Genomic DNA, 144,179 nt, shown 5'->3' on the forward strand with positions numbered 1-144,179 from the left:
CGATACGTTAAAATACATTTCCGATACACAAATATAGATAAAGAAATACTATAAAATGTAAAAAGATAGAAAAATACTACACATTAACCATTATGAATTTAAGCTTACAACATCCTTCACGTATAGAGCATAACATATATGTTCAGAGTTAACTTGTTTCCTCGTTATCTTCATCGCATGTGTTTTAAATAGCGTATGGAATAAGTTAAGAATGTACTGAAATGGTGTATGTTTAAACCTCGTAGAATAAAGAGTAAAACATATGTTCAGAGTCGGCTTGATTACTAAAGCGAATAACACAGAGACGTTTCCGGTGTAGTCACGTAGGAAGAAAAATACTACAACACTCTCTATACTCTACATTCAACACGTTAAAACATACTTCCGAAATGCCAATATAGGTAGTAAAATACTACAAAATCTCTATACTTTACCTTCAATACGTTAAATTACATTCCAATATGTAAATATAGGAGGAAAAATACTACAAAAGCCTCTTTTCTTGGCGTTCAATATGTTAAAATAGATTTCTGAAATGCAAATATAGGTAGTAAATACTATAAAAGCCTCTTTTCTTGGCGTTCAATATGTTAAAATAGATTTTACCCCCATTTCACCCCTTAAATCCCGGATCTCGATCCCGAACCTAAACCTGAACCTGGGATCGATGTCTCGCCCTTACTTTCCCTCTACTAGAAAGTCTATCACTGCCTTCAGATTTTACATTCCACCATGCTTGACACCCTTTTTAAAGAGCTAGTGATCACGTGATATTTCTAACCAATAAGGATAGCACATTATGCGCGAAGTAGTGCATTTGTAGTATTCCGGTCCGCGCTCAAGATGAACATTTTTAATTTGATTCCCTGACAACCATATCACCACCTCGCGATTTCAAATAGTCTCTCTGTCAAATGCTGACCATTATTTCCTTCGATAGCGGTTGATTTTAATTAATAATTACTATATCAATTGTAAAATAAACAAAAAAAACTCGTAGCTATATCTATTATTTCAGTTAAACTTGCAAATTTCTAGGCCTTAACATCGTAGATATACCAATTAGTCCCGATCTCTGCTCTTAGATGGCGCCACGCTCTCCACGATTTAAGTGAGCGTTTTTCTAGTTATGGTTTATTTCTTTTCAAAAGTCGTGTTATTATTTTTAAAATGTCACATTTAAGTTTATATAATATATCTACTTTATTTAGGAACTAAATTAACCAAATTATCGAAAGCAAAAGTTTAATATTCACGTATTTTATAGAGAACTATTTTCCATCGTGGCGGAGTACAACCGATACCATTGTGTCCCTGTAAAGAGGCGAGGGGGAAGTCATTTCCGAAGCCCAAAAATTTTACCCCTCAAATAAGACGTCGTGCGGTTGGACCCAAGTGCCAGACTTTCTCCCCCTATTTACTTTTGGTTCTTTTAATCAACGATACGTCACAAAAATCTAAAAGTTGTTGTACGATTTATAGTTCGCTGACTTAACGAACCAAATATCGTCTGCTACCCCCCCTTTAACTTTGTCGAATGACGTCCCGACACCGATGAGCAACGGAAAAACCATCTCGCTCAGCCGATGTTTCCGCTGAGTCTCCGATGATCAACGTGACGTCAAAACCGGAAGTCAAAAAGCCCGTTCAGCAAAAAACCGCTGACCGTTGAACTCAGCGCTTAGAGTTGTTGAACGCAGCCTATATAGCAAACTTGAATGGGAAAGCAGACGAATTTAAGCTACAAAGGCTGCGAGGATGGGAATTAGAATCGTGTAGTCCAATATTCTTGTTTATACTCACGGGAAGGAGGCGGTCTTATTTTTTGCGTCCTCGCAGCAGCGTTAATCACGTCGAAAAACGTAATTTTTAAGAACCAATGAGATTGCAGTATTATTTGATTTTATTAAAGCGGAGGAGCATACCGGGGCCCCAACGGGTGGAATTGGAGAATCGCTAAAATTAATCTCGACATATTCATTCTCCCTGAGTTTAAATAAATACATTCTTGGCCTAGCAAAAGTTAAAAACGCTGAAAAGAAATTTCTCGACGTATCTATTTCGATTAAAATTAATTTCGTATTCGTTATGATGCATACAGGATGTCTGATTTTGTCTGACATCGCATTTTGCTCAAAAACTAAAATTTGTAGAGTTTTGAAATTTTCGGCGTATACGTATGACATTCTAATATTAAATTTTTAGAAAAATCGAAAAGGTTTTTTCAGGTTTTTAAGAGAAAGTTGTAGAACATACCTGAAAACGTACAATTAAAGATTTTTTCTAAAGATATGAGGTCGTGAAAAATAATAACTGGTCATAGGAAGCTGTAGCTTTTTCAGGCACTGTGAGGAAATACACTTAAAGCAATATGCAAATTTACTAAAGATTGATCTTTTTATTCAATCAGAACAAAAAACAAACACAAGCAAATTACAAAATTGCAAAACTCTCATATATTATATTTTTAGAGAAAATTGCTATGACAGAGGAAAATCAGACAGCTTGTATAATGTTACGTTTATGAAAAGTGTCTATATTTCTTCAATTATAGCTTTGAAATTTCGTCATTTTCTTGATGGGCACTTTTGACACAATATCTCAGTACTTAACTTCAAATTTCCAAACAAGAGGTAGCGTAAAGATAAACTATGCAAATTAAGCCCGTGGGCACTCACGCTTAGCGACAACGCAAAGAGCGGCTACATTTCATTATAAGATGGATTTTATTGGGCTTACGGTTATGTGAGAAACATTTCACATTACAGCAAAGCAATTTAGATAAATAACGCTCCGATTACCGGTTCTGTCTACACGTTTTTCCCGCTCGGTTTTTCCATTGGTTTTATTCTCTTTAAAAAACGACACTTTATATATCACGAAATAAGTAAATTATACTCATAAAGGAACGGTTCTCTAACAAACATTTTCCGAAGCTGCACGCTTCGTTGAACTTTAAATATTTCCCGTTCTTTCAAGGTGAACAGCACCGACAATTAGCTAACCTCGCAGTAATACCATAGGCTGGATTCCTTCCTTTTTGATCTCTCTTTCTCGCGGGTAACAACGACTAGAAGTTAATTACGCGTCACCTAATAGTTGCGCCAAAGGCTCGAACGCACTTTGTTTTACATATACTTTTCTTCCAGCTCACCCGGTACTCATTCTTACCTCGTTCTGTTTGAAATTTAACGAATTGTAGCGTGTAACGCTTTAAATAACGCTTGTCATTACGATAATGATATAAATGATAATATGCATGATCGTTACGTTTACTTCGTAATACAATCCAACCGGGTTTTGTAGACAATATACCATATTTTCATATGAGTGTAGATGTCCTTGTCCGATGAGTACATTCGACAGGTAAGTCTTTGACTAAGTCAGTTGGTTTATAAACGCCCACGCAAATTGTCTTTTTAAAGTGATTTCAATCTGTTTGCATTTTAAAGCCGAACAAGTAAGTAAACATCTTGTGTTGCTGATTTTACAATTTTTCTATATCGGCTTTTCGGTAAGTAAAACATTTTCTGCTAGAGCTCTTGGCCCCAAAGACGCTGAATATAATCTACTTTCGAAATAAAATACCATGTTTTATGTTTTTAAACCAGTTTTATAACGACATTGTCGTTTAGACGTCTTTGCTAAATTTTACGCTTTAATGTAACATTTGCGTAATCGCTCGCTAAAGAAGTACCGCGGCCCGAAAGAGTCAATTTATAAAACATTTAAGCCATGAAGTAGAAGCTTTTTTATATAAATTTTATTCATTCAAGTTTTAGTATTTATATTTGCATAGAGAATTTGAAAAAGCAAAATAAATGCTTGGTTTCTTAAGGTTTCCGCGAATTAAAGTGTCAACGTCTAAAGTTTTTTCCGAATCTTTATATGATACAAAACATAACAGTATGAAATGAAACATCAAAATTTTGTGGAATGCACGTTTTCCCACCTTTTTCAAAATTAATTTTTCCAATTTTAGTAATAATAATTATCAGCTAGGCTAATACCCAAGGCACCACCTTAGGCCTAAGTTATCAAGTCAAGTTTAAAGTCATTAATTCAGGTGGCCGGGACAACGCGTAGGAGGGTGGTGGCCAGCCCTTCACGCCACAGCTCCCTACACTTACTATAACCGTTAAGCTCAACATAGGCATTGGAAACGATATTTAACCATTTACCGCGTTAATTGTCGGTTTCGTATTTTAGGAAACGAGAATGGTTGAAAAGTAAATAAAGAAATGGAATAGATCTTAAAAGAAATTGATTTGAAAATCTTCATCGGTTCATTGTGTAAATTGGCGCGTGCTTGCTCGGAAGGGATAATCTTATTGGCTAAGACAAATGCAGATAAATATTGCTAAGCCCACGTGATTCTATTTTATTATCAGAATAAATAATTGCACGTGCGACGAAAAAATGGGCGATATCATCGAGATTCACGCGTTTTGAATTTAAAAACCCTTCCTTTTGACGGTTTTTATTTTGGAGCGAATAATTTCTTTTAGCGTCTATTGAAATATGAAGGATTATACTGAGTTATGTGTTTTCCATTAGCTAAATGATAGTATTTGATAAAGGATTTCTCATTTCTTTGCCTAATGAAATTTAACTTAACTGGCGGTCAGTTAGATAGTGTTCATCTGGGGAAAGGTTCGCCTTTCTTCTATATAAACTTTCCCATAAGCATAATTTGAAGTCAACTCCGTTGTCTCGGAATCAGCTAACTTATTGAATCTGTCCGTTAATGAGGGATGTTTCCAACTTTGGTACAAAGATAAATGTCTCCTATTAAAAAGAACTTCGATCGGATACGGTAGTACGCTTACTAATTGAAAGGGTCTTAACAGCCTTCAAAATTTAGTTATTTCCCCCATTTGACGAAATTAATTAATTGCTCTAACACTATAGATTCTCATCGGATTTCACTGCAGAATGTGCAAAATTGAACCTAAAAATGCTAATGCGGGTAAAGATCTTTAATGTTCGTAATGGTTAGAAATATCAAATGGAAATTGGAATAGTTGGTGGCAAATGACCGTCTACATTTACAGAAAAATGTGTTTAGGGGCGTATGCTTAAATTCTGCTTGATTGTACAAATCACTTTGCGGTAAGTAGAAATTATCCAAGAAAGAGAGACTCGGATACAACTCTTTTAAATATACTTATTTGGTTTATTGAGAAACACATTTATTATTAATATTTACGTGTTTGAAAAAAATGTGAAACCATTTAGTGATTAAATCACTAAATGGTTTCCTGTTGTTTTTATACTTTGAAATAAATGCCCAAAACAATTAAAAACTATAAATTATGTGAAATAGTAAAACCACTTCGGAGAAAATTCTACACATTAATTGTGATTATTCGATGTACTTTGTTTGATAGACATTCTAACTTAAAAAACACTTAAGACTTAAATTGTTGGACCTTTTTACCTTTTCGGGTAGCTAAATGTTCTGTCCCTTCTGACAAGCGGTAGCTTACGTCGTTCTTCACTTAGTAATATAACTATAGTTAATTAACTTATTATAATGGACCTATTTTTTAATTTCATTGACAAGGAATCTAGCAAATTGTATCTAACGAAATCTTTCTTTAAGAAATAATTTACTGATAAAGCTGTAAGCAAAAATAGCCGTATATTTATTAAGGCTTTGGGGTCTTTGGCAGCAAAAAGCCTACTTGAAAATAATGACTAGTATGCCAGAATTAATGTACTATGATGTTAAGCGTCAGAAGGACAAAACTGGTCTACTGTTGGGATTTCTGGTGTTTAGCCTCATGCATCGCCTCTAGTTAAAGAAGGGAAAGAGGCTGTTATTTTCAATGCTGTTGTTGGCGGTGGTGGTGATGTATGTGAATGCAGAGGAGAAGCGCCAGCTTTGAATGTTACCCCGCTAAACATTAAATTATCTTTAACGACACTTGCTAGAGATTTAATTGGGGTATCGTTCTATCGGTATTAGTTCCCTCTATCTAACCATGTCAGTACCGCGCCGTTTTTAATAACCAAACGGGGGATTTTTCCTTTGCGATATGACATTATAAATTGTGACACAAATAGAAAAACCAGTTTCTGGTGTAAAATACGGCAGTTTACAGCGCAGCCAAGGCTTAGTGTTTTTTCGTTGTAACTGGTTCTCCTTTGAGATATGGAATTATAAATTGATATACTGACAGAAAGAAATAGTCTGGTGTCATATACAGCAATTTACAGTGCAGTCGTGGTTTAGAATTTTTTCACGGTACTTGGTTCCTCTTTGAGAGTTGGCATTGTTAATAGATATACTGATAGAAAAACAAGTTTCTGGTGTGATAGACGACAATTTGAAACCAGAAGAAATATCTTATTTGAATAAATATTTTGATTCAGTCTTAATGCATTATGGCCCAACCAACCCCATAAAATTTAACTTATACATTTAATTTTTTTTTCCTTGAGATAAGAGATGGGGATGAAGAAAATATTATGGCCTAGGCAATCCGGTATCAAAGTGAGTTATTATAGGAAAATAAAGAAATTATTCTTTTTTTTAGGTATTTACTTAAGCATGCTTTGGGTCATTTTGATTTTGGTTTCTAATTTTGTATTTACCGCCGATGCTGCCTGCCCAAGTGCACTTAAATTGGTGACAATCGACAGAAGCAAGGTACATTTTCTAAATACACGTATCTTAGTCAATGTAGTAAATACAGGGTGTTTCAAAAGTATATGCAAACATTTTAAGGAGTTGTAGGGGGTGAATTGAGAAGTATGCCTGTTTTTCGTTTTTCCTACGATGAGTTAAAGAGTGCCAGAGAGCTTCAAAGTGTGGCCTACTAGACCCCGGGAAGTAGGCTGCGAGCCTGCGACTTTGTAAACAAATCGAGGTAACCAGCGTAAAAAAGTTAACTTAAACAGTATTTAAAGTAATATAAAATTAAAAATTAAACTGTCTGCATAATAAAAGTTTTTATTTAAAAACTGGACGACTTGTTTCGTTCCCGTTCGGAAGCTTAAATAAAAACTTTTATTGTACAGACAGTGATCTCTTTAATTTTATATTTTATATTATAAATGTGGAAGCGCCAACAAGTAATGATATTCCATTAATTTCTCAATATTTTAAGTCCCTGCTTGTTGGTTTTGCGCTTGCTGCAGCCTACTTCCAGGGGCTAGTAGGCCACACTTTGTAGCTCTCTGGCGCTTTTTCAACTCATCATAGGAAAATAGGGAAAAACAGGCATACTTCTCAACTCACCCCCTACAACTCCTTAAAAAAATTTGCATAACCTTTTGAAAAACTCTGAATATTGAATACGAACTTGGATAATTCCATACAGTATCATAAATCGTTGTTGTTCGGGAGTGGCAGATTTACACCCATTTTTATTCGTTAATCTACATTTAGTATGAAGACTTATGAAATGCAGAAAGCAAATTAATGAAATGAAAGTGGTTTCTTTTGGCTTGATTTTTGTACATAATTAATAAATTATTGAATAGCTTTATCGCTAATGCTTTTAGCATACCAAAATTGGGATCCTTCGTTAAAATAGTGCGTTGATTTAGAGTTTAAAATCTATTTTAGTTTATAAGTTATTGATTTAGGAACCCACCATAAGAAAAGCACTTAACAGTAAGTTAAGAAACTCTTCTTCTTAAAGATAGAAATGTCTGTTCCTATGGAAAACGTATTTTTTGACGAAATCTTTATAATAGAGATAGATAACTAAATTAAATATGTTTAAGGACTATCTTGTACATATTATAACTATATAAAGAACAGAGAACCACTGTTGTACAATAAAACTTTATTAAAAAGCTATGCCACGGCCGTTTTGGCGCTACAACTGGCGTCGTCATCAGGCAAAACTAATCTTTTTAATAAAGTTTTATTGTACAACAGTGGTTCTCTGTTCTTCATATAGAGATAGATAAACTAACAATAATTCTAAGTCTAGGTTGAATTAAAATTTCTTATTTAACTTTTTTTTTCAGGTTACAGGAAAGAACTGGTTTTTCGTGTTAACCAATCAAGTGTTAGCGCAAGGAAAAACGATATGTGAGGAGATAATGTTCCAGAATGTGAATTACAATGCGAATGCTCTATATTCTGCTGTTGCCAGAAGAGAGTCTGGGTAAACTATTCCTTTGAGCCAAGGGGCTGTTCACAAATTTATTAAAAAACTACCCCCTCGAACGTCACGAATACTGACAATTGGAAAGACTCTTATCCCCTAAATTACGTAAAAAATACTTTAAAAATTAAGTTTAATTATTGAATAACCTCTCTTCCGATACAAGTGAGATAGACAAAGACAAAAATTAAATAATAATTTATGATTGATATGGAACTTTGATGTGTAACGACCTGCCACCTCTGTGACATTTTTACTAACGCTAATGCAAACCGCTCTTAATAATTTATAAATTCCAAATATGACTTGGTTAGTTTATATTGTAGCCATAATAAACTTAAATACCGAAATAGATATTTACGCCTATAGTTCAGTTTATATTATTTCTAAACGTTCACTTTCACCTTTTTCTTCAAAATTTTCAACTTGAAAGCGACAGACATGATTCCTAAGAATTGCTTAATAACGTTGTTTAAAATTAAACTAAATATTATAATACAGTTATATCAAATAAAATTTCATAAAATTCTATTCAAAGATGACGAAATCTAAAAAGTTCCCAAGAGTAAGGAAAATAGGTGAAACTTTTAAGCTTGAAGTGATCATATTAAAGTGCTAATGGTCAATAAAGCCCTTAATAATATTGGTTTACACAATGACCACTTTAAGGACAAGAACAATATTAAATCTGCCTCGATAATGACCACTTAAATTCAAGCGTAAAAAGCTAATGACCATTATTTGGAACTTGAACGTGTGCTGTGAACCAGTTTAAGGGTTTTTTAAAGAAACCAAAATATTTGTAGTTTCTAATTTAAATAAACAAATGATCTATTTAAATTATCAATAAAATGGAGTTTTACGCCATGTATTTACTAGGCCACGGTCAGTTGCAATGAAGGTTAAAAAACAGAATTGTGGGCAGAGGGTGTTCTTGTTATCTAAATATTATAATTTTATATCAAAAGTGACATTGTCAATATTTCATTATCGTAAAACAGTCATGAAAAATAGTTTATTGTTAGTAAGTGGCATGAAGGGGTGGCCACCACCATCCTAAGCAATTTAATTGGCCATTGAATTAAAGGCATTAGCTTAGCTAATTATTATTATTATTAGAAAAATAGATAGTGTTTCGAATATCCAAAAAAGCTAGAACTCAATTTTTCAAATGGATCGTTTTAAAGAACCATTCAAATACAGTTAGTGGATAAATAATTGAAGGTTTTCGTTAAATTTAGACCGCAAGGAAGTTCAACATTCGCCACAATGAACGACATTATTGCAGTTGATACGCCGAACGGGACTGTTTTCAACTTCAACGACGGCACAGGTTTGAAATTTCACTTGAAATATTCTTTGAAATTGAAATAGATATGAAACCAACAAAAAGCAACAATTTAATAACTCTCCTTTTACACAAACTTCTCGATATTTACTGAATCTGAACGTATTTTAAATCTTTAATGTTTCCTTTTACAAAACAGCTAACCTAAATGTCGCGGTTGTGAATTATGAGGAGTACTTCGTTTTTTACTCTTGCAACAATGTCGATCAAATTGTTGTATGTGAGTATTTTTAAAGGCTTAACGTAATTAAAAATAAAATGTTAATCAACTTGTGTACAACTTTTTTCATGATAGTGGATGTCTACTCCACGAAAAACGTAGAAGTCCCGAACAGTCTGAAAGACGAAGTGAAAAAGTCTTTGGATATTTTGAATCTGGGAAATTATGGAAATTTGAACGCCGTGCCTCGCTCGGGATGTAAGGAAGGTCCGGCCATCAGACTGAACGGAGGAGGCGTCTCCATCAACCAATAATCGCGCTTAGCTAACACCCTGTGAACCACTGAAATATATTTATCTATGGGAATATAAATCATATTATTATATTATAATTTGCGTAATTAACTTATGGTATTAATGTTTACATTATTTCATCCCTTAGCTATAAGGCAAAGTAGGTAGTAACTCGAAAATATAAAAAGTCTGTTGTTTAAAATGTGCACCGTAGAACCCAAGGGTTCCGATGAACTTTTCGCAAAAAAATAACGTGTTAATAATCACCCTTGAGAGCCCCCATTGGTTGGTTTTTCGCGGATTTTCGTTCCGATACAGAAGAAATAAGGTTGGGCATCACTGCACTTCGTTATAATGATTTGCCAATGATGTTAAAGTATTACTATCTTTCGAAATGCTATTTACTTTTAAAAGACGAAATCCACCGTTGGACTGCATGAAAAGAGTACTAACGTCGTAAGTTAATCACAAAAATGTAATAGGAGACCAGCATTAAGGGGAAACGTAGCTTTTTTCGGAAAACAAGCGGCGAATACAAAATTTAAGACTAACGACAAAAACAATTTCAAAAGTTAAATTTTTTAAATAAAGGCACGAAACGTGAGTCTTATAATCGCAACGACAAGGAGGCTATAAAATACTTAAAGGGGGACGTTTTCAAGAAGTTGGACGAAGAATTATGGACAAAAAGAGAGGAAGAAAACCAATGGGAAAATTAACACCAAATGCATGCAAACAAACCCTTCCCCTATGACCAAAAAACCAACTACGCTTAAAAAAGACGGAAATCGACCCATATCGAACGTGGGCTGGAAAAACACGAAGTCAGAAAAACTAATTTTCATTTAAACCCGCGTGAAACTCAGGGGCGATATTGTGGATCAGTCTGTTTTCTTCAGTTCTGTGGCCTTTCGTTGGAAAGTTGGTGGTCTTCTTGACGCGAATGGAGACGTCATTGACGTGGTGAACGTGAGTGAAATGATCTGGGTTACGTGATTTTTAGTTGGAGACTTTTTTATGTCATTCAGGTGCTCCCTGAATCTATCGGCGAGCCGCTTCTGAGTATCACCAATGTAGAGCATAGAGCAGACTTTACAAGTAAGAACGATATTGGACGTCGTACCACTGAACGAATATAGAGCGTATGTTATTATCACGACGATAACAAATCTGGGAGGCTTTTTTGTCTGGGTCACGTTTTAGAATTCTAAAGTTTTTCCGAATAACAGCTTCAACCCGACAAATTTGCGGATGCTACATCAAGACAATTAACCGAAGGCGTCTCAGTGGTGGACTGCTTCGGATAGACAGCCAGAGCCTCGTCTGGGGTTATAGCAGAAATTCAGTTAAGTGCCGACTGCCGGACCTTGGTAGAATTACCTCTCGCGGATAAACAATCGCGCCTCTTGAAGTCTTCATCAGAGGAGCAAATTCTTCAAACATGGAGAAACTGAGAAAAGGTATGCCGAGAATGGGAAGACATTGGCAATAGGTAAGAACGTGAATCGGCAGGTTTTCGGTATAACGTCGGTGAAACACTGTTACCGGAAACCGTAATAGTCAGATCCAGGGAGTTAATAGTCGTCTCGGAGACACTAACGGTGAACTCTAAAGCAGGATGCATGGTGCATTAGGAATTAAGGATCGTGTCTAAATCGGGACGACTGCGAGAGGCAAACTGGGCAACGGCGTCAATGAAACGACCATAGAAATCCGGCGTAGGACCAGCGTAACATGCAAAGAATCGCTCCTCGGCCCAGCTGACAAACAAATTTGCGTCACTAGTAGCCGATTTTAGTTTCCATAGCAACAGTGCTAAACTGTCTATAGAACTTACCATCAAAAGAGAAAGAGTTCAGCGTCAACTCTATAGTTTAGCAAGAAGAAAGAGAGTTTCGGCTGGAGGATACTTGTCGGTCCTTTTGTCATAAAAGGTATTGAAGTACACGAAAGCCATCACCGTGAGGAATCAACGTCTACAAGAAAATAATGTCCATGGAAATCAATCACCTGTAAGCCCCTGTAAAAGATAAGGAAGAGGATCGCTGGAGAGCGTTGCTTGTGTCTTATATATAACTGGGATAAGAGGTAACAAACGGTTGCATTTCTCTATCCAAGAAGATCGAAAAGTACTCCGTAGGGTAGGAACAAGGGGAAACAATGGGACGTCCTGGATTATTGGCTTTGCATATTTTCGGTAGAAGATAGAAGTAAGATGTTCTGTGGTTTTTTACGAAGAATTAAAAGGGCATAACGTTCATCATTCATTAAGTTCGAAGTCATGGTTTTACGGAACTGAATGGTGCCAATTTCGTTAAACACGTCAAGAGTCTTGTGCTTCCCATGAGGTTTAAAAACTCTTTTCTTAGGATTGTGTATCTGCAGAAAATATTGAGTGGAGCTTTAGGTTTAGACGAATGGTCAGAAAAATTAAACTGAAGGCGCAAATGACGGTAAATGTCGTCAAAGTCCTGAAGTAACTGGAAAAGCTAAGGTAAAGGTTTTTCAGGAAACAATTATAACCCCTTTGAGAGAACCGAACGTTCGTGGGCGGAGGGAGTCAAATCTTGAGGTAAAGTAACTACGAGACGCTAGAGCGGTCATCCTGACTTCGTGTTTTCCCGCCCACGTTCGACATTGGTCGGTTTCCGTCTCTTTCGAGAGTAGGGGTTAATTTGCATGCATTTGATGTTTCTCTTCCGCCTTTTCTCTGCCTAATTCCTTGTCAAACTTATTGCAAACTCCCCCCTCTTATGATTAGTATTTAAGAGTCTCTGGTATCGCGCTTTTATTTCAAAATTTTAACTTTTAAAATTGTTTTGGTCGTTAGTCTTAAGTTTTGTGTACGCCCAGAGGGCCTAGAGGCTTGTTTCCGTAATAAGGCTTAGTTTTCCCTAAATGTTGGTCTCCTCTTACTTTTTCGCGTTTAACTTGTACTATTTCCTTTTAGTTGAGGTAGGTATATAGTTAAAACGGAAAGGATTTTACCCACAAAATTCTATTTATATTATTTCTTGCGCCTCTTTTTAAGTAGAAAGTTTTTTAATTAAATTTCTAAATAGTGGTCCAAATAAACCGAAACTCATTCAAAGCGAAATTAAAAACCTAAAGAAAACATGTTATATCCTTCATTTTGTTAACGCCTTTCTATCTGAGATTCATAGTTCAATTTTAGTCGACACAGGAAGGAATCTTTAATTTGCTTTTAAATAGATTTAAGTTATTCTGGTCGTAAGTTTCTCTTTAGTATGTTATAACTCAAAACCATTTTGTAGAAAAACATTTTTTTAACATACAGTGTAACATGTAGAAAAAATTATTATCTCGAAATATATGCTCTTAACTCCTAGTTTAAGCAAAACCCACGTTTTCACACTTGGTTTAAAGTTAAACAGAGGAACTTTAGAAATACTGGTAACTTAATTATTGCTATATAAATTTTGCGACCTCTATTTCGTAAGTGCATTCAATTGGCAGGTTTAATATTTGTCATATTTTTATCGCAAAGCCACGGTTCAATGTGAGAGCTCAATTGTTAACGCGAAATCTGACACTTGGTCGTTTTCAACTTTCGCTTCTTTCCGTCTCTTTAGATGAATTGTTTTCTTGATTTTGTTGTAAATTGTAATTACTTATTAATTTTTTCATAGTCTACTCGTGTTTGTTATTTTTAAGACATGAATGTATTCAGGTGAATAGATAATATGTGGACAGTACCCTGATCGCCTCTTTATTTCCGTTGGAAAAATCCGCCGCACTGCCTTTCTAATCGTTCCCTCTTTTCCAGCCAAACCCTAAAATTTTACACAACTTTCCAACGAATTCATCTAGAAGGGTCAATGATATATCAATTGATAGAAAAAAAACATACCCTCGGTAGCCAACAATAAGATCAGAAATGAGGAGGACTATAATAAAACGTCTAAATCATTAATTTATTTGCAAGTTAATAATATGTACAAGTTAACACATGGAGGTAACAAGGTTAAGTGAGAGAATCTTTACCAAAGATAATAAACCTTTAGGAGATGTGAAACTCGCTATACCTCTAGCGTTAGAGAGCCGTGCAGTTTTTCTATTTGATTCCCCCCACGCACGCTCGTAGCGACCCTGGTGGCTAGGGCGGAAGCTCGATTATTCTACAGACTAAATATCGTGGAAATACACAAACCATATAAACACTTTGGGACAAGAAAGTCAAAAGAAATAAGCACTTTTCACTGTTTTTATTTAAAACTCAGTAGATTATTTTTTTTAGATATGCACTACAAAATTTAAATTATATAGGCAATAAAATATTAGTTTATAATATAAGACAAAATATAGTGTTATTGCATTCTTTTAATCACAATATGAAATTTTACATTTTCTTAAAAACACCAATTTTTTTCATTTAAAATAACATTTACTAATTTTGATAGCGAAGCGACTACATTTACCATTATCAAAAAACTAAATAGTAAATAGGAACCATATCCATTAATACATTTTAGGTTATCACAAAACTAAATAGTAAATATGAACCTTATCTATTAATACATTTTAGGTTATCACAAAACTAAATGGTAAATAGGAACGGATACTAATTTCACTTTATCACAAAGTATCTAGTAAATAATAACAGTTACAAATTTAAAAGCATCATAGTGATATTAATCACTTTTAGTTAAGTTAGAAGAAACCACCTATAGGTGGTTTCTTCTAACTTAACTTATCGTATATACTATTCTCCACCACACTCCCCCCTTTTCGGCTTTCCGTTGCTATACGCAACGCGTTTTGAAATTTTTAATGTTTAGGCTTAGTTTCTCTTTTCGATTTGATAGTCGCCAGCCAGATTTCCCGCACGGTACTGATGAGTTCCAAATAGAACGAAACCGGTCTACCGTTGGAGTTTCTGGCTATTTTATTTATTTTTAATTTAGTTTATTACTCGAAGATCTATTTGATCCGAGTTTCGCGTTGCTCGAAGACCTATCGGTACGAGTTATTAGTAAGTTTTTAAATTTCTTCAAATTTGTTTAGGATTTAGCTATATTATCCCTTTTAATTATGGACTTATCTACTTTTTCGCGTATTTTAATCACTTTTAGTTGTTTAGCATTGTATTTTTATTGCATTTGTATCTTTTTTATTAATTAGCACCATGACCAACTTTTATTGATTTTCTGTCTATACGTTCTTGTTTATTGTTTATGATTATGTTATCATTTATTTTTTTTAAGGCAGCAAATATACTGAACCGAACAAAATATTTTATTATAAAGTCCAAAAAAATTGAGCACCCATCTTCTAGCGGTTGAAACCAATCCAATTTCGCTACATCAATGTTTAAATAACGCAAAATGTGGTCTTTAATATTTTTCATTTGTATAAGTTTTGGAAAAACTGAATCGAACCTTTCACTGACATCTTCTATAAAATCCAAAAACGGTATACTAGGTCTAGTTATTTGATCCACTGTGGCTGCACTGTAGGTTTTGAAAGAGATGAACGTATCTTAATGAGATAAAGTTGAATTTAAGCGTAAAAGTTGTTTTTTGCATGAATTGCAACCTAAGTGATTTTTGTTATCAAAACATTTTTTTTAAACATATCCCGAAATATAAGTTAGTGAGTTTCTTTCATCATTTTCACAACCTTTTAATGTAAATTATTTTTGGAATGAGGACTCAGCTTCTTCAAACTCCACCAATACCGATTCAGCAATATTTTGGTTTGTTTTGGTCGAATCGACATTTAGAATTATTTCATCTAAATCTTCCATGCAATTGGATTTTGAAGTTGGTTTTAAAAGATGGTTGAGGCATGCACTTCCCTATGCCTTTCGGAAGAATTGTGGTGAAGGGTGGTCTCTGTTACCACCTTTTTGTCTTATAACCCCCAAAAATTTTCCAGAAAATCTTGGTTAGCTTTTCCTGTTAATAGGAATTTAAACCCATATTTAGTCTTTAAATCTTCCCATAAGGCTTTCATTGAGTGGATTGACAGCTTCCACCCTTCCACGCAAGGCAAGGTTTTAAATCTACAGCCCACAAATTTCCACGAATTTAACCAATCTAAAGCCTCGATAAAAGTTTCCAAATGAGGAGACTTATCACTCATCGGCCCTTTACACGGAGTATTTTTTAGGAATATAGAATTGAAATTAGCTATTCTACAGTTAAAAAGATCAAACAAATCATTCATCCTCTCGATGAACTCTGCTGTGAAAACTGCATCAAATGTCACCTGATTGAGTGACGTATACGTGTATATAGCACTGGCCACGGTTCGACTGAGTGCTTGTGATGCTAGGGGTTCCCTCATTTTTGAAAAGTTTGTCAAATTCACATGTTTCTTGGTCAATTTTGGAGCAAGTTTAAATTTGCCTATGGCCATCTCTAAATTGTGGAGTTTTACCAAATGTTCCCATTTTGCTGGACCACCATTAGTTAAAATTACATTTGCTGAAATTGTTTCTAACACTTTTCAGTAGGTGAGGGGGGTGGCGGAGTGGTTAGCACTTTCGCCTCGCAGCAAGAGGAGCCGGGTTCGATCCCAGCTTGTGGCACTGGGTGAAAACTCGGAACAACTCCTTCCGCGTTGAGTTTGCAAGTTCTCTCCCCACTGGTTTAAGGGGTTTTCCCCCGAATTCTTCGGTTTCCCCTTCCATAAAAACTTGTCGAGGTTAACGGTAATAGTTAGTGTAGGGAGCTGTTGGCTCGATCTCGTGGCATGCAGGGCTTGCCACCACCCTGCTACGCATTGTAACCCGGCCACCTGAATAAATGGCTTCAAAAGTCGCTTGATGACTTAGGCCTAAGGTGGTGCCTTGGGTATTAGCCTAGCTGATTATTATTAACATTGTGAATACCTTTTCTTTTGTTGGTGATAAAAAGTATGGAACTTCCTGACATATTCCCATCAATTTAAACATTTTCCTGTTGTTTGTTCTCTGGTCGCAGACCACTAGTTTCACTTTTAAACCATTGTTATTCACTTTCTCTATACATTCGTACAAAAGTTCCCTCTGCTGCTCTGCTGGCCATGAGTCACGTGCAATAAAGTAGCCAAGGGGTTGTTTCTAACTACTTTTCAAACCCTTCAACATTTGCTACTTTATTTGTTTTTCCCAAGGTGTCAAAATCTTAAAATCCTTCAATTTCGTCAGTCTTTTGATTATAAATTCATGTCCCAGTCAGGCTGATTTCATCAAGAGCTAAAACACATAGCTTCTCTTCTTCACTTTTGTCCAGAAATTTCATTTTCAACATATTCAAAACTTTCTCATCAAAGCCAGGTTGGATATCATTTTTGGCTAGCCATGCTTGTAGAGTCCGTTTAGTAGGAAGGCAAAATATTTTTGAAACTTGTCTATAGTCTTGCGGACTATAGTAATATAGTGACAATGTTGAATATCGTCTTCCCCTTTTCTTTCTCTCTCTAAGTTTCAAGTCTGACTCCGCAAAGGTCTTTGCCAAAGTATTTAACTTAGCTAATTTGTTTTCAGAATTATCTTGTCTTTTAAAGTTCTTCATAATATCAATTTTTCTTTTTAACTTTTCAATTTGTTAAGTTTTTGTCTTTGGCTGTTGATAATTTTCTTTAATTTTGACTCCTTGATGCGAAATATATCCTTCTGCTTTGTGCAACAAGATTCTTTAGTAGTTGTGGGTTTCGGGTAAGACATCTCGCTTATCTCTTGCACACATGTACTCAGAGCTGGTTCAGCATCCACTACAAATGACTTTTTTTTTTTAAATAATGTTATCACTCATTTTTATCATAATTTAATATATACCAAATGATGTTTCCCAAGGAACGCCAAAAGCTTCATAGAAAAGAAGTCTTTTAGGGTATGGTGTCATATTTTGAGATTCCGAGACCTCTGGTGGTATTTTGGCAGCACCTAAATTAATGTTATATTCTTAGAAAAACAATTTATTTTTGTAATTTTAAATGTACCATTTTCGACAAATAATCTTTTCCGCGGAATGTTATTGTTTTCAGGAAAAAGAAGTCTTCTTTTAAGGTATGGTGACATTCTATTAAATTTTGATCCTACATTGCCTAAAAATTAAAACAAATTTAATGCCGTTTAAGAGCCTGTGCATATTTATGTACAATAATTACTAATTAGGTTCCTCACCAAATGTCTCTTTAGAGGATATTGGCGAGTCATTGTTCTCTTATTTCCTTTTAACCTTGCTCAGTTTATTAATTCCATTACTTTTCTCAAAATGGATACCTGAAATAATTAAATTTTACAAAAAATTTCCAACATACATTTAAGGAGGAAGACTACAGTGACCATTGTCTACTTTCGCTCTATTTCAAGCTGAACTCTTTTATTTTTGTGTTTTATCTTAATAAATTAATATTTATGTTTGGAACAGCCTCTTGTTTAGTACTTAAAATAATGTTGATAAATTTAAATTTAAAAATAATTTAGTTATTACATTTTAATTCGGACCCCCGGAGCTAAACAAATTGGGCAAGCGCACAAAGTACCCTTTAGTTAGGACTTTATGTCTCGTTAACTATTAATATTAGTATTATAAAAATTATTTAAGTACTAGAGGAAGGTTCAGCCTATTAATAAAAATATAATTCGTATGTGTAATTGTTAAAACAAAAACGTTAAGCCTGAGCGAGAGGTTTTTACAATAGTCTTCCCCCTTAAGCAATCAATATCTCTTATATATTATTTATAATAATTGCTACTTGCCTGAGTCAGCATCCAAACCATTTCCAATTGGGGAAAATACCTTCCTACATGCAAGTGTCACTCTCGGTGATGTATTTGATGCATTAACACGTAGTTTTATAGCATTTTGGCAATCTTCATTGATGTAAATGTTTATAATTAGTACAAGGTTAAAAGTAACTATAACTTATCCGAATACCAACTTTTTTCCTTGGTGTGGTTTTCAACCTTTGGCGTATTAATACCTATCTCGAGAAGGCCACCAATTTTACACTTAAATATACTTGGTACTGCATTTGGGACAAGTTTATTTCTGGTTTCCACATTCATAAATTCGTTATCCTCAAAATGCATACCACATATTTTATATGAAATATGAAGTTGAGACGAGGATTTGGAAATCAAATCTTTCCGGTTTAAAGTTTTTACCCATTCCTTTGATCTAAAATTATTGCACTTTTAGCCACAATTTTAGGCACAAAAGACCTAAGCCTATTTCAATTTCTTACCTTTCTTTGTCTTTGGGGAATTTAAAAAAGAGCTACTTTTAACGATGAAACATGAAGAAACCGCGCATCTAACTGGAGCCATTGCAACCGTAAAAATTATTTCGTATTTTAGAAACTAAACGCGCTAATTTGAAACCAGGCACGTCAAGCATAAAGAGCCACGAGGCGTAGACCGAACAAGGCGGCCCAGGCCGTAATATTAGTTCCACATCAGTGTATTCGAGTAGGCAAACCCATACACCCTTAGTAGACACAGGTAGGCAAACTAATACAAAAACTGTTGAGGCTACGTGATTTCTTATCGTTTGATATATAAATTTCCATCCTAAGTTAAAGAGTGGGTGCCGCCCACCCTCAGGATACCTGGGTGGGCAAACCAATTTAAAAGCTGTTGAGGCCATGTGATTTCCTATCATTTGACATATAATTTACCATCCTATGTTAAAGAGTGGCCACCGCCCACCCTCAGGATACCCGGGTGGGCAAACCAATACAAAAGCTGTTCAGGCCATATGATTTTATATTATCTCGGTGATTAAATTAGTATTTTCTTAGAGCAGATATTTAATATGGATTATTAACAACTGCATAAATCATATTATTGCAAGAATGTATTTATGTACTAAGAATATGGCAAGACGGAGATTCTGTCCCCATGGTCACATACTTTTCAGCTTAAGGGCCTGTTGCCAAAGCCCTAGCCAAAGTGCTAGCCCATTGAATTTAACATGTTTGATTCTAGCAAAGCAGACTTTTGCAACACGCCCTAAGTTCGACTGCTTTGGATTTTTTGGTCTCACTCTTTCAAGTTGACGCGAGCGTAGACGATTCCAATCTTTTACTTTTATTGTTCTATGAGACCAAATTGTTTTTTTCGATCACTCTCCCTTTAAGGGGGTTGGTCTTAGGGGGCGGAAATTAACGGCACTGCGTGCACGTCAAAGAACTCTATTGAATGAGACCAACTTTTTTTTTCGGTCACTTTCCCTTTAAGGGGGTTGTTCGGAGGGGGCGGAAATTAACGGCACTGCGTGCACGTCAAAGAACTCTATTGAATGAGACTCACTTTTTTTTTCGGTCACTTTCCCTTTAAGGGGGTTGTTCGGAGGGGGCATAAATTAACGGCACTGCGTGCGCGTCAAAGAGTTTTATCGAATGAGACCAAATCTCTGGACCAACTATACAAACTTTAAAAGTTCGCCAAGAAGGCGATAATATTATTTTGTGCCACACATAAACGACTTCGATAAGAAAATGCCACACTTATTTATTTCTTCTGACCATACACGGTTTCGATAAGAAAGTTCCACACTTATTTATTTCTTCTGACCATACACGGTTTCGATAAGAGAGTGCCACACTTATTTATTACTTCTGACCATACACGGTTTCGATAAGAAAGTGCCACACTTATTTGTTACTTCTGACAACACACGGTTTCGATAAGAAAGTGCCACACTTATTTATTACTTCTGACCATACACGGTTTCGATAAGGGGTTTCGAAATTGGGGCGGGGGGAGGCGAAGTTTGAGGTTAACTTGACCCTAAAACGCCGTAAATATACGTAAAATAACCCGGAAAAAGGAACGAGAATTGCGACAACTTAACTAGACAAATCCCCCCGCGTCGCTAAAAACGACTAGAAGTTCCGAAAATAATTTTCGAGAACGGCCTGGCTCGATTGGTAGATCGTCGTTTTACGAATTTGAGCGGCCAGCTGCGGCTATCTGTGTTCGAGTCCCGGCGCCGGCGTTATTATAAGTTATATTAATAAATTATTTTTCTCAGCTCCATCTACCGTGTCGTCGCGTTTCCACGCCAAACAAACAAACAAACAAACAACATACAACACTTAACGACAATCCGTCCATAGCAATAGTTCCACTTCGATATATATATCTCGATGTGGAACTAAAAATGGTGACTACCGACGACGAAGCCACTAGAAAATATAATTTGTTTCCTCTCTCGCCGCAAAGCGAAAAGTAGCGCTGCCGTAGCTTTTTACGTTCCCCCCACTTTCACTGTTTGGGTTTGGAAAGGAGTTTCACATCTCCTAAAGCGTAAGCGTACTTATTATCTCTGATCTTTACTCAGTAGCAGATGACAAAAACAGTTCAGTTCTTTGCAGGGTTACCAGTTCATGTTAAAGTTAATAGTTCAGGTTTAGTTCCATAGACTAATAATACACTTTATGACAAAGACTAATTATAATATTTCCACACTCCCCCGCTTTGACATAATGGATAAGTCTGATAATTCGATTAAATATTACGTGTTATTGTTATTATACATTGTTAAGTACTTCATTAACTATTGTTAACCATGTAAATTCAGTAAGTTTACATTATTTAAGAAACTATGTTTTACTAAAGCTTTAGTGAGAATGTCAGCCGCATTTAGTTTTGATGCAACATATTTTAAACCAAACATGCCTTTATCCAGATTATCTTTAATAAATTTATACCGCACATCTATATGTTTAGAGCACTGGTTTTCTTTATAATTCTTCGCAAAAATATTGCTGATTGGTTGTCACGGTAAATGATAGGCATATTAATGTTTATATCGAATACCTTAAGTTCGTCTATAATAGGTAGAAACCACAATAGTTCTTTAGTAGCTTCCGAAAGCGCATAAAACTCTGCCTCCATAGATGAGAGAGAAATAGATTTTTGTTTGACCGAGCGCAAAGACACCAGTGATGAGCCAAAGAAAACGGTGTACCCACTCTGTGACACTCTGGTGTCTCTGTTGGAAGCCCAATTGCTATCGCTGTATATTGTTACTGTTGGGGTTTCTTCCTTCCTATATATTAACCCATAATGTGATGTGGTAGAGATGTACCGAATGAGTTCACATAACCTTGCCCACTGACTGAAAGCAGGATTGCTACTATATTGGGATAGTGCATTTACAGCAAACATGATATCAGGTCTGGTTCTTTGAGCAATAAATAGTAAACATCCGATCAAAGATCTGGATCAGTCGGACACTCGCTTCTGCTCAAATGACCTGAAGGATTAATAGGAAGATGTACCGCTACCTCAGATTGTAATTCGAATTTCTCAACTATACGTTTGATATAGGTTCCTTGATGTATTTTCATAGTACCATCAGACCGTATGTCAAATTCAACTCCGAGTAATTTTCTAATAGGTCCCATCTGCTTAATCTGATATTTTGTCGATAGTCATTTATAAATATCGTCCGATGTTGCCTGGTCCCTCGCTAAAACCACCAAATCATCTACATATACCATTATCAAAGCTACAGAGTGTAAATAATCGATGCAGTTTGTTCCTGATAATTTGCAAAATCCGAGCTCTTGAAAACTATTGTCCAGTTCCAGGTACCATTGTCTCCCACTCTGGGGTAATCCATATAAAGATTTCTTTAACTTTAAACATTTCGATGATCCAACCTTCTCAAACTCAGGAATCTGTCTCATGTAAACATCATGATCAAGGTTGCCGTATAAATAGGCATTTTTCACGTCTAGGTGCTGATGCACCCAACCTAGGGTAATTACAAAAATAGCTATGCAAAACCTAATGAGGCTAAAACTGACAACCGTGGAAAAAGTTTCATCATAGTCAGTTCCTCCGACTTGCGAACACCCCTGAGCTACCAGTCGAGCTCTATATCGAATGATATTGCCGTCACTATCGGTCTTCACTGCGTACACCCAACGACATGGTTTTCTTATTAAGGGGTTTGTCAACGAGCTCAGTCACTTGGCGTTCTTCTAGGGTGTCAACTTCGTCTTGCATCGCCTGTTGCCATTTATCCCTCTGGTTCGAATGTATCGCATCTCGGTACGTTTTGGGAATAATAACATCTGTACAATATGCTTCCAGGGTCCCCGGGCGGTATCACAGTAATTTCCTAACGTTGTCATTAACGAGGTAGCGATCCCCTTCTTCGAAAAATCAAATGCTTTTATATCGCATACTATATTCTTCTCAACTAAGTATTTTTCGACCTCCGGTTTTGACCGCAAACGGGTTCCCTGTGCATCATAATAGTATACGTCCGCTTGTCCTTTTGTCTTTCCACTTTGTCGGAATACCACCTCTCATCTAAAACCATCTGGTATTTTAAGTTGTTCAGGTTCTGGTTCTGGTTCTATATGGGGTTCCTCTTGCGAAATATGAATAATCTCGTCTTCTATTTGCCAAATCAAACGAGATGGGTCGTTAAAACTTCTTTGATGGTTTATGTGTTCCACTCCTTGCTTGGATTCGTCAAATCTCACATGCATAGTATCAATCACCTGATTATTATCTGGAAACCAAATACGGTGCCCCTTAGTTTTAGTAGCGTAACCAATCAAAACTCCAAGCCTTGCACGCTGCTGTAATTTATGGCGTTTCTGCCATGGGACATTTACAAACGCCAGACTACCAATCCGTCTAAGGTGATGGGAACTAGGTTTCCGATTCATCCACAATTCTAGTGGTACCTTATTTTGTAATTTAGTTTGCTTCAAATGGTTCTTCAGAAAAGTAGCTGTTCTGACTAGTTCCGCCCATAAATGAGCAGGTACATTCCCATCATCAAGAAATGTTCTTACCATTTCTAAGAGAGTTCGATTTATTCTTTCAGCCACTCCATTCATTGCTGCAGAATATACATTTGTTCGTTCATGTGTCATACCCTCAACATTACAATATTCATTAAATTCATTTGAACAATATTCAAGGCCATTATCAGTCCTAATAGCTTTTATCTTCTTCCCTGTGCGAGTTTCCACTTGCTTCTTATAAATGCGGAAATATTTCAATGCTTCACTCTTCCTTGCCATTGGAAAAACTTGGAGATATCCGGTTTTGTCATCCATAAATGAAATATAGTAACGTGCTCCACCCAGGGAGGGTACCGGTGCTGGATCCCAAACATCAGAGTGAACAAGATCTAAGATGTCCATGCTTCTAATTTCTTCCAAGGGTTTATGTGATTGTTTGGTACTCTTCGCAAGTTCGCATGAAATACACCGTCCTAAATCTCCTTTTAATGGTGTTAAACCCTTCAACATCTCGTGGGTAACCATGTATTTAAGATCTCCTTCATTTAAATGTCCCATACGTCTATGCCATAAGGTTAAATTCTTATTATCATCAGCTCCATACGCCTCTGCACTACTAAGTCCAGTGGTCTCATGGTAATTTGATATTGCTTCATCTGGCCCATTCTTTAGAATTGTTGCTTGTACAGTATAAAAATTATCAGTAGATAATGGAGCTTCAAATGCGAAAGACCCATTCGGAAAATAAGCAGTAAACGTCAAATTCTTGGTGACTTCAGTATACCCTCCTTGATCCATCAATCGCTCTGACATTAAATTTCTTCCCATACCAGGTGTATATATGACGTCTTTAAAGTGTTGGTTGCACGAAAAATCGATAGCAATAAAAACGAATGAATGCGGGCTTGTTTTGAAGCCCTGGACGTTCTCTATCCAAAAATGTGATTGCCGTAACAAATTTCCAAGCCTAAGTGTACTAATTTTGAGTCCGAAACTGACCTTTTTCGCTCCCCAAAATCCTGAAATTTTCCGTATTTCTCTACCGTAGCACGAGCAATTTGGGGCAAATCGAAGCTGTAGTTTTATTCCTAAAATAGAAGGAACTGAAGTGGAGCGATTCTGTTTACCTGTAGAAGTTTTCAAACCAGAGATTTTTAATCGTAATATTAGGCTTATTATCGAAATAAAAAATAAAAGCCTAGAAATTAACTTTCCAAATCACGCGGCGCATATATGTATAAAAAGTGATATTATTTGGAGCGCGCACTTCCTAATATTTCCGTGTAGTGGGTCTCGTGCGTTTTCGCGCGACCTCAACACAAACAAAAATTTGAGCGCGCTCTCTAATTTTAACTGCAAGATGAATCAAATGGCTCGACTCTACGGCGCACCGTGCGCCGTGCAGCACGGAGCACGATCACCGTATAAAAAATTCTGTTAGTAGAATCCCATGGTTCAATAGGGTTTTTTTGTTTTCGTCCACGGAATTAGTAGCACTATAGTGGCACCAAGAATTTGTATGCAAACCTAAACTCTATGTTGGGTAAAGCGACCAATGAGATAACTCGTTGTCAATGACGTCAATGACCACGGCAAAATTCAAAAAAACCATTTCCCGTTCTTTTAATTATATCTAATTATCTACGAAACGTGAAGCAACGAAACTTTATATTTGGGTATTTTAAACGTAATTTCTTCGTTTAAAAGTAATATTAAGGCGGTAACGAATAATTTGCAACTTACTCTTTAAGGCAGATAATTTTCATTTAGATCCAAATATCACCCCTGCCTTCAGCAAGAGAATTCCCTTCTCCAACTGTTATCTGTGCGTTAAATGGGGTGCAAGTAGAAAAGCAATCACGTTGGTTACAAAAATGCCTTGTAGCTGCGGAATCCATTATCCAGTCCCTCGTATTTGAAGATGTAAAATGTGTAGCTGCAAAATAAGCTCCTTTCTGTGGTCTAGTAGATCCACCTCTTGATCCTCCTCTAAAACCGTGAAATCGTGCTCTCGGACGGCCTCTAGTTTGTTGTCGTCGAGATCTACACTCTTAAAAAAAGGGTGTTTTAATGGTATAGTAAGGGTGTAATATCTGTAAAAAAACACTCTTTAATGTTAATTTAAACGCCCTAAAGGGATTTTTATTGTCCCAAATTAAAAACTTGAAAAGGTGTATAAAGGGTAAACTAGTAAATAGTAAGTAATATACTATAGAGACAGATACTTCATGGTTTAAAATAAATAAGCTTTTCGAGCCCACTCGCTCCTTTTCAACCCAGATAGAAAATGATTTTCTATCTGGGTTGAAAAGGAGCGAGTGGGCTCAAAAAGCTTCCCCAATATTCTTTTTAATAAAAGTTTATTTTAAACCATGAAGTATCTGTCTCTATAGTATATTACTTACTATTTACTAACCATGGTTAAATTTTGCATTTATGAATATGTGAAAAGGGTGTTATATTACCCCGTAAATTGAATGATTTAACACCTGGTAAGGGTGTAGCTCCCTTAAGGCAGTAGTTTAGTACCCTAAAAGGAGTATTTTAACACTTTAAAGGGAGTATTGTAGCACCCTTAAGGCAGTAGTTTAGAACCTTAAAGGGAATAGTTTAAAACTGTAAAGGGAGTATTATAGAACCCTTAAGGCACTATTGTAGAACCCTTAAGGGGGTGGTGTAACACCCTGAAGGGAGTCGTTTGGTACCCTAAAAGGAGTAGTCTTGTACCCTAGAGGGAGTAGATAATAACCCTGAAGGGAATAGTTTTATACCACAAACTGTATAACAAAGGAACCAAAACGGAGGACATAAGCACCCCAAACAGTGTAAATAAACACCCTAGCAGGAAAACGGCTTTTTAAGGTGTAGAATAACATCCTTTATAAACCTGTTAAGGTGTTAAATATGGGACAGGAAAAATCCCTTAAGGGTTTGAAAATACACCCTTTTTTAAGAGTGTACATTCTGTTGATTTATGCCCTACACGGTGACAAGTAAAACAGGTGACAGACGACCCTTTCTTGTGGGGCTGCTGTTTGGCATTCGTCTTCTCTTCAGTGTGTGTTTGGTTCATGGGCGTTCGTGCCATAAATGCCTCCGATTCATTTTGCATAGCTTTCTGAGACTGTCTACCATATTTTGCTATAAGCATTTGCTTAATTGGCTCCGGCTTAAACCTGCTATCCTCTAATTGATATATATTGGCGACCAGTGATTCGTATGATAATGGGAGTGTTCCAATCGATTTATATGATATATCTTGATCAGCTATCGTCTTTCCTGCATTCGCAAGCTGGTTCTTCACGTGATAAACACGCCCAATGAAGACTGGCATGCTTTCGCCTTCATTATATCGAAGTCCATAAAATTCATTAAGTAACATTGAAATTCTTGCTCGTGATTTAGGTTCGAATGCATCCTCAAGCGTTGTACACAAAGTTCGAGCCGTAGTAGTTTCCGTTATAAGACTTCTCAAGTCCTCAATCACTCCAGATGCAATTAATGAATAAGCCTTGGATTCATGTAGTGTGTACTGTCTTATTTGGTCTGCGTCCCTCGAAGTGATCTCATCCGGTTCATGAGGAGTGGGGCTTAATTCTGTACCAGTTACAATTTCCCACAGGCCTTGTCGTCTCAATACCATTTGCATGTCATACTTCCATGACTTATAATTCAAGCCAGTCAATTTCACCATTTGCCCCATCATTAGTACAGAATGCCCCTCCGCCATCTTGATTAGGCCTAATATGTCATTGGTTCAAGGTCGTAAAAAAAACGGAATATCATCACTCACAGTCCATCTTTAGGCCTTGGCGGGTAATCCACGTAATCGTTCTGGTATGGCATTACTCAAGATCCAGGAACTTTAGAACCACGCTCTGGTACCACATGTTAAAAATAAGATCTGAAATGAGGAGGACTATAATAAAACGTCTAAATCATTAATTTATTTGCAAGTTAATAATATGTACAAGTTAACACATGGAGGTAACAAGGTTAAGTGAGAGTATCTCTACTCAGTAGCAGATAACAAAAACAGTTCAGTTCTTTGCAGGGTTACCAGTTCATGTTAAATTTAATAGTTCAGGTTTAGTTCCATAGACTAATTATACACTTTATGACAAAGACTAATTATAATATTTCCACAAATGGATGTTCAGGGACCCATAAGTGGATCATTTGCCATTTTAGTGCTTTTGGTGATTTACAACTTAAAATCTACTTTACATTTCTTAAATGAGTTTCGAGTTATACTTCGTCAATTCTGAGCTATATTTGTAGTTACACAATAAATTAGGTTATTAGTGAGATGTTTGCCGATTCGCGAAGACCCTACAACCGGCGTACGCGTTATTGTCATTCTTGAATTTGGAACCAATTCTATGTTATTCAATAATTTTTGCGGCGGTCATATTTTTGTAAACGGTGTTGGTTATACAATGTTGCATACTTTATCAGCTCATTATTTACGGTAGTCAATTGCTGTAGCGGGTTGTTGATTATGAAACATCTTGTGCTATTTTACCGTTGAATTGGTCATGCAGGGTGCTGTTCTATGTTGCTGAATTTGTCATGCAGGGTGCTGTTCTATGTTGCGGAATTTGTCATACAGGGTGCTGTTCTAAGTTGGGGAATTTGTCATGCAGGGTACTGTTCTATGTTGCGGAATTTATCATGCAGGGTGCTGTTCTATGTTGCGGAATTTGTCATGCAGGGTGCTGTTCTATGTTTCAGAATATTTCATGCAGGGTGCTGTTCTATGTTGCTGAATTTGTCATGCAGGGTGCTGTTCCATGTTGCTGAATTTTTCATGCAGGGTGCTGTTCTTTGTTGCTGAATTCGTCATGCAGGGTGCTGTTCTACGTTGCGGAATTTGTCATGCAAGGTGCTGTTCTATGTTGCTTAATTTGTTATTTTGAGTTCTTATTTTAGATCCGATCGAGGGGTAAGACAGTCTCAGATAATCTGTACACCGAGTTCGTGCATTTAGCACTGTTAAAGGTACATATTTTCAAGAGTTCGCGAGTTCCATTTAGCACTGTCAAAGGTACGGCAGTGTACACCGAGTTCGCAGAGTGTCTTACCCCTCGGATCTGATCTCCGGCCCTTGAGGGCTTTGCCTACACGCACCTTAATATCCTATTTTTTCAAGTTAATATTTCTCTGCTCATTTTATTTCGTGAGTGTTTATTTATATTATTTAGAAGGGCGCCAATTGAAGCTCTACCAAAGATAAATAAAGTATTTCTTCACTTCAGTGATTTCGAGGAATGATTATTAGCAAATGTAATAAGTCACAATGAAGCCATTGGTAAGAGACCGATGAGAGGTAAGTACTTTGCAGCCGATTTTAACTTTATGGGAGTGGCTAGTAAAATTTATAAAACCGATTAAAATATTTTTTAAGCTTAATGTGAAGGAGTTCCAAATATAAAAAATTTAAATGAATAATTTTATCAGCTGGAGCTGCAGCGAATAAACGTAGTTTATTTTTTATTTTATTCCTAAATGTTTCTGCTCATAAACATTTATCCTATACTTCTCTTGCAATAAGACGTCAATAGAAAATAAATTTTAGCAAAAATGTTATGGCATTGTTAGGGTGAAGGCTAGTGATATGTTCCCAATTTTGTATCATCTAAGGTGAACCCACTCGGCCCTTCAAGCTGATTTCCTAACCGTCTAAATGCAAAGCAAATGTATTCTATTTTAGAGAAAGGAAAGAAAATCTCTAGTTTGTTCATTGAAGCCAATAATTAATTAATTTAGAAAACTAAAACACAAATTATTCTTTTGTTTCCAATGTCAGATATTGAGTAGCGCAAAGATTCCTTTTCAACGCGTCGTTTAATGAGTAAATGGGCTACTCATTTAGCGAAACAAAGTGTCAATTTGATTGGGACCGGCGTGATTGTTTTGCATAGTCACCGTGACAACCGTTTTAATACGCTTCTCTTCCAAAACAATAAAAAGTTTAATTGTTTTCCTTCTCAATTCCATGGTACAAATATTGAATCGTTCGTTTTGCTAAAGCACGTGAATTATTTAGCAATATCTCATATTTTAATAGTTCTAGAATATATATTAGCTCTTTAAAGGGAAGCAAGTATTTTGTGTTCCCACCAAGAAGCTTTTCACTTTTACAAAACCTTTTTTAAACCTAAAACACAGACATCATGATTTAATTTTTTTCGGCACTCGAGAGGAGGGTGGAAGAACGTCACAGGCGGCCGTTTCATGCTCATCGGAAGACGTTAATTTTAGGTAGCCAATAAGAAACCGGTATGATTTGATTTTTTAGGGGAGGTGTTTACTTTTAGAGCGTCATATAGATTGGGAACAACGGTAAACTCAACTTGACTTTTTTGATAAAACTATGTTTCTGCGTTTTCCAAGTGCTAAATAGAATTATATTAAAATATAATTTCGCTTTTTTAAATGATTCAGATTTTCACCGAATCAAAGAAAACTATTAAAAATAATTTAAAAATCGATAAATAAAATCCTAAAGATCTAGAGATTTCACCGGCTAGTGATATCCTTTTATTTAATGATTTATAATTTTTCCCTAATGTTCAAGTTTTAAAAACTCATTTGATGATTTTTGTCTAAACTAAAATTTATCGAGTTCTACGAGTTAAGTAGTGTGAACCAGCTTTAAACGATATCGTTTTCGACCCTAGAATCAGCTAATCCTATCCTCCAGAAATGTATTATTCAATCTTAAGTATTTAAAATAGCTCCAGTTACGATTGCTTGTATGATTAATGTATATTTGGAAAGCGCTGTTCTCTCGCGTGACAATCATATCTTTAATGATTCAGAAATCGCTTTGACTTGTAACGAAAGCAGGCTTTTAATATGTATGGTACATGCGCATTGTATTTGGAACTGTCAGCGTCATTCTCCTTAAACGCATTTGTAACGAACTATCACTTGTTGAAAGGTCCAATCGAAAGTACGAGATAAATTTGTATTTGTCTAATTTTGTTAATCTATTTGGCGTCGTATTTTTGCTCATATTGATTTAGTAATTGAGTTACCTTTTCTACATATCTAGTTGGTAAAAATATTTATTATGTAGTTATAAAAGTTTTCAAAATTTCAAAACTGTCGAAAGATTTTCATAAAGGTAATTTGAAGCGGTAATTTTACTTTTTATAATTTTCTCAAAGCACTGGCTAATTAAATAATATCAAAGGTAAATGACGAGGATATCAGACTGCTATACTCCCCATGTTGGAGGCGTTTTCCTTATGAAGTTACATTTGGACCTCAAATTTGAAATTTTGCGCGCTCCTAGGCCGAAAAAAAAAACGTTTTTATTTTTATGAAACCATTTTTTATACATAGAAATAGCTATTCCCACAATTCCCAAATGCAATTTATCGCGTCAAAAGACTGGGATGGGAATTAGCTTTTTTTTACTTTATTTTCTCATCATTTTCAGAAGGAAAACGCCCTCCGATTCTGAGCGCTATTTCGATAACTTCGGTTATTTACTTCGGATAATATAGACTGTAAAGTATTGATTCGGCTGCATATTTTAAGGCTGGAATATCTCAACACGATTCAGAATGTGTGTGTGTGTTTCATTATTACTAAGCTGGTTAATTACCGGTCAACGGTTGTGTTAATACAAACAGTGTAAATATTCTGTCTTAGGTGCGAATTTAAAAAATATTAAATCCACAAAATATTTTGAATAGTTCTATCGATTATATCAGTCAAAAACAAAGAGAGTGGTTTGAAATCGTAGGGTTAATTTCTTACGGTGATTTATGGACACTTAATTTTTATAATGAACTCAAAACAAAGTCGTGAACTGTTATAGTGCTCAGAACGCTTTTATCCCAGAGAGAGCTTTTGGGTGTCGTTTATTATTGTTTAAATTAATCTGAATATTTTAAATATACTTTGTTTTTCAATTTATTTAGCTATAATTATTTCTAATTCGAATTTTCGACTTAAGTTAGTTTCGATTTGGGAATTCGCAAAGGCAAAGGTAATTATATTCAGAAACATACGTCTATTTCTTGATGCAACGGTTTCAGACTTATCTCCAATTAAAGCAAAGCAAATTAAAATTGAAAGTTTAAATGTGAACAAAGTATGGCGATAATTCTTTAACATTCAATTTATTTTAGATTAAAATCCATATTTAAAGTAATTATAATAAGCTAAGATAATACCCGAGGAACGACATAGGCCTAAGTCAACGTAAGGCTTCTGAAGCCAATTACCGGGGACCGGGTTAAATGGTTTAGAATGGTGGTGGCCAGCCCTTCAAGTCAGGCGAGCCAACACTTACCTTCACTCTCCTATAGTATACGTATTTGGCATAAGGTGGTGCCTTGGATATTAGCCTAGCTGATTATTTTTTTTATTATATATTTACTTACATCTACCCCTCTAACCAGCAGGGATATATTTTACAAATTCAACGCATAAGGAGTGGTTGCGAGTGCCGCAAACTCCTAACAGTGACATAAGTGTTATAAGTCACCATAACACCAGGAATACGTTAAATAGAACAAAATATCTCTGTTTTAAAGGAATATACAACCAAAGACTAACGACTGGAAAGAAGTCGCCTGCTTTTTTGTTTCTTCATGAGCTTGGGTGCAAAGTTCGAAAATTGTGAAATGGTTGTTACTGTGGATGCTCTTATTTAAAAATAGCATATACAAATAACGCCATTTTCAAACCAGTTAGTGAATATTAGACCTCTGAAATTTTACCCAAAACCAATTGTATTTATATTCAATTCATTATCTTTTTTGTTAGGAAAGAAAATGGACATGAAATTGGTTTTTTTGACTCTCAGTTTCATTTTATTTGGATTAAGCTGTGTGGAATCAGCGACGCTTAACCTTGGTAAGCCGATGGTACAACAAACGAAGCACACCGTTTATCGATCACTCACCCGTTCGCGAAGTGTAATAAGGGAGGTTAAGTTAACGCGTTTCAAAGGATCGTCTACCCTCCTTCGATGCATTGCTGTCGTTCGTGCTTTAAAAATGTACTAAATGTTATCACGTGCACTCGTCTATAGTTCATACTTATCCGTTATACTAATGTTTACTTTCTCAAACAATATTAGGAGTTAATCTGCTTAATATCTTGAAATTCATCACTAACTCGTACCAATAAAAACCGTTGTGAAAAATACAGATTTAAGCGTGATGTTAAATAGCGAAAGATTTAATATAGCCATGAATGTCTTAAAGGGCAACAGAAAAATTTTGAAAATGTTGACCTGAATTTCAAGTGGCACCTAGTACATTACATTAGCTCTCGAGATAAACTTTGAATGACTTTGAACCATGAGTTAAAGGTCATCCGAGTTTGCAAATTCTAAAGACGCCCTATCAGGTGTGTATGTCGAGCAAATTGTGATACTCCAGCATGAGTATGGTTCGAGTTGTTAGCCCTTCAACCAGATCTCTGGTACATAATTTTCATCACGACCTTCATGTTTTTTTCTAAATCCTTTCGACTTGTTATTGTTCAAATAAGGAAGTATCAAAGGTAATTACACCTTAATGTGAAGGGGAACCCTTTTCAAATTGAAACCAACTTTGTATCTCTAACGGTTCTCGAGATAAATTTTAAATGACCTTGATGACATGTTCCAAGGTTATGAAAATTTCCGTTGTCAAGTGACCCCCTGCACGTTCTATGCGCCCTGAAAGTTTAACATTTCTCGCTAAAATACATTTGGAGATATTCGCCTTGTACCGTTTTTTAGTTAACACCCTGTATGATGTTACGGATTGTAACCCGGCCACATGATCTACAGGCATTAAAAGTCGATAGATGACTTGTGTCTTAGGTTAGGGTATTAGCCTAGCTGATTATTATTATTATTATTATTATTATTATTATTATTATTATTATTATTATTATTATTATTATTATTAAAGCCAGAAACGAAGGTAGATGGATTTCTAAGACTTTAGGCTTAATATTGTTGAGATCTGGTTATAATTTAGATGGTGTCTAGCGTCCGTAACGGGGCCTATAAAGTCCAGGGTTCCTACCATTATTCATATGTATCAGTTAACTAGAGCTCGTGCTCTTCTTTTCAGTTTTGTTGGTTAGCGAACCAAATGCAATTTCAAAAAATGCCGTTCGGAAGAGTGCCGAGTTGGGTACACCTTCAGGGCATCAATCCAACGTTCAAATTAGCGTATTAGACAGAAGCTATGATGAAGCGAAAAGTAAGAGTCTATCAGTAATTGGGAATTGACCTCAAAACTACTATTCATAAATTGAATTTACTGAGCAAAGCGGTATTCGTTTTCAAAAAGAGAATCACGAAGCTTGATGCGAATGAATGATCCGCGAATACCCGATGTGGTTTCAATGTCGATTTGGAATCGACTGTTTCAAAACCAGTTTCAACGCGTCGTAACAGACCTTTTCTTCATTCCATGAAAATTATTAAATTATACTGCTAAGGCTAGAGGTCGGGGACGGTTAATCATTATCCATGTTTAAATTGATTTTTTTCGGGGAAAAAATGTAAACAAAGAAATTTACCGGTTAAAATTTCGGAAAATTATTCAAAAACATGTATTATTCGTAAAATTTGAGCTTTTTATCGTAAAAAACGTCGTTTTTCCGAATAATTTTTCAAATTTAAAAAAAAATTAATCGGATAATACAGAAATATAAATTACTTGATCAAAACATTTTACGAATAATTTTGAGAGCTTTATCTATTGAATAAAAGTTAACCATCCCCGACCTCTAGCTAAGGCTTTTTAGTAAGCCGGCGTCAATCAGAAAGTTCAAAAAATTTTAATCTCTGACTTCATTAGCCTACATGACGAGTTATCTAGCTAAAATTTCGGTGCTAGGAGAAACTGGTCGGGGGAAAACGAAATTGGAAGTTTCTTAAATCTACGGGTTTCAAGATCATTGCGGATGCTGTTTGATTTAGTAAAAATGGCGTTAAAGCCCGTAAATCCTTTCTTCCCTCTTTCTGTGATCCCTTACGAGCATTTCATCGTCGAACTGGGCGAATAGCATTGGCGAAGCGACAAGAATACCCCGTCCATTTAGGTCTATAGTGAGTTGCAGGCTAAGAAAGACAAAATATATAGTACAATCGGCGCAAGGATGCCTCAGATCGTTTCCGGTTATTCCACCGCGCGAAATTTGAATTTGGCCATTTTACGGTCAAATTCGAATTTAGCTCTTTTTGTCGTCTTTTAGCGCCATCTAGAGACCGAAATTGGAATCTTTATTTTTTAATTTCGTAATTGTGGTGGTGAGCAAATTTAAAAGATAAGGCATTCCTATCATTCTTAAATTTAAAAAAGTATGTATAATTATTTAATTTTGTAAATTTATTTCTACGTCTTACCAGTTAAATCGGCAGTTTCTTTTAAAATAGTTACCACGCTTTCTTGGGGGTAACGTTGTCTTTATGAGCTATAGACGTTTAAAATTATATTTTTCTCTTTACTTGTTAACAATAAACCTTTATCATGCTTTTTATAGTAACCTCTTGGGCTATTTAAAATATTTGGAGCTTCAAATATCGAACCTTCTTTAGCTGCATTCGGTAATTAAACTCGTGACAACATGAAATTAAAAAATAGATTCCAATTTCGGTTCCTAGATGGCGCGAAAAAACGATGAAACTCACGAAATTTGAAATTGACGTAAAGTGGTCAAATTTAAATTACGCGTGGTCGACTGGCCGGAAATGGTCTGAGGTATCCTTGCGCCGACTGTACTATATATTTTGTCTTTCTTAGCCTGCAACTGACTATAATAAGGTTCATTTCTCCCGGAAATTCTTATTTATAAATTTTTCACGAGATGCTGGAACTTTGTTAAAAAAGATATGATATAATATAAAATGTCACAATCTCAGCTACATGTAAGTGTTTAATATCTAATAAAAATGGTTTTGTGTAAGTGACGGTTGTGATGTCGCAAATCAAAAGAAATAATCTTAAAGAGTCTCAATTGAGACAAGCGTAAAGGGGGAAATTAGGCAAAACTCTTTTGAAAATGGGGTTCAAAATGTTATGTTTTTATTAGTTTGCGAAGCAATTTTCCAAAATCCAGAAAATGTGCCGACTCTGGCCATTGACGCAACCAGTGAAGACAACATCGCCAGAAGTCGTTTGGGCGCCGACGTGAAGACCGTACTGCGGAAGATAGCCCTCCCTACCATCAGCGTCTCGCCGACTTACTCGCCCTGGCCTGGAGCGCCGTTATCGCCAGCGGAAAACGAATATCTGCTCAAGTTCTTGCCTCCCGATATCGTCATGAGTCAAGTGGTCAAAAGCATCGTCCGACTCATCAGCGTAAAAAGTTTGGCTGTTCTTTACGACGATATGTTTGGTTAGTAATAATTAATTAAAACAAATATAGTAGTCGACAGGCTGCGTGTCTGATATTCTAATTATATAGCAAAATACATTTTAAACTGGGTATGAGAGAAGCAAACCGTTACGGGTTCCAGAAATCAAAGGTTCTTAAATCTTCCGCCTTGCAAATTATTTTTCTCGATTAAAAACATGTTATATATAGGTTTTTCCAAATCATTGATTTTGGTTCTTTTTCTACGAAGGGCGTAACAATTTCCGGCCTCGGTGTTCAAAACACAGCTTTCTTTGAGCTAAACTTGCTATGGAACTGATTATATTATTTAGCAATAACAAAGGCTTCTACTTAGTTTCTTTACGGTAAACAGATTAAAAAACCGGTTAGCCATTCGGTTAATATAGTAAAGAGGATCACTAAAGCTTGTATTACAAAATAGCAATCTCTAGTCTGTAGTTATATAACCATGCGCTAAATTTCTAAAATAAAATGTTAATATTAATTCATTAATAATGTTATTTGCAGCGTTTAAAGACAAAGCCGGTTTGCTGTTCGACAACATAGCGACTAGAATTGCGATGGAGTACATAAACGAAAAACAAGTGGATAGACTAGTTGCTAAAATTGAAAAATCAGATCTAGGAAACATACTCGTATTTTCCAATAGTAAAAGATTAAGGACAGTTATGGAAGCGGTTAGTATTTTCTCTTACGTACCTTTAGGTAAAATGCCATTGGATAGATTTACTACTTGACGTCTCCCGTTAGTTCAAAAACTTTCATTTAAAAAAATAATACTGAAAATTTTAATAGTTAAGAAAATGGATCAAGATAAATTAAATATTTACTAAGCCTAAGTCTAACGCTACTTTATCCTGAACCTACACTAACCAAAGATAATCTATACTAAATCTCCCGAATTGTCTATGGGTGACGGTAGAGACAATCGATTTCCTAGTTGCGGGGGGCAATGAAATGGGGTGAGGCTAGAAAGTCTGAAAAATTCAGTTCCGTTTAGTTCTGAAACTCGTTTTCGGACCTTGCATTTTGAAAACAAAAAAAATCTGATTATTCCAACTGGAAGACAGCGGTTTGAAAAACGGTTTAAAACGCCGTACTGGAATGGTGAATTTACATTATTTATTTTCCTGATCAGATTTCATGGCATTTGACTTTCCAAATGTATTTCTTTAATGACAAATGTTACATTACATATACATGAAACAAATATTAAATTAAGGTTAATTGAATTTTACCAAGTCATAAAGTAAATATGCCATGGAGTCACCAGAAGTATTTTTATTCTATTTCCAAATAGAAAAAATATTTAAAAAACATTTTAAGACTACATCGAAGATAATTAGAATTATAATATTTTTATGCTTCTTAGATTTGGACTTGTGTTGTATCTTTTAATTTATTCGATTGTAACGTGGGGGATAATTGAGTCCTCTCGTCCATCTCATTAATCAGGGCGAGATATGTGTAACGGCGAAGCCAACGGGGGGATACGTGAGGCCAGGGGTGGGGACCCCCGTGGCGGAAGTATTCCGACCACTCTTTGGGGGATTTGTAGTTGTCCTCACACGGCCATCCACAAACTCTGCCTCCCAGAGGCTTCGGATAACAGGAGTGAGCCACTACTCCCGGCTTGTGTTGTATCTTTTGACTATAAGCGTGATCCATTTTTGAGCCCGAGGCCTATATTCTTATACTGAAGCAGACGAAACATAGAGTTTAGATTCGGGTCCCAAAAGAGGGAGCCAGTGAGACTATTCAGACTTCACTTCCTACCCCAAATTTTCTAGGGAATCGCGTGGAACCACAGATGACGCGTACATTTCTATCCAGTGCCCTAACCTAACCGATATAAATATTTGATTCGTACGTGACATTTAAAGGGCAACGCAAGTGACCATGCAGATAAAAAGAACGACTGCGCATTTCCCTCTGTAAAAAAAAGTAGAAACATATATGGCGAATTTATTTTGTATAAATGCGCCTCTCATGGTTTTTATGCAAAATCCATGCATTCTTTAGTCGCAAAAGAAATGTAATAAAACAAAGCTAAATATTCTGTCGGGGTATAATTATGGGGAAATTGTTAATGGAGACAGGATATAGGACCAAGTGTGTGAGGCCTGGGATTTTCTTAATCCAAGGTGAAGCTAGCGGCAGATATTTACTGCGTCCAAGGCTTAATGTTTCAACTTACATAATTAAAAATATTCAATTGGCTAATAATTTTATTACAAAACATTGTTAAATCGAAAAGATAAACGTCCAACTCTCGGAAAATAACTGAGTTCCTATTTCCATAATAAATAAATTAAGCTAAGCCTAAAATCCTGGGTTCGTTGGCGGTGAGCTAAGAAAATAAAAAAATTAGCGAATGAGAGCGTAATTGCGCCACGTGGCGTAATTTTATAGGTTTTCGCGCTGTATAAAACCCTCCTTGGAAAACCAACTTACGACTTGTAGAAGAAAACATAGTTCCAAACCAAGCGCCCCCCTACATGGCCCCTTGCGTTGCCCTTTAAAGGTTAGCAACGATTGTAGGTCTCCCTTCCACTCCTTTTAACCCCGCCAAGAAAAACACTCGTACCTCCAGTCTCATAAACCACGGTGCGCATAATAGAATCATATCTAGTGAACATCAGCCCTTAATGTCACGTTTTAGATGAGTAAAATACTCTGCAAAAGTTCAGTTTCTGGTTAAGAGATAGTTAGACTTTATGGAGTATGAGGTCCGTCTGTTCCCTCTGTCTTTGCAAATAACATAGGCAAACAATAATTATAACGACCTTTTCAATTGCAGGCTTTTAAAAAGGGCATGTTTTCTAATCACTATTCGTGGTTCGCAATAACAAAGGTAAGGTTATTTAAAAACCACATTTAAACCTTCGAAATTCGGTTACATAAATTTACTGCTGATATCGTCGCTAATAACAATAAATAGTAATCAATTTTATTAGGAAAATTGGCTTTTGAACTTGTTTTAGTTTTGTTATAGAAATTGTTTTAGAATTTGTTTAGGAACAAGTTCACTTGAATTTTGAGGCTAATTTAAATATCTAAATACAAAGTTGCGACAGTACCTATTATAACTGGAAAATAAAAATTAAAAAAAATTGCTCTAAAAGTCATGAAATTTTCGGAACTGGTAACAAAAGGTATAAGTTGTTTTTGGGTAATTTATATTCTATTTCAATTTTTTTCGTCCAAAAATGAAGTAAGATATTTACATTTAGGAACTAAGAAATATTTCATTTGTTTAGTAAAAATAAAGGTGCAGTAACGTTATTTCTACGCAGGATGAGACATTCCTCGGATGTGACAAGTGCGATAACGGGACAATTCTCTTAATTAAACCAAAAATTGTTCACAAAGCGGAAACTAAAACCTTCGACAGTTCAGGAATCACCTCTGACGCTCAGGTGACTAATGATTATAAAATAAAATTAAACCTTTCTAAATAAGAGCCTGAAAATATTTTCGATAACTGGTTTAAAAGATTTGCCATTACACCTTCAAGGGTGCAAAATCATTTACAACTTCATCAAGATTAAATATGTTTCAATTACTTTTTTTAAAAAAGCTAGGCTAATACCCTATGCACCACCTTAGGCCCAAGTCATAAAGCGACTTTTGAAGCCAGGCCCATTAATTCAGGTGGTCGGGTTACAATGCGTAGGAGGGTGGTGGCAAGCCCTGCATGCCACGCGATCGAGTCAACAGCTGCCTACACTGACTATTACCGTTAACCTCAACAAATTTTTACATTCTTCGACAGGTGGAGAGTGCCTTCTATTTCGACCTGGTTCGTCTGACAGCGGAGATATTTTTCGAGGACGTCGCTAAAGAGGGTGGATGGCCCGAGACCCTCACTTTCCCGAAATGCGGAGAACCCGCGGAGGAAGAAATGATCCAGCAAAGGTCAACCATCAAACTCCGCACGCTTATGGAGACGGTAATTTGGCCGCAAACAATAGCTTGTAATTGCTTAGTTGCGATTAATTATATTATCTAAATGTTGTAAGATAAAATACATCCTTAGCGTTTAAAGTTATAAAAAAATCTTCCATAAAACATCGGCACTTTCGTGGACATTTTACCAAACACCACCAATGTTAGCACCGTGCCCTTGTGGAAACCAAGGGTTTCATGACGACTCATGATCGGTATACAAGCATGTACTAAAGGCTCAGTCCATATGCTTTTAATGGGTGTACAAAGCTGGCATCCTTCAGAAAATCTTTCTCTGAAAGATTTAAGAAAAAACACTCAACAATTAAAAGATATTTGGCTAAAAGCGATTAAATTTTTTTGGAGCTCAAAATAGACTTGAAAATAATAATTGGGCGGTGTTTTATCAAACAAAGTAATAGAAAGTCATTACGTAAACTTTTATTTTCAGGCGCAGAAATCCAAAGGCTTAAAAGGCATTTACGGCGATTTTGTGATGAAAGGAGAAACGAAGAACAAAGTGGTGCCGTACCAAGCACTGAGCATGAATATTTACAAAATGAATCTCGCTACTGAAGGAAAGAGTTCTGATAAGGTGAAGTTCAAATTTCATTCGCTAAAGATATATTTTATTTTTCATTGTTAAAAATAAAACCAAATGGGCGTATCTGATTTTTTTTAATTCAACCACGGGCACAAACTACGCAATGCTACAAAAATCAATATTTCAGCACCGTTCACCTCTCGACTTAAAGCTGGAACTGAACTGATCCTCAAATATTTATACAGGGTGTTACGGATAAGAGTACCGAAACTTTCTATATGCATTCAATGGGTCTCTATGAGTAAAAGATGTCTAATAAACATGGGTACTAAAGTGCTTCGTTTCAGAGATATGGGCTCCCAAAAAACTACCCCAAAAAACCAGACACAGCCTTAAATCTGGCAAACAATATTCTTCCTTGAACCAATTTGTTTTCATTAAACTAACAATTGTTTTTTTTTCGTGAGGCGAGAAACTTTAATAACAAGTGGCAAAAGTTCATTAATGTCCTTTTAGAAGTAAAATGAGTTTGAAGACAAAGACATTTTAATTTAGTGATACGATTTTAATTATTAAATTTAAGCATACAAATGTCATAAAAATTCTAAAGGAATGGTTTTCAAATTGTCTAATTCGTTCTGTAGCTAATATGGCACATTGGTCTAGGAACGCTTATTGCACGGATGGGCTCAAGAAAAATGGGTAAGAAGCTTAAAGATTCAACCAGCAGTAGATTCCTAAAAGACTGGTGTCAGATCGACTGGCGTTTGAGTATGTAGATAGATGGCTAAGAGAAATACAAGACATCAAATGAACGTCCTGGATAAGTCCCGATTAAGCTGATATATAACCATACTAAATACTCTCAAACGTCTTTAGGATTAACGTACACTCATCCTCGGGATGTTCACTAAAAACCCGACGGACGTCTTAGTACTTGTCCTCGGGACGTACTTTGACTCTGAGAAAATCAGACATTTGCTCGTCTTTTAACCTCCGAGTAACGTCAATATCATGCTCTATTTCATCCGGTTTTCGGGACATCATACGGACAAATGCAATATACCGGCGTACTGTCCATAGGACGCCGGAGGGATGATGTTGGGTTTGCTGGGGCACTGACAAACGAGGAAAGTCAGCCTTAATTGTTGAAACTTGTACTTGTTGTAGGTGGTATGGGGGGAATTGGTGTTTATGTAGAATAAACTTAAAACCTAAAAGTGTAAATAATCCGTAATTCATTTAGATTAATTATAACGCCGGCTAAACCTTATTCGGAAGTGATACGCAAAAACCAGTTATAAATAATTATTTTAATAAATTGTAAAACATCACAATAACTTCTCAAAATGCTCACCTTGGGCTGCTATACAAAAATGACAACGCCGAATCTTTTCGAAGATTTCAGGCTTGTTCCGAATAGTCTCAAATCCATCAATAATGCGTTGACGAAGATCATTAATGTCAGGGACATCTGTTTTATAAACAAGGTCCTTCAGATATCCCCAAAGAAAAAAAAATCGCAATTGTTTAAATCGGGAGATCGAGGCGGCCACGAAATAGTTCCTCCTCGTCCTATCCACCTTAAAGGAAATGTTGAATCAAGGTTATCTCGCACTGCGCGGCTGAAATGTGGTGGCGCTCCATCGTTCAAGAACCACATTCGCACTCTAGTTCCTAACCGGACGTCTTCCAATAGCTCTGGTAACGATTCCTGAAGAAATCGTAGGTATGACTCTCCATTTAACCTAGTCGGAAGAAAATATGGTCCAACTAAATAGTCTCCGACAACGCCACACCAAACGTTGAGGCTAAAGCGCTCTTGGTGAGTTGCGACTATAGTTCCATGTGGGTTATTTTGGCTCCATTGATGATTATTGTGCAAATTGACTATGCCGTTCCGGGAAAAATTGTCCTCATCGGCTGTTAGGATAATACTCGCGAACTGTGTGTCATTCAGTACTCTGTCCCCAAACCACTGACAGAAGTTGGTACGTCTAGGATAGTCCGCGTCGTTCAAGTCTTGGACTTTTTGAAGATGGAAAGTGTGAAAACGATGACCACGTAGAATTCTCCAGACCATAACATGATTGACACCTAACTGTCTTCCAACTTGGCGGGTACTTGTTCCCGGATCATCATCGAAAATTGTAAGTACCTAACATTTTAACAGAAAAATGTAAAAAATTCATAACTAAAAAGTAGTTATAAACCGAGGTAGTTACCTTTTCTTCCACGTCAAGTGGAATGTTCTGCACTCTCTCCCGAGACGGTTGAAGTTGCCCGCTCTCTCGTAGGCGCCGGTCTACAACTTCAAAAGTTCGCCTATTCGGTACCCTTCTTAGTGGGTAGTGTTCTTGATACAACCTCCGGGCCACATCTCCTCTTCCTTCGGCTCGTCCGTACACCAAAGGCATATCCGCGTATTCAGCGTTATAAAAATGTGCCATCAATATCGCAATTGTGGTTACAAAGTAAATAAGTTTCCCAAATAACCAGATATTTTATTCTGATTTATTTGAAAAAAACGTTCAAAATACAAAGTTAAACATTGTTGAGAGAGATACAAATAATATTTCGACTGGTTTTACCAAATAGACGAACGATTGAATCTTTGAACTTCTAACCCTATAAGCGTTCTTGGACGTGCCATATTAACCACAGAACGAATTAGACAAACTTAAAAGCATTCTTTTAGAAATCTTAGGACATTTGTATCTTTAATTTTGATAATTAAAATCGTTCGTAACGAAAAAATGTTTTTATTTTATTTGGAGCCGTGTCAATAAAATTAAAATGGCTTTGTCTCATTTTACTTCTAAAAGGACATTAATGAACTTTTGCCACTTGTTATTAAAGTTTCTCGCCTCACGGATAAAAAACAATTGTTAGTTTAATGAAAACAATTTGGTTCAAGGAAGAATATTGTTTGCCAGATTTAAGGCTGTGTCTGGTTTTTTGGGGTAGTTTTTTGGGAGCCCATATCTCTGAAACGAAGCATTTTAGGATCCATGTTTATTAGACATTTTTTACTCATAGAAACCCATAGGATGCATATAGAAAGTTTCGGTACTCTTATCCGTAACACCCTGTATAAATGATGGGGGCATTTGATACATTCGTTTTTATGACTAAATATATTGCGTACAAAATTTTTCTGAAGTTAAATCCTAAAGTTACTCGATATATTGTACTGAACCCTTTCCGCAATAACATCGTAACGAGCCCTCATGCTTCAGTAATATTGTAGTGAACCCCAGGGCCGTCTTTACATATTGTGAGGCCCTGGCACTTTTTATTTTGGGGGCCCCCTATGGTGGCGTACGAGATAGCAAGGTAGGACAGGGTGAAGAGAAATTTATAATTTATTTTTGGTATCATGTACGGCCACAGGGAGGGAGTAATTGCCGCCCCCCGCCCTTCAATGAGATATGTCCCGTTACCCTTCTTGGGTCTCAGTTTTTCCCGCCGTTATTTTCGATTAATTTTCGGAGACTAGGATAAACCCAAAAATGAACTGCGGCCCGTCTTCGTTTTGGGGAACACACTGCAGTAGAGTAATTACTTCAAATGTGTCTTATATAACTTACGGAAAGCTCGTTCATTTGAATCATTTATCAAACCGTTCTGTGTGACCGCCGAGCGAGTGAAGCGAGTGAGGTTGCTATATCATATGGCACTCCCTTAGAATGTCTGCTGGCGCCCATATTTCGGTTTTTAGAAATCATTTGTCAAATTTGATTTCGAAAATGACCGGAAGTATTCGAACAAATACCGTCAGGTTTGAAAATTTTAACTAAAGGGAACTTTTTATCATATACCAAATTGCAACGTTTTAACTTGAGGAGTAAATTTTCATCGATTATGAAAGCGTGGTATTTAACAGATGGTAAATAACGTAATATAAAATGGGAAAAGTTGTATGTTAACAATTTGGGCGGAAAATCACTAACCCGCGCCCAAAAATATCTGAAGCCATAGGAGGGAGCGGGAAATGAAAGAAGTGTTGGTGTTCCACACCAAAAAACCTGAGGTTATATTCCCTTTAAATAATGGTAAATAACACTACAACATAAAATGGGAAAAGTTGTTAAATAATGGTAATTAACACAACAGCATAAAATGGGGAAAGATAACGTTATGGAATAGCTTAAACCTTTTGGCCCCATAAATCGTAGGATGATATTAAAACAATTCCTCCGTGATTTTCCCCCCTCCAACTTTTTGAACGTGCTACTAGCATTGCTGATATAATTTTCTTACGCCTTTTCCATTGGCTTATGCTCTGGGTTTCTAAATACCTAAAGGCATAAGTAACAAAGTATAATATTTCTTATCACCCAATGCAACATTTTTAATGATATTCTGTTTCGCCAATGACAACCTAAATCATTATGTTGCTAAAAACTGACACCGGTCCTAGAATTACTTAGTCTTTGTAAGTTTCAGGTAACAACGCGCGGGAAATCGTTGCTGTTAGCCATTTTCAACTTTTGATGAACGAGCCCAGACCCTTTCAAAATTAAAACACTTTCACAAGTATCAAAAGAAAATTAACTTCTGCAAATATAAATTATTCTTTGATTCCGAAAAAAATTAAGATTCTCGGACAGATTCCTGTGATTTGGTGTATAACAATTTTATGAATTTGTTCACCGAGCGAGCGAACCCTATTTGTTTAAAACATTTCCTCGGCAAATATTTTATGTTGGGAAAGGGGCCCCACACGCCCTAACGCCGGCCCTGGTAAGAGAAAACAATTTATCGAAGGAAGAAATCAGCTCCGACTAAATATGCCCGCCGATTGCAATAAAATGTCCGAGGGGTAAGACACTCCGCGAACTCGGTGTAGACTGCCGTACCTTTGACAGTGCTAAATGGAACTCGCGAACTCTTGAAAATATGTACCTTTAACAGTGCTAAATGCACGAACTCGGTGTACAGATTATCTGAGACTGTCTTACCCCTCGAAAATGTCTCAGTGAAATAAAATAAAAAGTGGAGCGAAGATAAACTTTTTTTTTCGCTTAGCCATTATTGCAAATATGAAATTTTATTGTTGAATGGTTTTGTTTTGAGCCTGAGGGGGCCCTTTTCGAACTCGGGGCCCTGGGCCCTGGGCCAACGGGCCCAATGGGAAATACGGCACTGGTGAACCCCTACCCTAGATACATTGTAGTGGTATTGTATTGTATCCTCCTCCTGCCCCAGTGAAATTGTATAGAACCCTCCTCCTACCCCAGTGACATTCTATTGCACCCTCCTCCCTCCCCAGTGACATTGTATTGCACTCTCATCTTGCCCCACTGGAATTCTATTACACCCTCATCCTGCCCCAGTGGAATTCTATTGCACCCTCATCCTGCCCCAAAGGAATTCTATTGCTACCTCCTCCGGCCCCAATGATATTATTTTGAACCCTCCTCCAACCCCAGGGACCTTGTATTGCACCCTCATCCTGCCCCAGTGCCATCGTATTGCACCCTCCTCCTGCCCCAGGTACATTGTATTGCACCCTCATTCTGCCCCAGTGACATTGTATTGAATCCTTCTCCTGCCTCAGTGACATTGTATTTAATCCTCATCTTGCCCAATGACATTGTATTGGACCCTCATCGTGCCCCAATGACATTGTATTAAACCCTCCTCCTACCCCAGTGCCATCGTATTGCACCCTCCTCCTAGCCTAGTGACATAGTTTTGCACACTCATCCTGCCCCAGTGCCATTTTATTGCGCCATCGTATTGCACCTACATCCTGCCCAGTGACATTGTATTGAATCCTCCTCCTGCCCCAGTGACATTGTCTTCCTTTCCTCTTGCACGTCACATAAGTCCATTGGAATAAACCGTCACATTAAAAAATATTGACGACCAATCAATTTAAATATAATTAAAAAATAACAAGAAATTTGCTAGGCTATTGTTAAGTCAAATTATTTAAGAATTGAACGAAATTTAGACCATAAAAAGAACAGACACTTTGTAATGTCCTACTGGGAGCGAAAAAAAATTGACACCTGAGATATTTGAGGCTTACCACGTTAAGCCAATAGCCAATCAATAAGAGAGGCTAGAACTTTAGAGCTTTCTAGAAGTTTGAACAACAACGTCAGGAGAAACGTTAACATTTTCGACTTTTTACTTTTCCCGTTTGTACTTCGGTGTCAAATATTTAACAACATTAAGACGACGCCATATTTCTGTCGAGCTTATGTGGCACGCCGTAGGCCTAATATATTAATAGTGTTTAAATAAAAATTCTGATTATTATAATTTTCCAACTCCACAAATATAAACAGATATATGAAAACTTAATATTTAGCTATAGTCGGCGGACTGAAAGCGCGCTTAACCGATCTTAAAGAATGTTTTTCCTCTCTATTAATTAAATCTCTCCTTGTCGCGAAATTGATATATCGCATAGCGAAAGACACGGTAAATGTTTAACTTCAATTATAAATCTTTGCGTCCAAAAATGATATTTATTATACTTGGACTGTGTTCAACAAGTGTACTATACATTAACTATAAATGTGTGTTGATTTCAGAAGGAATTAGCTACTTGGAAGTACAATCCAGGCGTTAATGCGACCCATGAATTAACCGGGGATTTAGTTACTCTTGCTAAACACAAATCGGTGATGGTGCTCTACGTCACAGCAGTGGTGGTAAGTGTTATAGGTTTTCACGGGAATAAATTCATTAGAGCAAATGTTTTGCTTCAACTTCCTTTTTATATCTAAGCAACTTCGTTTAATATGCACGTTTTGTTTGACATAGAAATAAAATAATTTTTTTAATCGAATTGTAATTATTCTACTAAAAACAACACGTAATTGTACAACAAACATAAAATTGGCTTCGTATAATAATGAATATTTTCCTATAAATGTCTTTACCCAAAAACATGCAAGACTATATGCTTCGGAAACAGCTTATAACCTATAAGAAAACTAAACTAAGAAATAGTAAAATATATATATATTTTTACTTATAGCTTAATAGCCTGAAGCGTGCACACTTTGCCGTGGATCTGATATTCGCGTGGTTATTTGCACTCTTAAGTAGCACCTTTTTTTTATAAATATTTATTATTGGTCGAATGTGGAAATTTATTTCAGGATCCTCCTTTCGTGTATAAAATTAAAAACCCGGATGGAAGCTACAAATGGGACGGCTACTGCATCGACCTCATTGAAGAAATCAAAAAGAACTGTTCCTTCAAATTTGAGTACCGCATTTTCGAAAATAAAGATAAGCTGCATGGTCAGATGCATTGGAATATGAAATGGAATGGAATGATAAAAGAACTCATCGAAGAGGTATATTCTGAAAATAGGGAAAAGCTCTACATAGAATTTCTAAATAAATACTGCACTCGCTTTCTTGCACTGACAATCTAGGCAATTTCATAGGGCAAACAGGTTTTTATTGTAATCTAAGCAGCAAGAGTTTAGGTTAACAATGATTTGATTTGTATAAAGAAATTGCTCTTTTACGCACAATATCGCGAATGTTATTTATTTATAAATGAATTATGTAATTTACTTAAAAATTAATAAAGTAATTTATTTTAAAATTAATAAAGTAATTTACTTTAAAATTAATATAGTAATTTACTTTAAAATTAATAAAGTAATTTAATAAACAATGAATTAAGTAATTTAATAAAGAATGAATTGAGTAATTTAATAAAGAATGAATTAAGTAATTTAATAAAGATTGAATTAAGTAATTTAATAAAGAATGAATTGAGTAATTGAATAAAGAATTAATTAAGTAATTTAATAAAGAATTAATTAAGTAATTTACTTAAAACAGAAAATAGTAGTTTACTTAAAAATGAATTAAGTAGTTTAATAAAAAATGAGTTAAGTAATTTACTTAATAATGGATTAAGTAATTTACTTAATAATGGATTAAGTAATTTACTTAATAATGGATTAAGTAATTTACTTAATAATGGATTAAGTAATTTACTTAATAATGGATTAAGTAATTTACTTAATAATGGATTAAGTAATTTACTTAATAATGGATTAAGTAATTTACTTAATAATGGATTAAGTAATTTACTTAATAATGGATTAAGTAATTTACTTAATAATGGATTAAGTAATTTACTTAATAATGGATTAAGTAATTTACTTAATAATGAATAACCCCTGTAGCACATGAAGTCGTTTTTGGGTCGGGGTACGGTCGAAAAGTCACTTTATAGTCGACGACCAAATGCCGACCTAAAACGTCCGAACGTTTTTCGACACTAAAACCGTATATCCTTTTTTAGAACTATTTATGGTCGGTATGCCGACAATTATCTAACTTAAAATAGACCTTACATTTAATTATTGGATTTGACATTAACTTTATGAAACAGAACATATGTATTTAGGAAAAGGGGATATTTTAATTATTTTCTGCCTATTTCATGATTTTCTGAAATAATTTTGTATTAACTTTTATCTTTTCTTCAAACTTATTTGTATTCGAAAAACGCGGCATCTAATAATTAGATCAGTTTTGAGTCGGAAATAAGCATTAATATAAAGTCGGCCCGACGTCGTTTCGGAGTCGGTTCTTGGGTCTATTAAAAGGCGGTAAAGACTCGACGTTTTGTAGTCGGCGCCGACCCTTTTACCCCTAGGACATTTCGACCCTAAATCCAAAGGTCGGCCGACCGTCGGCCGACTTTAGTGTTTAGTACCTTTTGCCGACGTCGGAACGACTCTAATTTGCTACAGGGGAAGTGATTTACTTAAAACAGAAGTGAAAAGAAGCACATTGTGAAAAAACTAAATTAAAAGAGACTTAAAACGGTTTTAAAATTCACAATTTACTTATTTATGAAATCCAACGTTTTGGAGGAACTCTCCCTCCTATCTTCGTTCGCGCGCGAGGCTACTATTGTCGGTATGGGAGATTCTCGGAGAGGAGGAATTGGTTTGTTGTGTGAGGACCATAAAACCAATTAAAAAGGGGAGAAAACGTGGATAAGTTAAAATGACCATCGTCACGGTTGAAACATTGCGCAGATTATTTTTTAAATTTCGATAGATTGGCGTACATTAAAATAAGTTTTGTGTAATTTTGGTTGAGCTAGTATGTATATTGGGTCCCACTTAGCATTAATTCCAAAAATACGAAGTTGTTCGCTAAAGGGAGAATAATTGTACGAGTTGTTTATGTTTTTGTGTTCTTTAAGCCAGTAGAAGGAAAGTGAGGGTGTGGCATCGATCCCGGGGTCGGGGTCAGGTTCGGGATCGGGGTCCGGGATTTAAGGGGTGAAATGGGGGTTAAATCGTCGAAAAGTCAATGTATTTAGGGTATTTCTCGCGACGATTTGTTTTCTCATATATAAACATATTATGTCCAGGCCAACTTGTTCATTTATCTACGCTTATCTTGAAAGACACTTGAACGTATATCTTATCAAGTTTTATCGTACGGAATAAGTTGAAATGATGTAAAAATTGATAACCTAGGCGACGCGTGCGCAGATTACCCCGGGGGACGCGGTTAATTTGAATTTAAGATTGTTTTGACGTCATGGAATATTCGTTGTTAAAGTAGAATGGAAATATTTTTAAACTTCATTTTAATATCATTGTAGTACTTAAATATGCTTGACACTTGAACCAATCTCACGAGTATTTCTTAAAACGAATATCTCGATCGCGTTTTATCGTACGAAATAAGTGGAAATTATGTAAGTTGTATGATTAATAACCTAGGCAGGAAGATAGCGCGCGCGTGCGCGGATTACCTGGGAGGCGCGGATTGCCCGGGCGCGCGGTTAATTTGAATTTAAAACATGGATTCCCTCTCCGAAATAATTCATGTACCCAAAATTGGACCGCAAGTTTTTTTTCTTTTAGGGGAATCTCTATGGGAGTTTAACATTACAATAAAGCTAATAGGTCCAGTTTGGAGTACTTTTGGTCCGAAATGGGGTACATAGGGCCGAAAATGGTGACTTTGGTCGTTTTAAGGGTACTTTTGGTCTATTTTGGTCCATTTTTGGGTACATCAGAAAAGCAGTTGGAAAAACGAAGAGCCTTATTTTTTTTTCCACCCATCTCCAAACTCCAAAAATTTATTGCTTTAATTTATTTATCGCTTCCGTAGGTATAAAATAAGATAAAAACCACTTACCTATATTTTAATTACGGTAAATTAAAAATACTTAATTAGTGTACTAAGTTACGTTTAAAAGAACCTTTTGTAACAATTCCAATATGTAAATATAGGTATAAGGATTGAAAAAATACTTAAAGTGGTTTTACTGTTAAACTCTAAAGGAATTTAACTTTAAAGGGTATCTTAGATTATTGTTTTTAATTTTATTCAAGTTGAAAACGTATTAAGAGTCCTTCAAAGTACTATAAAAGGATTTTATTTACGAACTTAATTCATATTTTCTTCAAACTTTCAATTCGCTTTTATTACTATTTAAATACGGTAAAATATAATTCTTATACACAAATATAGTCAGAAAGATACTATAAAACACTAAAATTAAAATTAAATTAAATTTGTGTGGATAAGATTTGTAAATATCATTTTGAAACTAATAACTTTCACGCTTTATTTAAGTCAAGCCAATAAAAACAATTACCTATATTTTAAATACGGTAAAATATAAATACATTTCCGATATGTAAATAGGTAGAATAACACTATGAAAAGTTCCTTTTTCTTCTTTTAATACGACAACACACAACTCTGATACGCAAATATATAAAGAAAATATAAAAAAAAATTACTCTACGTTCGATACGTTAAAATACATTTCCGATACACACAAATATAGATAAAGAAATACTATAAAATGTAAAAAGGTAGAAAAATACTACACATTAACCATTATGAATTTAAGCTTACAACATCCTTCACGTATAGAGCATAACATATATGTTCAGAGTTAACTTGTTTCCTCGTTATCTTTATCGCATGTGTTTTATATAGCGTATGGAATAAGTTAAGAATGTACTGAAATGGTGTATGTTTAAACCTCGTAGAATAAAGAGTAAAACATATGTTCCGAGTCGGCTTGATTACTAAAGCGAATAACACAGAGACGTTTCAGGTGTAGTCACGTAGGAAGAAAAATACTACAACACTCTCTATACTCTACATTCAACACGTTAAAATATACTTCCGAAATGCCAATATAGGTAGTAAAATACTACAAAATCTCTATACTTTACCTTCAATACGTTAAATTACATTCCAATATGTAAATATAGGAGGAAAAATACTACAAAAGCCTCTTTTCTTGGCGTTCAATATGTTAAAATAGATTTCTGAAATGCAAATGTAGGTAGTAAATACTACAAAATCTCTATACTCTACCTTCAATACGTTAAATTACATTCCAATATGTAAATATAGGAGGAAAAATACTACAAAAGCCTCTTTTCTTGGCGTTCAATATGTTAAAATAGATTTCTGAAATGCAAATATAGGTAGTAAATACTACAAAAGCCTCTTTTCTTGGCGTTCAATATGTTAAAATAGATTTCTGAAATGCAACCCTTACCAAAAAATAAGTTGGTTTTTAGTTGGCTTTTAGTTGGTTTACACATTTTAGTTGATATTAAGTTGGTTTTAAGTAGGCTCAAGTTGCCAGCATATTTCAAGAAACTAGTTAAAGGGGTAATAAGTTGGTTTTAAGTAGGGTTTAAGTAGGCTGGAAAATTCTTATTTTTTCTAAGTTGGTAATTAGTTGGTTTTAAGTGGTCGGAAAATTTCATATTATTTTTAAGTTGGTTTTAAGTTGGCTTTAAGTTTGTGCTTGTATCGCGAGAAGGTTTAAAATGTTTTGACGAATATTTTTCTACTAAATAACTACGCTCGTCCAAATATGCAAAGAACGTATTTATATTTCTAAGAACCTACGAGGGTACTTTGTAACGATCCGTCCAAGGGTCGCTCTTTAACAGAATATTTCGGGCACATTTCATGCTTGTGACTAGTGTTGTTCCAGCAGAGGCGTAGCGAGAGAAAATGGCGCCCGGGGTATTTAGCCGCTTTTGCGCCCCCCTCAATATATAGTTTTAAAGGGAGTAGGTATATGTATATTTTAGTAGTTGTTAAAGGTTTAAAGGCCTAGGTTTGCTTCTGTCAGTCCGCCTTTATATTGACTTGCCTGCAGTGCAAATACCCTGGTGGTAGGCCACCCACTAAACATGTTGTTGTCTTTACTAAGTAAGTTTCAAGTTGGCTCTAAGTTGTCTTTATTAAGTAAGTTTTAAGTAGTCTTTATTAAGCAAGTTTCAAGTTGGTTTTAAGTTGCCTCCATTAAGCAAAATCAGAGTTGGTTTTAAGTCTACTTCTAGTTGGTTTTAAGTAGGTTTTAAGTAGGTTTTAAGTTGGTATTTGTCTCAAATACCAACTTAAAACCTACTTAAAACCAAGTTTAAATATTTTTTAGCCAACTTATTTTTTGGTAAGGGAAATATAGGTAGTAATTACTACAAAAGCCTCTTACTCTACGTTCAATACGTTAAATTAATGATATGCCTCCGATCGAATCGTTCATTTTTTCCTATTTAAATATACGCATTTAAATTAGAATTGCTTCTAGTGTTCGGCAGTCGATTAATTATTATCCACAAATTTTCCGATTTATTTAAAAAACGTTGGTAAAAAGAATATCATTTTAACTTATTTAATTGTGTTTTTTACCCAACCAAGCATTTATTTGAATAAAAGTGGTATTTATTTAAATAACCAATAGTTAAATAAAAATTGTTAAATGTTTAAATAATCGAAAGTGAACAAGCCTATTTTTTAAATAAAACAAACAGACTTTAGAGTTGATAAGATTTGTAAATATCATTTGAAACTAATAATTTTCACGCTTTATTTAAGTCAAGCAATTACATTTTTAAAAATGAAAGAAGTTAAACAATATAAAAATTTGTAAATATTGTAAATATTTTTAGGTAATAAAGAAATTAAGAAATGTTTTAATTAAAATATCTTTCATTTTCTACTACATTTTTAAAAATGAAAGAAGTTTAACAATATAATTATTCTAATATAATTTCAAAATCAGGTATTATTTAAAGTACAAATGCATAATTTAGTGAAGCAATTCTTATTTAAATACTTTTATTTAATTAATTTGTGTATCTGAAATGTATTAATTGAAAAATAAGTGGGTTTTACTATTTATCACGGTTTTTTATATATATATATATTGGAATTGTTACAAAAGGTTCTTTTAAACGTAACTTAGTACATTAATTTATTTTGGAAGTTCAAAACGTATTAAGAGCCCTTCAGAGTACTATAAAAGGATTTCATTTACAAACTAAATTAATATTTTCTTCAAACTTTCAATTCGTTATAATTTGAATTTAAATGAAAACATCATGGATTATAGGTGCGTAATCTACTATTAGACCGAACTAATTAAAAAAATACTTAAAGTAAGTGGTTTTACTGATAAACTCTAAAGGAATTTTGGAATTTTCTAGAATAGCAAAGTAAAACTAAAACGTAAACCAAGTTTAAAACGAAACTAATAACTGGGAGAAAGGTTGAAATAAATATTTTTTTTTGATTTTTCGTTTTTTAATTTTTGAGTTCCCTATATTATTATAAACTAAATTAAATATAATTTTTGAAAATTTGTGATAAAAGATCTGCTCCTTCGTGTTTTACATATATTTAAAAACTCGAGATTTTAATGAATTGTTTTCAAAGCATGAAAAATATAGCAGATCCTTTGATTTTAATTGTAGTTAGTAGTTACTTAAAAAAAAAGTCGCTAGCTGGGGCACGGGCGCCACCCGCGTCTCAATGTCTGACTATCATCTCGCAGTTCCATACTGGGCTATTTGACCATCAAAATGACCAAATACACGTATATTTGAACATTTCCTTGACTACATGACTGAAAAATTGTTTAAAGCTCCATCTACTTGATTACAAAATTTGTTAAATACTTGGCTTTAAGGCCATCTAAATTAAAGTTAGAAGAAGCTAGACAAAAAGAAATTGTTCTGAAAAATAAAATTAAATATATAAAAACTAACCAATAGTATTTCGAATACCAAATAATTCGACGAATTTGTTTTTGAAATAACTAAATAGTTTGCATATTTGTCAAAAAAAAACTAAAAAAGTAATTGAAATTACTATTAATTTTACTTGCAATAGTAAAATACTAAACCAAATGTATAATTTATATTTTATTTTATTTAATAAATTTAAACTATAATACTAAACTTTTTCAAAAAAAACTTTTACAAACAAAATTTAAAATACACATTTTTAAAATTTAACTACACCAGCTCCAAGTCAGCTAGCGACTTTTTTTTTAAGTAACTACTAACTACAATTAAAATCAAAGGATCTGCTATATTTTTCATGCTTTGAAAACAATTCATTAAAATCTCGAGTTTTTAAATATATGTAAAACACGAAGGAGCAGATCTTTTATCACAAATTTTCAAAAATTATATTTAATTTAGTTTATAATAATATAGGGAACTCAAAAATTAAAAAACGAAAAATCAAAAAAAAATATTTATTTCAACCTTTCTCCCAGTTATTAGTTTCGTTTTAAACTTGGTTTACGTTTTAGTTTTACTTTGCTATTCTAGAAAATTCCAAAATTCCTTTAGAGTTTAACAGTAAAACCACTTACTTTAAGTATTTTTTTTAATTAGTTCGGTCTAATAGTAGATTACGCACCTATAATCCATGATGTTTTCATTTAAATTCAAATTATAACGAATTGAAAGTTTGAAGAAAATATTAATTTAGTTTGTAAATGAAATCCTTTTATAGTACTCTGAAGGGCTCTTAATACGTTTTGAACTTCCAAAATAAATTAATGTACTAAGTTACGTTTAAAAGAACCTTTTGTAACAATTCCAATATATATATATATATATAAAAAACCGTGATAAATAGTAAAACCCACTTATTTTTCAATTAATACATTTCAGATACACAAATTAATTAAATAAAAGTATTTAAATAAGAATTGCTTCACTAAATTATGCATTTGTACTTTAAATAATACCTGATTTTGAAATTATATTAGAATAATTATATTGTTAAACTTCTTTCATTTTTAAAAATGTAGTAGAAAATGAAAGATATTTTAATTAAAACATTTCTTAATTTCTTTATTACCTAAAAATATTTACAATATTTACAAATTTTTATATTGTTTAACTTCTTTCATTTTTAAAAATGTAATTGCTTGACTTAAATAAAGCGTGAAAATTATTAGTTTCAAATGATGTTTACAAATCTTATCAACTCTAAAGTCCATTTTTCAGGTATTAGTAAGTATTTCATACAAACTAACTTCTAAAATATGGATTTAGTTCGTAAATAAAATTCTTTTAAATTACTTTGAAGGACTCTTTATACGTTTTGAACTTGAATAATATTAAAAACAATAATCTAAGATACCCTTTAAAGTTAAATTCCTTTAGTTTATCAGTAAAACCACTTACTTTAAGTATTTTTTAATCCGTTCGGTCTAATAGTAGATTACGCACCTATAATCCATGATGTTTTCATTTAAATTCAAATTATAACGAATTGAAAGTTTGAAGAAAATATTAATTTAATTTGTAAATGAAATCCTTTTATAGTACTCTGAAGGGCTCTTAATACGTTTTGAACTTCCAAAATAAATTAATGTACTAAGTTACGTTTAAAAGAACCTTTTGTAACAATTCCAATATATATATATATATATAAAAAACCGTGATAAATAGTAAAACCCACTTATTTTTCAATAAATACATTTCAGATACACAAATTAATTAAATAAAAGTATTTAAATAAGAATTGCTTCACTAAATTATGCATTTGTACTTTAAATAATACCTGATTTTGAAATTATATTAGAATAATTATATTGTTAAACTTCTTTCATTTTTAAAAATGTAGTAGAAAATGAAAGATATTTTAATTAAAACATTTCTTAATTTCTTTATTACCTAAAAATATTTACAATATTTACAAATTTTTATATTGTTTAACTTCTTTCATTTTTAAAAATGTAATTGCTTGACTTAAATAAAGCGTGAAAATTATTAGTTTCAAATGATGTTTACAAATCTTATCAACTCTAAAGTCCATTTTTCAGGTATTAGTAAGTATTTCATACAAACTAACTTCTAAAATATGGATTTAGTTCGTAAATAAAATTCTTTTAAATTACTTTGAAGGACTCTTTATACGTTTTGAACTTGAATAATATTAAAAACAATAATCTAAGATACCCTTTAAAGTTAAATTCCTTTAGTTTATCAGTAAAACCACTTACTTTAAGTATTTTTTAATCCGTTCGGTCTAATAGTAGATTACGCACCTATAATCCATGATGTTTTCATTTAAATTCAAATTATAACGAATTGAAAGTTTGAAGAAAATATTAATTTAATTTGTAAATGAAATCCTTTTATAGTACTCTGAAGGGCTCTTAATACGTTTTGAACTTCCAAAATAAATTAATGTATTAAGTTACGTTTAAAAGAACCTTTTGTAACAATTCCATTATATATATATATATATATATATAAAAAACCGTGATAAATAGTAAAACCCACTTATTTTTCAATAAATACATTTCAGATACACAAATTAATTAAATAAAAGTATTTAATTAAGAATTGCTTCACTAAATTATGCATTTGTACTTTAAATAATACCTGATTTTGAAATTATATTAGAATAATTATATTGTTAAACTTCTTTCATTTTTAAAAATGTAGTAGAAAATGAAAGATATTTTAATTAAAACATTTCTTAATTTCTTTATTACCTAAAAATATTTACAATATTTACAAATTTTTATATTGTTTAACTTCTTTCATTTTTAAAAATGTAATTGCTTGACTTAAATAAAGCGTGAAAATTATTAGTTTCAAATGATATTTACAAATCTTATCAACTCTAAAGTCTGTTTGTTTTATTTAAAAAATAGGCTTGTTCACTTTCGATTATTTAAACATTTAACAATTTTTATTTAACAATTGGTTATTTAAATAAATACCACTTTTATTCAAATAAATGCTTGGTTGGTTAAAAAACACAATTAAATAAGTTAAATTGATATTCTTTTTACCAACGTTTTTTAAATAAATCGGAAAATTTGTGGATAATAATTAATTGACTGCCGAACACTAGAAGCAATTCTAATTTAAATGCGTATATTTAAATAGGAAAAAATGAACGATTCGATCGGAGGAATATCATTAATTTAACGTATTGAACGTAGAGTAAGAGGCTTTTGTAGTAATTACTACCTATATTTGCATTTCAGAAATCTATTTTAACATATTGAACGCCAAGAAAAGAGGCTTTTGTAGTATTTACTACCTATATTTGCATTTCAGAAATCTATTTTAACATATTGAACGCCAAGAAAAGAGGCTTTTGTAGTATTTTTCCTCCTATATTTACATATTGGAATGTAATTTAACGTATTGAAGGTAAAGTATAGAGATTTTGTAGTATTTTACTACCTATATTGGCATTTCGGAAGTATATTTTAACGTGTTGAATGTAGAGTATAGAGAGTGTTGTAGTATTTTTCTTCCTACGTGACTACACCTGAAACGTCTCTGTGTTATTCGCTTTAGTAATCAAGCCGACTCTGAACATATGTTTTACTCTTTATTCTACGAGGTTTAAACATACACCATTTCAGTACATTCTTAACTTATTCCATACGCTATATAAAACACATGCGATAAAGATAACGAGGAAACAAGTTAACTATGAACATATATGTTATGCTCTATACGTGAAGGATGTTGTAAGCTTAAATTCATAATGGTTAATGTGTAGTATTTTTCTACCTTTTTACATTTTATAGTATTTCTTTATCTATATTTGTGTGTATCGGAAATGTATTTTAACGTATCGAACGTAGAGTAATTTTTTTTTATATTTTCTTTATATATTTGCGTATCAGAGTTGTGTGTTGTCGTATTAAAAGAAGAAAAAGGAACTTTTCATAGTGTTATTCTACCGTATTTAAAATATAGGTAATTGTTTTTATTGGCTTGACTTAAATAAAGCGTGAAAGTTATTAGTTTCAAAATGATATTTACAAATCTTATCCACACAAATTTAATTTAATTTTAATTTTAGTGTTTTATAGTATCTTTCTGACTATATTTGTGTATAAGAATTATATTTTACCGTATTTAAATAGTAATAAAAGCGAATTGAAAGTTTGAAGAAAATATGAATTAAGTTCGTAAATAAAATCCTTTTATAGTACTTTGAAGGACTCTTAATACGTTTTCAACTTGAATAAAATTAAAAACAATAATCTAAGATACCCTTTAAAGTTAAATTCCTTTAGAGTTTAACAGTAAAACCACTTTAAGTATTTTTTCAATCCTTATACCTATATTTACATATTGGAATTGTTACAAAAGGTTCTTTTAAACGTAACTTAGTACACTAATTAAGTATTTTTAATTTACCGTAATTAAAATATAGGTAAGTGGTTTTTATCTTATTTTATACCTACGGAAGCGATAAATAAATTAAAGCAATAAATTTTTGGAGTTTGGAGATGGGTGGAAAAAAAAATAAGGCTCTTCGTTTTTCCAACTGCTTTTCTGATGTACCCAAAAATGGACCAAAACAGACCAAAAGTACCCTTAAAACGACCAAAGTCACCATTTTCGGCCCTATGTACCCCATTTCGGACCAAAAGTACTCCAAACTGGACCTATTAGCTTTATTGTAATGTTAAACTCCCATAGAGATTCCCCTAAAAGAAAAAAAACTTGCGGTCCAATTTTGGGTACATGAATTATTTCGGAGAGGGAATCCATGTTTTAAATTCAAATTAACCGCGCGCCCGGGCAATCCCCGCCTCCCAGGTAATCCGCGCACGCGCGCGCTATCTTCCTGCCTAGGTTATTAATCATACAACTTACATAATTTCCACTTATTTCGTACGATAAAACGCGATCGAGATATTCGTTTTAAGAAATACTCGTGAGATTGGTTCAAGTGTCAAGCATATTTACGTACTACAATGATATTAAAATGAAGTTTAAAAATATTTCCATTCTACTTTAACAACGAATATTCCATGACGTCAAAACAATCTTAAATTCAAATTAACCGCGTCCCCCGGGGTAATCTGCGCACGCGTCGCCTAGGTTATCAATTTTTACATCATTTCAACTTATTCCGTACGATAAAACTTGATAAGATATACGTTCAAGTGTCTTTCGCGATAAGCGTAGATAAATGAACAAGTTGGCCTGGACACAATATGTTGATATACGAAAAAACAAATCGTCGCGAGAAATACCCTAAATACATTGACTTTTCGACGATTTAACCCCCATTTCACCCCTTAAATCCCGGACCCCGATCCCGAACCTGACCCCGACCCCGGGATCGATGCCACACCCTCACTTTCCTTCTACTTAAGCCTTTGATGAAATGGGCGATGGCATTGCCCAATGTAAAAATCACCACATTCACAGGTGATTTTATAAATTATGGCCTTGTCGAGGAGGGCAGTTGGTTCTTTGTTATTACACAATAAAGCTGACAATTTGGGTGGTGGGAGATAAATAGGATCGATACCTACTAGCTGATTTAAGATTTTTGACTATTTCATCCCAGCATGTATCCCTTTTTATCCTGGCTTCTCTCAAAAAATTAAGTAATTTACTTCAAAATTAATTAAGTAATTTAATAAAAATGATTATTTTTTTTAAATATGAATTAAATTTTTTTCTTAAATATGAATTTAGTAATTTTCTTAAACATTAATTAACAAATTTTAATAAATATGAATTAACAAATTTTAATAAATAGGAATTAACAAATTTTAATAAATATGAATTAACAAATTTTAATAAATATTAATTAGGTAATTAGTAGTATATAAATGAGAGAACTGGATCACGGAAAACGGTTTTTTCCATAGGAAACAACGAGGATTTTCTGATTCCCCGTCGATTCTCTATGAGGAATCTAATCAACCTTGAACTCCCTTCAAAAGTGCCGGCTCGTGGTGGCTTCATCGCCGGCAGTGAAAAATACGAGAGAGTCCGTCGAAAAGGCTCTCAAAGCTTCAGTCGGAGAACGAAGTCGACGGGAATCATAATCCAGGGAGGGAGTCGTTTAACGCACCCGCGCTTGCAAATTTCGATTGTTGTTAAGATCGACTCGTCACTGCGCCGTACGGGTTGGGAAAACCTGGCGTCAAATTAACGGGGAGTGGTTAGTTTTTAATATCTTTATTGAAAATGTGTACAAGGAGCTTAGTCGCCATTAAAACACCACGCGGAATCAAAACGTCCTTGAATGTTTATTCGGCGAGTTTAGTTTCCGTTCTTTCGCGCCCGCCTTGGAGGAATCGCGGACTGTCTTCGGGAGGACCCGGCGAATTGAAGCGGTTTCGAATTTCTTCGATGGAGAGAAACGTTTAAGAAAGTTCTCTTAAGTAAACGAGGACATTACCAAATTAGTTTAAATTAATTCAAAGTGCCAAGCTCGTTTTCTCTAATTGATTGGGTATTATATATTTGAGCGCGAAATGATTGTAACGTGGTTCAAAATACACGTGCATAGTCCTATATAAACTGAACATCTTCCAACGAAATGTTATTCAAAATTTTGCCACCCGAAGTGTCTCATCTTGAAATCCCAATACTAATAAAATGTAAGCTTGAACAACCGTATGGTAGTTATTTTAAACGATTATTAACGAGTACGAAATTTCCTTCTAGGAACGCCAGTAAAGTGTACCCAATTTCTCCCACGAAAGCAGTGTCCGTAACCCCAGATGGAAATAGCCACATCGGTGTTTTAGACGGAAGTGTGGGCATCGCGTTGACGGAAAGCCAATTCAAACCACTATGGAGAGCGAGCGAGCGGATCACTTCATTTTTCGAAGACGATTCTACGTCACCCTCTACGAGGCTCTTCGAAGGATAGGAAACGAGACGAGTCGAACTGTGTATTTTTCAAAACCGGAGAGTGATGGACGTGAGAGAACTCGTCCTTGGAACTGGGACAAACTACGGGAAGGAATACCTAACCAAGCGAGGGTTCACAATCACGCGATACCCCTGGATGGCGATGCTGGAAAAATACGACAAAGTGATGACATATCACAATGAAGTCAAACGTGTATTTCGTAAAATAAAGACACTGTACTAGAGGTGAAACTACGGATTACATAAATAAGCAATGTAAAGGATGCAAAATTGATCATCCGTCTCAAAGACAGCGTGATGGTTTGATGATCGATTGGAATTCCGTTTAGACACGCATTTATTTGACGCGATGGGGAAAATAAGTTATTCCGAGATAACCTCAAAACTCGATACATTTTAAAGCGGGGATTTTCGCGACAATATTTTTTCATTTATTATGTGCAAAGTCAAAAAAATGTTCTATAAAACTGAAGATGTATGAAACTTATTAATAAAAATTTTCTATTAAAACACCGAAATAATTTTTTTTACTCATTAGCAAACATGGACCCAGTTATGATACATCCTTTCACGGGGATCGTATCCGGGCCAACTCAGTGCGGAAAATCTCACTTCATTGCGAAATTAATTCAGCATAACGAGTTGTTTATTTCTCTTCCTCCGCAACGAATAGTTTGGTGTTATACGGAGTACCAACCAAAATGATTTAATTCGGTATTGGAGTGTTGAGTTTCACGAGGGTTTATTAGATCCGAGCAATTTAAATCCAGCGATTAGGAATTTCGTAATTATTGACGACCTATTATGCGAAATAGCTAATAACAAAGATGTTGCGAATTTATTTATCCGAGGGTCGCATCATCGAAACACTTCGGTACTGATTTTAAGGCAAAATCTGTTTTATCACGGGAAAGAAGTTCCAACTCTCAATCTGAATTCGCATTACCTTATCATTTTCCGTTCCGCTAGAGACGTTTCCAGTGTACTAAATATTGCTAAACAAATTTCTCCATCTAACACGAAATTCGTCGTTGACGAATTCGTCAAGCTGTCACGAAACCGTACGGCTATTTATTCATCGACTTGAAACAAAACACCACAGATTCCGGGAGAAGAAGCTGCGATTTTTGTTCCAAAATAATAAAAAATGAGTATATCAAAGTCAAAGGGGTAGTTCTATAAATGAACCACCAACTAGTGGCATATACGTTATGATGTCCACTTGGACAAACACAATGCGGTCCATATTCCATCCGCTTCCCCTATCTTAAAATTCTTCGACAGCCTTCACAATTTGTTTTAGGCAGTGGTCTATTTGATTAGGTATTTCTTCGGGTGTAAGTGAGATTTCATTTTTACTCCGAAAATACGGAAAAGCTTCCACTTCTTCGCCATTAGTTAGTTCACGAACGTAACGGGCTTTGATGAAAATATTCCACTTAATGCCTCGCTTTTATTTAAGTGATTTTCTCAATATTTTACCAAACTTGACTTAATACCCGTGATGGGTATCTCGGGATCGGTTTGAATGGTTTTTGGAGTTTGCCGCGAACCAACAACGGCGTCTCCAGAACTGACACCTTTTAAATATTATACTGGGGGCCTTCATTTCGCTGTTCAATCTCATTTTTTTCTTCCGTTTCCGAATTTCCTGGGGGCTCAGGGTTGTTAATATGTATTCGAGTGTCTACGCGCAAAACTATATCCACAGATAGTACACTTATATTTTACACCTTCGTGTTGTTCTCGAACATGAAGATTTAAATTGAACTTTTTATTAAACTCTTTCGCGCATACGTCACACGAAAACATGATAAACTCTCCGCTTGGGGCTCCTCGCAGCTGACGATGAGAGACCAAGTGAAAGTCGAACTTATATGCGCAATATCGCGACCTTGTCTCCCGTATTAAACTTCAATCTCATTCCATCTGTCAGTCTGCTACGTAATTTTACACCTCCAATCCAATATCACGCTGAGCTTAATATTAACTTTTTATTTTCAGAATTATATGAGTGAATAAGCTTACGGAAATTTAGTATAAGTTACTTATTGATACGAAATAAATATAAGGAATTGATATTTTATTTTAAATCATCGAAGATAGACCTATTCGGATTATTAACTTGTCGAAGAAATTCGAAACCACTTCAATTCGCCGGGTCCTCCCGAAGACAGTCCGCGATTCCTCCCACGCGGGCGCGAAAGAACGGAAACGAAACTCGCCGAATAAACATTCAAGGACGTTTTGATTCCGCGTGGTGTTTTAATGGCGACTAAGCTCCTTGTACACATTTTCAATAAAGATATTAAAAACTAACCACTCCCCGTTAATTTGACGCCAGGTTTTCCCAACCCGTACGGCGCAGTGACGAGTCGATCTTAACAACAATCGAAATTTGAAACCGCGGGTGCGTTAAACGACTCCCTCCCTGGATTATGATTCCCGTCGACTTCGTTCTCCGACTGAAGCTTTGAGAGCCTTTTCGACGGACTCTCTCGTATTTTTCACTGCCGGCGATGAAGCCACCACGAGCCGGCACTTTTGAAGGGCGTTCAAGGTTGATTAGATTCCTCATAGAGAATCGACAGGGAATCAGAAAATCCTCGTTGTTTACTATGGAAAAAACCGTTTTCCGTGATCCAGCTATCTCATTTATATAGGCCTACAACTGTAATTTTCTTAAATATAAATTAAGTAATTTTCTTAAACAAAAATTAAGTAATTTTCTTAAACATAAATTAATAATTTTTAGGAAATATTAATTTCGTAATTTTCTTAAATATGAATTTAGTTTTTTCTTAAATATGAATTTAATAATTTTCTTAAATATAAGAATTTAGTAATTTTCTTAAATATAAGAATTTAGTCATTTTCTTAAACATGAATTAATAATTTTTAATAAATATGAATTCAGTAATTTCTTAAATATGAATTTATTAATTTTCTTAAATATCAATTTAGCAATTTTCTTAAATATAAGAAAATATAAGAATTTAGTAATTTTCTTAAATAGGAATTTAGTAATTTTCTTAAATAGGAATTTAGTAATTTTCTTAAATATGAATTAATTATTTTGAAGAAATGTGAATTTAGTAATTTTCTTAAATATTAATATAGTCATTTTTAAGAAATAGTAATATAGTAATTTTCTTAAATATGAATTTAGTTATTTTCTTAAATATGAATTTAGTTATTTTCTTAAATATGAATTTAGTTATTTTCTTAAATATGAATTTAGTTATTTTCTTAAATATGAATTTAGTTATTTTTTAGAAATAGTAATTTAGTAATTTTTAAGAAATAGTAATTTAGTAATTTTTAAGAAATAGTAATTTAGTAATTTTTAAGAAATAGTAATTTAGTAACAAACTTAAATTGTTATTTGTTAATTTACTTAAATTTAAATTTAGTAATTAACTTAAATTGAAATTTTAGTAATTAAATATAAATTTATTAATTTTCTTAAATAGGAATTTAGTAATTTTCTTAAATATGAATTAATTATTTTGGAGAAATATGAATTTAGTAATTTTCTTAAATATGAATTTAGTAATTTTTTTAAATATGAATTTAGTAATTTTCGTAAATAAAAATTTTGTAATTTTCTTAAGTATGAATTAATTATTTTGAAGAAATGTGAATTTAGTAATTTTCTTAAATATTAATATAGTTATTTTTAAGAAATAGTAATATAGTAATTTTCTTAAATATGAATTTAGTTATTTTCTTAAATATGAATTTAGTTATTTTTAAGAAATAGTAATTTAGTAATTTTTAAGAAATAGTAATTTAGTAATTTTTAAGAAATAGTAATTTAGTAATTTTTAAGAAATAGTAATTTAGTAATTTTTAAGAAATAGTAATTTAGTAACAAACTTAAATTGTTTTTTGTTAATTTACTTAAATTTAAATTTAGTAATTAACTTGAATTGAAAATTTAGTAATTAACTTGAATTGAAAATTTAGTAATTAAATAGAAATTTATTAATTTTCTTAAATAGGAATTTAGTAATTTTCTTAAATATGAATTAATTATTTTGAAGAAATATGAATTTAATAATTTTCGTAAATATAAATTTTGTAATTTTCTTAAATATGAATTAATTATTTTGAAGAAATGTGAATTTAGTAATTTTCTTAAATATGAATATAGTTATTTTTATGAAATAGTAATATAGTAATTTTCTTAAATATGAATTTAGTTATTTTCTTAAATAAGAATTTAGTTATTTTCTTAAATATGAATTTAGTTATTTTTAAGAAATAGTAATTTAGTAACAAACTTAAATTGTTATTTGTTAATTTACTTAAATTTAAATTTAGTAATTTACTAGAATTGAAAATTTAGTAATTAAATAGAAATTTATTAATTTACTTAAATTGTAATTTAGTAATTTACTTAAATTGTAATTTAGTAATTTATTTAAATTGTAATTTAGTAATTTACTTAAATTGTAATTTAGTAATTTACTTAAATTGTAATTTAGTAATTTACTTAAATTGTAATTTAGTAATTTACATAACACATTTCACTGAAATTTAAATTTTGGAAATCTGCGAAAAACAGTTTTTAATGAAATTATTTATATACCAAATATATTAATTGAAAAACTATTAATTAAATTAAATAAATTATAAAATGGAATATTTTACAGAAATAATTAATTTAGTACATTGAAAAATTGGTATTTCGTAAACCATTAAAAAATTGTCTTTTAGAGAAACAGTTGAAAAAATATTATAGTGTATTATTAAAGTGCCATGTGCGATGCGGCTGAGATATTCTTACATTACAAGCATTTATTTCAGAGAGCAGATTTGGCGTTGGCACCGATCACAGTGACGCCTGAAAGAGCTCTTTTCGTGGACTTCACCGTACCCATCTACGACATGATTGGAATCTCCATTTTAATGAAAATAAAACCAGTGGAGCCTCAATACTTCAGGTTTTTAACCGTACTGGAAACTAACGTCTGGGGCTGTATTCTGGCTGCTTATTTTATCACCAGGTAAGAATATTTATTAAAAAAAATTGGCTGCTTATTTTATCACCAGGTAAGAATATTTATTAAAATTAAGGACTTAAATTAACTTTGAACTCTTTATCAAACCCAGCTATTTCCCTTAATTTCCTTATTAAAATTTTTAATCAAACCTTTCTAGTTCCTTTGGCTTCTAAAAACATATTAATCAAATTCAATAAGTTCCTCTATCTCCGTTTTTAAAAAGAATATTCAATTTAAATAAATTGCAGAAGTTATCAAATAGCTATACAAAAATTACATTTTCTTTGTGTTATCCAGTATATTGATGTTCCTGTTCGATCGCCTGAGCCCGTACAGTTTCCACAGCAACCAAGAAAAATTCAAAGACGACGATGAAACCCGTGACTTCAGCTTGAAGGAAAGTCTTTGGTTTTGCATCACTTCTCTCACACCTCAAGGTAAGAAAGAAAACGAGGTTTACATAGGCCTATTTTATTATTAAATTATTCAAACCTAAATCGCTACCAAATTATTAAACCGGCACTTAGAATTTATTTTTCTGAATTAATTCTTTGCACTATTTTGACTCCGTTTTCACTTTATCGAGAAGACAGTGAATCTTAAGTAAAATTTAAGATACGTTGAAGGACGCAACTTTACTACGCCTAGAATAAATTAACATTCACCGAAATTATGTAGGGGCAACTTTAGCCTCCGCTTTCGTGATATACGGGTGATAATCCTACCACTACGAGGCTAGCGGTGTGGCTACCCCATAGCTTAAGACAAGGGAAGATAAAGAGGCGTAATTTTTCTTCCGCAAATCACGAGGTGAACAGGGTACTGCATCCATATTGTCAGCTATTTGTGGACCACAATCATTCATAATTGGACTTTTGGGCTAAAAAGATTCACACTCTCGCAATTTGCACACTCCCTTCGTTTTACTCGATGTTTCAATAGGAAGCAAGTTGAGAGAGAAAAACAACTTTAAACCACGAATGAACATATTAAGTTTGAGTGAACAATTAAAATAATTACAATATATATATATATTTTACACACAATATTTAACAAAGGGTATAGGTTTTCGATTATAAAGTGTTTTTTTTTACTGTAGATCGAATGTAATTTATTTTAATTACTTTATGGGTCATTCCACGCAGAATCGGTCAACGAGTTTACCATGGTTCCACGGATTTCGATAAAAATTGGCAGAAATGATACAAACAATGCATATAAAGTGATTTCTCAAAATAATTCACGGTTCATTTTTTATTTCAAATTTTCTTACACCCCAGAAAAATCGCACTCTTGAAAGCTCATTTTGGTACCCCCCCCCCCCCGAAAAATGTCTAGTAAATAGCTTATTTTCTTTACAAATTCAACCAAATTTGCCTCTTATACTAAATATAAGGTGTCAAAAACGTTAAGCTATTCAAAATTGGTGTTAAGATTTTACTTCTTGAGTTATAGACCCATACTATTGGAAAAACGTCTGTCGGGGGGGGGGGGGGTTCAACTCTCAAGCTTATATCAAAAATCGCCTAACTTGAAAAAAATTATAATTTACATTGAAAGGTAGCCCCTAACCAGACCTTTCGAATGATATATTTAACTATTTCCGTATTTGATTCCTTAGTGTCGAAAGTTTATTTAAAAAAAAATAAATTTCAGTATTTAAACAAAAAATACCACCTTTTGAAAAATATTGCTATTTAAATGTAGTTTTGCCACTTAAAAATCAACCTTTTCCAAATATAACTATTTTCATTTTCCGACGGAAAAACGAGATAAAACGAGATTTCGCGTTATAGTAGGATTCGCGACAATAAAAGAAAAACAAAATTATACTAAATTTTGGCCAAATATTAAAATAATATTTTATTAAACTTCCGGCGAACCTTAATTAATTTAAATTAATTTAAAAAAACACTAAAAGCTTTAAAAATGTTTATTATTTTCAATTTTAATTGAAAGATGGCTGCAGTGTGACTCCGGAAAGAAAGGTTAATGCCGTTTATTTTTAAGATGGTTATTTTCACAACTTACATGTATATCCTTCACAGTACATTTATTCAAGTCAACAGGTGTTAGACATGTCTGTTTCTAAATGTTCTATATGCGAAATTAATGAAGAAAGTTGTCATAAAACAACACAATGTACGTTCTTCTAAGGGAATTTATCTATATAATGAGCTAAATGATCTCCTTCGATCTAATACAGATGTGAATCTTTTAAAAACTGTACGTCATCACCCTCACTCTCTACTTTTGGTGAAGTATGACAGTTACCAAAGGAAATGCTGCAACCCTTTTAAATTTCGCAAGAAAGCTGTGTCTGGTAAGAGATAACTAGTTAGAAGAAACCACCTATGGACTGTGAGAAGGATGATAAAATACGCGAAAAAGTAGATTAGTCCATATATGGGATAATATAGCTAAATCCTAAACAAATTTGAAGAAATTAAAAAACTTACTAATAACTCGTACCAATAGGTCTTCGAGCAAAAAACGCGAAACTCGGATCCAATAGATCTTCGAGTAATAAACTAAATTAAAAAAAAATAAAATAGCCAGAAATTCCAACGGTAGACCGGTTTCGTTCTATTTGGAACTCATCAGTACCGTGCGGGAAATCTGGCTGGCGACTGTCATATCTAAAGGAGAAACTAAGCCTAAACATTAAAAATTTCAAAACGCGTTGCATATAGCAACGGAAAGCCGAAAAGGGGGGAGTGTGGTGGAGAATAGAATATGGACTAATCTACCTTTTCACGTATTTTATCAAGAGATAACTAGGGCGTCACAAAACCCCAACGGGTAATTTTGACAAAAACCTGAGCGGAGCGAGCTAGCGACAATATAAATAATTCAAATATTGAACACACATTTAAAGAAATTAAGGTAATAACTTTTATTTTTATGACAAACATATCATAGTTGTTTCAGTCTCTCCAGTTTTTTTTTTTTTGGAAGCTAGTCCGGTCTTACTATTGACTTTCAAAAGTCGTTCTAAATTTGGAGGGCGAAAGGTAATTGCACAATATATTTTAATATTTTCATTATAAAATTTCCATCATAAAATTACGTTTGTCATTATAAAATTACGTCTGCCTTCCGTTTCTAATATATTCTTAGACGTTCCCTTTGCAATTCTGGTGCGCGACCGCTTACAACCACCAAATAAGCCCGTCAAAAAGGCAGCCGTTGATTGCAATACTTCTCCGGCCCACAAAACTACCTCTCCGGTCCACAAAACGCCCGTTAAAAAGGCAGCCGCCCCTCCAGCAAAGTAACTATTTTTGTCGTTTATGAATTTCTAAAATGTGGAATTATTTATTAAATAACGTTATTCTAAAAGGAGAAACCTTTCGGACGATCTGGAGTTAAACGTCGACAATGACGAATTCGACCAATTGGACAGTTTGATACCGTTCTCTTTAATGTCTGTGGAAACTGTTATGAAATTATGGAGAGGAGTAGTTGAGGTGGAGGAAACTGGCAGTGGTGGTATACCCATTGAAGTTTTATAAATTGAAATAAGAGTGTAAATAAATGTGTAATCCAATCGTAGAATAAAAATCCTAAAATTCGAAATGGTTTTATGTAGTCTTTTTCTATCTACCCCTTTTCTCTAGCATCCCCTCGGAGCGCGAACGGAAAAAAATTCCACCTGCTCTGTCTCTCTTCTGCTAACGCCTCTGACATCCCCTCTAGGCTAGCCCCCCTACCATCCCCCTCCACTTCTCTACAAAACGTTTCCGTACAACTCGCTCCTATCCCCGTCTAGCGCCCCCGCTCTCTCTCTCACTCTCTCTCTCAACCCGTGGCTCATACCATTCCTCTTTCTCTTGCGCCCCCCCCTCCTTTGAAACTTACTAAGGGACGGACGGACGGACCGACAAAACTTTCCCATAGAACTCGCTGCTAAGAGAGCTACGCTCGCTCCGCTCAATAATTCAATATCCTCATATAAATATTATAAGATTTGATAATATAAATATACACTTCGTATGGAACCGTTTTGGTTATGAAATTAAGAAAAAGCGAAACCTACAGTGGGGTACGCGATGAGACCAACTATTTTAAGACTATACTAAAAGACACCTTTTAGCGCAATAAATCAGCTTTCTAATTGTTTAAACTTAAATTATTTCCTATTTTGAAATGTACGTGTACCATTTCTCTACTTAATGATATGAAAAAAAATTCTTTGAGCAGATCAACATACATTTTTTTTCGCTTTTGAAAACTCCGACTCCATTGTAGATTACCCCTAAAATATGTTATATGAGTTAGATAGATGGTAATTTTACCCCAGCGGACTAGGAATATTAATTAATTTTTAATTCTGTTTCTAACTGGGTTTCTACGTCGTACATTCATTTTGGTGGGGGTGCTAATCTGACTTCAGTCTTTCCATTTTTAGGTAGAATTAGAGTTAACTGGTTCTGCTCCAATTATAACGTTTAACTTTCAAATAAAATATTAAAAAAAATCTAGGTTCACCGGAAGTTTAATCAAATATTATTTTAATATTTGGCCAAAATTTAGTATAATTTTGTTTTTCTTTTATTGTCGCGAGTCCTACTATAACGCGAAATCTCGTTTTATCTCGTTTTTCCGTCGGAAAATGAAAATAGTTGTATTTGGAAAAGGTTGATTTTTTGTGGCAAAACTACATTTAAATAGCAATATTTTGGAAAAGGTGGTATTTTTTGTTTAAATACTGAAATTTAGTTTTGTTTTGAAAATTAATTTTTGACACTAAAGAATCAAATACGGAAATAGTTAAATATATCATTCGAAAGGTCTGGTTAGGAGCTACCTTTCAATGTAAATTATAATTTTTTTCAAGTTAGGCGATAAAACCCGTATGATTTTTACAAAGAAACCATTAAATATATTTATTTAAATCAAATGTTTATAGCTTTGTTTCCCAAAGTACGCGACTCTCCATCTTTTTCTGAGACCCATTTCTATAATAACTGAACATTATTTGTGGGCTTCAAACAACAGCATTAGGCTAAATATATGCTCTTGGCCAGTAGCGGCGAAAGGATTTTTGGGGAGGTAGGCCAACCATTTAAAGGCCCCCTCAAAATAATGGAGGCCCCCACCAGAATTTTTTACAAATCGGTCCACGTGGGGTAATTATTTTTTTTAAGTGGTGCAATTTGTTGGTAAAATGGGTACGCGACAAAAAATTAGAACTAATTATGAATTTAAACATAACTAAAAACAGAGTGTGTGTTGATCCTTTTTGTGTACCGATAGCACTTAACAAATGAGTGGTTATTTACTTATTTCTACGGCTGAATTCCAGCCTATCAATTTATATTCATTCCTTCGGTACTTCGCATGTACGTCAATTACATCAGAACTTACAAATTTACGAAAATGAATGTACGTAGGTACACTAAGTAAAGTAAGTTTAAGAACCATTTATTTGTAAAGATAAAATTAAAGATACAATTTGGATATAGTAGTGCTCGCGAAAAATTAAAACTAAAAAAATAACTACTGACCAAGAAAAGTTACTCGTACCTTTGAAGGAATAAAAACAGCAGTGTCGTTAAGCGAATCAGTCGCATTATATATTGAAAAATTAATAAATAAATAAATTATTTCGCAAACAAATTACAGAATTTTCTGATATTAAATAATTTTAAGGCCCATATATTACATTTTGGGGGCCCCTTAAGACGACTTTTGGAGGCCCCTACCAAAATTTCAAGTAGGCCCAGGCCTACCCCGGCCTATTGCTGGCGCCGCTACTGCTCTTGGCAGTGTTGTAATAATGTGGCTGTGCATGGCGAGGTGTAGGACCTCTACGAGATAATTTGATACCTCCCTTAGCATATAGCTTTCACAAATTATATCGACAAACTTACACACCTAAGTTATAATTGTACATGTAAATTTATCTAGACTTAACCCAAAAAATTCTAGTTTATATACATAATAAGTTTTCCACATATTGATGAAATAAATGAAAATGTTTAAAGGTGGAGGAGAAGCACCGAGAAATTTGTCAGGTCGGCTAGTGGCTGCCACCTGGTGGCTGTTTGGGTTCATCATCATCGCCTCTTACACGGCGAATTTAGCCGCTTTCCTCACTGTCTCGAGATTGGACTCCACCATCGAAAACTTGGAGGATTTGATACGTCAATACAAGATTAGATATTCGGTAGAAAAGGGGTCAATGGCACACATGTACTTCACAAGCATGGCTGGAATTGAAGAGCACTTTTACGAGTGAGTAACTGTGGACACTTTAAAGTAACATTAAACCACTTGAAAACTTAAAAACATCGAAACCTTAAATTAAATCCGAAAAATCCGCCCAGTATTAAACTCACACGAAAATAAGTTTACCTTTTGGTAATGGTACAACTGAAATCAGTTTATCTTTAGTAAAGTGAAAACTACAAGGTAATACCCTGATTATGGCAAGTGATCAGCATTAGATGGTTGAGCCGAATAAGCGAATTCTTTTTTTGGGAAGCAGACTTCTTTTTAGGCGCTTGACAGTAAAATGGCCCTGGATTTGGTAGACTTCAAACTAATCTTTGCCAGCTGAATGGCACATACCATTATTAACCAAGACTAACTTGAAACCAAAGCCAAAACGTTTTAATTAACTCTTGTTCCCGTAAAAAAAAATGTGTAAATGTAGTGCTCAATAAAAGTAATAACATTTAAAAAAAGCGATAAGAATTACGCAAATATTTTATTAAAGGAATTAAACAAGATGTAAGTGGCCTCCTCTACGAGTACATGCACATCGGAAAAATTGTGTCATGAAGAAGATATCCATTTTATGTCCACGAGACTTTCGGGAATTCAGGCTAACACTATGTTAAACAGGTTAAGGTCAAAAGTTGAAGAGTTTAAAAACGCTTGCCAAACGGAATGGTCCGATAAATTCAGCGTTCCAAATACGTAACGGCGTAGAATGGGCGAGGGTTTCTAGAATGGGTAAGCACTCTGACTAGTGTAAATATAATAAACTTGAAATGAAGTAATTTTCAACGATTGATTGTACACTATAGAACACTAAACATTTCACTTTTTGTTATTAAGTTTGTTGAATTGTAAAAATAATCTGTAGGTAAAATATGTAGAGATGTCTGTGCGTTTCCGTTTGTTAACTATTATTTTTTTTTAAATATTTTCAATTCGGTGAATTAATATTCTGAAAATTACAGAACATGGAAGAACATGTCGTTGGACGATACCCTGAACGAAACGGAACGAGCTAAGTTGGCCGTTTGGGATTATCCTGTTTCTGATAAGTTCACCAAAATCTTGTGGACCATTAAAGAGGAAAAAATTTACTCATCTTTTGAATATGGAATTAAGCAAACCTTGAAAACGTATACTTTTGGCCACAATGACTCAGGCTCTTCAGTTTTTGGTAAAAAGAAAACATTTGTTTATATTTTAATATTGCTATTTCATTCAAGGTCGTAATGATTCTTTTATAGTTTAATAATACATTACTAAGTATTTGTAGACCATGTAACGTTTAATATTTGAAAGGATAGAAATCATGGAAATCGTTCGAATGAAAGTAAAATAAAATAAACTGTGCCGATGACGGCACATTAAAAACACTTGATGAGTGAAATATTAAAAGAAGAATTTGAGATTGTAAAAAAAAATATTTATTTATTTATATATTTATATATTTATATATATATTTTTTTATTTATTCGTTTGTTCGTTCGTTCGTTCGTTTATCCATATAGTTATTTACTTATTTATTCGTTCGTTCTTTTTTATTTATTTATTATCAGACGGAACGATGAAAAATGTATTAATAAAGGGGTTTGATTCCGAACGAAATATTTCCCTCTATCTTTCCTTGACAGTTTCCCGACTCCAATGACCACTGCACTCTGCCCTCATTTCATGCCATGGGATACCAGTGTCTTGACCCGTTTCCTAGTTGTCCCACCAAGTGTAATCTCTAATGCGATCATAGAACTTGGTTTTATCCGAATTGCTCTCTTTATTTTGCTTGAGTTTTTTTCACGGGTAACATCTCTTTATCATCCCTGCGCCGAATTGTTCCACAATATTCCAAATAAGATCCCTTTCAGTATAGGAAAACTGCAATTCGGCCGTAAACGAGACCTAAGTTGTACTAGCCGATTTTTGGTACTGTCGAGAATTTTTTAAAACCGCACGTCCAACACGGTCCAATAAATAAATATTTTATTTACAGCGGAGTCATATAAAGTGAGATACGCAACAATGGTTAACTGCCAACTCCGCCAAGTGGGACCTGACTTCAGTCGACGTCCTGTGGCGCTCGCCCTACCGAAGGGATCCGCACTTCGGGAACCTTTCTCAAACGTGTAAGACACCAATTAACACCAAGCATATAGATCTAAAGAAAGGCTTACATTGAAAATCCGTGTAAGCCGAAAGTTATTTTATAGCCTCCGCTGGAAATAAAGTTATCTAGATAAAGTAATATGTATTTCAAGTTGCGTCAGATATTCGATATCAATATGGATTAGTTAGATATGTATTATTTTGCAAAGAAATTATAATTCTTATTTTTATTTATATTTTAAAATAAAAATTACACAATACACAGGTTAGGCCACCCTTCGAAAATGGGTTGGGATAACTTCTAGGTGTGTAGACGTAATTTTATTCTATTAAATCTACACTCCTCCCAGGGAATTGCTTAATTTCTCAATTGAGTTTTCAATTTCAACCATCATCATTCATGAAAAGACAAGTCAACATAGCAATCGGTTGTGAAAATAAGGTTGAAAAAAGTTAAAAAATGAACCACCAGAATGTTTTTCGTGGGCTTGAGTGCGAAATCCAGAGGTTACGAAATCGTTGGTTGCTCTTATTTCAATATTGCGCCGCCAAAAATAACGACCTGTTCTGACTGGATTCGTAAATGTTAATTAGTGTTAATTAACTACTTACGCCTAGGGCTTCTAACGGTGATCTGGTATCTGTTGCTTTCCAAGATTAACCGGATTATTTTTAATCCGATACCTTTAGCGGATAACATATTTTGTTAATCTAATGGCAGTTCGCGGATACGCTTGGCGCTTGTCTGACAAAGCCAGAGATAATTTAGATAGGGAGTGGCAAGTGGGGGTTGAATTGTCGCTCTTAAAACAACGTGATCGAAATAACAGGCCAGGTCGGTTTTCGGTATGATGCTTTTGTAACCCCCCTAAAGACGGACCTCCGGTGGTGTGGTTTAAATCTTACCGGTACACCGGGCTATAAATCTGATGCATGTCCCTAAAGAGGCGGAGTTAAACGATAGACGTTAGAAGCTCCAAATTTGAAATTCGGCCCTCTGGCCTAAGCAAACTTGAACAGCCATGTGTTTCATCTTAAAAGGTAATTATTTTGTTTGTTGTTTTAAAATATTTCGTAATACGTTTTTATGATATTACTTATTTAGGTGCTGTATACCGTTGTCTACAGTATACTTTCAAGAATCAAAATGAACCAAAATTATTTTTGGATGCATTTGTAAATACTAGATCAAAATGTTTAGTCCGGGACGTATTAGAGCAATATCAGTATGAATCCAAAGAAGCCCTCAAAGTTAAAAAAAGCGTTATGAAAGAGTATCATGGAAAAGTCCAAAGCGTCTACGAAACTCCTTTCTCCATAGTAAAAGCCTGTAGTGGAAAATATTGGAAAGAAGGAAAAGCTAGAATCTCAAGCTCATCTCAAAGTACAATTCAAATTGACGATAATTCAATGTTTAATATTTTAAATTGAGACCCAGATTCGGAACTTTTTCAACAATTTTACCTTCATCATGAAATTTCCCAATACAATATGTATTCGTAAAAAATGTTCCTATTCATAATGATTGAGTGAAGAATCAGAATAGTGTTACAACGGAAAGATTAAGTGATATTTCTAGTGATATAAAAATTTTACAACTTGTGTTATGTAAAGATTAATTTAGGCTAATTTTGTTTACATAATCCAATTTGTATTGTAAAACGACCGTAAAAAGAACGCATTATTTTGTTTCACAAATAATTACTATTATATTTTTTTATTTTTCAAAACTGTGATGATGTTTCAAGTTGAATTGAAATAAAATTATGTAACAATTTTTTCGGGAATTCTGGTATTGCTATTAACCGCTTCTATGACTAGTCCTGATACGGCTTTGAGTTTATCCATGTTGGCTTCAAACAACGCCACGAAAGGATTACTGTTTCGACCACCCGAGCATCGATGATGCAACAATCTTTTGGTTGCTCTAGCGAGAACTATCTCGAGCGACCAACTTACTAGGTATTGTAGGCATATTATAAATATTAAATTATATTAACTAAGTAATTAAATTAAAAGGGCAAGATTTCCAAGTGAATAATTAAACAAGTTTTAATTATCAAAACAGAATATCATTAATGAAATAGCAAATACAAAATAAACAAAACCTATAACCCTAACCAATTAATACTTTTCAAACTAGCTAACTTATACACTAACCCCCAGGAATATTCCTTTAATTATATGGCCAATAATTATTAATTTAAAATTACGGGTTAACCCTTATTCGCGTCACTAATTAAAATTAGAGAATTACGGTTAATAATTCCTTATGGAATTTTAACTAAATACAGAGCTCCTTATAGAGATGTAAATTTTTAACAATATGTTAACTACGTAACCTCCTTACTGAGTGATATCACTCATTAAAATAGTGCGCTTATTAATAATGCGGTTTACCGCCACAATTAGGTTCTACTCATCGTTATAGTTTCGGTGGCTCCCGCCTGAAGGCTTGGTGATCAATCCAATGAAGAGTCCACTGTTCGGTACGACTTTGACGGCACACATTTCACTTCTTTAACGGCTCTTTTAATAAGTTCGCGTGTTTAAAGTAATAGTCCGACGCATCACGACTAACCCTTTTCGGGTGGCGAGTATACAGTTGCGAGACGAGTCGTTTCGTTGGAGTTCACGACAGTTGTTTTTTTATTTCTTTATCCGAGCGCGTTTAAGAAACCTCGGGTTAAGGTCACGTGACCAGGTATAGCTTGACGTCGAATGACGTTTATGGAAAATCTTAAAACACATTTCACCACTTTTGTAACCTTTGCAGGTGAGTCCGATACATTTTTACAATAACACACTTTATATCGTATATACATGAAAAACCCTTGGAAATCTTCCACGGTCAAAATCTACTTAAGGAAAACTTCTTTCTCAAGCATTCCACAGAATTACTACAATGCACGGGAAATCGTTGGACGCTCGAGGTAGAAACCCAGGGGACCCCCCTACGACCTAGCCCATCTCTCCTTCCGTATATCTGTGATAAGCCTATATTTTATATTTTCACTTTGAATATTTTTATTTTTAAACTTACAATATTATAATATATATATTTATGCAATTAAAAATGGTACGACTATAAAATATCGTTACACTCCCCCACGACCAGTTCCGAAAGACCCGAGAGGACACTAACAAAAACTAAACTTAACTACTCAAAGGAAAAGGAGATAAAAAAAATTACACCGATATCTATGTACACACATCTACATTAAAACCCTAAGAATTTTGATCGAAGGTAGATTTAGCACGCGAACGTAATACCATAGGATGTTCGCTATGATTAACTGGTTCGGAGCACTGTGGCTTAGCCTTTTCCATAAAATGGGTAGGGACCTCGTCCTCGCGACTATGGAACAACTTAAGTTGGTCAATGGAGAACGTGCCCTTTAAGACTTTATCGGAATTGCATTCTTTAAGCCTATAGGTAACTTTAGAGAGTTTCTCATCTATAAGATAAGGACCATCCCATTTCTTAGCTAACTTAGCCGAAATTTTATTGGCAGCCGACGACTGAATATGCGTTTTCTTTAAGACTAGTTGACCTACTTCAAATTCAATATCCTGACGTTTTTGGTTATAATAATGGGCCTGTTTTTGTTGAGCAGCTTTTAAATTTGCTTGAGCTATGCCAAGTCTCGATTGGAAGCGCTTGACTAGATCTTGAGCGTCTTCCTTCGTAAGCTGAACATCGATATTGCTAAGGGCATCTGGGCCTGGACATGGCTCTCCGGGTTCCCTGAGTTCCCTCCCTAGAGTAAGTAACGCGGGAGAACAACCGGTCGAATCGTGGAAACCCGAACGCATTGCCATTGCGAATTTTTGCAAATGGACATCCCACACATCGTGAAAGTCCTCTACGTAACACGCTATCATGAATGATAGGTTCCAATTTATTCGTTCAGCCTGGTTTGGCTGCGGATGGTAAAATGACGTAAATTTTTGTTTCACCCCCATAGCTGCTAGGGTAGCGTTCATTACATTGGAAGCAAACTGAACCCCGTTATCGCTGGTTACAGATTTTGGGAGACCGTACCTAGTAAAAACCTCTTCCACCAATTTCTCAACGATTAGTTTAGTGGTAGGGTGCCTAAGGGGAAATACCTCGACCCACTTAGTCATATAGTCGACTATGACTAAAATATAAGTGTTACCTTTGCGGCTTCTAGGAAATGGGCCTTTTAAGTCAATACCAATGACGTCCCAAGGGGAAACTATCTTACTGGATTGTAATAGACCTAAAGGTTTGGTGTTTGGATTTTTGTGGGCTTGACAAACTTTACACGAACTTACATAACGGAGAACGTCTCGAGTTAAACCCTCCCAAGTGTAAGCCTTTCGCACCCGAGCGAGAGTTTTACCTCCACCCTGGTGACCGCTGCTAGGAATGTCGTGAGCCGCTGCTAAGACCGTATTAGTTAAAGACGGGGGAACTAAAATTTGGAAATCAGAACCAGAACTATGCTGGGCTTCTATAAGCTTATGCACTATGGCATCCTGAATTTCGCACAAGGGAGCGACCCTTTTTACCCACCGACTAGAAAGACGATCCGCTGGTAACGAGCCAGATTCTAAAAAACTTTTAATTAATTTAATTTTGGGGTCCTTAGACTGATGGTCGATTATGACCTCCCTATCTAACTCAATAAGTCCATCGCTAGCTCTAGACGTATCGCAGGTTTCAGCTACAGTCACACACCCATCAGAATCTGCCGGCAGAGACTGATTTGCGCTTGGAATGCGTGACAACGCGTCAGCTACGACATTACTTTTGCCTTTAATGTATTTTATTGGGAAGTTAAACGCTTGAAGTTTTTCGATCCACCTCGCAAATTTGCCAGTGGGATCTTTAGTTTTTAGCAGCCATTGCAATGACGAATGGTCGGTCCAAACGTCATATTCCGCGCCTTCTACATAAGGACGAAATTTTTCTAGGGCCCAAACTATACTTAAGCATTCACGCTCTGTGGCGGAATAGTTTTGCTCAGCTGGGTTAAGCGATCGACTAGCATAGTGAATAACGTGCATCGGGCCTGATTCATTGTCTTTATTCTTCTGCATAAGGACGCAACCGAGGCCGGTTGCCGAGGCGTCACACTGAATGACATAAGGGAAGCTAGGATCTGGCGCACTCATTATCGGAGCGGAGACTAGGGCGCCCTTCAACTTGTCGAACGCCGATTGCTGCGCGGGTCCCCAACGAAATTTGGCATCTTTCTTTAACAATGAATTTAAAGGGTGAGCTATGTCAGAGAAAGATTGAACGAAGCGCCGGTAGTACCCGGCCATACCCAGAAAACGACGCAATTGACGAACGGTTTTAGGCGCGGGATAACCCGAAATACAGGTAATTTTGGACGGATCGACGGCGATACCGTCTTGCGTAATTAAGTGTCCTAAAATTAGAACTTCCTCCTGACAAAATTTAGTTTTTGAAGCCTTAACTGTGAGGCCTGCTTCGGATAACGTCTGCAATACTTTTTCTAAAGTCGCCATATGTTCGTCAAAAGTGTCGGAGATAATTATCAAATCATCTAAATAAGCTAAAACCCCAGAGTCCTTTAAATGGTTAAATAGTATATTCATCATTCTCTGGAATGTGCCGGGGGCGTTGGTTAAGCCAAACATTAGAACGGTAGGGTGAAATAAACCCTTATGAGTAACAAACGCGGCTTTGTCGCGACTACCTGGATCCAACGGCACCTGCCAGTAGCCGGCGCGAAGGTCCATAACGGAGATATATTTGGGCTTGTTAATTCGATCAAAGATGTCGTCTATTCGCGCCATGGGAAACTTATCTTTCCGCGTATGTTTATTGACTTTCCTATAGTCGATAGAGATAAGTGTAGCGACATAGGTCCAAGCCTTATAGGTCCAAAACCCCTATAGGTCTAAAATTTAGAGGTCTGCGCCTCTCCTTACACCAAAATTTATAGGTCTGTAATGTGTTTCCCCCTTTTACCCCCACTTGAACGGAGGCCCTCTAACACTTTTTTAGGCTTAGAGTAGGGTGTGTCAATCATCGCGGCGGGCTACTTTTTTTAAATAAAGAGACGGTGAATCCCCGGATGGAAGGATTAAGCTTCACCGGTATCCACCGTTAAATTAGCCATATCTATCAAAAACTCATTCAAATTATTAGTAGGATATTGCGGATGAAAGGGTTAAGCTTCGCCTCTATCCACAGTTAAATTAGCCATATCTATCAAATTTTGTTTTAAATCATTCAAATTAATAGTATGATATTACAGAAACGTTTAATATCAATCCAAATATTTATTTCGTTTTAACAATACAGGCTCGAGTACTTTTCCTACATTGTAAATAATCCGTTGAAAATGCGCCTTGTTTATAGGAGGCTATTAAAGAGACGGTACATAAAATCAAATTCTATTTATTGAAATAAATGTTCTTTTAGGTAGGTTGAATTTCCGTTAACCAAAGCAAACACATTGAAAATTTGAAAATTAGAATGTAGATTTTTTTCGTTTAACATAACTTTAAAATCTTCTATGATACGGAACGCTGTTACGTGGTTGGCGATGTAAGCGGAGATTTCGTCAAATCGTTGATGCTCTTCGACGAGAAAGAATCGTCCTTCATGTCCAGAATCACTAAACAGAGTATGATACACTTTCCGATAGCAATTTAGAATGGATTCTGCCATCGTCGTGAATATATCTGAGCTGTTAGTCAATAGCTCCAGATGTTTGTTTATGTAATACATGAGCCGTGCCAGCTCAGCGGTCTCTTCGACGGTTAGGTTTAAATAGTAATCTTTGTTTTGCCGCGTCACGATAAAAGTTAATTCTTTAAGGGCGGATAGTTTAACATCAGTCGTATTTGAGAGTGTAAGACTTTTGCCGGCGGTTGTCTGTGTGAAATCGAATAAATCCACCCAATTACGGCTTAGTTCTTGCCACGAAGATACGTCGATGAGGAAAATTGAAAAATTATACGTATTACTGAAAGCTAATTCGACGGAGAAATCCGATTTCAGGTTAAAGGTTAGAAACGTTTCTTGAGCTAATTGATATCTTTGATTAATTTTCTTAAGCGTTGTTTTAGGCCATTTATTGGAGGTTGTAGAATCTAGAAGAGAAATAAACACTTAAAGAAAATTGCCCCGATCGACGATATATGAAATAATACGGACGTACCCATTTCGGAATTATATCTCTTAGACATCTGAGAAAGAGGCTAGCGCGGGTCGGATGCTGAAAGACGAATGATAAAACAACGGTGAGGGGGATCTGCTTATGTTGGCCAAAGTGACGTCACCGAGGGTATGACGTAATATTGTGGGGTTCTATATCAATACTTATATTATATTGTCTAAACCAGAATGTTACGTATTCCAGAACGGATAATAAAGTTAGACCCGATATAATTAGTAAGACGTTAGTTGGGTTATTAAGTATAAGACGGGCGAGCGCTGACGAAGACTGACTGTCCATAGTGGCTGTAGGAATACAAATAAGCTTATACTACTATTTAAATAGACATGGTTGGTTTCATATTTTTTATTTTATTTTTTTACAGTCTTGGGAGGGAGCGGGGGAAAGGGGTCTTCTATGGACCTCACGCGGCGGAGGCGCCGATGGTGGGGCCGGTCGGAAAGTCGACCACGACGGCCAGGAGTGACCTCAGCAGCACCTCATTGCCGTACAACATCGTCTCCAGTACTTGGGGTTGACCCCCAAATACTCGCCGCGCCGTATCATTCAGATTCTCGATGATACGATAAATGCCAGCGAGAATCCTGAAATTAAAAAAAAAACATCTTAAATATATTTTAATTCAAATAATTAAAATATAAATTTCTACGTACCGAATGATTTCTTCGGCGGCGGTAGGTAAGTGGGGGGCAACCCTGAAGCCTGGAGGCGGTCCGTTGGCCGGTGGCGGTGGTGGTGGTGGAGGGTCGCTGCCGGGGGCCCCCGTGGCCGTCGTGGCCGACGATGTTGGAGACCACTCGGGCCAACCCTGTCCGTCCTGCACGTCGCCGGACCACATGGTGTTACTATACGAATAAAAACAAAAACACTAGTAAAACACGTGCCTAAAGCTATGTTGGTTTTGCGTTAGTATTTAGAACAAGTCGGAACGATAAAGTTCGAATATAGAGTAATGGCAGTGATACGTCACCCATGATTTTTCCTATTCAAAAACAATTCGCGCCCCCCTAATGGCGGCCATGGGCAAAGCTACGAAGTGCTACTACTCTATTACGAAACTGTTACGAAGTTTATCATTTTAAATAATTTACTTATGTTTTGAATGAATGAAATAACCATCCTTAGGTAGCGAAATGTGATATTTTAGACTAAACGGATATGGCGTAGTGGAAAATAATACTTACAAGAGTGGATCCGGCGACGATAAGTTCAAGGCAGTCGCTTGCCTCGTAAACTCGAAGCAGGACGGGCTGGTTGACGGCGAGTCTGTTAGGTCAATCATCGGAGGGGCAGCTGGCGAGGGGGTCCATCGAAGCCGTCGTGGCAACAAATTTTGGTTGAAAGACGAAGGTGTTTTATATTGATCATCCATTCTGGAGTTGGTTCTGATGCCCTTCTTGACCGAGGTCGTGGTATTTATACCTTTTAGCAACTAACCCCCTACGGTGGCTAACAGAAACTTTCGCGAGAGAGAGAGAGAGAGAAGAAACCGACCATAGTCTTGAGGGGGAGGGGGGGGGACGATGGTCCAAAAAAAAAAGCGCGAACCGAAGAGAAACAGCTAGCGACGAATATCGTACGACATGTGGATTGAGAGAGAAGAAAGTGTATTAAGGATAAAACCCGCGCGAACCGAAGAGAAACAGCTAGCGACGAATATCTTACGACACGTGGATTGAGGGAAGAATGTGTACTAAGGGTAAAACCCCCGCGCGAACCGAAGAGAAACAGCTAGAGAAGAATATCGAACGACACGTATACGAAGGGGAAAATCGCGCGATCCGAAAAGAAGCAAGCGTACGATACATTAGCGATACGCCAGGGGGTCCTCTACGAAACGTACGAGCGAGAACAGATTTTAGGACAAAGAGATGGTTTTTTTTTTATTAGTCACGGTTACTATAGAATGCACTATTAAGCTTACAGAATCTTGTATAATTTATTACGGAAAAACCTTATTAGTTAGCTTAATTTAAATTATAAATTCGAATTCGTTAGATTTTTCTCCATTTTTTGTATTTAAAATATATATATATATATATATATATATATATATATATATATATATATATATATATATATATATATATATATATATATATATATATATATATATATATATATATAAACCCTATGAAAAAATTAATTCGATTAAATATAGTTTTAGTACGAATATTGTACTTAATAATAATAATTATGTGTACGAATAAAGACTACCAAATGTAATCGAAATCAAGTCATATAGGCAAAGTGTAACTTGGAATAACAGTAAATATAGGCCTATTAATAGTTGTTCAATCTAATAAGCCTAATACTGAGTGACAGTATAGGTATTAATCGGAAAAAAAGCATACTAAAATTTAACAAAAGGTAATGAAAAGTGAACAATGGTCAATCAGCGGGCGGTCTTAATAGGGACCTATAAATAGGTGGGGGTATTTTGATATTGAAATCACATCTTCGGTACCCTTCGAAGAAGTATCTCAATTATGGACGCGGAATCTTTAGTGTGGAGGCTTCAAGACTTCGCTGAAATTAGACCGTGGAGTTTAACTGATCTCATTGGTTTTTATTTCACGTTATGCGCACTTTTAAACGTAAACCCCGTCACCCCTCTAACTACTTTGCCGAATATTTTTAAGCATTTAAAGCTAAACGTAATTGAAAGTTTTATCGAACTAGTAAATACGCTTAGTCGTATTCCATTATCCCCCGAGTTATGTAATACTGTCGAAGAGCTACAACTCTTATGGAACAGTATACCGGGTCGTTTCTCGGGCTTCTACGTTAGTCGGTGCGAAAACCGATTAAGCGAGTTAAACGCCGCGGAACGTATGATAGACGATATGATGTCATCGCAGTTTGACGAACCCGTAGTCGACTTCATCCGTCAACAAGAAGGTACGTCTATTCTACGTAGTAAATGCCAATTTAAGAATGCGTGAGCTCAAACACGACCTTTAATTTTCAGAGATGGTCGATGAGTTCTTAATCTCCCAATTATACGACGAATCTCCGCAGGCTGATATTTCCCAAGACGACGCCGAAACGCTGGAGGATGATATCGAGAGAGATTCGGCCGCGTTTATGCAAGAATATTTGCGTGACCTCGAAGAGCAGGAAGGAGGAGGGGAACGCCGAGACGTTATGTCACCGTTAGGTGATCTTCCCAACTGCGAAATATTAGACCAAATCGCGAAAGACTTTCCCAAATTCGGTATTAGAGGTTTAGAAATAACCGTCAACTTAACAAACGATATCTCCGAAGGTATCGCGGCCGTTACGGAAACTGTTCTAAAGGACGTGGCGGCGGGTGATTACGTACAAATAATACTAAGTAGCGTCGTGTTGGACGTGCATAGACCCGACATTGAACTAAGTTTTAAAAGGCGAGACCAGATCGACATTGGACTATTATTTAACCTTATTGAGGACATTCTCTACGATGACGAACTCGAGAAATTTTTTCTAAACCCCGTAAAAATTAAATATTCGATAGTTCGCGTCCCTCAAGGTCAAGGAAGACCCAAAGGAAAAAATAACCAAACTTTCCAAATGTTTTCTAAAAACAGACGGGGAATCGTGACCGTTTCAAACACCGACACCCTGTGCCTACCTCGTTCGCTAAGTGTAGGCATCGCCCATCTAAATTATCAGGGTGATAAAAATAACGTAACATTAAAGTTAACTTACGATAACATTTCAAAAAACATACCTAATAACCCCTCTCAAAAGAAAGCGGCCCTCGATTTATGCGCCAAGGCGGGCGTTTCGGTAGAAGAATGCGGCACTCCCGATTCTTTTAGAAAATTTCAGACATACTTAATCGCTTATTCAATTTTGGTTTTTCAAATGCGAAACAACGTACCCGTCCTAGTCTTGGGTGCCAATAACGCCGACGACGATAGGCCGCGGATATCGTTATTGAACGAAGCGAGTCATTACAATTTGATTACGAAATTAAAACCGTTATTCGGCAAAGAACAATTTTGTCACGACTGCCTCGAAAGTTTCAGACATAAACATCCTCATAAATGTAAAGACTATTGTTTTTCGTGTCAAAGAGCCCTAAAATGCGAAGGTCTCGTTCGAAAATGCCCCGACTGTCAGCGTTCTTTTACGGGAGGCGATTGTTTTGCTACCCACAAAGCCGCTCTGGCCGGGAAATTACCACTCTGCGGTCGCTTATATCATTGTAAGGACTGTTTAAAACTAATTGATATGGATAAAAGAACAAAAACTCCCCACGAATGTGGTGAAATGTACTGTTTTTCGTGCGTTAAGTTTCGATCTTCCGATCATTTATGCTATATTCAGCTAATAAAAGACCCGCCCATTAAACCGCCTTCTAAAAGAGCTAAAAAGGTTCCGGCACGAATGATGGTGTTTTTCGATTTCGAGTGTCAGCAGACCAGAAAACACGTTGAAAAACAAAAGTGTTTTATTCACGAAGCCGTGTTATGTATGGCGGAATCCTGCTGCGACGCCTGCATCGACGAAGTGGAAGGGCTAAAATGCCTAACGTGCGGCCCCCGAAGACACACGTTTCTGGGTTCGAGTTGCGTAAAGGATTTTTTCGCGTATTTGAGAACGCTACACGAAATCAAGACCGTCAATCTCCTTAGTCATAATGGTTCAAACTACGACCATCAGTTATTGCTACAAACAATAATGGAAGAAGACGATACCTTCACGCCCAGCGTTATTATTAACGGTACCAGAATTCTCCAGATTAGACTATTTAACCTAACATTCCAGGACAGTTATTGTTTTCTTCCTATTCCGTTGTCTAAGTTCGCCGCCACCTTCGATTTAGGCGATAAATTTCAGAAGGGCCATTTTCCGCATTTTGTATTAAATTGCGTACCCAATACGTTCGACGCCTCTCGACCCGAAGAAACGAATTTGATATTACCGTCGCTACCGCCTGCCGAAGCTTACGGTATCCAAAATTTCAGCTCCAAAGACAGCGTATCTTTTCTTAAATGGTACGACTCGGCTATTAAGGACCGGAAAGAATTTAATTACGTTGAATCTCTCAAAGTGTACTGCGCCGACGACACGCATATTCTAGCTTCGGGGGCACTCAAGTTTCGACAGATATTTAAAGAGCTGTGCGATGTGGACCCCTTCCAGGTGGGTATCACGATAGCCTCGGTGTGCAGCGTAGTGTTCCGTAAAATGTTTCTAACGAAAAACACGATAGGCTTAATACCCGCTAGGGGGTATAGACTTTTCGAGAATCAATCCAGGGAAGCTCTCGAGTGGTTGTGGTGGGAATCGCACGTTTCGGGGGCTGTAATCGATTCGGCGTTGAATGGAAAGGAAGTGAAAATACTGAAAATGAAAGTCGACGGTAAATCGGGCAACACCATCTACGACTATCTCGGGGATATATGGCACGGATGCAAGACTTGTTACGGCCCGGGTACTAACCGAAATCAGCTTTTACACGGTAACCCGAACGATACTTTGAACGTGCGTTTCAATAACACCATGAAGATATACAACAAGCTGAAGGAGCTAGGCTACGACGTCATTCAACGTTGGGGGTGCGAGTGGCGTAAAGAGAAAGCGAATAATCCTGAAATAAACGCGTATTTAGAGAGATCCGACTTTGCCAAAAAATATCACCGTCCGCTCAATCCTCGGGACGCGTTTTTTGGCGGCCGTGTAAATACCGTTCGTACCTATTTCAAAGTCGAGGGACGAGGAAAGATATATTACGTCGATATCTGCAGTTTGTATCCCTACATAAACAAGAGGGGTAAAATTCCAATGGGGCATCCGATCATTTTGCTTGAAAATATTCCCAACGTATCCGACTTTGAAGGACTATTATCGTGTGACGTCATACCGCCCGACGATCTTCTGACCCCTGTCCTGCCTTATCGTACGAGTAAAGGAAAACTGACTTTCCCGCTTTGTAGAACCTGCAGTGAAAGCCGCTACCAGGGCGATTGTACTCATTCCGAGGAAGAGCGTATGCTTACGGGAACTTGGGTGGTTGACGAACTACGAAAGGCCGAACAAAGAGGGTACGTCATCAAAACAAAGTACGAGGCGTGGAAATACGAGGTGACGCAATACGATAAAGAAACCGGTGCGGGAGGTCTATTCAAAGACTACGTTAATTGATTTCTACGTGCTAAACAAGGAAGTTCAGATTGGCCTCAGGGGTGCGATTCCGCCGAAGCTAGAGCCGCGTACGTTGACGCCTACGAAGAAGCCTTCTTCTAAAATGAAGAAGAACGAGGGACTGCGAACGATTTCAAAATTACTTCTAAACAGTTTTTGGGTAAATAACTAATTAAACAGTTCACGAATAAATATTCAGTTTATTAACAAAAAAAAACCTCCTCTCTCTCTCTCTCTCTCTCTCTCTCTCTCTCTCTCTCTCTCTCTCTCTCTCTCTCTCTCTCTCTCTCTCTCTCTCTCTCTCTCTCTCTCTCTCTCTCTCTCTCTCTCTCTCTCTCTCTCTCTCTCTCTCTCTCTCTCTCTCTCTCTCTCTCTCTCTCTCTCTCTCTCTCTCTCTCTCTCTCTCTCTCTCTCTCTCTCTCTCTCTCTCTCTCTCTCTCTCTCTCTCTCTCTCTCTCTCTCTCTCTCTCTCTCTCTCTCTCTCTCTCTCTCTCTCTCTCTCTCTCTCTCTCTCTCTCTCTCTCTCTCTCTCTCTCTCTCTCTCTCTCTCTCTCTCTCTCTCTCTCTCTCTCTCTCTCTCTCTCTCTCTCTCTCTCTCTCTCTCTCTCTCTCTCTCTCTCTCTCTCTCTCTCTCTCTCTCTCTCTCTCTCTCTCTCTCTCTCTCTCTCTCTCTCTCTCTCTCTCTCTCTCTCTCTCTCTCTCTCTCTCTCTCTCTCTCTCTCTCTCTCTCTCTCTCTCTCTCTCTCTCTCTCTCTCTCTCTCTCTCTCTCTCTCTCTCTCTCTCTCTCTCTCTCTCTCTCTCTCTCTCTCTCTCTCTCTCTCTCTCTCTCTCTCTCTCTCTCTCTCTCTCTCTCTCTCTCTCTCTCTCTCTCTCTCTCTCTCTCTCTCTCTCTCTCTCTCTCTCTCTCTCTCTCTCTCTCTCTCTCTCTCTCTCTCTCTCTCTCTCTCTCTCTCTCTCTCTCTCTCTCTCTCTCTCTCTCTCTCTCTCTCTCTCTCTCTCTCTCTCTCTCTCTCTCTCTCTCTCTCTCTCTCTCTCTCTCTCTCTCTCTCTCTCTCTCTCTCTCTCTCTCTCTCTCTCTCTCTCTCTCTCTCTCTCTCTCTCTCTCTCTCTCTCTCTCTCTCTCTCTCTCTCTCTCTCTCTCTCTCTCTCTCTCTCTCTCTCTCTCTCTCTCTCTCTCTCTCTCTCTCTCTCTCTCTCTCTCTCTCTCTCTCTCTCTCTCTCTCTCTCTCTCTCTCTCTCTCTCTCTCTCTCTCTCTCTCTCTCTCTCTCTCTCTCTCTCTCTCTCTCTCTCTCTCTCTCTCTCTCTCTCTCTCTCTCTCTCTCTCTCTCTCTCTCTCTCTCTCTCTCTCTCTTTCACAGGGCAAATTAGGCCAGAGGACGCTTGTCACCAAGACGGAGATCATTAAAGATCCTAAAACGTTTTTTGAACTTTTACAAAATCCCGAAGTAGAAGTTAAATCGGTATTAACAATAACAGACGAAGCGCTCCTCGTGAAATGGATTCCCTGCGCCGAAGCCGAGGTACCGCTAAAGTATACTAACACCGTCATCGCCGCGTACACGACCGCGCAAGCTCGATTAACGTTACTGGACTACATGGAAAAAGTCGAACAGGCGGGCGGTGTCAATATTTATCACGATACTGATGCAGTTGTTTATTATAGCCCCTCTGGCCAGCCTTTAATTAAGACGGGACCCTTCCTGGGTGACATGACATGCGAGCTGACTCCTACCTACGGTCCAGGGTCATTTATTAGCGAATTCGTTTCGGGAGGTCCGAAAAGTTACAGCTATTGGGTAGAGTCCCCCGCGAAGAAGGAAAGATTTAACGTAACAAAGTGCAAGGGCTTTAGAATCAATTGCACTAATCAAGCTATAATAAATGGAGATAGTCTTAAAGCAATGTTAGGAGTGGGGGTCGAAAAACCTATCGAGCCATTTAAAGTAGACCTTCCGAGACAAATTCGAAGACTTCCCGATCATACTTTAATCAGCGTCGATTTATTTAAGACTTATAGAGTTCTGGTCGATAAAGTTAAAGTGTTACCCGAATACGTAACAGTCCCCTACGGATATAGAAAATAGTATCATCCACTCGTTAGATGGCGGTTTCGTCGTTTCTGTCAAATTTTAAATGTATTTTTTTTAAAAGAGCCAGAGTCCGCGCGCGCGCGCCAGCCAGCCAGCCCCCACCCCGCGACCACCCGCGACGCGACCCGTGCGCGATCCGCGATAACATATATTTTACGTGTGTGTGTGTGTGTGTGTGTGGGTGGGTGTGTGTGTGTGTGTGTGTGTGTGTGTGTGTGTGTGTGTGTGTGTGTGTGTGTGTGTGTGTGTGTGTGTGTGTGTGTGTGTGTGTGTGTGTGTGTGTGTGTGTGTGTGTGTGTGTGTGTGTGTGTGTGTGTGTGTGTGTGTGTATATATTCTTGTTTATTGTAAAATAAAAACAACCAAAAATAAATCATAAAAACTTCGTTATTATTTATACTTATGTCATTATAGTTTTAGACACGAGGCAAGCATGATTCCATTTTATCATAGCTGCAACATGATGTTGTGCGGGCCGAGTCAGAGCGGGAAAACGTATTTCGCCGAGCAATTAATTAAACATAAAGACGAAATGTTCCAACCCAATATCGAAGAGGTTTATTGGCACTACAGCGAGTACCAACCGAATTACGATAAATTAAAAGATAGCGTTATTTTTCGCGAAGGACTTCCCGATATTAGTACGTTTGACGGCTCGAAAAAGACGCTTATCGTTCTCGACGATTTGCAGGGAACCTCCAAGGGAGAGATTGGACAGTTATTCACCCGCGGGTCGCATCATAGGAATTTATCTGTCCTATATATTACGCAAAACATTTTTCATCAAGCCCGAGATTCCCGGGACATTTCGTTGAACTGCCATTATTTGATATTATTTAAAAATGTTCGTGACAAAGCGCAAGTACATTATTTGGCTAGACAGATTATGCCCGATAATCCAAAATTTCTCATCGAGAGCGTAAGTGACGCAACCAAGTTACCGAATTCCCACGTCGTGTTGGATTTGCAAAAAGACTGCCCCGACGAATACAGAGTCAGGTCCGGCGTTTTCCCCGATCAACAGCTGATAGTCTACGTTCCAAAATAATACAAATCCAACCCGCCACACCTTACGTCATTCGCTCTACGATGTCCCAGGCCGTCAGGTCGCATAAAACCGCGCTCGTCGCTTTGTGTAAATTGAAAGGCTGTAATCGCCGAGCTCTATTAAGCGGCGCTGATAAAGGACTATTAGACGCTCTGTCCGCCTGCGTTCATAACACGCTTCGCGGTAATATTCCTCTTACTAAAACCCAAAAGTTCGCTTTGAAAAAACATAAACATACGCTACGAAAAATCGCTTGTAAGACTTTAACTTGGAAACGAAAGAAACAAATTCTTTTAAATCAGAAGGGGGACGGATTTTTCTCGATATTAATACCCGTCATTACGTCTATACTGGGAGCGTTAACTGGTCGATAATATGCTACGTTACGCTAAGAAAATGGTTTTAGTACCTGCGGGTACAGCAACAACAACAACAACAACAACACCGCCAACAACAGTACCTTCCGTCACGCCTATCATTAATCCTAAGGACAATGCGTGGAAGGAAATGGACACCGAAAAGGAAGGTATACTAAAAGATAATACTACCGATGACCGCACGAAATGGAAATTGTACGAAGAACTACTTAAAAGTCAGCGAGGTTTGATAACGAAGACGATACCGGAAATTGCTCAATACGAATCGTGGATAAATCTTTTACCCGCCGGATATAGAGGGCAGGCTAGAGAATTATTTCAACAGTTGGCGTTAGGCTCGGAACGCGTACGGTGGAACGAAAAAGCTGAGGTTTTAATCGACGGTGTCCGTGAACCGAACGCCGATATTGTGGATTTAGTATACCATACCTTGAAACCCGTCGGAAAACGACCCGTAGGCTGGGAAAGGTTTCAAAGCATAGTCACTCCGAAAAGGAGCGCATCTGTAATTGTTAAAAAGAAAAAAGTTATAAAGTCTAGTACGCCGCGGACGAAACGATTGAGAAGTGGCAAAGAGAACAACAGGGCTTCGTTTATCAACACGAAATGGGAGGCTTATTGAAGAAAACGGAACGACTCTTAGCCAAAATATATTTCGACAATAAACATCCAGCTTCTTTCGGAGGCGCTAGGAAATTGCACGATGTCGTTAAAGAGCGTGGCGTCTCTCTCGAAGACGTGGAAACGTTCTTGCAAGGCCACGACGCTTTCACTCTTCACAAACCTGTCATCAGAAAATTCAAGAGACGCCGAGTCTACGTGCATAACCGTTACGACTTGTACCAATTGGACTTATGCGATATGAGATCGTTGGCCCAGCATAACGATTAATATACGTTCATTTTAACGGGAATCGACGCCTTTTCGAGAGTCGGGTTCGCCGTACCTCTGAAACGGAAAACCGCGGCGGAAGTCGTTCGCGCCTTAAAGATCATCTTCCAAGATGGCATACCTATCAGGATCCAATTCGACAAAGGGCGAGAATTTTTAAACCTTCCAGTGAAAACGTACCTACAGGGACTTGGAGTCAAATATTTTACGTCCGAGAACGATGACGTTAAAGGAGCCATTGTTGAACGCTTCAATAAAACGCTCAAGGGGCGAATGTGGAAATGGTTCACCCATAACCACACCTATCGATACCTCGAAGAGCTGCCTAATTTCGTCCACGCCTATAACCATTCCAAACACAGTAGCATAAAGATGGCGCCCGTCGACGTCAATGACCGCAACGTACTTCAAGTCTATAGGAACATTTACAAACCCGAAAAGAAGTCGCCAAAAACCACGAAATGTCGAATTAACGTAAACGATTACGTAAGACTAAGTAAGCCTTCGGAGGCTTTCTCTAAAGGATACGATGTCCGTTGGAGTACCGAAATTTTCAAGGTCGTCTTCAAGGGCACCAAGAAGCCTTTATTATTCAAACTCGTGGATTTAGCAGACGAGCCGGTTATTGGCCAGTTTTACTATTCGGAGTTGCAACGTGTCGATAAACCCGAGATATTCCAAATGGATCACGTTTTGAAAAAGCGCAAGTCGCGAGGGAAAACCGAATGTCTCGTTTCGTGGCGAGGCTACCCCAGCTCATTCGATTCGTGGGTGCCCGAGAAAGATGTCGTCTCAATTTTACCTCACGTTACCGTCTAACAGCAGCTTGGAAACATTCCCCAATAACACATTAGCCTGTTTCGTGACACAATTACCGCAACCAATCCAACTGGAAACCGAATACGAAATTGGACTCGTTTCAATTATATATCCGTCCGCTTTTTACAACGTACTCGAGAACGACAATTATTTAGAGTGTCACGTTGAAGACGCGGCTGGACACGATTTTGGCAAGGCCGGAAGACCGGTAGCGCGCGTGAAAGAAATACACGCGCTAACATTATTTATCTATGGATCATTTACTTAAGGAAATAAACGAAAACGCTCTGTGTAAAGTGGCGGAAGCTTGTTTCGTTCACGATAACTTAAGCGGACACGTTGCCCTAAATGAAAGTATCAGTAAAGAAATGATATTAACCGTGAGCGAAGGTTTGAGTAATATTCTGGGCTACGGGCCTAACGAGAAAATCATTGGCAAAAGCTCGAGACCTGCTCGCCTAGATTATAACGTTCCGTCGCAAATATTCGTGTACACGGATATAGTCGAGGAAGTCGTAGTCGGACACTCTTTAGTTCAACTTTTGAGAATTATCGCCGTCGACGATAAAAGACACGGTTCTCACGTCGAAAAGACGTACATCGCGCCTCATTACGTGCCCGTCAACAAACGTTATTTCGATACTATCCAAATAGATCTCCGAGACGCCTTGGGGAAACCGATCCCGTTTCAGTTCGGTAACCTAACGGTGAAGGTTCATTTAAGACCCCGACAATGACGAAGCCGGACGTCCTAAAACATCGCTCCTGCGTTTACCGCGATTATTACGTAAATCAAGCCGGTCAAGGAGTCTCAAAAGTGTACGTTGGCGCTAATTACCAGCGGGGACACGGACAGATTGGGCATGAAATCGGGAGTTTCTTCTCGGGATTGTTCAGAGCCGCTAAGCCTTTTCTACTGAGAGGCGTGAAATTTTTGGGTGGTCAGGCCCTTTCCACTGGCAGTCAAATTCTTAGTGACGTTCAAAAAGGAGAGAATGTCAGGTCGGCCGCCAAGCGGAGGGTCAACGAAACTTACGACACGCTAAAACAACAATACGGGTCTGGCAAACGTAGACGCCGAGACATTCCCAAACGAACTAAGAAGAAGAAGAAGAAGTTACCCGCGAAAACAGAAAAGTCATTACGAGTTCGGAACGCCACCCGAAAGGTTCTCGACATTTTCACCGCTCGCAAACTAAAACGTCATGGCCCATTGTCAAGCGCTTAAGAGCGAATTAGATTTGTTCGAATCCACACCGATTCAGACGTCTATCGAAGGAGGAAAATGGATGACTTATCAACCCGTGTCGTCGTTACGCGGCGAAGCCATCGAATTCAACGTCTTAAGCGGCGGAGACGAATATCTCGATTTACCTTTAACGTATATGTACCTGAAATTTAAAATCGTCGCCGACGCCGCGGGAACCGACTTGGGAGATGACGATGAGGTCGCCCCGTGCAATAACTTTCTCAACACGTTGTTCAGTCAAGCCGAAGTTCATCTAAACGGTACCCTGCTCTCGCCGTCGGCGTCTACTTACGCGTACCGTTCTTACGTCGAGACTCTTCTAAACTATGGCAGTGACGCTAAATTGTCCCATTTGACCTCGGCTATGTGGCATAAGGACACGGCGGGGGCTATGCATAATTTAACCACCAACGAAGGCTATAAAACTAGAAAGGCGTTAACCAGCGAGTCTAAAGAAGTGGAGCTGATAGGTCCTCTTTTCCTGGACATATTAAACGTGGAAAAATTCATTATAAATGGCGTCGATCTACGCGTAAAACTCTCGCGCAGTAAAGCCAATTTCGCGTTGATGGGTAAAGCCAAGGCTGGCGCTGATTATCGAATAGTGATTTCGGACGCTACGCTTTTGGTTCGCAAAGTTCGCGTGGCTCCTAAAATACTTCTCGCTCACGAAGCCGCTCTAGCCCAATCAGCGGCCAAGTACGCTTACACCAGGACCGAAACGAAAATATTCACTATAAACTCGAGCGTGTTAAGCACCACTATAAATAATTTGCATTTGGGGACAATGCCCAATCGCGTTATTGTGGGTTTACTCGATCACGACGCCTACAACGGTAATCTAGCCAAAACGCCATTTTGTTTCGAGCATTTTGACGTGAATAGTTTAGCTCTTTATTCGGATTCCGAGGGAGTCGATTCTAAACCCTTGCGACCCAATTACGACTCTAATCTCTACGTCGAAGCTTATCACACTTTATTCACCGGAAGTGGCTTGCATTATAAAGATCAGGGCAATCAGATTTCGTTAGCCGAGTATCCTCATGGATTCTGTTTATACGTATTCGACCTGTCCCAAGACTTAAGCGCCAGTTCAGTATTCCACTTCAACCCGACAAGACAGGGACAATTGAGGCTCGAGTTAGGGTTCGCTAAATCAGTGCCCCACGCGTTAAGTTGTCTCGTTTATATGGAATTTCAGAGTTCATTTAGAATTGATAAAGCCCGTAACGTAATTGTCGATACGCCATGAAAGGCGGAGACATATCGAGCGTAATGGCTCGTACCAAAAACTTTCTAGGGGTCTTTCCCTCCGATTTACTACCTACAAGAATATATAACTATCCCGCTTCGCTTATCTCGAATTTGGACAGTCACGACCAGCAAGGCAGTCATTGGGTAGCTATTTATTTCGACGCCAGGTGTCGCTGCTTTTATTTTGACTCTTTAGCTTTGGGCCCTTTACTACCCTCTATTAAGACATTCATAAAAAATAATTCGACTAAGAGAGGTCACAATAGGAGGCGTTTGCAGTCGTTAACTAGCGGCGTTTGCGGAGAATATTGCGTAAGCTACATAAAACATCGCGCGAAAAAGAGAAGTACCGGTAGCTTCTTTAATGGTTTTACCAAACGTCACGAGATCAATGACGTCATCATTAAAAAAAGATTCGAGGGTATAAAAAGGTCGGCGCTCTGAAATCTGGTAGCCGTATCTCGCAATGGACGCGCTCTTGCAAGACCTGAATTTTCTCGCTCTGAATAAACATCGTGTCACCGCAGCTCGGTCATCGTTGAGTTCGATTATTTAATCGGCAAAAATAAAATTCGGGATACCGGAGAAGGTCCCGACATTGTCATAAAGGAGTTGGCTATAATCACCGCCGATAAAACACCCGCCTGTCTAGCTTGGACTTTCGAACCCCCGTATCCCAAGGACCATTTACCGTTCAACACTAAACGACAAAACGACTGGGTCGTACGCAATCAACACGGGCTAGACTGGACAACTGGACACACCGCCTATCGAAAACTGTCTTCCTGTTTAATACCAGCTACGGCTAAAGCCACTCGAATCTTCACGAAAGGTGATGTGAAACGCCAATACTTGGCAGATTTCCTGGACTGCATCGTCTACGATTTGGACGACTTCGCATGCCCCAAGGCCATTAACATTGATAAAACACCTCCCGTAAAATGTCTCTACAACCATAGAGGAATTAAACCTTGCGCTTTCGAGAGGGGTCTACTGTTCGCCGATTGGGTCTATCAACACGACGACGCCATCAACATTCAATTGTGTTTTCCATTTTAAGTCACACACCCCCCTTGTATATTTTACCCCCCATAAATAAAACTTTTTTCATTTAAATCTGCACGTGTTCTTTTCTTTATGCGCCTACCCTTTTTATTATCATTTGGTATCATGGACTCTAAACAGAAACATCGTCGCTCTTGTAAACAGTATCGTCGAGGCGGAGTGGATCAAACCAATAGAGATATACCACCCAACGAAAAATATACCGATGAAACGTTAACGTTTAAAGTTAAAAGAAGCACGCATGACGATCTCATGGAATTATTCGTAAAACATGTCCTTTCAGAAATCGAAAAAAGTACGCTTTGATACGATCGACGTAACGTTATACATACAGCCAGAAGATCGAAGAAATTATGATATTATTAACAAGGCGCATTTTCAACGGATTATTTACAATGTAGGAAAAGTACTCGAGCCTGTATTGTTAAAACGAAATAAATATTTGGATTGATATTAAACGTTTCTGTAATATCATACTATTAATTTGAATGATTTAAAACAAAATTTGATAGATATGGCTAATTTAACTGTGGATAGAGGCGAAGCTTAACCCTTTCATCCGCAATATCCTACTAATAATTTGAATGAGTTTTTGATAGATATGGCTAATTTAACGGTGGATACCGGTGAAGCTTAATCCTTCCATCCGGGGATTCACCGTCTCTTTATTTAAAAAAAGTAGCCCGCCGCGATGATTGACACACCCTACTCTAAGCCTAAAAAAGTATTAGAGGGCCTCCGTTCTAGTGGGGGTAAAAGGGGGAAACACATTACAGACCTATAAATTTTGGTGTAAGGAGAGGCGCAGACCTCTAAATTTTAGACCTATAGGGGTTTTGGACCTATAAGGCTTGGACCTATGTCGCTACACTTATCTCTGTCGATACATAGTCGCTTACCGCCGTCTTTTTTTGAAACTAATATAGTAGGCGAACTCCAAGGACTGTTACACGGTTCTATAAGACCTAATTCTAACATTTCATCTATAAGTTTGTCCATGTCGGCCTGTTTGGCGGGTGAATAGCGGTAAGGCGGTTGCGCGATAGGTGCGGTATCTCCCGTATCTATATGATGGGTCGCGGAATTGGTTTGACCCGGTACCAACGAAAACACATGTTCGAATGGTTTAATTACCTCGCAAAGCCTAGACTTAAGTATCGGGTCGAGGTTGGCAGAGCGTAAAGCCGTATCTAACCCCTCCCTATCTATGTCGTAAATTAAACAAGCTGTGGGACAATTATTTAAACGTTTCTCAAAGATATATCGCACCCGTGGATTTTCTCCCCAAAACCAAGTATTATCAGCGAAGTCTACACAAATTTTAAAGAAACAAACAAAATCGACACCCAAAATACAGGGATGCGGTAAATCGGGCATAAAGAAAGAATCGTGAGTGACAGTTTTTCCGGGAAGTGTAAAAGTAACAGAGACTCCCCCCTGAGTACCCTTTAAGGAGCTATCGGCTATTGTTAGGTTTTTATCAATATTTTTAAAAGTACAGCCTTCCGACAATAAGCGCTCCTTTAAATTGGGATTAAAAAGTGTATAGGACGAACTTGGATCTAATAATGCTAAACATTCGAAAGTACCAATTTTAATTTTAATTAATTTTAAATTTAAATTATTACTTTCCCCTGCCTGAGCTACGGAAACTGTACCCCTCTCCCCTATTGGGTCCACTATGGACGGCTTCACTTCTTTGCGGGAGGTTTCGGAACCCCCCCTATCCCGTTTCCCGACCATTGTTGGGAATTTTGAGGATGTTTAGTAGACGCTAAGCTACATCTATCTTGAAAATGGCCTGTTTTATTGCACAACTTGCAAATAAGTTTGGGGCACTCTGGGCGTTTATGTCCCGATTCTTGACAATGATGGCAAACGATAGGCGTACCATCACCGTTGGTTTTAACTGGTAGCTTTTGGGCGCTATTGGAATTATTCGAATTAGTACCTCGAGAGTTATTCGAATGAGAATTAGAATTGGTAGGCCTATTATTGGACGAATGACCATTACGGCCATTGTTATAGGAATTATTCGTTGTATTACTAGCATTCCTACTCCCTTTTAAAGCTATTTCAGTACGGGTAGCGTCTGACACTAAATCTCGAAGAGTCGCATAGGTGTTACGGGCCAAATAGGGTTTTAAATTAGGAAGCAAATTATTATAAATTATGCTTAATTGCGTATGCACCTCGAGAGGCCTAAGTAACCCTGAAAACAAATCTTGCATTTTCTCAACATAGGAGCTTACTGACTGCCCTGGATTTTGCCTATAATTCAATATCTGTTCTAGGGACATGTTATCATTATTTTGCGAAGAAAACTCTTCCATTAAATAATGCTCAAATTGCAACCAAGTGGTAATATTTGCCTGCTTAAGCCACCATTCAAGAGCGGGACCCGTAAACATAGCGGGCGGCCAATGGGTGAGAAACACGTCTTCGGGCATTCCGCGACTAAGGAGCAGCTGTTTTACCTTGATTAAAAAATCTTTGGGCCCCCCCTCGGAAAACCGACCCGAATAGGTAGGAAGCGCCATCGTAGGCAGCCAGCTTTTATTGACAGGTGGCGCCGCGTACATAGTTTGTCCCAATCCCATCGCCCCGGAGTGGACAGTAGGCCCTAAACCAAACGTTTGATTAGCGGACGTGCCGGGTAAACTAAAAATAGGCGTAAAAGGCTGAGATTGCGCGAACAATTGGGAACTTACAGAAGTTACAGGGGTGGTTCGTGGTAACGTAGAATTCATTATTGGTAAGCTAGACAATTGGGCGGTTGTAAACAGTCCCGTAGGTTGAGAAACCGGTGGAATGGCCGTAACGCTAGAGGAGTGGTTTTGAAATGAGCTACCCCCCGCTACTTGGGCTTCACGTAATATTTTAACCTCAGAACGCAACTGTTTAAGCTCCGCGAATAACGTAGTTATATCTTGTTTCGTAAGTAATGGGGCATCTTCGTCACTATCCCCATCACCGTTAGCAGAATCCCTATTATCTTGATTTTTAGGCATTGTTCTATTGTGTAGGCGGGCTAACCTGGATTGATTCTGATAGTCTTTAAGGCACGCCTCGCAAGATTGAAATTTACCCAAATCGGGCGCGCAATGAGGATGTAAGTTGTTCATACGACGTAAAGCAAATTAAGGTGAACGAAGCCACAAGGCTCCAAACCGAGTTAAAATTAAATAAAATATTTGTCTATAGAGACATGAATAAGAAAAACCATGCAGAACGTAGATATATGTACAGTGGCATGTGGCTATGAGCGTAGAGATTAAAAAAAATCTTAGAATGACTTCAACGCGAGTACAATAGACCCCCTACTAAGGAGAGTTACGGTATACGAGATATACGAAAGAGAGACGAGTTTTGTGGACACGCCACCCCCCCTGGACCGGACGGACCCCCAGTTATGCAACAACGTTTTGGTTGCTCTAGCGAGAACTATCTCGAGCGACCAACTTACTAGGTATTGTAGGCATATTATAAATATTAAATTATATTAACTAAGTAATTAAATTAAAAGGGCAAGATTTCCAAGTGAATAATTAAACAAGTTTTAATTATCAAAACAGAATATCATTAATGAAATAGCAAATACCAAATAAACAAAACCTATAACCCTAACCAATTAATACTTTTCAAACTAGCTAACTTATACACTAACCCCCAGGAATATTCCTTTAATTATATGGCCAATAATTATTAATTTAAAATTACGGGTTAACCCTTATTCGCGTCACTAATTAAAATTAGAGAATTACGGTTAATAATTCCTTATGGAATTTTAACTAAATACAGAGCTCCTTATAGAGATGTAAATTTTTAACAATATGTTAACTACGTAACCTCCTTACTGAGTGATATCACTCATTAAAATAGTGCGCTTATTAATAATGCGGTTTACCGCCACAATTAGGTTCTACTCATCGTTATAGTTTCGGTGGCTCCCGCCTGAAGGCTTGGTGATCAATCCAATGAAGAGTCCACTATTCGGTACGACTTTGACGGCACACATTTCACTTCTTTAACGGCTCTTTTAATAAGTTCGCGTGTTTAAAGTAATAGTCCGACGCATCACGACTAACCCTTTTCGGGTGGCGAGTATACAGTTGCGAGACGAGTCGTTTCGTTGGAGTTCACGACAGTTGTTTTTTTATTTCTTTATCCGAGCGCGTTTAAGAAACCTCGGGTTAAGGTCACGTGACCAGGTATAGCTTGACGTCGAATGACGTTTATGGAAAATCTTAAAACACATTTCACCACTTTTGTAACCTTTGCAGGTGAGTCCGATACATTTTTACAATAACACACTTTATATCGTATATACATGAAAAACCCTTGGAAATCTTCCACGGTCAAAATCTACTTAAGGAAAACTTCTTTCTCAAGCATTCCACAGAATTACTACAATGCACGGGAAATCGTTGGACGCTCGAGGTAGAAACCCAGGGGACCCCCCTACGACCTAGCCCATCTCTCCTTCCGTATATCTGTGATAAGCCTATATTTTATATTTTCACTTTGAATATTTTTATTTTTAAACTTACAATATTATAATATATATATTTATGCAATTAAAAATGGTACGACTATAAAATATCGTTACAATGACTCCCAAAGTATTGCTGAAGAGGATCTTGATTTAAGTGCTGCATCAACACTTATTTTGCACCTTTTCTAAGCGGAATTTAACGGCTGTAATTGAGAAAAAAAGATTCTTACTATCACTAAAATAATAAATGTTTATTATAGCTGTACCAGTCATTCGTAGACCCTCAATTGTTGCTGCGCTCAAAAGCATTTTGTTCCCTTCGCCGTTGGTAAAATCTCCAGGTCGATTGGTAACATCTGTAACGACTTAAATTGTTATAGGTAACAAGCAGTCGCGTACGAGTGGGAGAGCTTTTATTTTAAGGCAAAACGACTGAAAATTCTACCTTAGTCTTGAATTAGCGAAATAAACCGACTAGAGTTAAAAAACATAATAAGAAATTTAATGAGATGAAAAACTTTACAAAATGGCTCTTTTCGAGTTAGCGAGAACTTCTAAAATGGTGACCATTTGGTTCTGAGCTAGAAAACCGTTCTGCTTACACTTTTCTTTTTCTTACAACAAAAATAATTGGGGCTTGAGAGCGCCAGAGGAGGAATATTGCCCCACGCGTGGAAACAAGAGAGAACGAGCGAGGCGCCCCCATGTCGCCTGACATTGCTTGGGCTTGGCCTCTCGAACAAGAGTCCAGGGAAATTCCATTACGTAGGCAGATAATCCCTCCACGAATGCTCTCTTACAATACAATCAAGGATCCTGTATTTTAACATGGTAATGGGCCAATTGCGCAGTTCCCATTAGCGCAGTTCCCATTTCCGCAAATGCAATTTCGCGGTTTTCCATTTGCGCAGTATCCCATTTCCGCAGTTTTCCACTAGCGCGTTTTTCATTTGCGCTTTTTCCGTAAGCGCAGTTTTCCACTTACGCAGATATTTTCCATTTGCGCGGTTTATCATTTGCGCAGGTTTTTCATTTGCGCGGTTTTTCATTTGCGCAGGTTTGTCATTTGCGTGGTAGTTATATCAAGGCCAGCGCGCGAAGCGCGCAACGGTTAGGTTAGCCGGGCGCGCCGCAAGCGCGTAGGCACCGTTTTCATATAGGTGTTCTACAACAGAGGACGTATATTGTCCTACGACAGAAGCCATTTTAAAAGTGGTGCTAAGGTATTAGCAGCATTTTAACGGGGAAACCGCGCAAACGGGAAACTGCGCAAACGAGAAAACCGCGCAAGCGGGAAACTGCGCAATCGGGAAAAAGCGCGCAAATGGTAAATTGCGCAAATGACAAAGTGCGCAAATGGGGAGCTGCGCAAATAGCAATTCCGCAAATGGGAAACGCGCAATTGGGAAAGTGCGCAAATGGGAAGTGCGCAAATGGAAACTGCGCAAATGAAAACTGCGCAAGTGGACCCAAACCTATTAACATATAGGATCCTTGATACAATAGAGGGCTAAGATACAAATTTCCACCACCTTTTACACTATATAGTTTCCCAACATTTTAGAAATTATTATTAACTTTAAGCTGTAAAACGAGATAATTTTCTACAACATCTTTCTCCCAATCTTCTAAATATTTCATGAAGTCTTTTTCTAGCCACTAAAATTAAAGAATGACATTTATTTTCTTGAATCATCCAAATAATGGTTTCATTTACCTTCAAGTTCAAACGTTCATCTTTTCATTTTTATAGAGAAACGTCGGATAAAGTAAAGTCTTGCTGATGGAAACTTTATGAAAAAGACTCCGGGGCTCCATTAACCTGTCTCTTAGTCGAGTTTTGTTTGGAACTACAAGACCCATATTTTCAGACAATTCGCTGAGGCATTTTTAAGACTTCGATAGTTTAATAAATTTCACTCGCCTATAAGATACAACCATTTAGTAATGTTATTAAAATTGGAAAAAGTTGAATGAATATTTACCTTTAGAAAATAAACCTTCCAATTCGTAAGCAAATTTGAATATATTTCAGATAAAATTTAAAGTCGCTCGCTCGATAGAATGCAGATGAAAATGATCAAACGTTCTCTCTGCCGCTGCCAGATGGCGCTGCAGTTATTCGCGTAAAATCAAAAGAAAAGCAACCAATAAAAATCAAGGAGAAAACGGAGTTGACACGTGACAGGAAGTTAACCTGGCCAGATAATCTCGACGCGACCGTGTGTTTCGGTGACATGGCTTTTTTTAATGTTAAAGGTAGGAGCGTACTTCTCCGTATCTAAATTATCTCTGACAAAGCTAAATTATTTTCACGGGTTGATCTGCTTTTTAAATTGGATCTTTAATCCGCGATAACTGCGGATATACTATTTTAGTGTATCTTTATATTGGCTTGGTGGAACTAAGCCAATTTTTTGTTGCGATACAAAATTTTTAAATTATAAAAAACATTTAACTAGATGTCTAAAGGTAGACAACATGAAGACCGATATCTACGCGCTTATCTGAGAAGAAAAAACTGTTTACTATATCTGTGGTCTCGTCGGTTACCGAAACCAAATAAAAAACCCGATGGCCGCGGGTCAGATAAAAAAGGGTACAGGTAGCCAGAGAAATCTGGTTATTTATCAGAAATATATCTGAAATGGAATCAGTTTGCCTTATTCAGATATTCTTTAGAAGCCCTAAAATTACACCAATATGCGGTAATCAAAAATCATTTTCGGGACAGAAGTGATTTGGAACCAGGTTTAGTTTCATAGTATGGTTATATATAATTTATTGAATAAGGCTATATGTAACTGTAGCATACTGGTGAAGATTTGCGCATATAGAAAAAATTGTATTGTTTCAAAGTTTAATAATTTGTTTATAAAGCTAACTACTTAATCATAAATCACTAAATCTGGAATTTAAACCAAACTCAAAGATGTCCGACCACGGGAAGAACAATATTTTTAAGTGTATAAAAATAAATATATAATTCCTACACAATATAATACCAAGAATGTATTTATTTATACTCAGGGAGAATGAATATGTCGAGATTATTTTTAGCGTTTCTCCAATTCCACCCGTTGGGGCCCCCGGTATGCTCCTCATCTTTAATAAAATCAAATAATACTGCAATCTCATTGGTTCTTAAAAATTACGTTTTTCGACGCGATTAACGCTGCTGCGAGGACGCAAAAAATAAGACCGCCTCCTTTTTTCCTCCCCCCCCCCTTAGCGTGACGGGGTTAGGGGCTCAACGTGTCCGTCGATAGTCTCGACATATTCATTATCCATGAGTATAAATAAATACATTCTTGATAATACTTTTCTTATATAGCATTCTGAAATTGATGAACGAGAGAAAACTGGAACAACTGAAGGACAAATGGTGGAACTTTAACCCCTACCAAAAGAAATGCTACCATTACGTCAAACGAAACGACGGAATTGAATTGGACAATATTGGTAATACCAAATCTACTCTGTTGCAGTAAACCTTAATGACTCCGTTTTTTTTAGGTGGTATATTTTTGGTGTTGGGCGGGGGAGTGACTATGGGTCTTGTGACTTTGATCATGGAATTCATCTACTTCAAGTCCAAGAAGGTCATGTCCAAAGTAGTCAAGATCAAAGATTTTCATCAAAATAAGTTTGCTGCAGGGCAGAACCAACCGCCGAGACAATAAATATTGTCCGAGCGGATAAGCACTGTTCTATTGTTAGCTTTCAAGTTCGTTAATGTTGAATAATCTATGGGTAATTCGTTGGCTAAAAACATTTCATAAACACATTAATTAAATATTACCGCGTACTACCACTTAAAAATTATTAACGATGAGTAGAAAGATATGGCGAGCGTATTCTAGTAGTTAAACTGAAATCCAATATATGTTGATAATTCTTAAATCCAGTATTTTTTCAAAAATCGATTTCTTTGAAGAGGCCTATTATTTCAGGTCAACTTTGGGGAGCTTGAATGTGCCAGATAATTATGGATTAACATCGAAATAACTTATCTTGCACCCAGTTGGCTACCTCACGGTGGAAACAGGTTTGGCAAAATCCTTGTTTTTTTAAAAAAGAACAAAAACAATGTTTTTTATTGTTTTAAACAAGATTCATTGTTTTAACTGTTTTTAAATCAAACAATAAAAAACACATAATAATCAATAAAAAACTATGTTTAAAACACGTTTTAAACTATCCATTATACTTATGAATCAGGCTCACGAGTAAACTCATTTAAAGAAATATTACGTATCATTAAACGTATTATCATAAGTGGCCTAATTACCCTAAGTGTGTCAATAAGATGAATTTTTCAATGATACCTTGTTTAACGAAAGTGACGTAAATGACGTCATGTTTTCCAGTGACGAAATTTGCGAGTCCTACGTTTCTTTGGTCTTTTTAGAACCAGCTCTAATTGAAGATTTTCTGTGGGAAAGGCTCCTATTGGCACACTTAGGGTAATTATGCCACTTATGGTATTATAAATAAACTCACAGGGCGAAGATCCAAAGAGTACACGCTTATTTAAACTAGCCAAGAATTTCGCTAAGCGTTGTTGACCAACCATTGACGGGCCATGACGGCCTAAGGGTTTTCGATGCCCCACGAAAATACTACCTAACCTGTAGTAGAGTTTTCAATATAGCTATCATCCTGGAATTTTCGGTCGCATAGTACTAAGAAAGGGAAAATAGCTAGTTATCCACACATGGTTTTTAGTTTTGGTTTACTGAAATGTGCACGTCTGCAGTCATAAATTATCACAAATAAACAATGTTATAAAAAATAAGAACTTAGATACCTCTATAATCTTAAAACTTCCATCACTTCATAAAATTTCAAAAAAATCGACCGAATCCCTTAATTTTTATCTAGGAGTGCTGCCTAGTTGGTTTTAACCCGATCTGTCCAGACCGGCCGTGTTTCTTATCTCGTGCATAGGTAGGGTCCCAAGTAGATGTATATATTGACCGCTATATACATTCTATTTAAACAAAAAGACAAAATTCAATGCGTTCGTAGGGTTTTTGCACTGGTAGGAAATTTATGAAATCATATCGAGCCCTTTCAGTCGCTCTTTTCAGATAATCTTAAAATCCAACTAGCCGTTATCAATACAATTTACCTTTCTTAGAGCCTTGGAATGGTTTTTTCTACCTTTTCCCTCATATTGAATAACCAAAATATTACAAAAAAACAATGAAACTTTACCTTATAAAAACATGTATAAAACAGATAGTTTAAAACGTTTAAAACAAATTGGTGTTTGTTTAAAATATTTGTTTTAAACGTGTTTTAAACACTTGTTTTAAACATTTTGTTTAAAACTTGCCAACCCTGGGTGGAAACAATGGACCATACTTACTAGTACATAAAGAAAAACTGGAAAAGTAAAAGATTATTCCTAGTGACGCTACTGCCGTGAGCTACAAACTAAAGATAAACCTTTTTTTCAAAAGCCCACTGTTAAAAATAGCTGTTTTTCAGAAAATGTTTTATTTTTGTGGTTCTTTTACAACAGGGGCACTTTAAGTATAATTTCCAAGGGCCGTTATATTGATTATAATAATTATTAATAATAAAAGGTGATCTTAAATTATAATATTTTAAGACAATTTGATTACGCTCCAATTTTGCAATGCTTCAATAAATGTATCAGCGATTTTGTTAACACACTGGTTCATTCAATAAATTAAAACACAACAATAGTGCTTTCTGTCTATAAAAACATTTATTCGTAAATTTGAAAACTCACCCGAAACGTGTTTTGTTGTTTCTGAGATCCTTCGTTCTTAACAAAAGTCCAAACTATAATTTTCAATTCTTACATGCCAGATCTAAATTTTTAGATGCGCTAGAGGCTTAAGTTTGAATTCAGCTTTTTACAAGAACCTTGAATTATTATAAAAGATACGGTATACTTTATATATTCATGGAGAAAGAAGGGAAGGAGGTGTTTTGTAAGGACTTCGTAGCTCACTACCCGTAATAAATAACTCACACAAGCGGGAGAGCAGGGGGATAAAAAAGGGGGAATCCTGGTAAAAATAAAACACGTGAGCATGACGTGAAGTCAAGTGATAATTGAAAACATTTCTTCGCGCCCTCTCTTCACCTATGGGGAAAGTACTTAACAAAAATATTTTTGAATAACCTATTAACGCTTTTCTCCACGCGGTACTCGGTTTCTTATCAAAGCGCGTTTTAAATTAATAATGATGGAACCAAATGATCACAATTATTTCAAAATTGGTATTCGTAGGAAAAATACTAAGGCAATGCAACGAAAGATAGATGCAGGTGAGAATAATTACTTAGCCTTGGTATCAATTGAATTTATATATTATTTATAATTTGATATATTTTCCCACGTATTTCTTTTGATTAAAACTTTTTGAAAGAAAATTTATGCCATATTTTATCTAGCCCCTGTAAATTGTATAAGGTATCTTACTTTGGGAGACCAAAAGCAATCATTGTAAGTATTTAATTTATAGGCCATGTCTGGTCATAACTAGAGACGATTCCTAAAGGCTTCGAGCTTCCAAGCTACGCCATTGAGGAAAAAACAACGCCAAAGCGAAGCACAGTCACATCTTTCTAAAATTGTTAATTTGATTGTAATATAATGTTTTTTTAAGTTTAATGACAGGATGCATTATAAGAAATTAAAAAAAGCAAAATTGGTTCAATTTCAGAAGAAGACAGTAACACTGGTCTCAATTATACTTCTTAAAGGCACAACACCTCTTGATTAATGAAGACTTTAAGGAAGAATTAAGATTATGCCTATCGAGCCATATCAAAATCTTAATTCCAGTGACCAAAACTGTGTGGTACCAATTTTTGCACATCGCCTTTTCAACGAATTACATTCCAATTATTTGGAAAAAGAAAAACTCAAAGTTACTAGTGTAGGCCAAACAGTAACCACAATATTAAAATCTAAAAACCCGAAATTAAGCCTTGATGAAACAAAACAAAAATAAACTAAAACTATTCATCAGATAGCGGGGTACCCAATTAATTAATTAATTGGTCTTTACGAGTGCCCCAAGTTTTGGGGTAATACTCTAGTAAAGAAGAGTGAAGCAAACCAGACATTTCACAATTAAACAGAATAGAGGGGGTTCTTAATACTTGTCAGAAACAGCTTTTAGCTTTTTCCAACATGTATGCTCCAAAATTGTGCTATTTGAAAAAGATATCTTTATATTAGAAACGTGGGAAAAACTATTCCAAATCTGCCATAAAAAATGTTTTTCTATCCTCATTAACTGCCATTTAAAGGGTCTGACACGAGTGATAAAAAATGCAGTTCAGGTTGTAAAGAAAGACACACTAACAAGCAGTGGAATCAGAAAATAACTTAAAGTGTTAACTCAGAAAACTAAAATAAATAAGAGTAAAGACAATTTACAAAGGTGTTTAATGTGATTAGGATTAAAATCTGTTTGTGTTAACCCAAAAATGTTTCAAAGCAAGCATTTAAATTATTTTTTGTTCTCGTAGAGCATCACGAGTTGATTTTCTTCTTTGCGCTCTTTTAGTTTTGGTGGAAGTACAATTTCCATTTCTTACTTTTGGTATTAAGGATTTCATGAGTTTTAGTCTCTTTGCTCCTTGCCCATATTGGCTTACTGTGGGATTTTCACCGGAACCACAGGATCCTCGCTGTCTACTGAAGTAATTCTAAACCAAATCCTGATTTAGCTTTGCTATTAAAACATAAGGGGCTCCTTTTTTTAGCAAGAGCTTTATAATCTCAATAGACGCGTATACTAAAGTAATAGAAAATAAAGAAGTAAATCACAAACTTTAATTTTCAAAAGACCATAAGTAACATAATACACATAAGTATGATACTTTCTATTCATTCAATGCAAAATTGTTAATGATAATCTGTTTCACCAATGACCGCAAATTATCCTGTGACTAAGGACGCATAAACTGTGGAATAAATGCCGAATAGGGAGGTGGGAGAGCCTATATTAGACGGAAGAACAGCTTTAGTCGGACTGAAACAACTAAAGGGCAAAAGTTCTGTACTGGGGTCGGAACGCACGAGGTTTGGTTCGTTGATGTTCGTATAACATGTCGACGAAAGGAGGATACGAGGGGTTAAGATAAAATATAAATGCATTTTATTTACAAAGAGTTAAAAAGAGTTACAATTATACGCGACTGTATAAGAGGGAAGTACCGCGAAACAAAATCAGTACAATAAAGGGTTCGCGAACTTTAAGGGCTACAGGCTTTATCCAGGTTCTGAAGGTAACTGGCTAAAAAGGCGCCAAAAACTTATTTAGGTAAACTCTCGAGCATAGTTCGAGAATATTCTTAAGAGCAAGATCCGGTCGAGGCCACCATACATGAATATGGCACATGAAAATCAACTGAACTTGATGAAAACATTTTATGATCAGGCGAAAGTCATGTGTTGCCAAAATAAACACTTGGCTTTAAACATGGTGTTATTTCCACCCCCTTTCTAAACTTTAGGCATTTTATACCACGCAAATTGCATTCTGGTTCTTGAATTATGGCAATAGACCAATCACAGTTATCTATATTTTCTAACTGATGAATTAAAAATTATCTTGCAATTTTTTTAAGAGGATGTTCTTCCATTAATTGATTAGTTGGAACATACATGTATTCCAAAGAAGAGGCTGGCTCCGATACTGGAGATGTTGCAATTACATACAATGGTGTTCTGATATCTTCTAAAGTTGTGGTTGGTTCATTTAGCGCTGATTGGGAATTTATCTGATAATTTTGGATGGATGTCAAGGTTTGGTCAAGGTTCACAGTTTCCAAAGACGTAGCAAGCGGTGGTATGATACTTTCATATATAACTTCAGCTCTTTCCATATGGGTAGTACTTTCCACAGTTACTGGTCCTGCATTAACATTTTGGCTGTCGCAGGTTTGAGCGTAAATGTCTGGACTTCTTTCAGAATAAACATTCTCTATGATTAACTCAAATTGGCTTTGCTGTGCTTGAGAATAACCATAATCCAGATCCACGGAGTTCGATATTGTAAGGAGTAATTATTATTTCGCCACACATTCTTTACATAGATATACAAAAAAATCTCACCTCTTGTGTTTCTTTAATTGGATCAGGATGTACTACCGTAGGTCCATTACCTCCAAAAAATGCTTAGAGCATACATAATGATGTGGTTTAACATCATAATAGAGCTCTGACACTAGGCGGGGTTTAGCAAAATCACGTGTGTCTGACGTCATCTCCACCGTTTGAAAACGATCATTGGAGGGCAAGCACGTTTTTGGCGGCAAAGTGAATAGTATGCGCATAGGCAATTAGCTTACTTACTTTCTTGCTTATTTCCAGAAATAAATTAGTTTAAAGTAAATTACAATGGTTAATTTTGCGCTGTTTACGGTTGATCGATTCGGGGCAATCGGGACGGAAACAAAGTTTCTTTTTATCGCCTTCCATCATTAAATGAAAAGAGTAAAAATCAAGGCTTATTGAAACTTTGCCAAATAAGGAGGCAAAGGTGGGTACAAGATCTAAAACGAAAAATCTTACTAAAGATAAATTAAAAACTCGAGGGTATGTTCTCTTAATTTTGTTACTGGTAAGTTTATTATTTAAAATTATCCTATATTCTCAGTTAAAAATATGAAGTTTGCAAATATCAATTACAGGGGTTCCTGCGAAACTGCTAGATCAAGATAACCAAGATTGGGTTCACTAGCTTAAATTTAGGCTACAATAAATCAGAAAATAGTAAGAAGAACTTAATGATCAAAGACCGGAAGGAGATAATAATGCGAAGACCAGAATTGATTCAATCTAAGATAACCATAGCTGCTACGCAAGAACCTAATTAATGTCAATAACGAGGATATTTCTGAAGAATATATTAATTCTTTCTCTGAATCTAATGAAGAGTCTTTGTCCAATGCTGCTCAAAACCCTGCAAATCCTAATTTCAATCCACGCAAAATAACTCAAGCAAGACATATTATGACTCGTTATCATTTATTTCAACCAAAATCAATTCAAGTTTCTCCCAATGTTCAAAATGCTTCTTGTCCAACAGATTTATTAAGCAACGATATTGACCAAATGGTGCAGGATCTTTTACAAGTCAAAACTGAATTTAAAAATACTCTTGAGAATATCAAAGCTACTATAATTTCTGAAGAGAACTTCCAAGATGAAGTCAAAGTGAAATATTACACCAGTATTGAAACTCTTATGCTTATATTTAACATTGTTAAACCATTCATAACAATTACTAATCAATCGGTTTTAACCAAATTTGATCAAGTAATTCTCTTTCTAATGAAGTTAAGGTTAAATCTCGATTTCTTGGATCTAGCATATAGATTTAATGTTTCAAATCGTACAGCATCGCGAATATTTTATTCTATTTTGTATGTTTTTTACGCTCGTCTCGGATATCTTGTGATTCTAGGGACGAACAATACAAGACTATGCCTCGCTCTTTTTTTAAATGTCTTTGGAAACAAAGTGACAGTTATAATTGACTGTTTTGAAGTTTTCACAGAGAAGCCGTCCAATTTATTAGCTAAAGGGCAACTTTGGTCTCACAAGGAGAGTACTCGAGGTGTTTATTGCCGATTTAGTTCAAAGTCGGCCGTAATGTGGACCTATATGAGATATGAAATTTCCCAAAAGGAGACGTTGCACTACCCATTCGATTTGCCATGGCAACCGAAAATGTTTTTGAACACTTACAAAAAAAATAAGATTTTTTCCTTATTTTACCCAAAATTTGTTACAAATTTACCCTAAAAATGTTTCAATTTACCCAAACTTGATGAAATTTACCTAAATGTGGTCCAAATTACACATTTGGTGATTTTCAAAAATTTTCCAAATTTTCGTAGCTGTGAAACCGAGAAAATCCCATGCTTTTTTAAATGGAGATTTTATTGTTTTAAGTGATCAAAAACATTTTCGGTTGCTATAGCAAATCGAATGGGTAGTGCAACGTCTCCTTTTGGGAAATTTCATATCTCATATAGGTCTACATTACGCCCGACTTTGTACAAAGTCGGCAATAAACACCTCGGGTACTCTCCTTGTCAGTACAAACACCACCACACTGTAAAAATTTTAATTGGAGTAACCCCTCAATGCTCGGTTTCATTTCTTTCTAAAGCTTGGGGAGGAAGAGTGTCAGACATACACATAACTGAAATTTGGAATATTGGGAAAACCTTTGCGCCAGGGGATTTAATTCTTGCAGGTAAAACAAATTCGAAACATCTTTTTTGAAAATCATAATAAATTTGGAATAATTTTTTTAGATAGAGGATTTAACATAGAAAACGCAGTACGTTTCCACTGTGCAGAAGTCAAATTACCTGCATTTAAAAGAGGCAAAAAGCAGCTGTCACCATTTGAAATAGAAGATACTAGAAAAATCGTATCCACGTTGAGCGAGTAATAGGTTGTGTAAGCCAAAAATACACGATACTTGAATGGCCTCTACCCATAGAAATGTTAATTAGTTATGATTTGGATGAACAAGCTCCAATCGACAAAATTGCCCAAAATTGTTGCGCTCTTTTTAATACTAGCCCACCTATTATAAATGAATAAAATCACGCAATATTTTTTTAATTAAAATCATGTAAGTTTAAACAGGAAAGTTATTGTTGGTTTAAGATCACAAACTTCTAAAAATAGGAACATTACCGACACGCTTTGCATATCCATTTCTCTTTAGGGACTCTTTTCATGTTAATACATTTAGTATGATACCAACCAAATTCACATTCTTCATTTTCACAAAATATCATTTTTTCATTCTAACTTAGTTGTCCTTTAAATATACACCCAATGTCTTGGTCTTGACTACTACTAGGAAGCAAAATATTTGTGTTTGAATTAGCAGTGTTTTTGGGGTAGGTTTAGTCACGACTTTTGAGATAGCTTATTCTACTTCAAAAGACGCTGCTGAATCAGTCTTTTGAAGTAGATTCAGCTGAATTTGTAGTTGTATTCCGCTACTGCTTTTGAGTTAGATTCTGCATAACGATTTCCACTTGTGAAATATTTACCTACAAGTTCAGCTAGAATTGCTTGTCGAAAATAATAAGTAGCTCTCTCCAAATAAGTTTACCAAAACTGAATATAAGGTACAATACGTTGTATAAAAATATTGCCTTTCTCCGCCCACACTACAAAATCACAATAAACTTTATCGCAGATATATATTTGAGATTGACACTGGAAATAATACTTGTGCTTCTTATCTAGAATTAATTGACTGCCATCTTTAAGTAAACAATTTTTCGTTGAAGCCAGGTCTTCAACATTACCTCCTTTAATACAAAAAGACATTTGGCAACAACACAGCCTTTATCACAGCAGTCGCAGCTTACCATTGCATCAGGAGATGCCCCTAGATAGGGATACTTGGGGTTTATAACTAATCCGACATGGCTTTAATAGCATCCTTTTCAGGTTTGCAACCCCATTCAGTTGCTTTGTTGGAAAATTTATTATGCTCAGGGTCACTTAGATTTCACCAAGCTTGAACTGGATAATGCAACAAACATCTTTAAATTTGTATGCTGTCACCCTCCCAGCCCTGGTATCAAACCATTACTTTGAATTTGATTGCTCTCTTGTGTGTTTTTTTTTTTCAATTTCCAAAGCTTCATCTTGTGATATTTATTATCAATATTTTTGATTACATTTAAAAGTTCTTCGTAAGAAAGTTTGGCATCTTCATCCGAATGTAACTGTTTTAAAGAGTTTGGTGGTAAGAGCTTAGGTGTGAAATGATTAGAGAAATGAGGAATTCCTGATAAAAAAACTGACTTTAATTTTCTTGGAAGAACATCAAATAAATTATATATTTCAGTTGCAGTTGGGGGAGGAATAATTCGTTTCTTTTTTGTTTTATTATTTCTTTTGCCTGCCTCTGAACACCTCCTCTTTCCAGTTGTGAAGTCGATGTTTACTATTTGGGAGTATATCACTTCTTTAGCACCTGGTGCTAAAGAAGTGTAGCTCAGTACACGTGCGTGGCTCTTCACTTTGCCTTATTCCATACTCAATGAAAAACAAAAGTGCACCTACATGAGATCAGACTTCTTCCAACCCAGCAACACACGTGCAATGTGCGGCCAATATTTCTCCTCGAAAACTTGAAATAAGCCAAGGCTGTGTAGCCTTCTCGTTAAAGCTTTGGGAATGCATCACCTAGTAAAATTAGAAATGTTATGGTTATTATATTTTATCTAGTGCGAAATTAAACAGCTGAGAAAAACTTACTTTTCCTATGAATAGAAAGTTATTTCTGTATGGTTTGGCTACAATTTCTCTTACAAAGCTTTTAACTCATCGAGAGTATAAGCACTTTTACTTAAAATGTACTAGGTAAACAAATCCAAATACGTTATTGGAGGCCAAAGTCTTATGTCAGAAATGCTTTCACTCGCCCTAACTAAATATGGATCTTCTCCATCTAAAAGAACCATTTTATCAGCATAGCGTTTTCCTGCAGCTGGATCCGTGACACAAAGTGACTTATAATAGTCGCTCATTGTTTTAAAATTTTCGATTAAAGCTTAAAAATTAAAATAAATGACTAGACTGAAGCGCTACTGAAGCCTTCCATTTCGCTTCCAACTTGTGTGTTTGCCCTCCAACGGTTTTAAAAGTCGTCTGCAAATTTGGTTGCCATGGAAACGTAGGAGGGGCTTAGGTTCAGTGTCAGAGCTCTATAAGTATTTATATCCGCTCTGTTAATCGCTCTAACCCATAACATACATTTTTAAAAGTTTTTCTTTGGTTTTGGTACAGGATAATGTTTTATTTCCTGACTTTGAGATTGATGAGCGGTTTTGTAATTCCTACATCTTCTATACAAACAATATTTTCCCATTCTTAAGATATTTTAATTAAAATTATAGCTATTAAACCCTACTACGCGATCCTCCATGTTTGGTTACACGGGGTCGGAATAAAGGTTTACATGATTTTCATGTATATAGCGGTAGCCTTCACACCAGGCGCGCAATTTAAAAAAAAATAAAATAAAAAATAAAAACAATAAAAAGCCCGAAGAACACTGTACAAATACACCAAAAAACAAAGGAAAACAAAATAAATAAACTGATCAGAATGTCAATGCACCGCATGTTTGGTTACACTCAACGTTTTTCTTACAATTCCGGCTAGAGGCACTAGATGGCGCGAGCTGACGGAATCGGCCGCCTGTTGAGATTTTACCAAGATGCGCTCCCCACGTTTTCAACCCTCCCCATTCACCCGTTTGTGGTAGGCCCACATCACGAGCCTGGCAGAGTTTCCCTTTTCAAAACACCTCCTTCCCTTCTTTCTCCATGATATATTATAAAAGATCCTAAGCCAATACATTGCATTTTATTTCGCACAAAATTTACTAAGCCGAGACTTAAAACTGTAGAAAACTATTAATAAAAGTATCTTAAAAACGTTTTCTTATTAGAAGTGAATCTGAACAACGTTCGAAGTTTAAATATAATCGGAATAAATTTCGAAGAATGTGACTTCGAAAAGAAACTCTAAACAGGAAACCTTTTACTCATGGGGGACCTGATTATCAGTTCAGAGAATGAGTTTACAAACAATTACTTGATCTCTTAATTCCATTATTTAATACCCAAAATTACGGGAAATAACTTGCATGGTTGATGGATCGAGTGAATTAAATGTCAGGAATCAGTTGGTTGTCTAAGAATTTCTCTATTAGGAATGGTATCTTCACTAAATATTTAGGAATGATCAACTGTCAAAAGTAATAATATTTTATTGTCGTAAGCTAGTAGAGCGAGTTGAACAATAACGAGGGAATACCAAAACGCGATCTCAGAAATGCACCAAAATTTTACTAATTTCTTTGTCTACTTACGCACTCATCTCATTAATTTCAGTATAGATTGGAACGAGCTTGTTCCACCCCGTCTAAAGCAAAGCATGCTACAAAAGTATGAATATCTCTCAATGTACCTCCTTGATGCGATTTAACCTTTCTTGATGCTGCCCTGGATAAATAACAGATCATATCAAAAGTCTGGTAAGACTTCGTACAAAAAGTCTGGAACTAGGGCCGAGCTGCAGCTTTGGGTATAGTTTACACGTTATTTCTTGAGCAGACGATGCTTTTTCAAATTTCTCATTCAAAATAAGCCAATAGCTTATCAGAATAGATGTGACGTAAATAAAGTAGAACCTATATCGAATTCTAGTTCCTTATTGGTCATTTATACACTGTCGTATTATTTCAAAAACTCGGAGACGTTACTAGGATTAGCTGCTTTAGATTTAAATATATACGTCATTTTAGGCCTTTTCACAACATATATTGCTATCAGGTAAATAAATAATTGTAATTGGAAACTATTTGGAAAAATTGTTTTATATTAAACTATCAACTTTTTTTTATAGATGTTTATACTTTAAGCCTTGGCCATGCCTTCCCGCAAAACTAAAATATCCTCTACTACAACTCCAGCTGTTCATCTTAATAATCAGTCCACCCAGTGCAATTTTTACCTAAAAGTAACTGCGGCTAAAGCAACCCAGAAAGATAACCCATTTTCTAGGAACAAAGAAACTCAAACAGATAAAGAAAAGAGATTAAGCTTTAACACAAACCTTTGATTTAAAGTTTCAAGATAAAATTCCACCCGAAACCCAAGTAGCAAGCGCACAAACTGATTATGTTTACACAACTACCATCTCAACGCAGTGTGACTTTTTCTTGAAGCAATTACATTCACGAGAAATACAAACCGAGAATTTAAAAAGGAAAACTGGAGATTGCGGAAGCTCTAAATCAAAGCGTTTAAAATTAGGTCCTGATGAATTGTCAACTGAATCTGGATTAAAGATTATTTACAACTACATCTTGAAATTAGAACTAAGTGAGAGAAAAAATTAAAATAAACATTAATTATATATTCCATCTTATTTGGTTTTTTTCTTATTTAGCTCGTATTGTCTTAACACCAATGAGAAAGCTGGATGTAACCTTACATCAGCTTGAAGTAATTAAATCTGACAGTTTAATAACCGTGGAAAACTACTGTGATACTCCTATTAGAATTACATTCTCGCTCAATGGGTTAATGACCATTCTGACCCCCTTTAAGAAAGCTAGTCAAAATGTAGTGTTTACTTTAATTGGCAATCAACCAACAAACGTCAATTTCAAAATTATTAATGATGTTTTAAGAAGTTTGTTTGAAAGCCTCGTATTTTGCCCAGGAATTCCCGAGGTTTGTGAAAATCAGAATTTGATGTGAAATTAGTTTTCTTTTAATGTTATTTTTTTATTCAAACTAGATTAATTGTGATAATTTTCATACTAAAATCTGGAGAAAATCAATTATCCTTTCCTAAGATATCAGTCCGTAAGATGTCCAGTTTTTTTCAACCCTCCCAAAAATGTGTCGAAGGAACAGTTACAAGCGGAAATGTTCCAGCACCGGTGTAGCAAATGCCACTATCTTAATAGGTGAACTTAAAAAATGTGTTAGAAATTTATTTCTCTTATATAACTCTTCTTTCCTTTTTAGGTACATTTTAGAACAACAGAAGAAGAAAAATAAAGTTACCCACGAACTAAACGTAAAAGACTGACCGCAATTTCAAGATGTAGGATTAGTATTTTAACTCCGAAATCTAGATCTAAACGTATATATGAAAATCACCATCTTCGTGTTAAACTAAATAAGAAAATTAAGCAACTGGAACAGAAGTTGCCAGAATCAAGTTTGGAACTAAGCCAAGAGCAACACTGTAAAATGCAAGATGTTATGGACAAAATAAATGCTTATGGCAAGAATGATCTTCAGGAAATTTTTCAAAAAGCTACAGAGAAAAATAAAATGTTAGGAATTGCCCTGAAGAAGAGCTGGGAGCTAGTTAACCAGAGAAATGGTTTCGTAAATGATCAAATAAATTGTGAAAAATGATCTAAAGGAAATCGTTGGAGTCCTTTGACTTACCGTATAGCCTTAAGTGTATACTCAAGATCTCCTGCCGCTTATGAAGCATTAGCTTCCTTCGATGTTTTAAAACTACCTAGTGTTCATTCAGTTAGAGACAAAATTCGAAAAATTCCATCAAAGCAAGTTGTAGACCTCGTATTTCTTCAAGGGGAGGCAAACCAATTTTCTGATTACACTGAAAAGTATCCTGGAATGAATAAACCACCAAAAGAAGGAGTTTTAATATTCGATAAGGTTAAAATTATTGGAAAGATGATATGGAATTCCAGAAACCACGAATTTATTGGCTGGTGCCTTAGTCCTGAGGAGTACCCAGCTATGGATGATTTGTATAAAGAAACTACAGTCTCGGAAACCCTCGAAGCTGAGTATGTACTACAATTTTTATGGAGGTGCATTTCGGGAAAATTTGATATTATTGGACCATCTTTAATGCAGTCAAAAGCAGCGTCCCATTCTTTCTTAATTAGCTGTATTTATGATGTAATCTGGGCGTTTCAAAATGTAGGATTAGAAACTTCAGCTCTAGTGTGTGATGGCGGTACTTGCAATATTTCGGCATTACGCCACACAATAGGAACGCAGAAGCCCTTCACCTATATTGAAAATGAAGATGGATCTTTCAACTTTAGGTTTGATCCTCATTTCAAACATCCATTTCTGAAAGATAGATGGATCTATTGGATAGTTTGTCTGACCCATCAGTTAAAAAACATGATAAACTCTTTGAATCACTCTCAAGATAATGATACGAAAGAATTTACTATACTTGGTGATATTAATTTTGGTTGGTCCCAAATTATAGATATGTATGAAAGAGAAGTAGATCGACGTGACAATTACGAGTTAGCGCAAGTAAAAGGTTTAATTTTGGCATTTATTGAGAGAGATTCTTGGGTGAAACTAAATGTAACACCCGCTAAAATTATGCAAAGACAAAAGGTTTTGGGTGAGTTATTCAATTATGTAAACCCAATGATTGAGGATCCACCTGCGGACAAAGATGAGGTCATGGCGTGCCACAGTTACTTAAGTGCGTGCCACAAATTATTCGAGACAGGATTGTTAGCACACGAAAAAGTTGACTCATTAGATTCTCCACCAGTGAAATCAATGCTTGAAGGCCTAGAATTTTTTGAACATTGGGCCACAGAAAGAATTTTATGCGAAGAAAAAAAAAATTTAGCTTGGCAAACTTGGGAATTTCTACGAATTTCAGTATTCGGTTTCTGTGGCTTAGTTGCAGATTTTACAACGCGAAACCCAACAAAATACATCTTCCCAGTACGCATTAATGGTTCTGCAGTTGAAACAATTTTTAGCCAACAGAGATATGTGACTGCGGGAAAACTCACGAGTTTGAATTATGGTACTGCTAGGAGAGCTTTGTTGATAAAAGGATGCACTAAAACCTCCCAAAATGCAGAAGCTTCCTACCGAAAAGTTGGAGTTGATATTTGTGACAATTAAGAAAACAATTTAAACGTGTATTTTTAAAATGGTTTAATTTTAGTTAAAACATGTTTTTTAAAGGCCTAGGTTTTCTTCTGCCTGTTTCCTTCAAGTTTACTACCCGCTGTGCAAATATCCTGGTGGTAGGCCAACTGCAGAACACGTTGGCCGACCACCAGGATATTTGCGCAGCGGGTAGTAAACTTAAAGGGAAGCAGGCAGAAGAAAACCTAGGCCTTTAATTTAAAATATCACATTTTTTTAAAATAAAAAATGTCTGAAAGAGGAACATGACTTGTTTATCATTAAAACAAAACCTTATCACACTTTTGAAATGAATAACCTATTCATATAAGAAATTATCGAGCAACTTCTTTCTTATGTGTCTTCCCCGTGAAGATCTTTCAGCCAGATCTGAACTAACTAAAGGAGAAGATGATGCACCTTGTTCATTTATTACAATTTCTTTCAGAGGATTTAAAATAGGAACTGAGCTAAGTGTTGACCCACGCTGTTGTTTTTTTACCACAGGTTTCTTTTTAGGAGTTGATTTGTGCGATGAAACTAACATGCATTTCTTTTTTATCACAGGTTTCTTTTTAGGATTTGATTTGTGAGATGAAACTTGCATAAATTTATTTTTTATCACAGACTTCAATGACTTGGGATTCTTTTGATTCACTGCTTTTTTCATCGAATTCCGATACATATAGCAACGCCAATTTTGACCGCCAATGCCTCTTTTTCCGGTTCGGTCATTTCTTGATTGAATTTTGGCTCGCACCAAATCCCCTAGTTTCGCGTGTCCTATCTTTCTTTGGTAAATTATTCTGAATTGCTCTAATTGATCTGGTGAGAAATGCCTCTCTCGTACTTCACTTATGTCCAATAACGATTCGTGAAACAATTCTTTCAGTTCTTTGTTGTTTAAGAGAGTGGTCATCGTTTGTTCTAAAAACTAAAATAAAATAGAGTTTATAAAGTAAGCATTTTCTTTAGGTTTAAAAACTTACTTAATACTTCTCCAGGTTTTTCTTTAGTCCATTTAACCCACTCATCAACATAGCTGCACACCAAGATTTGGTCTCGGGCTCAGTCTCACCAAAATTTTTGTTTGTCCTTAGTCTCGTCTCAGTCTCACAATAATTTCCCCAAAAACACGAGAGCTCGTCTCGGGCTCATAAGTTTTTTTTCCTAAACACGAGAGCTCGTCTCGGGCTCATAAGTTTTTTTCCTAAACACGAGAGCTCGTCTCGGGCTCATAAGTTTTTTTCCTAAATACGAGAGTTCGTCTGGGGCTCATCAATATTTTTTTTAAACACGAGAGCTCGTCTCGGGCTCATATTTTTTATCTCCTAAACACAAGAGCTCGTCTCGAACTCACAATTCCTCTCCCTAAACATTTGAGCTTGTCTCGGTCTCATACTTATTTCTGTTACTAACAAGGGCTCGTATCAGTCTCATAAGAATTTGCGTAACTCGCGGGGCTCATTTCAGTCTGTTAATATCTTTTTGAAGTTTTAATATTTTTTTTATATTGATATATAAATCCTAAGTCAAACGAAGAAGCCGGGCGACCATGTCTGGTATTCTCTTCACTACAACAACCTTCGAAAATTCTAGAAGGCAGTTTACTTTGGACCAATCAGAAAACGGTTGAGTGAAATGACGTTTCTGTATTAACCTAGTAGACCAGAGCTCTCTTCAAGGGCGATACGGCCAACTGTGATCAAGCGCTATTCGCTCTTTATACCTACCACGCAAACAGAACGTAATCAAAGTTAGTCGTGTCGGTGAGAAAGAAAGCGTTATGGCTACGGCCCGTGTTTCTCTGCGCGGCAGCGCTCCCCAGTGGCCAAGGGGAACTTGATCGTGCAAAAATGGACACATAACCGTCTCTTAAAAATTAAAAGGTCTCCTATCGGGCTCGTTACAAAAAAATGGTCTCAGCTCGGACTCGTAGTAACACACTATATTATATTGGACGCAGCTCAGGCTCGCAGCAATTTACTATATTTTAATGGTCTCATCTCGAGCTCACACAAATACGCTATATTAAAATGGTCTCATCTCGGGCTCAAATTAAATGACCACAACGTTTTGGTCTCTTCTCGGGCTCATATCATTCTCATTATAAAGCCTGGGCTCAGTCTCAAATCGAGCTCGGGCTCTTAGTGTGAGACGAGCCCGTTCAGCTATGCTCATCAACCACTAAGTCGTGAACATGGGAAATGTAGAGATTCAGGGCTACGTGAGGTATCAATAGTCCTCCTTTATTTATGTGAATGAGAGCTGCAGGGATATCTTTAGGATACTGATCCATGTTCCGCAGAGATAAGCTTATTTGGTACAATTTATGGGCAGCATCTCTCTGCTTCTGTGTCAAAGGCTTTTTCCCTTGTCTAATTTTGGAATTAATTTGCATGGCCCTCTTATTCACCTTCCACATTTCCCCAAGACACCCACCACCCAGTCTGTTGAAAGAGTAAACTCGATCTGATTTCTTGTGGCGCATAACTTTCTTCTTCTTCGGGACTACATGGCCTGGCCTAGAACTTGAGGTACTAATTGTTTCGGGCAAGGTAACGTTTGAAGACGATCTTCTTAGCTTGGCATGCGTTTCTAGTATTTTCTTCCCAATAAAATAAGAGATTAAAGAAAACTCACTTGCATTGCAATTGAGCTCAGAGTAAAACGCATCAGGTTTCTGCAATTAATACTCTGTCACCCAGCTATTCCATGCACAGAGGAACATGGAATTTGCTGTATGCTCAAGCTTATATTGTTCTTTCAATACGAAAAAGGTTTCAACACAAGATTGAATTAACTTATTCAGATTTCCATTGGCTTTTAAAACATCACAGATTTTTCTCCTGTTTCCATCTATTTTGAAAAAGTCATCTTCATAATCACTAAATATTTCATCTACTTTTAACACATCTTGAAAAGCTACTTTTTCATTGTTGTTAGTCATTTTATCTGTACAACAAACATTTTAAAATAGTGATTATTATTATATATTATTCCTGTTTAAGAAAAATAAATTTACTTACAAGACCGTGTATCAAGGAAAAATTACACCGTTTTACACGTGGTGTAAAACCACGTTCTGCATTCAACCAAAACACACTAGCAGATAATGGTTTAGGCCAATCCCTAGCTAGTCACATGTCCAATTCTAGCCAATAACCATATATATTTTTAAGCATTTTCATTTTCTTACTAAACTTCCTTTATGTGGTTTGCTTTAGTTACCAATAACCGTATTAATATCATTTCCTTATTGTTTTATTACATTAGTTTTAATATTATACTGTTAAAACGCGAAATCTGGAAGAACTATGTTTTGTAGCGCATAGCCACATTTTCTTTAAAAAAATTGGTGAAGTGGTGAGCAAGTCACGTGATTTTAGCTGCCGCTTTACAGAGATCATGGGGTGATATTTTCCTACGCGGCGTAAGAGGAACCGTTGAAAGTAACACGGTTCTCGCCTCGGCCCTAGTTCCAGACTTTTTGTACGAAGTCTTATCCGACTTTTGATCATATCGATCAAAACCATCCATTATGATACAACTTAATTCACACAGGAGAAGAAGACATGAGTAGGAAGTTTATCTGTATGCGTTGAATCGTGCGATATCCACAGCCAGTCTGTTTCCACGTCTTATTTATCGATGGTAAAGTCTTTTAACTGAAAAATCAGAGAGTTAAAAATGAATTAACATAACAATTCTTTAAATTGTAGTAGATTTGGCTCAAGGACCATATCGCTTCTTAGATGCAGCTGACGACAGTGAAAACTACACTAAGTGGTTTAAAACATTTTCGTTTTCCATGGCAAATCGAATGGGTAGTGCAACGTCTCCTTTTGGGAAATTTCATATCTCTTATAGGTCTACATTACACCCGACTTTGAACAAAATAGGCAATAAACACCTCGGGTACTCTCCTTGTAAAGAGAGATATTTCTGGAATACAGACCAAATAAGTATTTTCCGTTGCATACCCTGAGATCGCAACTGTACCATGGATTCTAATATTACATAGAGTAAAACTGCTTACCCATTTTAGAACATCATTGGCCGTCACCTACTTGATATTTTCAGTAGTAAAATATTCAAGTAATTCAGTATCTTTAAATAAAGCAGAAAATAATTGAATAATCTAGGTGAAATTATTCTTACCTATCTGTGGACTGGCCAGGTGATGAGGTGGGTCAAAATCCCTTGAAAGTTTCTTTGGGGGCCGATAGCTCTATTAAAGGTTTGGGTTCCCGAGTTTACTATGCCCACCCGAATCGGAATGACACAATGTGAGTTCGTCATTCAAGAAATATGGTGTTTAAAAAAATCGATTAATCCACTACCAAAAATTAAAAATATCAATGAAATACCTAAAATATTTCTAAGTCTTGAGAAATCCTTGATATTTTAAAATAATTGAAAATTATCTTTTAAAAATCAGAACTAAACAGACAAATCTAAAAAAGCCCATACAATTTCCAAAAAGCCTTCGATGAAACTTCCGGGCCCTTCAAGTGGATTTGCAGGCTCCACCGAAAAACTAGCTTGTACAGTCTGCAACTGGTTTCACCAGTTTTTTAAACATGTAACCTAAAGAAGAGAAACTTCATTCGATAAAAAATTTCAATCTGTAGTTTGCTTATTTATGCTAATAAACAAATAATATTATATAATAACAAAACTAAAGTGAACATTGTCCTTTTGTTGCAATGTTTATGTATATAAATAGAGTCGCGCAAAGTTTTCTTTCAACATGTCAAAAGAATAAACGGCTGAGTCTTTGGGCGGAATAAAGTGACATTTTGATTAAAACCCGACAGTTCGTACACGCGTCCGTGTTTGCATCGTCACCGTGACAACCGTTCCGACTCTTCTCTTCCGAAACAACGAAATATTTAAAAGCCTCAACTTCAATCCAACAACATATTCTAGTTTGTTTTCCGGAAGCACCTCAAATATTCTAGTATCTAATATTTTAATCGTCCAAGAATATTATTAGCGTTTTTAAGTAAAACAGGTGCTTAGGCCGCACCAAGAAGTAACAAACAATTATTTTGTTTACGATTTTATGTTTTTCTTTTTCTGACCCTTCGTTAATATTTTGCGCCATACTCAAACAACAACCAGTATATCACAACAGAAGTGAGAGCAAACTACTCAGGAAGTAGGCCAATCTTGTAAATGTTTTTCCGTCAATTTTTCTGACTTTTGAAATCGACTCATTTCTCCTTCATTGTACGTTAATTTTTTCAAAAGCCTGAAACTTTTGTTAAGAGTTAATTAACTCTTAACAAAAGTCTCAGGCTTTCAATGGTGTGTTGTAGTGGATATCATTTTTAATGATATTTAAAAAAAAATATTTTGATATTTATAAGCATTTCCTAGTTTTTACCAGAAATATCGGAGTGTAACTGATGGATTTAATAGCATTAAGAAAATTAATCGGTTGTAAATTTTGTAATTTTTTTATTTGGTTTACTTTGTTTCTGACCGATATTTTCTTCGGAAACTTTGAGTGAAGAACGACTAGCAGACTCCTATTTATCTTTGTAACTATGGTAATAGCTAGCTTTAGTACTGAGCTAGAGTATCAAATTAATTAATATAACTAATTTTCAGCAAGTTGGTAGTTAAATGAAATTGTATTTTATCTTAATTAAGATCTTACTCAATTTCTTAAAATTCAAATTCACCGATAACTGAAAACTTAACTCCTATTAAAAAAAATATTATTAATTTTTTCAGTCTAGTTATAGTTAAAAGTATTGGCCTTCTTTTACCTAACAACATTTAATCAAAGCCACACTCAACTGTTGTTGAAAGTTCCATACTAATGGTTGAATCAAGCGTACAGCTCCGGTCACCCGCCATTTAGTCACCTGGGTTAAGAATACCCTTTAATAAGAACATTTTAGTGCCTTGGGTATTAGCCTCGCTGATTATTATTATTATTATTATAAACGAAAGGATTGCGCACCATTTTTTCAAATTGACAGCGGCCTGAAAGGGCAAAAGTTTATCCCCTCTTTTGAAAATTTGGAAATAAAAATTCCAAAATGATTTTGAAGGAAAAGATAGATATTTACGCCAGAGAAAATATCGACGACGTTTTCATTTTAGCATTACTTCATCAAGATATGAGTATCCAAATTTGAAAAGCATCTATGCGACCAGCGTTTACCAACGATTAAAATTTAAATATAGGTAAATGTGAGGGCCGTGACATCCTTGTTTAGTTTCGGTTTTTAATGGGTAAAATGTAAGTAAAAAATGATTACAACACAAATGTAACTTTCATTTGTTTATTTTAATTTAATTTATCTTAACTTTCATTTGTTGCCATACGTGTTATCACGCTCACTTAGTTTCGTCTTTGCACCATAGGTAAAGGATGAATTTTAAAATAAATTTGAGGAATTGCTACAATATACGTTTCGAGCTCTACCATTTACATAATTGTTCTAATATTAAATACTACTATATTAATTTAAGTCTTTTGATAGGTAAATTTATTGATTTTGTTTTGCGCCAAAACCTGGGTGCCGCAAAATATATACTGTCCACTATTGAACAAGCGTGACTGCAGCGTGGCTGGTCATGGCAATGCCCACATTTTGGAACAAAACTAAATCCAAACTGTTTTGGCTTAAGTTTTAAAGCGTTATCAGACATTATTTTTCCGTTTGGAACTTGGAAAGAAAATGAGTGTGAGAGATAAATGTTTGCCTTTTTGCATAACAAATCAGGAAAAGCTATTAGTACGGTTTACGTTTAATTTTTCTCCTAAAAGGTTTTTAACCGACGTAAACACAACGTTTGCAACAAACCATTTTTCATGTAATTGCGAGTTGGCTTCGTGCCCTTTATAATTTATGAAGCTATGTTATATCAAGAGCCTATAATATAGATCTTTTTAGAGAAGTTTTAAAAGTTATCATTCCCAAATTTCGAAGGTAACGATCTACCAAGAAATCCTACAAGACGGTTTTAAAAGTAAGCGCTCAAGATGTAAAATTTTCACTGACTAGAGATTTTTCCGTAAGGAAAATGGTGGATCGAATTTGATTCCAAATTATGCCTAAGATCGGGTACATTAAAAATCGATTTTGATCAAAAATTTCCAAATAAATGACATTCAACTTTATTCCACATTATTGGATCCAAACTGGATGCGTCTTGATTCCAGTTATATCCAGTCATGGTCACTTTTGTTAAAGAACCGCTCAGCTCGCGCACCGCTCGCGTTTGCTCTTGTGATGTCCGCTTACGATCCCGAAATATTGAGCGTGAAAATTTTCGCTTCTTTCTTTTTCGAGCGGTAACATTTTTGCTCCTCTCTTTTGACTCTCTTTTGAGCGGTAACATTTTTGCTCCAGTCTTTTAGCTCTTTTTTGAGCGGAAACATTTTAGCTACTATCTTTCACTCTTTTTTGAGCGGTAACATTTAATCTACTCTCTTTTCGCTCTTTTTGAGCGGTAACAATTTAGCTCCTCTCTTTTCGCTCTTTTTTGAGCGGTAACATTTTCGATCCACTCTTTTCGCTCTTTTTTGAGCGGTAACATTTTCGATCCACTCTTTTCGCTCTTTTTTGAGCGGTAACATTTTCGATCCACTCTTTTCGCTCTTTTTTGAGCGGTAACATTTTCGATCCTCTCTTTTCGCTCTTTTTTGAGCGGTAACATTTAAGCTACTATCTTTCATTCTTTTTTGAGCGTTAACATTTAATATACTCTCTTTTCGCTCTTTTTTGAGCGGTAACATTTAATATACTCTCTTTTCGCTCTTTTTTGAGCGGTAACATTTAATACTCTCTTTTCGCTCTTTTTTGAGCGGTAACATTTTCGATCCACTCTTTTCGCTCTTTTTTGAGCGGTAACATTTTAGATCCCCTCTTTTCGCTCTTTTTTGAGCGGTAACATTTAAGCTACTATCTTTCATTCTTTTTTGAGTGGTAACATTTAATCTACTCTCTTTTCGCTCTTTTTTGAGCGGTAACAATTTAGCTCCTCTCTTTTCGCTCTTTTTTGAGTGGTAACATTTTCGCTCCTCTCTTTTCGCTCTTTTTTGAGAGTCTAAATTTTAACTTATCTCATTACCGTTTTCATCTCCTTTAAAAAAGTATTTTACCTCTCAATTTCACCCAAAATTTAAAAACCGTTCTAAATGAGAGGAGCGTGCCCATCACTGGTTATATCTAAACGATCATTATTGAAGGATTTTTCATTTTGTTTGTTTCGAGCGAGAAATGTAAATTGTTGGTATTCAAGGATACTTATCTTGTAAGGTATATAATTTACTTCTAGTCATATTAACTCCAACAAAATCATGATTAAACAACCAAAACTCCAGTTGTATGACTCACGTAAAGCGAATTCGCCCTAAAGTAGTAATAGCCATTTATGTTTCAGTAATTTATTATTTATTCTTAAGCGTATACAATAGCTCCGTTTTCCATTGGTTGTTTAATAAATGTTAATTTGAAAACATTTTTGTTCTTTCGCGTGACAAACAACTCTTGACTTATTCAGAACTCGCCTTGTCTTTATTAGATAAACACAATTTCAAAATTGTTAGCGTCACTCTTGAACTTAGTTTGCTACTAGTCGTATTAATCGCATTCGTAACGAACGATCGTTCGTGAAAAGACCTAATCAAATGTACCAGATAAAATAGTTTGTCTACCTAATTTTTAAAGTCATCAAATTGTTTGAATCGAGTTATCTTTTTGCCTAAATAGATGGAAAAATATTTATTGTGAGCTATATCGTTTGAAATTCGGTGTAAGATCTCCATAAAGGTAATTTGAAGTAGTTATTTTTAATTTTTATGTGTTTCCAAAGCACTGGCCAAGTAAAACCTGTTGACAACAAAGCACTGCTAACACGAAACATTTTTATTTCTAAACACAACTAAGAGTTTTTGATATGGGTATATTTTGGTTTAAATACCAGTTAATACTTGGGCTAATTATAACAAGTTGGCAAGCCAAAATATACATTACCTCTCCTCGGAAGAGTTTTTAATTTTCATTGAAGCGTAACTGTATCCGTGGTTCTGCGGTAGAACGCTCACCTGTCGTACAAGAGGGCTCGGGTTCGAATCCCGGCCGATTAAAAAATTATACTACACTCAATGACAAAATGAGGGCGCTTTTGGAAAAATATTTTCAGAAAAACATTTAAAAATAAGACAATTCACGATAAACTAACTAATGTTAATATTTTATTTGATTGGCCGCGGCACGTACGTCAGACTTCAGAAGCTAGATCATACCCTTTTTTTAGACCGGGGGTTACGAGTAAGAAAATAAAAAACGATATTTGATTTGTGATAGATTATATCTATCACGTAAAATGAAAAGAAACATATTCGGATATGCTCTTGCAAACTTTTTTTCTAGAAAATTTAGAATAAAATGGTATGACGGTGTACTGAACCATCTTTTACAATGGTCTTATCATATACACTACTGTTATGAGACTTATGATACATAATATTATTGGCTCTACCCATATCGGTGCATCCTTAGTTAAATTAACAACGCAATCAAAATTTGTGATTGTTATGGCACCTCCGAATGGTTTCAGCCCAGGGAGGACTATTTGTTATACAACTAGCATTTGGTTCCATTTACAATTGGTGGTGTATTAATATTTCTTTCTCGACAATAAGCTGTAACTAGAGTTATCGACCGAAGTGAGTTTTTATTTGGGAATTTATTTGTCGTAGAACTAGGCAGGCGAAGTTATTGATGGAACGCCTACTTAACCCACGCGACAAGGAAATAGTCACTAAATTTAACTAATTAGGATAAAAGGGTAAAATTTAAATAAGGCTTGGAAATATGATTGCAGGCGACCTGGGAAAAGTAAGTCTTCACAAGATATGAGGAAAGTATTTTTCACCCATGAACTTGCGCATTCGCCCTATCGACGCATATCACTAACATTTCTTGATTTCACGGTTCAGAGACAGCAATGTCCAATTTTATATGCGCATCCATTTAAACCAATCAAACAATCAATTAAATTTATGAGATTGGATGAAATGGAACACAGTACCGCGTTACTAATGTTACAACATACCGGTAAATGATAATGACTACAGAATCGTTAGAATTGTTATAGTGCGGCACCATATTCACGTGTTTTGGGAAAAGCAAGACTTCATATCTAAGTCACGTGATGAATGGGAACGAGCGCTTTATCTATAGTTTTAATTCGCATTGCTGTCCTATTAAAATGTAATTGCCGAGTTTTATTAACTTCTATCGTGTTTTATTGTAGATTATCACCTCGAATTTATGAAAAATGCCAGGCGTTTTGATATAAAAAAGGTGTCCAGAGCGATGCCCCCCCCCCGCAATACTTTTAATAAAAACGTTAGAACAGTCTGTTACTGGATTCTCCTATGTTGATGAACTCTTGTTTACTTGGAATTTTACATTTTACGTTGTAACTGAATGCATAATCCATTGCCGGTCACTACGTCCTCCAACTAGAAGTGATCCTGGAGCATGGTTATTTTGAAAAATTCCTCCCATTGATATTTCGTGCTGATGGACGAACTCTAGAACCACTTCGACTCTATTTTGCTGAAATCGACATTAGATTCGTTAAATTCGGCTATTTGGCACCACTACCTAACACTCATCTGGTAGGTGTCTACGAGAGCGTTTTCCGCCTTTGGGTGGGATGATCCAAGGTTTTAAACAAGTAGACGTAAATGCAATTCGTCACTCAATTATTCGAATTTATTAAACAAAACATACGGTTAATAACGATTACTTATAATTTAAATATTCCGCTATAATATTGATTTATTTTGAAATATATCATTTTAACGTTGGCAACGTTTGTTGTATTTGAATGAAATCCATCTTCTTGGCGGTGATTTAGACTTTATGAAATCGAAGTAGCAGAGGCGAATTGTACTATGCGTGTCCCGTAGACGCAGCGTGATTTAGGCGAATATTTGTCGCCTTTACTCCTCGAGACACAGAATTTGGTTAGGAAGTCGTTAAAAATCGGGGGTCCCATGGGCGCGCCCTGCAAAGAAGTTGAAAAATATATATTTGTTAAATTTCTGTCCGTAAAAATAAACTTTTCTTGCTTCTAACAAACAACTATTATGTTTGGTTCAAAATGGCAACGCCTACTTTTTAGAGCGAAAGAAAATCTATTCTGACGGAAACAAACCATGCATTGGCTCCCTAAATGTCTTTCAACGCGATTACTCCCCCCTCTCATGCCGAGGGAATCTTTCGTCATTGTCATTTACCCTTAGCATAAATAAATAAATTAGGACCTCGATCGAGGAATAAGGAACAGAACCCTCAATGACAGCTTAGAGCAGCGTCTGACATTAGGCTACTCAAGCGAAAATAGGTGATAAATAGAAAACTTCTCAAAGTTATTCCCGTGACGCGAGAGTAGATATTCTTCTTGGAGGACGAGTGCAACGCGTGGTAGGTTTAACATTGAACAAATGATTTGTTTAGAACATGAAATATATACAAGGGTAATTTATTAAATATTTTTATTTAAATTTTTTATTTTAGGAAAAAAGATGAAAAGAAAATTGGCCTTTTGGACTTTCAGTTTCATTATATTTGGACTAAGCTCTGTTCAATCAGCGACACTTAACGTTGGTGAGGCGTTGATACAAGCGGATTAATTTGCATTTTATTGATAATGAATCTGCTGTCAAAAGTCTAATCAGATAAAAGCTTCCGCGTTTCAAATGAAAGTATACGCTCCTACTCTGCATGGCTAATATCCATCCTGTCAAAACAGTGGCGTAGTTAAGAATGTGGAGAGTACGCCGGCGTTTTACTTAATATACTACTATATATGTGCCGGTGGTTCACACGTTTGTAAAGACGCTAATCCGGTAATCAAAAGTTCGAGCCACAGTACTAATTGCTTAGAGAAATGTGTGACTTTACCCTAAGAGAAAAAACTCTTTGTTTTAATAGTTGAAAGTTACCTACTAGACTCGATCAGATCGTAGCGAACGTTTTAGAATGTTCCACGACCCCCGATAGGTGAGAAACTTTATTCCATTTACAGTCAATTTGGACGTTAGTTTCGGTATTTCGGAGAATGGCGCTTGAGATCAGGTATAATTTATCGAGTTTTCTTACGTTCCCTCTTTTCGTTCTCCATCTTCGAACCGGTTCGATCTCCGCTTTTATATTTTATCCAAAAAAAGACTAAAAATGTTTATGGTTTTTTTTAGTTTTGTTGGTTGACGAATCAAACTCAATTCCAAAAGTTTCCGTTCGCAAGAGTGCAGAACTGGCCACGCCTTCAGGTCATCAAGTCAACTTGCAAATTGTCGCACTAGACAGAAGCTATGATGAAACCAAAAGTAAAAATATAAAATTAATTACTAATTCTTTTATTGTAACATCTATGTAGAATCAGTAACTTTTAAAGACTCTTCATAGATTTAGCTTGAATGCGCAAAGCGACTTATACTTTTTAAAATAATAAACGTATCCCGTGGCTTGGTACTAAAAAATAACCAGCGAATATCCGGTGTGGTTTCTCTTTCGATTTGCAATCGTCCGTTCCGCAACCTGTTTTAAGGCGTCGTATTTATCAGACCATTTTTGCATTCCTGAGGGAATTATGAATTCTCGCTCGCGAAGTTTCTACATGAAGTGGTTGGGTTTTAAATAGCGTTAAGCCGTCACCTGTTGGAACGTCCAAATTCTACATCGCAACTTATTCAATTATAAATAATTTACATCGACGGATTCTTCATAAAATGTTTATTTTAAAAACATTTAAAAGTATCGCAAGCATTCGGAACGGAACCCCTTTTCAAGCGGCTAATTGTAAGAAATATACAATCTGTCTTGCCGCTTGAAAAGGGATTCCAATCCGAAATATTGAGAACTCAAATTAATACGATTCTACATCGCAAATTTCGGACAATTAATATAAGTTTCATTAGGGTAATTTTTTTCGAATTTCGTTTTTAGCCAATTGGTCATTTAGAAAGAAACTAAGAGTCCGTTACAGTTTTTGATGATTCCAAGATAAATTTATGGCAAGCGTATGTTAAAGGGGCAAATAATTGGAAAAAGTCTGTTGTAAATTTAACTGAGCTATAAGACCATCGAAAAACGAGAGCTTATTACAAAACCTGTAGCTTTGACTGTACTAAAGACATCACCGATTACATATTTAGCGTAACCAAAAGTGAAACTTAGCTAATATTAATAATAATAATAATCAGCTAGGCTAATACTAAAGGCATACCTTAGGCCCAATTCATCGAGTGACGTTTAATGCCTTAAACAGGTGGCCGGGTTACATAGCGTAGGAGGGTGGTGGCCAGCCCTTCATGCCGCTCGAACCAACAGCTCCTTACACTCACCCGTGTTATCGGTGTACAAATGAGGGATTATCTCCAAATTGGAAACCAACGTGAAAATTAATACGTCATTTTTGAGTCAATGAGTTGACGTTTACTTTTAATATTGAGTTAAAAGTGTAATGTGTTAATTAGTTTGCGAAGCAATTTTCCAAAATCCGGAAAATGTGCCGACTCTGGCCATTGACACAACCAGTGAAGACAACATCGCCACAAGTCGTTTGGGCGGCGACGTGAAGGCCGTGCTGAGGAAGATGGCCCTCCCTAGCATCAGCGTCTCGCCGACTTACTCGACCTGGCCTGGAGCGCCGTTATCGCCAGCGGAAAACGAATATCTGCTCAAGTTCTTGCCTCCCGATATCGTCATGAGTCAAGTGGTCAAAAGCATCGTCCGACTCATCAACGTACAAAGTTTGGCTGTTCTTTACGACGATACGTTTGGTTAGTAATTAATTATATAAGTAAAATACATAAAAAATCTCTACGGCACGGTAAATTAATTAAACATCGAACGCACGAGGCGAGTTCCCTCTTGGTCTCGTAAGTCCGATGGAAGTGGCTTAGGAAGGGTGACTCAAAGGTGTCCAGGTGATCTGATATTTCACAGTTATTATAGTATGGAAACATGTACAGTGGTATCCTCGGTCGTTTATTTAATATTATGCAAATATTGAAACGTTAGTTGTATTCAGAATTGATAAAATGTAATAATACGCTTTTTAAAATATGTAGCTGTAGAAAATCCTGTTAATGCATTTGAGTCACAACTAGTTGAGATGATCGATAGTTCTTACAGTGAAAGTTTAAGAAACTAAGACACAAAGTATAACATCCCAAGAAAATAATTGAATCCACGTGTATCAATTTCGAAACCTAAAATCGTCTAATATAGTCGCGGGCCCTTTTTACAATTTCACTTTATTAATTTATTCTATATTCTAGAAACTTATCAAAATATTTTAAACATCTGGGGGATTCACGTCCTTTGTACATTGTCAATAGCCGTACAATGTTTGGGCGCTCTAAGGCGAAGGCGGGGACGCCTATAGTGAAACAGACAGACAGACACGTTCGGAAATATCTAATATATTTAAATTATTTGATGATATAATAAAGTGAAACCGTTTTTCAGACCATTGTTTTAATTTTAATTTGATTACAAAGGTTCGTTTTCTCCGAGCAGGTTTTCACTAGCCATGATCCAAACTTGTATCTTCGGTCATACTTAACTGATTGCGGAACTTTCGACCTTTTTTAAAGTGATTAGAAATACTTTTAAATTTGATTTAAATCACGGGAAGTAAGGAATTTAAAATTATATTAAACTTTCTTATAGGATGGTTTTGTACAAACAACACACGCAATCAAATCCTTTATTACACTCAAAATAAAGTCAGATTTAACATGATAGCGCAGTCCAAAATAGCAGCGCCATGTCTTCATCTCTCCCACTGTATGGGCCAGTCGAATGGGTACTCCATAATTCGATAAGCCCCTGTTGCCCAGTCAGGCCAATAATGGGTTAGAGTGTGCAATAATTGGTGGGTTTACCGGGGAGTCGGGGTCCGGCTCTGGTAACCCATAAGGGCGGTGACGCACTGGGAGATGTTAGCTCTGATCAAAAGGTCCTATCTCCACCTTCGACTTCGTTCAGTCATGGGTTGGAAACTGGGTTTCGGCTCAGGTTAACGGAGAGGGTCCCGGCAAGCTGGCCCCCTCGGAGGATTGGGTAGCCTGCTGTGGTCCTGTTTCCCGGCCTTTTGAGGCAATACCGGGTGTCCTGTGCCAGCTGTGCCGGGTTACGTGGACCGCTGTGTGCCCGTCGTTCCCCTTTAGGAGCTCTCTCCAAAGGGTTTGACTAATTACCTACGTAGGTAGGGTGTCGGCTGGAGTTGCTACAGCATCCATTCTTAATCTCACTGCTGTGCGCGAAGTGGAAACGGGACGCCCCATTGCCGCACCTTTTGTCGGGATTAGTGGCTTGCGTCGAGGGTGAGACCATCAGTAGTAGGATACTACTACCCATGCTGAATTTGTCACCTGCCCGGGTTGTGGACGCTGGCGTAGAGCATTCTGATGAGACCACCGGTGTAGTAGGCTTTTTGATTCGCTTGGAGCACCGGTATATAAATTTCTGACCCAATGTTGCCCAGTTAAGAGCAACGAAAATGCTCTAAATTTCCTTTTCGTTTCTAAAATCACGGACTATACTTGAACAAAAGTTTTAAAATACATAAAATCTCCAATTTTAGGGCAACACGATGATTTTGCACCGGCGAGTTTGATTTATTTCCTATCGATTAATGTATCATTAACAAATATAGTCCAAACGATTTCATGTGAATCGAATGCCCAATTTCTTATGAGCTAAAGCTTTGAGATGGTCAGACATAATAAACTAATACCAAATGGAATGACTTCTGAATTTCATTTTTATCTAGTGACGTTCAAGAGAAAAATTAACCGATGTTTCGCGAAGACCTTGATGTAGCAATTTTATTTGGAGGACAAAACCTCTTTTTGATATTTATTAGCGCCGCAACCTTGGCATGACTAGATAGTGAAAACTAATACCGATAGATCGTTGCCTCAATTGAATTTTGATCGTGTTTTGTTGAATAGAGATGGTCTTTTCGCGGGGAGCAATTCGAAGTCAAATACGTCACATTTTATTTTAGGGAAAGAAAAATCCCCTTTTTATTCATACCAAAGCGGTGGAGATGACATGGATAGATAAACCTAAACTATACCGATCGAACGACGCCGGACTAAAAGATTTATTAAGAGTCGTTCAAATTAAACTAGGGCGTCACAAAACCCCAACGGGTATTTTTGACCAAAACCTGAGCGGAACGAGCTAGCGACAATATAAATAATTCAAATATTGAACACACATTTAAAGAAATTAAGGTAATAACTTTTATTTTTATGACATTCATATCATAGTAGTTTCTGCCTCTCCAGTTCTTTTTTTTAAAGCTAGCCCGGTCTTACTATTGACTTTCAAAAGTCGTTCTACGTTAAATCTGGGATCGAAAATTATGCCATCCAATGTTTTTCCGCGCGAAACGACAACGTATGCCATGCCGAGAGCGAATTCGTTGGGTCCGAGATCAACAACTGCTTGCTCAAGTGTTAAGCCCTGGGAACGATGAATGCTGATTGCTTAAGCAAGTTGCAGTGGGAATTGCTTACGAGTACAAGTGGCTGCCCCCTTTTTAAACGAAACGGTGTCTGGTGGGATCGGTATCAGATTATTGTATAACGACGGACCTGAGTATGTATGTTGGAAAATTAACAAGCACACAAAGTGGCAACTCGTTTAAATACTCGCGAGTATCGGTGGAAATATAGATAATATCAATGACTTTGCCTATAGTACCATTGCCAGTTTCCCTATCTCTCAATAAAAAAACCCTCGAAGGGATTCCCCTCATCAATTACTGTTTTCGAGATATTGCGAAATTTCTGCGAATTATCAGAGCCCCCACCCCCTCCACTTCTCTACAAAACGTTCCCGTACAACTCGCTCCTATCCCCGCTGTGCGCCCCCTCTACCCTCTCGCTCTCTCTCTCTCTCTCTCTCTCGCAACCCGTGGCTCATAAAATTCCTCTTTCTCTTCCGCCCCCCTCCTTTGAAACTTACTAACGGACGACCGTTCCTATCCCCGTCAAGCACCCCCCTACCCTCTCGCTTTCTCTCTCTCTCGCAACCCGTGGCTCATACCATGCCTCTTTATCTTGCCCCCCCCCCTCCTTTAAAACTTACTAACGGACGGACGGACGAACGGACAAAACTTTCCCATTGAACTCGCTGCTAAGAGAGCTACGCTCGCTCCGCTCAATAAGAGTTTCACGGGGACCCATTCGAAACCTAATACCAATTGAACGGCACATCGATTACATTTTCATTGAGAGTCGTTAAAGAGAAATTGACCCATTCGGAGCTAGCGCCGCGGTGTATTAACTATCCCTCGCACCGTATGTGATAGAAAGAAAAATGGTGCATCAAGCGTAAGGTATTATCGTGCTCTCCGGGTTGCTGTATCAACTTTGACATTAGGAGCTCACCGTCACCGTTGATTTAATTTGGGCGTTCCGGGACAAGGTTATGGGGCGCATGGCGTCCGAAAGTGATAGAAGGAAAAATGGTGCATCAAGCGTAAGGTATTATCGTGCTCTCCGGGTTGCTGTATTAACTTTGACATTAATAGCTCACCGTCACCGTTGATTTAATTTGGCGTTCCGGGGCAAGGTTATGGGGCGCATGGCGTCCCAAAGTGATAGAAGGAAAAATGGTGCATCAAGCGTAAGGTATTATCGTGCTCTCCGGGTTGCTGTATCAACTTTGACATTAGGAGCTCACCGTCACCGTTGATTTAATTTGGGCGTTCCGGGGCAAGCTTATGGGGCGCATGGCGTCCCAAAGTGATAGAAGGAAAAATGGTGCATCAAGCGTAAGGTATTATCGTGCTCTCCGGGTTGCTGTATCAACTTTGACATTAGGAGCTCACCGTCACCGTTGATTTAATTTGGGCGTTCCGGGGCAAGCTTATGGGGCGCATGGCGTCCCAAAGTGATAGAAGGAAAAATGGTGCATCAAGCGTAAGGTATTATCGTGCTCTCCGGATTGCTGTATCAACTTTGACATTAGGAGCTCACCGTCACCGTTGATTTAATTTGGGCGTTCCGGGGCAAGGTTATGGGGCGCATGGCGTCCCAAAGTGGTAGAAGGAAAAATGGTGCATCAAGCGTAAGGTATTATCGTGCTCTCCGGGTTGCTGTATCAACTTTGACATTAGGAGCTCACCGTCACCGTTGATTTAATTTGGGCGTTCCGGGGCAAGGTTATGGGGCGCATGGCGTCCCAAAGTGATAGAAGGAAGAATGGTGCATCAAGCGTAAGGTATTATCGTGCTCTCCGGGTTGCTGTATCAACTTTGACATTAGGAGCTCACCGTCACCGTTGATTTAATTTGGGCGTTCCGGGGCAAGGTTATGGGGCGCATGGCGTCCCAAAGTGATAGAAGGAAAAATGATTTATATATCGATAGGTGGTATGTTTATTTCGCTGAAATTGTCTCAATTCGGGCATAGACGTCCACCTCTCCGTCAGGGATTGAACTTGAAATGATGGCGGAGTGGTTAGCACTTTCGCACCGCCGCAAGAGGGGCCGCGTTCGATCACAACTTGGGGCACAGGGTGAAAACTCGGAACAACTCCTTCCGCGTTGAGTTTGCAAGTTATCTCCCCACTGGTTTAAGGGGTTTTCCTCCGAGCTCTTCAGTTTCCCCTTCCATAAAACTTGTTGAGGTTAACGGTAATAGTTAGTGTAGGGAACTGTTAGCTCGCGTGGCATGAAGTGCTTGCAACCACCTTTCTACGCATTGTAACCCGGCCACAGGAATTAATGGCTCTAAAATCGCAAGATGACTTAGGCCTAAGGTGGTGTCTTGGGTATTAGCCTAGCTGATTTTAAGTATTATAATTAGTCATGCCCGGTTTTGGACTTCCCTTGAATTTCTAAACTTGTTGCAGATTCAGTGTAATATCTTGTTTATCACGCCGCTCTGGTCCATTACTCAAAAAAGGTTTTAGATTTTCTTTAAACGCGGGAACCACCGAAAATAGCCAAACCACCATTGATTCGCTCTACATCAATTTTTTTTCTTAAAAAACTAAATTTTACCTGAAATATTAATATAATAATATAATAATGCGTAATTCAAAATACTTTAAATAAATAACTTATATGTTTGTATTTGGAGACATCTCGAAGTGTAACACACCGATTTTGTTTAAACTCAGGGGATTGATAGACCTTTATGTAACTTGAAAAATCATAAAGATAATTTATTCAATAGGCAACCGTTTTGCCATGGCAACGAAAAATGTTTTTGACAACAAAATATGGAATTTTTCCCATTGAAAATAACATGGGATTCTGACCCTCATGTTAAAATTTTGAACAAATTTTTAAAAAATGCCAAAAATAGAAAAAAAAATTGACGAAAAAAATCAAAATTGATAATTTTTTGATCAATTTGAACAAAATGGGTGAAAATGAACTAAAATGGCTAAAATTGGAAAAATGTGAGAGAAAATTTAAAATAGTACAAACATTGAAAAAATATTTTGAAATTGTTTAAAATAAATTATTTTTTCATAATTGACAAAAAATATTTAAAAATATTTGATCAAAAGCAGTAAATTTGATCAAAAACGATTATAACTGATTGATATAGATTATTTGTGAAATGTCGGAATAATATATAGATAAACTGGTGTATTTTAAAAATCAAACTGGTAGAAATTTAATCAATTTTATCAATTTTGAAAAAAAAAATATTTTATTTTAAACTATTTTGAGATTTTTTGTACAATTTAGTCATTTTTTATACATTTTTTTATTTAAAATTTTGCCTATTTTGATCTATTAATTTGAATTTTGATCAGTCTTGACCAAATTGACCCAAATAATTCTTTTTTTAAATAAACCAATTTATCTATATATTATTCCAATATTTAAAAAATAATCTATTTCAATCAATTCCTATGAATTACACTCGTTCTTGATAAAATTTACTGCTTTTGATCAAATTTTTAAAATTTATTAATTTTTTCAATTTTTAAAAAATTATTTATTTCAAACAATTTCGAAATATTTTTTCGATGTTTGTACTTCTCTAAATTTTCTCGCACACTTTTACGATTTTAGCCATTTGATGTTTTCGTCGCGTTTTATCTATTTTTTCTATTTTTGGCATTTTTAAAATTTTGAAATGTGTTCAAAATTTTCACAAGGGGGGGGGGGGCTAGGAATCGGTGAGAATCCCATGTTATTTTCATTGGTAAAATTACAATTTTTTGTTGTCATGGCGAAACGGTTGCCCATTGAATAAATTCCCTTTAGGATTTTTCAATGTACATAAAGTTCTATCCGAGGGGTTGAACATTTACCAAAATCCCGTACACTTTGTCTAAAATCGCCAAATCTTTCAACTCTCTCTATGGTAAATTAACATTGAAATCCCAAAATCACTTCAAAAAGTAATGATAAAATCGCCAAAATCTCTACAAAATCCCGAAATCCCGTACAAAATAATGGCAAGTGTCCGACTCCTCGGGGCTATCAATCACCCGAGTTTGAAAATATCGGTCAGTTACACTTCGGGATGTCTCCTTGTTAGTTTCATTTATTTGTAATTAGTGTACAGGAGTAGTTTAGCCCTTCCTTTTCTCGCACTAATCATTTTGAAAATGTTATTGGAAGTATGAACAATTAAAAATTAATAGAACACGTGGAAAAGAGTGGATGAATGAAGGGTCTCTATTGTGTAGATCGAACGCTACTGAGCTACTTTGCATAATTTAATTATTTATAAATTATTACTTTCAGCGTTTAAATCCAAAGCAGGTTTACTTTTTGACAATATACCAACTAAAATTGCAATGGAATACATTGACGAAAAAAGCGTGAAGAAGGTAGTTACTAAAATTGAAGGATCAGATCTTGGTAACATACTCGTGTTTTCCAATAAAAGAACGTTGAAGGCAGTCGTAGAACTGGTAATTATTTTCATTTAAGTTCAGTTTCTATTTCGAAAATAAGACCATAATATTGTTGGTTAGTCGAAATAATTACAGATAGCTGCGTGTTAAGTGACTTAGATTTGACGTAGGGCGTCATACCCAAAAGATAAGCCCTCTATCGTGAAAAATTAGCAACTTAATATTAAATTATCACGCGTCGATTCCTCACCTTGGCCAAATAACGAGCACACGTTAAAGCCGAAGATATAAATCTGACACACTTATGTGGAACAAAAGTAATGACTTATGATTCTAATTGATCAATGTGAGGTTCAGGGGCAGATCTCTCTACAGCCTATACTGCAGATTTCATTTAAATTCGACTTAATTAAATCCTAATAATCAAGGGAGTGATTTGCCTCTCGACGAGGAGCGTTTGTCGTGATTGGCAATCCGGGAAATATTTGAATAATCAATATATTTTTTTTTAATTATAGGCTTTTACAAAAGGCATGTTTTCAAATCAGTATTCTTGGTTCGCAATTACAAAGGTAATTAAAATAAATGTTGTAGACGAAATTTTTATTTTTAAGGTAATATGTAGGTTCCGACAATTACACCTCTAATTAATGTTTTTAGCGCAAGAAGTTTTGATTTGGGTTCGCTTGAGTGACCGGCATATTATTCCAGATTTTTTCAACCTCCGTTCCTGTTTAAAAAAATTTGTACGACCTCGTAAGATCGAGAATGTTTGCGAAATGGCACACTTTCAAATTAAATGATTAAAGGCTTTACCTATAGTAATTTCGTTTAAATTGAGTTGTTTAATTTAAACCAGGGCTGCTTTAATATCTATCCATTTTCCTGTTGGTAAGTTCCGGGTCCCTAGGCGAAAGACTATTCAGCCGAGTGACTAAGCCACCACTGGCTGAAGCCCCTTAGTTGAAAAATTACTGTTACCTCTATTTCATAAATGGAAAAATGTGGTTATATGGTAAAACTACAAAGATATTTGATAACTGCACATGTATTACGGCAAGAATATATTTGAAATTAATAATATTATCTAGTATTTCATTTAGTTTAAAAATAGTAAAACATTGTGAGGTAACGTTAGGTTATTTTTACGCAGGATGAAACATTCGTCGGATGTGACCAGTGCGACAACGGGACAATTCTTCTTATCAAACCGGAAATAGTTAACCAAGCGGAGGCAAAAACTTTCGAAAGTTCAGGAACCACCGCTGATGCGCAGGTTACTTAAAATTTTCAATTTGTATTATACCTATTTGTGTTTGTTTCATTTTTCTCAAAGACAAGATAAGAATTTCAAATTAGTTAGCAATACTAACTTGCATACTTGAACACTTAAAATACGGTTAGGAGCTTAAACGATAAAAGCCTTCATCATCATTAAATATGTTCCAATGGCTTTTCTTTCTTCGACAGGTGGAGAGCGCCTTCTATTTCGACCTGGTTCGTCTGACAGCGGAGATATTTTTCGAGGACGTCGCTAAAGAGGGTGGATGGCCCGAGACCCTCACTTTCCCGAAATGCGGAGAGCCCGCGGAGGAAGAAATGATCCAGCAAAGGTCAAACGTCAAACTTCGCACGCTTATGGAGACGGTAATTTGCCCGCAGACAATAGCTCTTAATTGGAGCTTCAATAAAACCTGTTCAGCGATTCGCCGGAACGTAGGTTTACATAAAGCATGGACACGCAAATGTCGACGGTTAACACTCATCTTAGGCCCAACTGAGAGTTTTTACGTCGACGTTCGTCATAGCCATTGAGTTGGGAATAAATAGAGGTACAACTAGATCTGGCTGGCGCGGGACCAATTTCTTTCAATAAGGAGACTTTATCAACTTTATCGTTCTACCGTGGCGGCATCTGTCTCTAGTGGTGGCAACTATATTGCAATTGAATTTTTTCGCGAAACTGATGCGAAATTGAAATGTATGATTACTCGTCAGGGGCGTAGGAACCGGGATGGGCAGGGGGGGCAATGCCCCTCCCTAGAATTTTTCTGGGAGGGGCAACTAATTTTATTGCCCCCTTCAACCTTTTGGTCAGTTGAAATTTTCCAAAGCTCAAATTATCATTTTAAAAGCATATACAGCTTATATAACCTCAACTCTGTTTAAATGTCAGTATTTTCCCGCCAAATTACATAGCATTAAAAAGTACACATGCATTCGGAGAGGCTACACTCCATTAAAAATTCAAAACCATTCTCCAGACCCCTTTTCGTTTCTCTTTGCCCCCTCCAACTTCTAGAACATTCCTACGCCACTGTTACTCGTAACAAAAAACCTTTGAAGTTGTTTAAAAATAACTTTATTCTGTCAACACGATCCTTTTTAACTAATAATTATTTATTTTTAGCCATATAACTTTACAAAATATAGATGGCGCTACCACCTAAATATAAAGATGAATTTCGTACAGTCTTCTCAGAACAGGTCCCGCGTAACCATGGCAACCGAAATCGTAATTGTAATTCGAGCAGTATTATTCCCAATTCAATGGTCAAAGCGTCATTTTCATTTGAAAAATTTAAATTAAGGATAAATTGCGTTTATAAAGTGAATGCTGAACAGAGTTTATTTTGTTGGCCTTGAGTATGTACTGCAGTTGGCTTTTAGGTATAGCAGGGCCCCCACTCCAATCTTAAAATTTTTCATAGGAAAAATAGGATTATATTTCTAAAAATATAGGACTTTTTAGGACTATTTTTTCAAATTATAGGATTTTATAGGACTAAATATGCTATTTCATTTACTAACTTTATGCATTTAAAAAACAAAATCTATATTTAGTGAAAATAAATCTTTGATTTTCACTTGAAAATAGAAACTATTTAACCATTTTATCACAAGAATATACTAGTAGCTAACCATGTTAACAATAACAAAAGTATAGACTAGAGTGACTTTGTATAGGAATTTATCCTATAGCTAAATCTAGCAATTTAACTGACAAGGAGACGACCCGAGGTGTTACACACCGATTTCGTTCAAACTTGAGGGATTGGTAGACCTTTATGTAACTTGAAAAATCCTAAAGGGAATTTATTCAATGGGCAACGGTTTTTGACAACATAAAATGGAAATTTTTCCTATTTAAGCCATATCGGTTCATTTTCACCCATTTGGTTCAAATTGATCAAAATGTTATCAATTGTGATTTTTTTCGTCAATTGTTAACAATTTTGTTTTATAATTTTGGTATTTTAATTTTTTTTCAATTTTGTTTTATAATTTTGGTATTTTAATTTTTTTTCAATTTTTTAAAATCCCATGTTATTTTCAGTGGGA

At 36.2% G+C, this 144,179-nt stretch overlaps 3 protein-coding genes across 3 annotated transcripts; all 3 read left to right on the top strand.

Annotated features, from left to right (window-relative positions):
* Positions 1-5,093: 5,093 nt before the first annotated feature.
* LOC149936670 (uncharacterized) lies at positions 5,094-10,025 on the top strand. The gene is made up of 6 exons (XM_090153182.1): positions 5,094-5,112; positions 6,543-6,655; positions 7,987-8,126; positions 9,368-9,459; positions 9,614-9,694; positions 9,770-10,025. Exons 2-6 carry the CDS (start codon positions 6,557-6,559, stop codon positions 9,946-9,948), a joined length of 591 nt encoding a protein of 196 aa, XP_090009308.1. The 5' UTR covers positions 5,094-5,112; positions 6,543-6,556; the 3' UTR covers positions 9,949-10,025.
* Positions 10,026-42,954: 32,929 nt separating this feature from the next.
* LOC149936671 (ionotropic receptor coreceptor Ir25a-like) lies at positions 42,955-105,116 on the top strand. The gene is made up of 10 exons (XM_090153727.1): positions 42,955-42,987; positions 47,065-47,184; positions 47,638-47,838; positions 66,295-66,494; positions 66,789-66,928; positions 72,482-72,731; positions 73,685-73,893; positions 74,707-74,839; positions 104,768-104,895; positions 104,950-105,116. Exons 1-10 carry the CDS (start codon positions 42,955-42,957, stop codon positions 105,114-105,116), a joined length of 1,581 nt encoding a protein of 526 aa, XP_090009853.1.
* Positions 105,117-129,782: 24,666 nt separating this feature from the next.
* LOC149936672 (ionotropic receptor coreceptor Ir25a-like) lies at positions 129,783-134,154 on the top strand. The gene is made up of 6 exons (XM_090153728.1): positions 129,783-129,806; positions 129,908-130,025; positions 131,499-131,588; positions 132,179-132,310; positions 133,460-133,765; positions 134,057-134,154. The coding sequence occupies exons 1-6, from the start codon at positions 129,783-129,785 to the stop codon at positions 134,137-134,139; spliced, it is 753 nt and encodes a 250-aa protein (XP_090009854.1). The 3' UTR covers positions 134,140-134,154.
* The last annotated feature ends 10,025 nt before the right edge of the window (positions 134,155-144,179 follow it).

The sequence above is a fragment of the Leiobunum rupestre genome, chromosome 7 (genome assembly GCF_980474605.1).
Source record: "Leiobunum rupestre chromosome 7, qqLeiRupe1.1.hap1, whole genome shotgun sequence".
In the NCBI taxonomy this organism is placed as follows: Eukaryota; Metazoa; Arthropoda; class Arachnida; order Opiliones; family Sclerosomatidae; genus Leiobunum; species Leiobunum rupestre.

Coding starts and splice junctions, on each gene's coding strand:
- LOC149936670 (XM_090153182.1), top strand. CDS start 6,557: ATGCTTTGGGTCATTTTGATTTTGGTTTCTAATTTTGTATTTACCGCC. Junction 6,656..7,986: donor TGACAATCGACAGAAGCAAG/GTACATTTTCTA, acceptor TTTTTTTTTCAG/GTTACAGGAAAGAACTGGTT. Junction 9,460..9,613: donor CAACTTCAACGACGGCACAG/GTTTGAAATTTC, acceptor TTTACAAAACAG/CTAACCTAAATGTCGCGGTT.
- LOC149936672 (XM_090153728.1), top strand. CDS start 129,783: ATGATTGCAGGCGACCTGGGAAAA. Junction 129,807..129,907: donor TTGCAGGCGACCTGGGAAAA/GTAAGTCTTCAC, acceptor TTCACGGTTCAG/AGACAGCAATGTCCAATTTT. Junction 132,311..133,459: donor AAGCTATGATGAAACCAAAA/GTAAAAATATAA, acceptor TGTGTTAATTAG/TTTGCGAAGCAATTTTCCAA.
- LOC149936671 (XM_090153727.1), top strand. CDS start 42,955: ATGTGCCATCAATATCGCAATTGTGGTTACAAA. Junction 47,839..66,294: donor TAAAAGAACTCATCGAAGAG/GTATATTCTGAA, acceptor CATTTATTTCAG/AGAGCAGATTTGGCGTTGGC. Junction 66,495..66,788: donor GCTGCTTATTTTATCACCAG/GTAAGAATATTT, acceptor TGTGTTATCCAG/TATATTGATGTTCCTGTTCG.